The 144,179-nt window shown below is 46.8% G+C and overlaps 2 protein-coding genes and 1 non-coding gene across 6 annotated transcripts; 1 reads left to right on the top strand and 2 right to left on the bottom strand.

Moving 5' to 3' along the window:
• Positions 1-27,004: 27,004 nt before the first annotated feature.
• LOC144732056 (ubiquitin-conjugating enzyme E2 D2-like) lies at positions 27,005-54,976 on the top strand. 3 transcript variants are annotated; one of them, XM_078613288.1, is made up of 8 exons: positions 27,005-27,229; positions 33,644-33,707; positions 41,819-41,850; positions 41,978-42,055; positions 43,300-43,405; positions 45,863-45,956; positions 48,763-48,844; positions 52,315-53,241. In XM_078613288.1, the coding sequence occupies exons 1-7, from the start codon at positions 27,206-27,208 to the stop codon at positions 48,809-48,811; spliced, it is 447 nt and encodes a 148-aa protein (XP_078469414.1). In that variant the 5' UTR covers positions 27,005-27,205; the 3' UTR covers positions 48,812-48,844; positions 52,315-53,241. The 3 variants fall into 3 exon arrangements, with proteins under 3 accessions (XP_078469414.1, XP_078469411.1, XP_078469412.1); XM_078613285.1 differs by lacking the exon at positions 48,763-48,844 and having other exon boundaries at positions 27,006-27,229; positions 52,315-54,976; XM_078613286.1 differs by lacking the exons at positions 27,005-27,229; positions 33,644-33,707; positions 48,763-48,844 and adding an exon at positions 39,506-39,545 and having other exon boundaries at positions 52,315-54,592.
• Positions 54,977-55,367: 391 nt separating this feature from the next.
• Positions 55,368-91,463, bottom strand: LOC144732055 (annexin A4-like). Of its 2 annotated transcripts, none has more exons than XM_078613284.1 (13): positions 91,255-91,463; positions 79,138-79,197; positions 74,706-74,796; positions 72,848-72,942; positions 71,154-71,267; positions 69,534-69,624; positions 68,710-68,789; positions 67,794-67,850; positions 65,291-65,384; positions 64,474-64,569; positions 58,052-58,110; positions 57,833-57,958; positions 55,368-55,865 (listed from the first exon to the last, which is right to left on the bottom strand). In XM_078613284.1, exons 2-13 carry the CDS (start codon positions 79,153-79,155, stop codon positions 55,806-55,808), a joined length of 981 nt encoding a protein of 326 aa, XP_078469410.1. In that variant the 5' UTR covers positions 79,156-79,197; positions 91,255-91,463; the 3' UTR covers positions 55,368-55,805. The 2 variants fall into 2 exon arrangements, with proteins under 2 accessions (XP_078469410.1, XP_078469409.1); XM_078613283.1 differs by having other exon boundaries at positions 57,833-57,955; positions 91,255-91,440.
• Positions 91,464-98,848: 7,385 nt separating this feature from the next.
• On the bottom strand, positions 98,849-98,955 carry LOC144732217 (U6 spliceosomal RNA). The gene has a single exon (XR_013588161.1). It is a non-coding gene; the product is annotated as a U6 spliceosomal RNA (small nuclear RNA).
• Positions 98,956-144,179: the final 45,224 nt, after the last annotated feature.

The following is a 144,179-nucleotide window of genomic DNA, read 5'->3' as shown; positions in this document are numbered from 1 at the left end:
GTTAAAGAGTGTGTCTGCAGCCATGGCGAAAAATACACGTTTTACAGCCAATGTAAACTAAACAACAATAACACGCTTGCCTCATTGACATTCCAAATCAACAAGTCCCATCTTTTCATTGCTAGCAATCAAACAAGCCGTGCTTTTGAAAAAAAAAATCATATCCAACACACTTGATCTCCTGTGTGCAGTTACGTAATATGCATTCACAGTTTCCCGTACCATTTTTTATTGTCCCAAGCAATTGTTTCATTGCATTTGAATCCATCGCGCTTGACGGCAGCAGCAGCAGCAGCGACACGCGCACGAGCTGAATGACCACGTCGAGGTCCTGACTGGCTCGCAAAGCGACAGCATCACGTGTATCCCTCTTGCTTGAGTCTGAAACAGGAGGAGGATTTCTCCACGACTCTGGCTGTCGCCTCGTGAGGCTGGTTGTAATAGCCGGCGAAAAGTCACGGTACTAGAATTGTAAATGTTGTTGTGGGTTTACTCCCCAACACACCGTTTGCTGAACGAGTGACGCAATGTGCACGTTCTGTTTACGTGACACACCTAACCAATTGGCTGTGGCGGGTGTTGGCGGGTTTAACGACACATTTATGTTTACGCGATCTAACCCAAAAAACTCTGTTGTGGATATTCCCCCGTCCGTTGAATGTGTGTGGACGACGATATATTAATAGCCAATGAGTCAACCTCTCTGCATTATACTGTTATCAGCCATGGGCTTCAGGTTTTCTTTTGCCGGCTACCCCTGGGCAATGACGTGATTTAGGCGGAGTGAATGCGGTATCCTCAGACCGTGGATGCAAAAAAAAAATGTTCCAAATATTTCACGTGCTTGCTAAAAGGCAAAGGTGCAGGTCTGCAGTTGCTTGCTGCGCTGCAACTGCTGGCGGAATGGCCTCCACTATCGGGAGCTCTGAGAGGGTGTTTGGTCTAATCTTCCACCCTGATCACGATGTGTTGGAAGAGGCGGGGGTAGCCCGCACTCGACCGCGCCGTCCGCGACAAACTGCGGTGTGCCCGCTCCGGGCGGAGACAGAGGGTGGATGACATTTTTGCTGAAACCTTTGCCCCGTTGTTCGAGCCTGCCGCACGAGGAATCAAACCGGTCTTCATCTTTCGTATGGATTAATAGCGGCAGATGAAAGACGTAATTTTAGATGTATTACTCACTCAATTGTTCAGACGCGGAGTGGATCTCGTCCGTTCCTCGTCTAAAGCAGTCAAGACGACAGCAGCAGTGGCAGCGGCGCAGTGTTTACCGTGCGGTCGACGGTTTTGGGATTTGTGGCCGCACCACTCGCAGGCCGCCAAATCTTTTTGACGGCGCCATTTGTGGCATCGGAAGGCCGCATCGGCCACATGGGCCCCCGGTCCTGATTCGGTTGATGGTTGACCATTGACGGTTGGGGTCCCTGTGTGAGATGTTACGTGAACGAAGTCAACAATGAAGTTGATGAGGAATAACATCGCTAAGGAAAGCAGTCGACCTCTGGGTTACAGCAGTAAGAGCAATCGAACCGCTGCCCCCTGGGTTTGTTTCGAAGTGCGGTGTGCTCACCGCCGCACGGCCACTCCTCCCACGTGCTGCGTACAGCATGGTCAAGTACAAACGTTGACGGAAAAAAAAACATGTTTCTATAAGGGTCGTACCTCCTCCCTTGTCACTGAGAGTGATTGCACTTGGCTTGAAACAGAAGCTTGTCAAGGGTCTTGAACCTAGGGTTGCCACCTGTCTTGGTGTTTCCAAGATGTCCTCTTCTTTTTTTCAGAATCAGAATCTGTATTTATCGTGGAGGAATCCGGTGAGCTGTGATGCTGTTTTTTTTCTTCTCACAGATGTCCAGTAGGCGCGGGTTAGAACGTTACAACAACAGACAATGCCAAAAAAACACGATATGAGTGCAAAGTGTAGAAAATCACTGAATATAAATAAATATAAACAACTAAAGTATACCAGTTTAAATTCCTAAGTACATAAATTCTCAAACTTGGGCAAGGCAGTAAAACAACAGAAAAAAACAGTCCCAGACCACACCAAGACAATGCACAGTCCATCAATAAAATGGAACATTAAAAATTAACTAACAATACACCGATAAGGAACAAAGTTGCAAATCACGTGAGCAAATGTGATTGCATCCAGCACTAATCTTCTGTTTTAGGATCGTTTTTGAGGTGGAAGTCCTGGGGATATTTGCGAATCTTCCCAACACGTTAATAGTTTAATGATATGTTTGCATTGCCATCATCATGAGCCATGCACAATCCACTTGCTGACTTAAAGCTTCCCCAAGCCATAGCCTGTCGCCTCGAATGATCCAGCGATGTAATTATATTATCCATCCCCTGCTCTGCGTAAAACCAATTGGCAAACTTAATATTGGGGAAGAGAGCGTAGAACCACAAATGGTTTATTTATGTAAAGCAGAGCTTGTCACTTATGGTATATTCCATGGCTGGATTCGGTCCTTGAAAATGCCGAATGCAGATTCTAGCGAAACTTCCTGGTATCTAATTGCTGAATTTGCCTGCCAAAATTGTATTTGCGACTCATCGGCGAGCGGAAATCACAATAATTGGCACGTTAATTACGCTTGTGCACGTGGCAGTCAAATTTGTTTGGCTGTGTCGGGTGGTGGAGGGTCTTGTGACACAAATATTGCCAGACGATTGCGTGGCCTAACCCCAATTTTATATATATATATGTGATAGTTCAGAAAAAGACAAGAAATGTATTTTTTACATGATTTGCTCACAAATATGCTACATATTCAATGAGCACCCGTGTTGTTCGATTTAACTGCACGGGGGTTCCCGTTTGTGTTGTGCGGCTGTCAAAATGCGTTTTTGCAGCGCAACACGAAAAAGACATCAGAGGACACCGGTCCTACCGACTGGGGCTTTGACGACGTCGATTTAATGTTGTGTGCACCAAAGTGTGTCTATTGGCCCCTTTCGGGATTGTGATACAGTTGTTATTGTTCACCTGTGCTCTTAACGTAAAAGTTGTGACTCGATAGGCCAAGTGATTGTGTGTATGTATGTATACTTTATTTTTTATACAATCACGCTATTATTATTGTTACAGTATTACTCTTTCATCTGCTTAGTTACACGTGCAGATTATTATCATTAATATTATTTTTCATCATCAAGAAATTGTAACATGTTAACTCCCAACGCGGATATTGGAAGTTAACGTTCGTGGAAAGGTCTCAACGCTGCCACCTGGCACTAAACGACTTTATCAAATGCTTCATTCGGTCGCAATCCTGAAAGCGTCGAGACTGACTGAAGCAGCAATCGTGGCTCAAGGAAAAGAAGGGAACGAGAGGAGGTGCAAGATACGTAGGGGTGTCACGGTGGCGAGATGTTCACTACCTCGCCAGGTATGCAGGAGGTCGTGGTTTCGATCCCGACCCTGACGCCTGCTGTATATTTGGAGTGTGCGTGTCTCTCTCCCCGTGGTCGCTTGGATTTTTCTCCGGGTCCTCCGGTTTTTCCCTCCACATTTAGAATCAACTTGAATCTATAGTAGTTGGCTGTGATAAATGTCCAGGTGGTGAGCCGCTTTGTTAAACTGTAATTTGGCGTGGCCAGGTCGATTCTGTAAAAGAGCTACACAGCTCATTGGGCCTTACCTGGTCAAATAAAAGAAAGCATAGTTTAGTTTTAACTTAAGGCTTTCGTGACTGCAGGAATTCATATTCTTGGGTCTTTCGGTAAAGTCACGTATATAGGTTAAGATAAAACAATAAAAAATAACAGAAAACTACGACGTTTCGATCGCCTTCAGGAAAAGGAAGACGACCGCTTGCGTCGCGATCGAAACGTCACAAGTTTCTGTTATTTTTGATGATTTTCTTTGAACCTATCTCCGTCACTTCACCAAAAGACCCAAGAATACAGTTTAGTATTAGTTTAGAAAACCAGGCGGATAGACGTATCGGTACAAGATCGATCGATGACAAGAAGAGGAGGGGTTGAGGTTGAGTGACTCTGCCGGTCTGGCTGGAGTCAAAGAGAACCAGGGCGAGTGTTTGCTCGTTCCCGTTGCTTGCGAACGAGCCGACGGAAGGGATAGATGTCCGACACGGAAGCCATTTCGTTGTTTTGCCTCTTTAAAATCCCAAATGTACAAAGAGACCGACGGTGTGAACTCTCCAATGCGGTGTTGAACTTCAAGCAGCTATTGTACATTACACGATCGCGTGTTCCCCGTCGCGTGGAATGTTTACATCGCGTTCGTATTTATTGTTTTTGCGTCGCCTTTACTTTTGTTGCGAGAAAACTTGCTACGTGCTTTCAAGATTTAAAAAAATGTCTAGACATGATGACAGACTAGATATTGCCCCCCCCCCCCCGCCGGAGGAGAAGAAAACGTAAATGCTCACGAGATAGCCAATAGCGGATTATTGAATCCATCTGTGCAGGCTCTTTAATCAAGTGTCACCCCCTCGGGAACGCGGTGGGGTTTCTCCGGAATCCTCCAATGTGAAGGGAATCACTCGCGAGCGCAATTGGCCAAACGTGTAGCAGAACACTACTGATAAATCGTCTAAAGTGAGGCTTTCCCGAGTATACATGGGGCATAATAGAGGAGTTTTTTTGGGGTTAGATTGCGTAAATATAAATATCGTAAAACCCGCGACCAAATCGTTACTAGTTCAGCACACCAGTGTGTTGGAGAGTAAACGCGCAACATTTACCATTCCAGTTACCGTGACGGGTTGCCGGTAATTACAACCATCATCATCAGGCGCCAGCCAGAGTTGTGGAGAAATTCTCCTCCTGTTTCGTCTATTTAAGAACTAGAAACTAATTGGCACGTTTTGTTCACGTGACAAACTTTCTGATTGGCTTTGTCAGTTGGTGGCGGGTTTACATTTATATTCACGCGATCTCCCCCCCCCCCAAAAAAAAAACCCCTCCATTGTGGATAGTATTGTTCGCGAAATCCTGCGCGTTCAACATATCTAGGGCAACACAAATGTATATGGCAGCATCAGTGGGGTAGTGTGGTTGGCATGGGCCAGGGCGCAGGGAATTAAATGGGGCCTCCTCTGTGCAATTTGCCCACCCCATCCTCCCCTTTTCCCCTTCATAACCCGTCACCTGGCCTCTTCCAGCCCACGGGTTCACGGCGCAGTCACACCGCCTGCACACTCCCCCTCTTGTCACCCACTGCGCCGCTGGGCCACAACGCACTCGCACGAAACGTTCCCTGCGCGCACATCTGCGAGGCGTCGAATGCTGAGACGCACGAGCGTGCTGGGTTGTGCAGCGGAGATTTTCTTCAATCTTCACGTTCACTCATCGGCACTTCACGTTTCTCGCGGCGTTCCGTGTTCATTGTCGCCGTCCAACGCAGGTCACGGACACTCGAGCGCGAGCCGCCGTTGATCGCGAACAGCTTGACGCTTTTATATATATATAATATATATTTCTTAAGCCAGTCAATAAGTGAGCACGGTTATTCATTGAACGTGTATTGATGTAGAGTATATGCGACGTCTGCTGTTCATAACCATGCGTAACTATATAAACGCCCTCACAAAGACAAAGATCCCCCGTATAGCCTGTAACAGACTGTTGGGGCAAGTGCTGTTCGCGAGCAGCAACTATGAAGGCCGGCACGGCACACGAGGGGGTCGGTGGCCAGCAACCACGCCCGGCCGCCTTTGTCTCCCCCAGTGGCGATGGTCACGCATCGCACCGGCTACTCATTTGAGGCAGAGTCGACCGAGGGGAGGCCCACGACCGGTCCAGATAATCGTCACCGGCGTTGGCCGCGAGCGGGATTAGAACCCGGGTCCCCGGCGGTTCGTAGCGCAGCTGCCGCTTGCCGCTCTCCGCAATCGCAAGCAAAGCGCAGACGTCGCTCCTGGACACGCGAGTCGTAGGGTGTCTCTGGAACGTCGAGTGCGTTACCCCGTCGAGTGTCCGTTCTCGTGCTCGTTTTAAAAAATCCCAGCTGCAGCGCTCACCGATATTGGAACGCGATTATATCCATGCAGCGTGCGGAGGTTTTTACGTCAGTGGCTTCTAATAAAAAGGGTTGTTTCGTTTCGACGTGCGGTTATCTCTGTCGTTGGGAGCGCTATTGAAGCCGTCTCTGTCGCGAATCCGCCGGCGTGATATTACCATGAATATGACGATGAGTTGGATGTGTGTGTGTGTGTGTGTCACTACACCCGGGCGACAGTAAAGGTTGAACAGCGATATCCGTGGTACCGTTTCGCGGTGTGCATTATTTGTTTCCTTCGCCTCCCGTTGTAAACAAAAAACAATATTTATTTACGCGCAGGTCAGTGTCACGTCTTCGCCGAGTTCCCATCGCCCGTCAATCAGATCGAGGCACCTGCGCAGAGGGCGGATGCTGCCACGGCGGTGAGGACATTTGACTCGCTCCTCAACCAGCACGGCGGCTGAAACACTGAGAAAGTTTTCTTGGTTCTTTCGGTAAAGTCACGTAGAAGGGAAGTAATAAAATAATTAAAAATGAAACCTGGTCTTCAACACCACGCTTGGAGCGTATACGCTCCAAGCGTGGTGTTGTATCATTCAGACGGTGTCTCCCCGACAGACCTGGTCTTCACCTGAGGACGGCTGCTTGCGTTGTGGCCGAAACGTCGTGAGAATTTTTTTATTATGTTTCATTTTTATTATTTTATTACTTCCCTTCTACGTGACTTTACCGAAAGAACCAAGAAGATGAATCCCTGCAGTCACGAAAGCTTTAAATCGAAACTGAGCAAGTTTCTTTAGATCTCGTCTCATATTTACATAGCGATTTCATCCAAGGCACTTGACAAGGGTATGGGGAGGGAGGTTTGGTGGGTACGGGAATTACGGTGGGTACCTAGGGATGGAGGGAAGGATGGCATCGTAAAAGATGCCAATGGTTTTTGGGGGGGGGGGGGGAGACATTCGTCCAACAGTGGATTGATCGCGGCTGATGATGACAATGACGAAGAAGCGCGGGTCCCATGCACGCGTTGGACATGCGCAGATGGCTGTCAAGAGCTGCTCGCGAACACGCCGTCGGTACGAATCAAATCTAATCCAGGTCGCAGGGTTCATAGCGCAGCACATTTAACCAGAGCACCGCAGCTAACCGCGGGCCCTGCCATAGAAATGTGGAATTTCCACCGCTGGTTCAGGACCAGTAATGGATTTGCAGCACCACCCAACACTTGCCTGAGCAGGGGGAGAGTGTTTTATGTTTTATTTTGTACGAGCGTGATTCACGCTGCCTGCTGTGGGCGGCGCCTTAGCCACTGCAAACAGGGCAACGCACTCCACCGCACTGGCAATTGAAGTTTCAGCTCCGGCAGTCAACATCCAATTTGTCATCTCCAACTCTCCACCGCCATCTGATTACAATTGGTAACAAGTGCGGCCCTCGTGGCTCGGAGTGACTGGCGGAGATGAGGGCCAGTTGAAGTTTGACGTGGGGTTTCCAATTGTCTCCAATTTGTATTCGTAATTTTTTTTTACTGGAATTATCCATCGGATATGGAACATCTCATGGGACTTTTCTCGCCAGTATCAAAGTATACGAATAGGTTTTGCCCTTTCTGGCAAGACAATTGTTTTGCAATGAATCGTGTCTGCTCTAACCACGCGTATTTGTGGTGAACATGCTGACACTGGTTGAGACTAGGCCCTGAAGAAGGCTGTCTCTGGTGCAGAACAATCCGTTCCAAAGACTGCATATACTACCAGAGCATGTTTTTGTTTGCATGTTCGCCAGAAGTACGTGTGGCTAATGCGGACATGATTCCTTGTAAAAGGTTTCTGTTTGGTGTTTGAACATCTTAACACCTCCTGTTTTATTGACAGAAAAGGTAAAACCTATTCTTATATATGGGACATCTAGTTTGCAAGGGTTGCCAGGGTGTCCACACACGCAGCTTACACACTCATACAAACACACATCGAAGACAAATATTTCCCCGTATAGCCTTGAAATACTGTAGGTGTAAGTGCTGTTAGTGAGCGCCTGTGAAGGCTGACACGGCACACAAGGGAATGGGTGGGCAGCATCACACCGAGTCGGCCTTTGTCTCCCGAGTGGCGATGTTTACACACTGCACCGGATACTCATTTGAGGCTGAGTCGACCTAGGGTGAGGCCCAGGACCCGTTCCGATAATCGTCAATGGTGTTGGTGGCCCTGAGCGGGAATCGAACTCGGGTCGCCGGGTTCGTAGCGCAGCGTAGCGCTAACCGCTCCCCACACACACAGCACCACACACACACACAGCACCACACACACACAACAACAACCGCCGTTCGCCATTAAGTGGCGGTGACGTTACCACGACGCTTGTGCCAGGCCACGTGCACATTGAGGCCACCAACACAGCCACCACGACACGGCACAGCGCTTCTTCCGCCACTGCACTCGTGTCTGAATGCCCAACGTAGCACAGAAGGGAAGAGGCTCCGTGCATGAACCATGTCAGGATGCGGATCTTCAACCCAGTTGCCTGATTGGGTTCGTTTTCCTTCCAAGTGCACCTCCAGGGAGCCCAACAGATATACATCACCAACAATATATTAACTTCCTTTTCCTTTAATGTTTCACCACCACCATTGCACGCCCGATGCCAAACAATGCATTTTAAAATGCCTTGATCATTTCAGATCCGGTTTTAAAAAGAGATACGAATTGTAACTCAACATTAAAGTAAAAAAAATACACTTTAGCACATAGCTCCCTTGTAATGTCAAAGGGGCTTAATGTCTCACTCGATATTTTTCATAACGCTGCTGGGCCGGTTCCTAGTGTAGGGATTATCAGCATTCGGCACTTCCACGAGACTACAAGCTACCCCACATCCATACTAATCCTGTCTTATCGTCCCCTGTATACCAACACACCACTTGCAGCAGTATCATGAGGACATATTAAGGTGAAATGGATGTGGCTGGATGCCAATATAATTCATACACTCGCAGATCTTCTTTCATATGGCGTTTGAAAAAAAAAATCAGCAGGCTATAATTGTCATTTTGATTTTGTAAGCCAATCCACTGCATCCGAGGTGGAAGCTGAGTGAACTCCGCTCGTTGTATTGGGGTAGCTGAGTGGAGACCGCTCGCTCCACCAGAGCACGTACCTTGTATTGGAGCAGTCATCGTCGAGATACGCCTGATGGGTTGCACTCCTCCATCAATGGAATAAATATCCCGCAGACCGTCTTCCTCCACGTGCTGTCATTGTTGTTGAGACGCGCTTGGGAGAGGTCCCCACCGTCGTCAGGCCTGCAAAGACGACCCAGAGCTGCTCCTTCGCCAGGTCTTCAGTGCGGTTCTTGTTGGGAACTCCACCGTAACCCCCCCACCCACGTCTCCTGTCGTTGGGTGGTTCAAGGGTCCTGTTCGGCTGACAGAAGAGTCGAGCCGTGCCTTCTAGAGTGGCCGTCTGGATTTCAGACCAGAGGGTGCTGGGGATTTGATGTCTATATGCACACGAGGAGATTTGCATTTTCCAAGATAATGCACATCAGAATCAGAATGTTGATTTAGACAGGAGGAGGAATCCGATGAGCTATGAAGCTCTTTTTCACAGATGTCCAGTAGGGACGGGTCAGAACGTTACAACAACAAACAACACAGAAACACAATATCGGAGTGCAAAGTATAGAATATATACAAATACAACTGAACTATATTGTTATCTTACCAGGTAAAGTCCACAGAGCTATTAACTTATTTTATGGAAGCGGCCTGGCCACAAATGATACCTAAACAAAGTGGCTCATCAGGAGGGACTTAATAGCAGCAAACACCATCACATTACCAACAGAATTCGTTGCAGTGCAATAGTAATGCATAGTATTTAAATTCAAACGTTCACAAAGCTGCATAAAACAAAAACAATGGTGGGGGTGATGGGGGTGGTGGAGGGTCTCAAAATGCGAGGCCATGGGTTTGCCGGGCCTTAAAGCAGCAATTTCCACGATGTAGTTGTACTGCACTTCTATATTCCCACATCAATGTTCCCTACCTTCACCTACCCGCACTGCCCAGTGTGGTGGGATCCAGTCCAAATAACCCGCCCTTCGCTAAGTCGGCCCTGGCCACACTGCCGCATTTACTCCAAAAGCTCCGCTACTGCCGACCCTCGTTGTGTGCGGCTGGACCCCCCCCCCCCCGGCCGATCCGGGACACCGAACTCCTCGGCGCGACTGCGGAACACCGAGCCAAATTGCACGCGGGCCCGCTGCTTTCGATTTTCATTTTACGTCGCGGGGTATTCTTGGCTCTGTTCCTATTGGGCAAAGCTCGAGGCACAAGAAGCCAAATACGATTGGATTGGGAGCGCATCTAACGACTCCTCCGGCTGAACAACTAAGTTAAGCATAATCAACGTTTTTGGGTTTAGATCGCGTTATTTATAAATGTGTCGTAACCCTCCACCACCCGACACGGCCAATCAGTAAAAAAGTGTCACGTTGACAAAAGACAAATTAGTTCACTGCTTTAGCCCACCGGTGTGTTGAAGCGCGAAACCACAACATTTACAATTTGAGTACGACGTTTCGCTGGTAATTGCATCCAGCATCATCGGGCATTACAAGTGCAGCGCTTGAGTCGATCCGCTGCTGGTGAATCTCCCCTCCCTGAGTGGGTTATTTGGGCTGGATCCCACCGCACTGGGCAGTGCGGGTAGGTGAAGGTAGGGAGCATTGATGTGGGAGTATAGAAGTGCAGTACAACTACATCGTGGAAATTGCTGCAACTGCCCGGCATGTAGTCCTGCAAACTATGTCACCCTGTAATGCCTGGTGGTCGCCAATCCCAACACTATCCATGCACTATTATAAGCAATCGTCATACATCAGGATATACAATAGATGCATTGCACATATTTTGTGGTTCAGAAAATGTGCATTTATTTAATATCTGTGTGTGCTCGGAGCACAAGCAGCGCGACTAGATTGTTATATTATTATACCTTGTGGCTTCGCGACACAGTGATGCGCGTTGTTTGCGTGCAGAGACTAATTCTGTGCTGGGGAACATTGCCTCGTTTAGTTAATGTTTATTGGGGGAACTGTAGCGCTCGCGTTTAAGTGTTCTGCAGCACATTAGCGGCCTGCGTCATATTCTGAAGAAAAAAAAAGTCCTCTTTAATCCACCCCACCCCCTACACCTACATCCCTACTGTGGTTGCGGCGGCGAAGATTGCAGAGGTGAGCACGACCCCGCCGTGGGCCCTGTTAACTCGAATTCGACTCCTGGCCAGGGAGATTGACTTCAGTGACAGGTGTGGTTTTTTGTTTTGTTCGAACTGGTCTTGGCCACAACCACCCGGCTCACCAAACTCGCAATGACACTCGTGGTGATTGTGGTCGAACAATCCTCACGGGAGGCCCTTCATCCAGCAGTGCATTGACAAAGAGGGCCGTGCACTGTGACTTTAATTTGTGTCGAGAGAACCTGCTGATAGACCCTGTTAAGATAATGATACAGCGATGCATTTTAATTGACAGTGGGCCGTAGCTTGAGGATGGGCTCTACATTATGATTCTATTTTATTATCGCAGGATCCCAGCCATAAAAGAAGAACCTCACATAAAATAGATTTTAAAAAAATCATGCCAACCTGTCTGACCACCGCCTTCGTTATTCCTTGTTTCTTGTTTGTTCAATACTGGACACAGCAGTAACAAATAAAGTGGTGTACCTGGATGAAGACGTGTTCGTCTAGAGCAGGGGTCGGCAACCTACGGCTCCGGAGCCGCATGCGGCTCTTTACTGGCTGCTTCTTGACAATATGTACGTATGTACAGTATGCATTGCGGCTCTTGAAATACTGAATTTTGTACCGAATTGGAAAGAAATGGCTCTTCTTGTTATTTTGGTTGCCGACCCCTGGTCTAGAGTCTAGACGATACCGCCGTCCACTGGTAGCTACTGTTTGTTCACGATGGCCGTCACTTGGTTGAGGAACTCCGTGCAATGTTCCGATACAAAGCCAAGTATATAACACGTGTGCAGCAAGAGGTGTCGCAGCTACACTGGCCCATTCACTAACCCATCTGCTATTTTAACAGCACATGTTTAAACTATGCATATAAAAAGTATTTCACTTACAGGTATTTCACAAGAATTACTCACCAACATTTCCAGTCAACACCCCCAATGTTGCCAAACAGCGTACGCCTCTACTTCCGTCACCAGACGCAACCAACTGGCAAAATTAGCACCGTTGATTAGCACCGTTCGCTATGTACGGCGCAAAAGAAGTTCCACATACATGCATACAAAATTAATATCGCATCATCCCCCACAATTACCGACAGTAAATGTGTGTTCACCTCGCCCTTGGCATCTCCGCACGCTCGTGTCCACAATGTTGCTTTCTTACCTTGGCGAGGAGTGCTCGAGAAGCGGCTTGAGCCACCGGGTGATGCTCTTCAAGAAGTTGCGTGCCATATCCCACTCTGCAGGAGCATGCGAAGACTGTTCCATGCAGCTACTACATCAGCCTTCATTCCACCACGCGTTTGCGGAATAGCATATTGACGCAACCAATTGCACCGCCGCTCTTTACACTTATGCAGCAGAATGGTTCAAAGTGGGTGGGATTAGGGCAAAAACCAAGTTGATAACCCATCGATGCTAAACCTTCTCCATTGTACAACTTCATCTCAATCGCGATTTTGGGCATGGCTTGCGCCGAGAGGGTATGGCAGCCCATTCCATCCTTATTTAATGTGTGTGCGCGTGTTTTAGCCCATCAGCCAAGGGGGTTGATCAGTAACTACCTAGGGTGGTAAATGCCACCAGTGTCCACCACGGGCAACATCTGCCATGGATAGTATCCACCATGGGCAGAAGGCTTGGCACAGATACTGTCCATTTAAAAGACACTCTTCATATTTATGTTCGCATTCTGTAGATGTCCTATCACATTCGGTTGTATAGCTTCCAAAACAATACTGTGCGTAAAACACACGATGCGACTATTTTAAGGACAAAAATGATCATAAACAGCTTGCACTGTGCACTTGCTATCATAAATAATTGTGATCTAGAGATCAAATGTGTCATGAAAATCGTTTGCAGCACGTGCCACCCTGGTTGGTACTGATAAGCCATTCTTAGGCTACTTGTTCAAGGACCATTTTTTATCTCAATTCCACACTCGCGTAAAACTTTTTTATTAAAATTAGGGTTAGTTAGGGTTCCTAGGCCAGGACAATTATTAGGGGCCTTGATAAAGGGAAGAGACAGAGGGAGACAAAGGAGGATCTATAGAAAGATTAGATAGAAGGAATATATGAGACAGACACATACAGAGACAACGACACTGAAATACACGTAAAAATTTGACGCAAAAAGACAGAGAGACACAGCCAAGGAGTGGACAGAGACAAAGCAAAGCACAGAAACTTGACAGTTTATTGAAATAATTTTGATTAAATTGCTATTCGGTTCTGCATTCAAATTACGCCAAATATTTAAGTATGTGATAGTTGGCCATGAAGTTCAAAGTGCTTTTTGGTGCACCCCAATTGAATTATCACTGTTGCGTTAATTAATACCTGTGTTATGAATGCACAGTACAGAAGTGTGCTGTGTGGGGATAGCGGAAGGCGATTTTGCGAGGTACATTACGGTGAGCGAATAGGACATTCTTCCACCACGAACAAGCTGCAGACTCGTGCTGATCCCTGCCCATAGAGCACAGCAAGTGTACACAGCATTAGGCAGCAACAGCAGTGCGCGATGTATTTGCCAGGGATATGGGTCAACCATGCTCAATATTTAACGGAAAAAAAACATTCAACACATTGGTCAATAATACTGTGGTGGCCTTAAATGGGAAAATATAACATAGGTGATATTTCAGGTAAGTGGCCTTCTTCATAGCACATGTATGTGTGTTGAACTTCTTTCGCACCGTACATAGCCAACTGTGCGAATCTGAGGGGCGGGGCAAGAACAATCAAGAGTTTGTCAATCTAGATGATGATTTAAAAGTGCCGAACTCCAGAGTGGCGTCCTAATATCGGAAGGAAGAGCGTTCCAGACGGCCGCAGAAGCGCATCTGAAAGCGCGCGATGCAGTGACCAGCGTTGTTCGATGGCGACCCAAAAGCCTCTGCGAGGATGACCGGAGTTTGTGTGATGGTTTATGCTCATTGACGTACGGGGTATGTTATGTTTGTGCGGCATACAATACCGTGTTGTAAAGACGCTTCAATGTACGCACATGCACGTGGCACTGGTTATTAAACTTCGTACATCTCTGCTGCCATCTGCTGTAAAACTATACATCCTGCACCCATTCACAACTGCAGAGTGCAATGCGAATTGTCGTATTTTGTATTTATTGATGCAATGACGCATTCATAAATATACTTTAAAAATAGATATACTTACAGAAAACCATTCATGCTCACGATCCATGGGCAGATATCCCGTAGGTGTCCACTGCACATTTCATAATTTGTTTCCAATTTCAACTGTCTTGTGGCACTATGCTCAAGTAGCGCAACATCTTTGTAGCACCAATCTCCTACGTCGTTGTCAAGCCATTCTCTGAGGTCTTCCTCTCTTTCCGATTCCTTCCATTTTCCCGAACAACAACACACTTTTAATGTTCCTGTCCATCCTACATATTTGCGCAAAGAGTGCAAGTTTATGTCGGTGGTGAGGCCGTTGCTGTTGTATGCGCCGAGTGCTGCTGGGGCACGAGAAAGAGGGAGGACCAATCTATGGCAGTCATAGAGATGACAAGGAAGGACACGGGGGGTAAGAAATGAAGAAATGAGAGGAAGACTCAAGGTGGTAGAAACACAAAGAAGATGAGAGAGAGAAAGGCCTCTGTGTGTGGTTCGGTGATGTGGAGAGGCGACAGGAAAACTGCGTGGGTCAGAAGGTGGCGAGTGATGAAAGTGGAAGGACAGAGATCAAGAGGAAGGCAGAAGAAGAGAGGTGGGGGGGGGATGTGGTGCGATCGGACACGGTGGCCTGAGCAGCAGAAAGAGAGATGGCGCAGGACGGGGCAGCGTGGAGACAGGGCAGCGTGGAGACAGGGAGAGCGTGGAGACAGGGAGAGCGTGGAGACAGGGCAGCGTGGAGACAGGGAGAGCGTGGAGACAGGGCAGCGTGGAGACAGGGAGAGCGTGGAGACAGGGAGAGCGTGGAGACAGGGCAGCGTGGAGACAGGGAGAGCGTGGAGACAGGGCAGCGTGGAGACAGGGAGAGCGTGGAGACAGGGAGAGCGTGGAGACAGGGCAGCGTGGAGACAGGGAGAGCGTGGAGACAGGGCAGCGTGGAGACAGGGCAGCGTGGAGACAGGGAGAGCGTGGAGACAGGGCAGCGTGGAGACAGGGAGAGCGTGGAGACAGGGAGAGCGTGGGGACAGGGCAGCGTGGAGACAGATGCCACTGGTGTGTGTCGTGGTTGGTAATCGAACTCGGACTTCTGGGTTCGTAGCACAGTGCGTGAACCACTGGGCCGGCCATTTGAAAAGAATGCGTATAATGTAATGGATAATTGAGCGAGATCGCTGTACAACATGGCACAACGGACACCTGCACACACGCCCCGAACCTCGCCCAGAGTGTAATACAGCAACGAGGGGGCTTCCGTTGAGTGTGAGGCAATTAGGGCTCAGAGTTTAAATAAAACAGTCGCGTTCAAATGGTTTCTAATTGCTTAAGTTGGTTTTGAGAAGTGTTATTCACAGTGAGCTGAAACACTGTGCACGTGACAATTTTATTTGTTTGGCTACGTCGAGTGATGGAGGATCTTCCGATAAATATTTTGGCCGGCCCATTACGTGGCCTAACCCAGAAATCGATTATGAATCGTTAAATTGGCTGTGAAAAAAACCTGTGTGTTAAGGGGCAGTCCACTTTGAAAACCAGATCGTTATTACTTCATATTCTACAGGGTGGTCCAGATAGCTCGTGTCCCCCATTTAATGTTCGACAGTTAAAGTAAGGTTAATTTAAAATATAAATAATGAAAGGAAAAAAATGTTCGGGGTCAATGCATTGGGGGTCACAAGACATCTGGACACACCCAATGGAATCACTGTGCCGTTTTTTGGCAGTGACGCCAGTTGTTTGCAAGTTCCTCATCGATGTTTTTACTCCTGAGCAGCCAGGGCCTGCTGTGGCACACTCTCGTGATGCCAGCATTGTGGAGGCAGCGGCGAGGCTTGGTGGATCATACAAATGTCGTGAAGCTCCCTGCCCGTTGGCCTCGAGGAAGGAGCCATGACCCTGGCTCGCCAGGAGAAGGCAGTAGAACGACTACAGGGACTCGTCTCCTGACAAACGGGCGAGGTTGCAGAGGTCTGTGTGTAAGTCGAATTGTTCGTAAGTCCAACTTTACTCCTATCGATTCCAAACGCGTTGTACGGCGTGTACACTAAACACGGGGAGTGGCTTTAAAAGTTGTATAATCTCCTGTAGATGTAGATGCCACTGGTTCTTCACGTTCTGCAGATGTAGATGCCACCACCGCCATCTATTGCGCGGCGGTTGAACTTACGACTTACGGTCTGAACAGGCAACTGGGCATATGGACAGGTTTTGTTCGTATCTCTGAACGCTCGTAAGTCGAATGTTCGTAAGTAGAGGAGTCATTGTATTTAGATGTACTCCATCTCTCTGTCTGGGATAGTGTTTCTCTATGTGCCTCTGGTTCCCTCCCGCATGTAAGCATTCATTAATTGATCAATAACATCTTCCTCGAGCCTCTAACTCGTTATCTCTCCAAGAGAGTGAGCGGATAGTGTGCGGTGTGTTTCAAGTTGACATCATGATGTGTACATGCTGTTATGTTGTCAGTTGTAGAACAGTACTACACATTTCTGTTAAATGTAATAAACATTCTTTCATTTACTTTACATTACTGGGAATCTGCTCCCAATATTCTCTTTGGTGCCTGATCATAGTGAACATTTTTAAAGCTCTATTAATATGCATGTAAATGTAATTTCTTTATAAGTAGAAGTCTGTTCTGTTCCTCCACATATTAACTGGTCTGGAAAAAATAAAAATGTATTTAATTTATAAGTGGAAGCACATAACTGTGTACTGCTTATGAATGTTTCACCCATACGTCTCCACAAGAATGCAGATTGTATGCAGTTGATAACAATTAATTTTGTTGACGCTCCTCTACAAGTATATAAGATGCATTGTTTACAACAGTTTATGTAATTTTAGTCTGCCTGATGAGTTTTTGGTTGTGCCTTTGAGTGCTGACCATGATTAGGATAGTATTTGTTTTACACAATTGCTGAACATAGGCCCAACATGTCAATCAGCCAGCAACAAGCAGCGCTTTAAATGTTGTAACAGCATCATCGGGCAATTCTGGCGAATTGCCCGATGATGCTGGATGCAATAACCAGCGAAACGTCGTACTCAAAAATTGTAAATGTTGTGGTTTCACGCTTCAAAACACCGGTGGGCTAAAGCAGTGAACTATTTGTCTTTTGTCAACGTGACACTTTTTTTACTGATTGGCCGTGTCGGGTGGTGGAGGGTTACGACACATTTATAAATAACGCGATCTAAACCCCAAAACGTTGATTATGAGTGAAGAGCTAACAACGTTTCTTTAATTGATCAAGGTTATAACAAGCGTGGGGAAAGAAAAAAAGAGCCTATGAGAGCAAAGTGTTCTCTGAAAGGTTAATCCATCAAACAGGGGGACATTGTGTGACTTGGTAAACATCTGATAGCAGATCATGGAGTCTTCACACCCACACGCAAGCTTCAAATGGATCAAATATAGCACACGGCATCGTACTAAATTACTGTAGCGCACTCGGACACGAGCAGCCGCGCGCCTCCAGACGCGCATTGTCACAGACCCAGCATTGAGCTGTCTTCCACGTCGTCATTCACCACGATCCTCTTTACAAACACATCACATGGGCAACATCAATGAGGGGCAATAATGTACGGCTCAAACAGCACACGGCAGCAACAACAACATCAGCAGGAGCAGCAGCAGCAGTGAGCTCGTATGAACAAGTGAGTCTATTTTAGCGACCACAATGCCATTTCGCTCAATCCACCACGAGACCTTACGCCACACGTCCGCCCTGACCGATTGCCCGCCACGGCCCAGTGGACTATTCAGCAGCTGCGCACTTTCCATGGACGTTCTCAAATCTGACATTCGCACAAACAGTCACGCGTGCGCGTGCGCTTTACCTTTGCGTCCAAGTCGCTTGCTTCGTGCACGGCAGCCGTCGTTTGCCACAAGTGATCGCACATCTGACCTGTCCACACGGACTTCGGCTGTGGCCGAGAAGGCCCACGATCGAGCGGAAAGGCCAACTCTCCCACAAGGACGACGACTGGTCCAGGGACGTGGAGAGCGGCGAAAGTTGCAGGCGATGGCAATGTGCCCACGAGCAAGAGCTCTCAACGCGTTATTCGCACGAGGCCCCCACGGCGGAACTGCCTGCAAAACAGCCCAAAGTGCTATAAGATAAATTAAATAAAGTCCGTCAATAAACACGGTCACAGACATTCATGTAATGTAATGAAACCATAACATTATCCAGCCTCTGACATAATGGGGCAACACCGAGTCCACATGTCCGCCTATAGCTTGTCCCCCAGCGGGTTGGATACGTCACCTAGTTCTGTACTGTTGCATATTGCAATGGAACAATTGGTCCATGGTGTAAAGTAGCATTTCCCGACAATACGGATGCGAGTGAATGCATAAAGGAGAAAGACATCGTTTTTGGCCCATATTTATTCGCGCTGTATTATTTACATGGCAAAGGATGAACACAATGCCATTGACTCCCCTTCAAATATATCACAGTACTGCAGTGAATATGTTTTTACAAGACAGTCTGTGATAAAAAAAAAACCCATGGATATCGCAATATTCGTCACAATCGAAGTCACACTCATCATCATCATCTGTAAACACGCAGCCGACGGGAGAAGTGCTCGTTGCGCTAGCCACAGTGCCCACGTCCCACCGAGTTGTCGAATTCCTCCTGCAGGGTCGCGACAGACCAGACGAACCAACACGTGTCCCCTTCGACTGGCCGTTCCGAACGGCGCCGTGACGGAGACGGCCCTGATGCACTCTTTGCCCGGATGGACAACGGCAGGGCAACGGTGTGCTGGAGTGTCGCCCTCAATTCTTGCAACGTCGGGCATTTAAATTGGCTGGTTGCCACGTGGTTGCCACGTGGCGCTCTGTCTCATTGGGACTGCGCGGCCGTCGAGTGTCCGCCTCCATCCGTTTGTTTCACCCCCAACCCCCGGTCCGGAGGAGGTAGGTTACTCGCAGATTTCTCCCCACGTCCCGATGAACACGGGTTGGCTACGTACGGTGCGAAAGAAGTTCAACATTATGGAGGTCTCTGGCCGGTTGTGACAACCGAGATGAGGACAAGAGTCATGAGGTGAGCAGAACATTTTAGACACGAGAAAAGGTGGGGAGTGTGGGGGCTTAAACACAATCGCCTTTCCCCCCCAAACCCCTCTTGCAAGTGGAATGAAGCCACCACCCTCACACCAGCCATGAGATGCCTCATATTCACTGTGGAGGCGAGGGTTGGTGGAGACGCACACACTTTGTGAATCTCCCTTCCCGCGGTTGTCGATGAGGTGCCATGCGCTGGCTCGCCAGGGGAGGGCAGTAGAGCAATAGGCGGACTCATATCATCTGTCCCTTCTGTATGCGATAAAGCGTTGCCCCCTCGCACTCGTGTGGATTTTCTCCGGGTGCCCCGGTTTCCTCCCACACATATAAACTAATTGGCTGAAACATCTTAATATAGAGAGAACTGCAGATCGATTGTTGGCGCGGCTCACCGTCTGGCAGCCTTCCAGCTTGTCCGGCTCCTCACTGATCATGAGATGCAATTTGCATTAACAACGCGATAGAAAATCCAAAATCAAACATGAGATTATCATTTTTTATCGTTTGTGCCCTACAATTCTCCGATGTGTTTTCGGGTCATTTGCCGTGCATTGTTCCGCGCGATGGCAGACGTTTTCACGCAGCATGCTGGGAGCATCTTCAGAAAGTGATTTTTGTTTTCAGTTAAAATTCTATTCAGTTCGAGGAGATGTTGGACACCGCACGGTACAACCTGATAACATCGGAGAGCTAAGTACACTTTTGCTCAGCAGTGCAATTGCAAAACATAAAAGCTGGATGAATGGGATGGATCTGTGTGCGAAACGCGAGAGTTGTGTGCAGCTGTTTTAATTTACATTACAAACGCAATCGACACGGAACCACGCAATCTTTCCGTGCTATTTAATGGTGATTTAAAATGATTTTATCATCAATTGTATACGTAGGCTTTCACTACCAATATTATGTTCAAGAGTTTATTTTGAGATAGATCGTGTCGATATGTAAATAATTCATAAGCTAAAAAAAATGCCATTTTATCTACATTATCTATTTGTTAATTTATGAAAAAAGTACATTATGACTACACAATCGAACGTAATTTTAAATCAGATTTGATCACTACTGACAGGTTCCTAATTCCTTCGGCTTTAAACATTTGGCATTGAGAAGAAAGTTACAGAAAGTTTTGTTACGTGGACAAGCGTAATGCTACGTAAGGCAAATAAAAAATCCCACTCATTTGTCATTCGTTCAGCCCACATGTAAACTATTCAATGATGAGATGCGATTAATATTTTACGTCAGTGTAATAAAGTAGTAGATGCGTAAGTTGGCCAAAGCATGTTTGGGCTAGGATAGTGTTGTGTATTTAATTAATGCACTTAAACTATGAGCTCTAACATCTCGATTTTTTGTTTCATAAATGGAATCTATAATGTGAAATCGTGACTGTGTTTTGGAAGCTCCTAGTGCTGAAAATCGGAGTGTAGTTGTTCGCATTTTGTTACCGGGTTTAATTTTAGTTTTACTAATTAACTCTGAAGGCCTCAGTTTGTGACAGCTTATAAGCCTTTACATTTGGATGAGAGCACGAACTCTCTGATACAAATTGTTACATCATGTTAACTTGTCTTGTTTTGATTGTAACTCAACATGAGGATGGTACGGAGCACAACCCGTGTCGCAGGGAGGGGATGGGGCACAGAGACCCCGCGGACAAAATCCCAGGAAGGGGGAGACATTGGGCTCACTGCCCCACAAAGTGAGGACCCCGAGCGAGAACATGAGAGTTGATATGGGGAGGGAAGGATGGGGGGGGGGGATAACTTATGTAAGGGGGTAAAGGGAACGAGGAGGGGTGGGTGGGGGGGCATCATGTTAACTGTTAAGGAACCTAAGTGGGCTTGGGCAGGAGGGATGATCGAAGGACGAGAGTGGTGGTGGAATGGAAGCCAAAGGAGAGAGCACGCCAACCGACAGAAGGGCCGTCGTGGAGATGAGATCAGCTGGTGCGGAGAAGCATTACGGTAATAAACGATGGCATCATCACGCGACGAGGGATGGCGACGATGTGAGGAGGCCTCATGCAACAGTGGCTAGAGCATGGCTGATGATGATGATGAAGGTGACTTGTTGTTGGTGTAACGTAACATGTAATCAGGGATGGTCACAAAGTACGACATTGGGAGGCACATGAGATGTGGCTGACCTGTCACCAGCGCGGCTATTTATACGCTATTTGGTAGTTGTCAGCAGGGGCAATCGATACGTTTACTTCTGAAACATTTCCCACCCATCACACATTTCCCACCCATCACACGTCTCACATACGTGACATGTCCCATGTGACCGCTGGCATGTGTCTTCTGGGCTTTGAGTTTTGTTTACAACTTACAAGCAGCTGCATTTATCCTTTGGGGGGGGGGGGGGTGGATGTAACTGAGCGCAAATATGATAGCAAAATAACAATCTTCAAATAATGCACAGCCCTTTGTAAATGCACTGCGAGATGAAGGCTGCCCCATGCTGTGTTGGTCATGGAGGTTGTTTCACCATATTTCACTACGCTGGTCAGTCCGGGTTGGTTAACATGTCACTCCCCACGTGGCCAGTAATTTAAATAAGGTTGTCATCTTCATGAGTGCACAAAACACCACTCTCCCGATGGTAATACAAGTTAGGCATATAGCTTTGCATTACGTTAATATATTTTGGGAAGTGATTTTGAAACACGGTACGCCTACCAATGATACTAAACAGATACCGTTTGGACTTTTCTGGGTTGACTACAACACTGTACTAGTAAAAACATATAATTCCACCATTTAGAGGGGGCTGAGAAAAAGATCAAAAATACATATATGGGCATGCTATCCCCATTTAGCTTCACCCTCAATGTGTAATGTGGGATACACTGTCAATAGAGTGACAGATGCAGATCGAAGCAATTTCAAGTATATTAGCCACGTGGGAACTCATGAGACCAGGGTGAGTCTCATTTGCAAGTGATTTGGGTTATCAATGACAAAAACAATAGAATGACACACTACAGTGACGCATTTAGTAATCAAAGCTACCACTAAATATAAATCCTGACAAAAATAACCGTATTTCAGGGGACATTTACATAATGCCAATATTAAATAAATAAAAGTCGGCGGGGACAAATACTTTTAAAACTGTTCATATTGTGATTGTTAGAGAAACATTATAAATACTATAAAGGGTGGCTATTGTACTAATATGGAAACAACCACGGGTAAAAGCATATCTGTCAACCCATACGGTTTATTCGTATTCTTGTACAAGGAAAGTGAGTTTTCGTGTTAATACGGCATACAGACGTTTAAATACGGGCACATTTTTGTATCGATTTGTTTGTGTTTCTCCCTTGTGATGAAACTTTGTAGGACGAACGTTGATAGTTCTCAGGGCACGGGGTGACCAAGAAGGTCTGAATTGGTCTGTAGTAAGGAAGGGCACTGGTAAGGGGTTGACAGGTATGTAAACGTCAAAGTGTCACTAACCGCATCGGTGTTAATAAACTTCGTACAACAAGTACATTATCCGAACTAATTGATATTTTGATATTCTAAGGTTTTCGGTAAAGTCACGTAGGTAAAAACGCCGTGATTTTTATTTTATTTTAATTTTACTTTTATTAATTAAAATTTTTTACCTACGTGACTTTACCGAAAACCTTAGAATATGAATCCTTGCAGTCACGAAAGCTTCAAATCTAGAATTAATTGATATTTCTTAGAATTTAGATACTGTATATGGACATGTCAAAGGCATGGTGCTAGGCTGCAATTTATTACAATATAGTCCTGCAATATAGTATTTCTATTTAGCAATATAGTGCTGCACTTACAACAAACCAACATCCACCACATTTCCGCTGCAGACTGCTTTTAATTGCACAGTCATTTGTAAATTGCATCATGTTGCATTGCATGCCACTGTGTTGAGCTTGTTTTAAAAGTCTAGATTCAATTACAAAATACTTCAACGTGCATTATATTTTACGATGGTTAGTTGTTATTTGGTACTTGAACCAGCATGTTATTTTCAATTTCGGTATTAAATATAAAAAAATATATATATAGACCGTGTAGACGCGTGGCCAAGTCTGGAAATAAGCTTTAAAAATATACCACGAGATAGAACTGTCAACCTGTTATGTCCTTGCCCTCATATTCATGGCAGTGATGATCGTTGACAAGTTGTTTTACACCTAATAGTGAACTCATTAATAACATATCTGTGGTGCATTATCATCATCAGCCATAATCTGCAGGATGAAGTGGTCTGAAATATGTAGGGATCTCTCTCTCTCTCTCTCGAGCCTGTAATGTAACAAACCACTTACGTTGTTTCAGCAGTTCATTTAACTGGGATATTTTTATTTGTATATGTGAGTGAGACGTTCCATCTTTATAATAAAAATTGCGTGACAACCAAATCAAACCACATCAAAATAGACCTGGCCCTATACTGACACCCGAAGCACAAGTTGTTTCCATGTACTATTTCTAAAGGGGCCAAAGCCATATTTTTTCTGATTTGTGCTCCTGACGTCATGTTATGAAACAACTAATACATTCGGAGTTTTTGTAGAGCATAAAATGACCCACAGAAGTAAATATCCCAGAGCTACCTCTGAAATCCCTTCAAGTGAGTGTTGGTCCAGAGTAGGGGGGACAGCACCTTCCCACTCCGCTCTGTCACTGACAGTAATCATAATAAACCATTTGATTCCAAGAGCTGGAATTGAACCAAATTACTCAAACAAATTTAATCAATTCCTATTCCTTTCTTCGGCACGTCGGCTGAGACCATCAATACGTGTGGTAAATAGTGGGTATTCTCACCTCTCACCAAATGTCTGGCCAGCATGGGAGAGGCCAACATACCCTCGAACAGGGTTTTCTAGAACACTTTCTCCATTAGTGGCATGATCCAGCAGATGCAGGGCTGCCCCTGCAATTGCCCCTTTACCTTGATAACCTATCCCAGTTCAAGCTGGTTGTGGAAACAGCATCAATATTGCTGGCAATGCACAGAGTACTCTGTCCTTGGTGTTTTGGGATGCTAGGAATTCTAGCTGCCGGTGCATGCTACTTTTTCATAGTGTGTTACCCCAACGGTAGTTTCTGTACGTATTATAACGCTATAAATAGAAACGAATTTGCATTCATGCCAGAAGCTTGTGTTGTTTGTATCGGTGGCATTGCCTCCATTATTATGCGCCGGTTGTCCTGTTTGACTGTGATGTGCAGTGCCCTCTACCAGCGTTTTGTTATGGTTCCCATTGGCTCTAAGCCACCGTCATTGCCAACGGAATCTAAGAATCCTAACCATGGCTGCGGGACGCACCCCCAAAGCATTACGTCACCCCGCGATCACGTCACTCCAGAAAGCAATAAGCACCGAGGAGTCGTGCAACATGGGGGCTGACCGAGCGCCTGGGAGAGCAACAATGTGGGGAGGGTGACAGCGCGCAGTGGCAGTGCCCGCTGCACACATTTTTTATTTGCCAATTTTTATTTATTTGGAACGAAAACCGCGGTCTCGCAAAACATCAAAAGGTCACTCAAGCTCGAAGCAGGCTTCCATTGGCCAGCTTCCAACTGTGTCCGTCTGGCAATAGCCCATCTGATGCTGCGGAGTTGCGAATTCTCTCAGTTCCAGACTAATCGTTTGAGCCCAGTGGCTCCTAACCAATGGTCGGTCTGTGGAGGAACCTGGTGGGTGCTCTGTGCAAGGCCTCGTGGCAAGTGGTCAGCGGGAACTGTTGCAAGCACGTTTTTTTTCTCTCCTCATAAGACAATACTATTTTGCGTATGGTAGGTTCGCAGTTTTAGTTTTCATCGTAGGGGGGGGGGGGGGTTCTTAGGTCCAAAAAAAATGTTGGGAACCAGTTTTTGACGATCCCCATCTGGACCTGCGAGTCTTGAGTTCCATACAGTCTTCTGTGATGGTATCGAGTGATTTTTATTCTCCCTCGAGCGTCTAGTCACTGTTCTGCTAATAGTATTATCCAGTGGCAGTTTGGGATGTTGTCAATCTCATGAAATAATTGTCCTGTATAATTCAGGTATCCACGGAGACAGTAACGTCTTGCAATAACGTGGTGTCTGGTATTTTAGAGGCAAACGAGGCACGACTGACACCATTGTCTTAAACACAAGGCATTTAGGCCAAGTGGGAGCCCATTGAGAAGCATCGTGTCGGTAAATTAAGTACTATATTTAAGCCAAAGCATATTGCGATATAATTTATTTGCCAATGATATCCTTTAATCCAAATGAGAGCCTATGAGACACTATGGCTTTAATGAGGGCCAAGGATCATTGACACACATTCCATTGTTGGGTGTTTGACCAGGTTGACGGTTCAGATGTCAAACGTCACCCACGTTGGGCATGACCTGGATTTGCACTCAGGTGGCCCACCAGGTTCGAGGCAAAGTGAGAACCATCCTGATAAACAAAGACGTCTGTGTCATGCAAGTCCTTTCTTCGATCCACACGGGAGCCCATGAACACTCAATGCCTTTGAAAATACTGCAAGTCCTTTATTTAATCCAGGTGAGAGCCCCATTGAAATTCCACGTCTGTGTGAAATAAGTCCTCTAACCATGTTACAGCTTGATGGGGGAAAACGCCACCTTTTATGCAATACACTGCACATGAGCGGCCCTTTGAACAATCCACTGCCGGATGCTTCCTCACTCAGGCTGTACGGATCATGGGGATTGACCATACTTCACCACGCTGGCCAATGCGGGTTGGAGGTAGAGTACAATGGATTTTTGCAGCACTGCTCTTTCTGTTACCATGTAGCACAGCAGCCTATAACACCGATTACGCATTAGGGTCACTCATCCAAGCGCTGTCCAGGCAAATCCTGCTTAGCTTCCTGTTGAAATATTGTACACAATGTGATTTGTATTGTACAATACAGGAACATATTATGTGGACAATTTGTGAAAACAATTATACATCAACATAATACGCATTTTCTAAACTTGGCAGTGCGTTCGAATAATTAGTTAATTTATCTACATAGAGAACGCCCCTGTTGACGCACATCCATGCTTTATCTACTGCTGCGTGAAGGCCTCCACCACCAAGCTGTCGCAACCTCGCGATAAATCCTGGGATATAACACGCGCAGCATAGAGGGATGATGAAACAATTGTCTATTAGGCAATGGGTAGATCTTTGAATATATGAGGGCGAATGAGAAGAGAAAGCCCACGCTAAGCGCCAGGCCAGGCCGAGACAAAGCGTGCCCGGAGGGAAACCCTCTGACCCTAACATCCGCGTCCCAGAATCTCGCGCAAACTCTCGCGAGAACGCCCCCCCCCTCACCCCTTCACCGCGCGGGTTTAGCGTCGCCCACGAGAACACAGCCGCGCCGCGCAAATAGTTCCAGGGCCACATCCGCTGTGACAAAAAAAACCTCTTTTTCTGACGCGTTCAAGACGATTTGGAGAACGCGTCAATTTACGGAAGGTGGGCGGTTTGAGGCGGTTTACGCCAATCGGTGCACTACTTTTTGGGTAGGATAGGAGGGGTGGGGGGGAGGGGCTGGACGCGTCACTGTGTGTATCGCTGCGCGGCCGGACAGGAGCCGAGCTTCGTCGCCCCGCGCCGCTCTCCATTTCTCTCCCCGCCGCCGCCGCCGCCTCGCTCTCCGTCGACTCTCTCCGCGCCATCCTTCCTTCCTCTATTGCTCGCCCCTCTTTTCCCCCCCTTCGTCCGTCTTCTTCGTCGTCAACCACGTCGCACGGCGATGGCGCTCAAGAGGATTCAGAAGGTGAGCGCCGCCGCTTGCGTTACTGAGGGGGGGAAGGAGCGAGAGAGGTTAAGGGGGTGGTGGTGGTGGGGAGGGGGAGGGGGGAGTTGGAGTAGCGGGATGTGAGGGGCGGGGCTGTTGAAGGGCGGGGAGGAGGAGGAGGGGGGAAGGGTGTGAGGGGCGGGGCTCACATTTCCCACCCCGCACGCGCTCTGCGCCGGCTCACGTGACACAGCCAACGAGGGGGTGGGGGGGACGGTGAGGAGGGGTTGTACGGGGTGGGGGGGAGGGGTCGCACGGGGTGGGGAGGTCACGCGGGGCTTGCGCAGCCAATGGGAGGCGACGCGGGGGGCCCCATCCGCTGTGGGGAATGTGGCGGTGGTGGCTGCTGCTGTTGCGGTGGTGGCGGCGATGGTGAAGGCGACTGCCATTTTCTCTCGCTCGCTCTCGTTCTCTCGCGCTCCCGTACCGAGGAATGGCCCAACACCCCCCAAAACCCCCTTAAGACACATGCAGCCTGCCGCTCTCTCGCGGCGGCGGTGATGCCGATGAATCTCTGAGAGCGACAAAGACGGCTGCGGAACTTAGCCACTTAGTGCGCACCCAGCACCAACCACGCGCGTGTTACGACGATGCGATGTTACGAACGTCGAGCGCTGCCTCCCCGCCGTCGTTTGGTTGTTGAAGGCGTTTAAGGAACGCTGTTTTAAGCGCTCGTAGCGACTCCCACCATGCCCTCGTCGCTCGCTCCCCATGTTCGCGTAAAAAAAACACAATGTTTGACACAACGTAACACAATCTTCAGTTTTTTTAATGGCATTGGTTTAAATCGATACGTGACGAGCAAACTGGACCGGGTTTTTTTTATTCGGTGTCTTAAATCCGCACGTTAATTGTTGGTGAACCCAATCCGATGTTTGAAGGCCCCCAGGCCAGCAGGGCCGCTGTCGGGTGAAAATGGCTCCGATGTATGTCGACACAAAACAATGACACCTACCAAACACGAACACGTAATGTGGTGTGAAGCATTGACACAACCAGTGTGTGATGTTTCTTTAATGTACAAAAGTCTTGGCTCCCCAGGCCCCCGCCACGCGTTGTCACCTCTACTGTATTGTGGGCATCTCGTCAGATCCATATTATGGAGAACATGGCCCGTTGTCATCATTCCGTATTCATAGGTAACCTTTTTATTACTCGAATGGGACACAACCTGAGCTTCAGTTACGAGGGAATGGCAATACGAGACGATCGGTCGCTAGAGGGGACAGCCTTCAATGGAGTAAGAGGCGCGCGTGGGGCGCGGGCTCCGATTCCTTCATCGGCCTTCGGACCGTAGCCAGTTGTTTCATTCAGTACACGAACAGGAACATTAAAATACGCTTTGAAGATGCGGGCTGTGTCGGGAGGGGGGTGACAACAGCGGCAGCAGTAGCGAGGTTTCGTGAAGCCCGCTTGGCCTTCATAGGCTGCGGGACAAATGCACTGCAAGGCCTCCTTAGCCAAGCCGCCATCTCTCGCCATCTCGTGATGTCACCACCGCCACCGGGCGCTTTGTGTTGTGTCATCGCATAGAGCCGCTCTCTTGGTTGCCATTTAACAACAATTGGTTTGGGATCAGAGGAAGATGAGGAGGAGAAAGCAATGAGGAATGTGTAGCGAAGGATCTGGCCTCTGGGGCTGCCTATAAAAGTCGTGTAATCGGAGCGGCGCCAGGCAAGGCTGGTCGGTGGAAGCGGGATTCTTGAAGCATTTTAAGTGAAATGCTGTTCAGCAAATGATGTTCGCTCCACTGCCGTGTGCTCACCACCACCACCACGTAGCCCCCTGCAAGCTGTTGTGTACATGGCGCTCGCTTGCCCCCAACACTCTCCGGGCTCTGATTACGGCGTCTTTTGTTGTTGCTTTTCGGAGTGAATTGGTCATCGGCAACTGCACACCCATCTCGATCCGTCGGGTTAGATCGCGATTCTGGTCACGAATTACATCGAGGCTTCAATTCTTTTGTCTGTATTTCGGCTCGTGTATTTTATCCGTGGTAGTTTTGTACCGTCACGTTCCGCTTCGTTCGTCACGGCGTAATGGCAGCACCCGACAATGTTAACAAATGCTGACGAATCGATTCTTTCACGCATGATCGATTGTCCGTTTTGAACGTAAGAAAATGTGGCCGTATCCGTGCATGTTTTATTTGGTACCAGTGACGCAACGTGGCAGTTAAGTGACAGGTTAATGCGTATACACCTAGGAACTACATACAATGTTTTTTTACCTTATTTTGGATCACCACTACGTGGCATATACTATTATTCAAATGCGCTGATTCAGCGGTGGAAATTGGACATTAACATGCCAGGGACCAGTATTACTAGAACACCACTCGCTGTTGACTTATTACAAAGTGGTATCCACTTCCTCGACCGAGAATAGATGATGGGGGCAAGCAGCCCATGACTACTGAGATTTGACCACGTGTAACAGCTTGCGTTACCATTGTTATAACCACTCGTATAGGGGCGGGTGGGGAATCACCTATACAGTACCTCCTAAGTTCACAGGAATTGTTAAAATGGGGGCACGGTGACTTCCTCACTCGATGTCGTGTACACATTGCACCCCTCCATGACAGCTGTTGACCGGTTGCATTATATCTAAGGCTTACAAATAGTCGCCCTTTGGCTCTCGCATCTCTATACCACCACAGTCTTTGACCAAATCACTCGCAATATACTCGATCTCGTCAGATCTCGGAAACTAAGCAGGCTTGAGCCTCGCTTCAGTGCTTGGGATTGGCGACTACCATGTATAACACAGGCGTAGGTTGCTGTGAGACAGAGGGCATTACAGTAGCATTGTTGGACTTGTACACCTGTGTTTCGATGTATGTTCCCTGCCTTCAACCTGGACTGACCAGCGTAGAAAAGTGTAGCCATATAACTCCTGCACGACCTGCACGACTTGGGGAAGGCCCTCTTACAGTCGTGAATTGATACAATGGCTGCACATTTCCAAATGTATTCCAATTTAACCTTCATCATACGTGGTGTCCATAAAGACCTCCGTTATTTTAAATGTTATAGACAGCAGTTTGAGTTCGGTCTCTAAAACTGCATTGGTAGTATACCACTTTTAATGTACGAGTTTTAGTTCTCTAAGCCTCCACCTATCCACCACCACACGTCATATCGATGTATGAGTTATATTGTTGTCAGCGTGATGTGTTTGATGGTTTTAAATGCTCCTGTGCTGTTGAAGATGACTAAATAATTTCGACTTTTTGGGAACCGCTTGATCTTAAATAAGGAACACGTTGGCAACATTTTTTTACCCAGGCACTTCAAACTGCCGTCTAATTATAATGCTTTCGTTATGGACGATACTCTTATAGATACACTATTTTTAGCATATCCCTTTCCCCTACATTGCAGCTATATGCTGACTTCGTCATTAATGTAGATCACCATTCCTACATAATGTGTTGTAGCTATGCATGTTTCTCTCTTAGTGAGAATCATAAATGCATGATAGCTGTGATATAAAGGCAGCCTTTAACTATTTTCACCACTTTGAATTTTGTGCTTGACTGCTTCATTGGTCCCACCGTGAGAGCTATTATTCGTTGTCATCCTGCCCATATTGTCAGCAAATTCCTTTCGCAAAGATTGCAGGCCTCAGTCGTAGGATACATTGTACATCTTACAGCCTTGCAGAACATTCTGACACCCACAATTTAAAGGGTCACACTTTGAGCATCTATAGCTGGTAGCACCTTTTTAACGTTGTTAGATTTACATGAGGTAGCTGAGCACATGTACACCAATTTGTTATTGAAGGTTTCTTACATCATCCCTTTCACATCGGGGCATGTGTGTTTGTCTCAGTCGGCACACATCTTGATGTTGTGGAGTTTCCCCATTAACTGGAGAGAATATTTGGCCCTGGAACATGAAGCTGTTGTCTTTTGGTAATTGGCCATGAAGCCCAATGCACACCGCAAGTGTTAAAGGCATTGTCAACATTTTATGGATTGTGTGGAAGGCAGTGTTTAGTAACCACGGCGCCTGGTCAGACCAATAGACCATTTTAAGGCTAATTCCATGACAGTGACGCAAGGCTTCTTGCATTATCCCTTGCATCCACTTATTGGCAATTGTGCGCATCGTTCACCATTTTCGTGTGTTGGTTTTGTTACTGTGCAAAGGACCTCGATGTCAGAAGTACTGAAAGGTCCGTCACTACCGTATAACGCTAAACTTCACCTTGAAACATTACAAAAGGGCCCTTGGCTGTATTGACAGAGAGCGTGGTCTCATTTTATGGCCATATGAATGCTGCTTCGTGTATTACATCATCAGATATAAACGTTTTAGAACTCTGTGCATGAAACTTAAATTACTAATATTAATGAGTATGCAGTATGAATTAATTAGTTCACATTATGTGCAGTTGTAAATTAGGCACATTTCTGATAGTTTAATGAAATATCATGATCACAGACGGTAATACAACCTTATTTTTTATTAACATATTCTTTTTGGTAATTTTTATAAGTTATATATCAATGAAATGTGTTTAATTAAATGAGTCCTTATTGAATTCCCTTCTCCAATGCTGAAATGTGCAATGTTTTAACGGTTATATCTGCTGTACGTTCCTTATGCATGAAAATTATTTCATGTTTATTCAATAAAGAGATTTCGTCTCATCTATGAATATGGCCTAATTAAGTCTTTACTGTGTTCAGGGTATTACATGTGATTGTTTTATATTATTGAGCAGACTACCCTGAATTAAATCAACAAACATTTAAATTAATCCTGAATTAAATAAACACTCACTATACCGTCGATCCTGGACTAGCATAGAATGTTATTGAAATATTTAACAAGGCGCTGCGATGCACTGTTGGCATTGCGTGTGCTTTGTACCTGTCGGCATGAAATTACATATTTACTATTAATGTTTTCTAAATATCTGTCAGTGTTTAGACACTGCATACTTTTTTTTTAAGTTCTGTAAATTAAATATTGGCGATGTAACGGTGCACATCTCCTGTATCTTTCAATTAATTGCCACCTTTTGGTGTTGCGTGCCGGTTCACAAATGTATCCTTTTTGCCTTTGGCGTGCATCTATTGAGCCTCTTTTGGTGGAATGTGAAACAGTCCCTCGCCACAACAAAATAAAACAGTTTATCAGCAGGTCATTATCGTGCCTTCCAAACCAATACATTCTCACGACATTTGTCTCAGCAGACGAACCATACATTTTTTTGGTTGTATAAAACTGAAAACGTAAGAATTGCAAATAAATTATTCACATCAATGATGTCATGCATCTACTGTATAACAATAGCGTTTGATTGATTGGTTCAGTCATATTCATGCTTTGGGATAGCCTACGTTTGTCAAACACATCCAAAACCTTGCCGATCGTGGGGGTTACTGTCTTGAAAATAGCCACAATCGGCATATCGGAGACCTGCAAACTGAAAAGGCACATGGAAAATGGGGTTTGTTTCGCGGTTCACAATACCCCCCCCTCACCTATTGTTTTATGTTACCCTACTTTAACCCAAACATGAAACTGCAAGTATTTTTTAAGTAAGATATGCTAAAACATTTTTTGTGCTAAATATAACTTTAGAGTAAATGTATAGAATTAAAAATATATAATGTCGTGTACAGTACTGTACGCAGACGTAAACCTGAATGACATGTAGAGTAAATGTGCAGTTTGAAAAAGAACAAACTGAAAAGACGTTTACTAAATATGAATGATGATGGCTTGTGCATTCTTCCGCGGCAGACTCACTACGAGCAGTGCAGTTTTTTTTTACGACGCATACTGTACAAGAATCTCGGGTCAACCATGAATGTTCGAGCCACAGGGGCACGATCGGCGAACTGTACTTCAATAATTTTTCATGCCAATAATCAAATCTGCAATTGGTGTAGTCTGAGTGTATGGCTTTATGGAAATATTGTAAGACTTGCATTTATGATACAGATATCATTACCAAGGCCACTGATGGCACCCCACTTAGCCAAGGTTTTTATTTTATTTAAAATATATTCGTGTTATAATGTGTCAGGGTTACACACATGACAGCAAAAATGTACCTACTTTTGAAACCCTGTCACATACCATTCAATGTTGACTTCACAGTGGTCGTCACCTCCATTTGAAGATGCAGAATAGAGAGCAAACCTCCCCAATTGCCATGTGAAGTGGCCCAGTGGAGAGCAGTCCTAACCACTGTGTTTTCCAGCCATCATTGCAGGAGTTACCTATGCTCTTTTTGATTGATTGATTGATTGCATTTTTTGACAAGCCAATGAGCCATGCTTTTGTTCTAGATGACCATTTGGCCTTGCTTTCAAATCCTAATGGCTGGACGTGCTTGTGCTCGTGTGTGTGTGTGCGTGCTGTGCAGGAATTGAATGATCTGGGACGTGACCCTCCAGCACAATGTTCGGCAGGCCCGGTGGGAGATGATTGTAAGTGATGCGACATCAGTACAGTCAACATTCGTGTGAATCTCCTCCATCCATAATACTGTTTGTATGCACCAGTTAAATGTACACCTTAATTATTTATGTAGACATACCTTTCAATGACCACTGTCTCTGTAATGCTAATTACATTTTATTGCAAGTTCTTGTATAACAGGTCATACCTTGTATGACATGTTACACAAAAATACTTAGTTGGGATTACACATAGCAGCATCGCCCCCAACTACATAACTATTGCAGATTATGTGAAACATGGTACCTTCGTGATAGTGTGAACACCAATTATACGAATAATTTTATTTGATAAGCCCTTTGTCAAGCCTCCCCATACCTGGTAGGTCATGGGGGTTATGTAACCATACTTCACGATGGTCAGTGTTAGTGATCAATGTAGGAAGCATAGATGTGGTAACATTGAAGTGCTATGCAAGTATGAATTTTGTTCCACCACTCCACTTCCCATAACATAGCCCCACAGCCTATAAAACCTGTTATGCATGGTGGTTGCCCATTTGTGTCTACCTTGTATAGAAATGTCTGTAAATATGTTTTCGTTACATTAGATTACAAAAGCTTCGTGCTGCCAAAACCCAGTCGTTTGAAACGCTGGTTATTGTTCTTTTATACCCACATATTTTGATTTATGTTTGCATGTGTTACGTGTAATTGTTTATGTGCTGTGTTTCATAATGTAAGATACGGTGAAACTTGCATTATCTGTAATGGTCAGGCAGAGACCCTGCAGTGCCAAGACTTCAGCACCATGCAAATGAAGATACACAATACAAATGGGACTGTGCTACAAAGGAGATATACAGAGCAAAGAAAACAGACCATGCAGATGATTTTGGCACAGATGAGATGGTAAAAAATAATTTATTAGTCCAGATTAGAAAGAATCGGATTAAAATAATAAAAATAATAATTGAGTTTTGGTCCTAAATTGTGACACAATTGAATCGCATTCACAGCCGCCATGTGAATGTGTCTCGTGATTTCACCTGCTTGAACAGGGTTAACCAATCGGAGGTGGGTGCTGGAAAAGCCCATCACAGTAGCATTTGCAGATTGTTTCAATTTGATTTGCTCCTTTGTAGTTATTTTTTTACGAGTGCATGTGTGTACATCAGTAAAGGTGTTTGTACTTCATGTGTGTGCGTGTGTGAGATACTAGTCATGTGTGAGGATTGGTTGGTGCATCGTGCTACAGGCCGAATTACTCAGGTTCAGTTCTCAGCCATGAGTAATGCCATGGGCCATTGGCACCTGCACTTGTCTTGAGACTCCCCCAAGTTTGACTCGACCATCAAGTGATTCCTTGTGTCACCATCACCCGAGACAAAGACGGTTGGGTGGGGTGTTGGTCACACTACCCCTTCATGTGCTGTGCCAGCTTTCGTGGGTGATTGTTAATAGTACTTATTGTATGTTCTTCATGGCTAAGTGGGAGGTCTCTTGTTTCTGCACAAGCAGAGGGTACTGATCAAAACCCATCGTAAAAGGGAAACTGTCTGTTTTCCTTGCGATTGAGTAGTTTATAAGGGATGCTTTTTGCTATATTATATAAGCCACTTTACAAAGTCGACTTCTTAAAACCACCACGCCAAAATGTATACATTTTACCATGAATTTTAATTAGCTGGATAATAAATATAGTTTTGAGCATCAAATCAATATTTTATATGTTTTCCCATCTTTTCATTTTCATGTTAAAATTCAAAGAGGAAAACTAACCTGAACGCACACTTCAACAATATTGTTCCTCCTGACAACCCATCTCCCACTCCTTTGATTACTTTCACTCTTGGCATCGTAACTCAATGCTCTCATGTGTTCAAACGCTTCCTGTGTTGCATTTCCCCTAACTCCCAACTAAACCCCATTACCATTCTCATATCACTGCCCTTCCATTCATATCGTACCATTCCCATCACTCTTCTCCAATCCCTCACTCCCCCAGTCTCTCCTTTCTCCACACTTCTTTCCCACACTAACATTGTCATCATACTTTTCCCTTTCCACAATGCCCCTTTCCTTTACAACGTCCTGTTATTCTTTAGTGACATGTTGCCATGTGATGTCACGCAGTTGCTCTTGACTCCCAGAGTCCTTTCACACTGTCCTCACTCAGAAGTTTCTTGACTCCTTCTGGCTTGGTCTACGTCATAGTGTTTGTCACACAGTCCTTCCCTTTCTCCCCCTCCACTCCAAACTTATTAACCCTCCTCTCTCCAACCAGACCCTCATTTATTGCCAAAAGACATGACATAATCGATGTGGCATTACTGTTGTGATGTCATCGCATATGCACAACGTCACAAATGCATCCCCCTCTAAAATGTTATAGAGCTATTGCAGGTCATAATGCCTTTAGGGATTAAAACAATCTTATCATTTCTGTACCCTCATCAAATTCAAATAATGCATTTAGACTGTTTTTATAATGTGCCGAATGGCAATTACCTATCCATGTCTTGGGAAAGACAAGCCCAGAATTGAGTAGGAAAGAGAACTCCCATGATGTTATAAGCTCAATACAACAGTGAAGAGATGTAAGTGATACAATAATATTTGCAAGATCAGTTTCAGTTTCATTTATTAGGTATATGTTGAATGTGTATACTTATAGTCACTTTTCTCTTCAAGATGTTAACTCGTGAAAGTTTGATTGACAACAGCTTGCATGCCCAGACACCAGCCTTTAAAACACCCCATGAAGATGTGGTGGTAGTGCTGGATGGTCCACATGCTGGAATGTTGTATCCTACTCATCGAGCCACACCCAGACATTCTACTCTCATTAAATAGCTCCCTTGTCAGGTCGGCAGAATGAACTGTGGCAGATAATAAGTAGATTACCATTGTTAAGTGTGGAAGAGGAAGGAGGCACTGACCGCTCTGCATGTGATCATATAGTGATAAAAGTGGCCTATATATGCCCTGCATCCAATGGTGAGCTGCACTGGCAAGAGAGCCTCAGTTTATACTTCTCAGGCAACTTCATAATGATGGAGGTCAATCGCAACACTTATACCTCACAACAAGAAGGGCCCGGGTTCATTTTCTGACTCGGGTGTTTTTCTGCGTGAAATGTGTATGTTTTCCCTGTGTTCTGCATGAGTTTCCTCCAGATTCTCCGGTATCCTCCCATTGATAAAAAAAGCATACAATGCATCTGGAATTGGCTCACAAACATCCCAATGCTGAAAAATTACCTATAAAAGACTCGATTAGGATTACACAGAGCAACATCACCCCCCTCAACTGCGAAAATCTTAGCAGGACTCTCCTGAAAAGTTGAGACCCCATGAGGCTTTCCTGGGAAAACAAGTGTAATAATAGGACCAATATGCATAATTTGATTTATATTATTGGACGTTTTATGAATACCTTACAGTATAGTCAGGGCACCCATCATATTGTGTGTTATATATGGCAGACTCGTCATAGAAATTATGTTGTGCCCTATAATATCTGTAGAGCTGTCAAATTTTCGAATGTGAACTATCTCAGCTAAAATCTTGATTTGCCTCTTAAAATCGAATGTAATATTAACACAGCATCGGCATGGCTCGTACAATTGTGCTGCTTATGCACACTATTTGTCAAGGTCATGAAAATATTTCATCTGAATGATTGCATGCCTAGTCCTGCTCACATGAGTGTTGGACTCTTCTTTAGTGGCCCTAAGCCATTGATGGAGATTCCTCAATGCTACGGTGGAGTCATTATCTCTGTAGTATAACCATTGGTGGTTTCCCATTAAATGATGATGGCCCTTAGTGAACAACAATGACAGTATATGAATCAGGCCCTAGTTCTAAATAGACGTAAGTTCACTGCAACAATACTGCATTCTGGAACATAAAAAAAAGTTGAACACAAGCCTATTATGAATGTTAGCTTGAAATATCAACACCTGTAGTAATAAGCTCCGTAGTACTATACTATGTGAGTGTCGTTATTGCTTACACTGTTGGTCTGATCCACTGCCTCCAAGTTAGCCTGCATTAAAAATGGGAGATGGTCTGGCCTGGATCTGCCAAACCCTCCCTCCAGTCCAACTGGTTTAGTCTTGTGGTGATCTTGATAGCATAAGCCAGTCTTCCTTAGCCCAATATCTGCAACATGAGATCAGGGCAAATACTGTTGGCGAGTTTCCGTTTGGGTTTAGCACATAGGTAGGCAACTAGTCATGTACTTGTGTAATCGTGAAGTTTTTGCCATTTTCATAGCTCAAAAGCATTAAACAGCAGTGGCAGCATGTTAAAATTGGGAGATACTAGTTTCATCATGAAAGCCACGATTACCTTCCTCTCTATATCATTGGCAGTGGCCTGGCAAGTGTAGCCTGCCTAACCACATACTTCACATCCAACCGCCTTATTGTGTTCCACTTGAGCAATCTTCATCTTAGCCCACGTTTGCATCAAAGAACATGTGGGCCTTGCCTCCCTGCCACACGGCCTGTCCATGTGGGTACGCGATGTATGCACTTTGGCCTCCATTACATGCCAAGAATTTGGAGCTAGGCCCTACTCTTCACCACAATCTATCCCCGCTTTTCCCGCAGCTTTGGCCTGCCATGCACACCAATGCTTTTGCACCTGGCCCTAACGCACCATTGTGACTTGTCCGCATGCGCAGTCTGCTTTTAGCCTGGCTGACATGGCTACTTCAGGCACAAGGCCTCCATGTGGTGTTACTGCAACTACAGGAGTGCACTTGCCAAGTGTGTCGAGCTCGTTGCAAAAGTGCCATAAGTTGTTTTCTCTACCTCCTTGTGCTTGTGGTGGCCCCTCCTTTGCTGCTTTCATTTGATGTGGACCCTCTGTGCTTGATTTCGAGGTTGCTCTTGGTTGTGTGCCAAGAGTGACCCCTTGATAAATCTGCATGTTTGTCCTTAAAAGGTTGAGACTACCACATAGTTGGTGGCTTTATGCTGCAATGGCACTCATGCTTGCCAATTATGTTTCTCATCGCTAATTGTAACCTCCACAAAACATGTTGAAGATATCCAGGTGATTTTGTATTAGGGATTGCGCATGTGTCTTCATGAAAACAGGGTAATTATCATCTTGGATCTTAAACCGGAGGGTAATTATCAGCCGATTGCCCTCCTTCCTCACTATGATAGTTTCAGGTTTCCACTTTGAGCAGCTTTTGGAGCATGTACAGTACTTGTTCCTTTTAGATTAGACATTGACATGAACTTACATAAACTGGACCTAACCGGGGCTGTGCTGTTACCCAAAGGGGACCTAACCATTTGAGATGTCCAAGGAAATTGTTATTTTGCTTGTACAGAATTTCATGAGTTTCCCAGCCTCCAAAAACAAGGTTTATCATCCAGGCCATTTGTATGGTGATGACCTGGAAAATGACTCCATCGGGATATCGATGTTGATGACGGTTGCTCAGTAACTTCAGAATCTCCTGGAGTGACTGAACAGATAAGAGTTCCAGTCAGGTAATTTCCATCTTTGGAATTTCGGGAGGGTACCGGTGACATGGTACAGAAAAGTATATATTCTTTCCACTCATTTCCCAAGGAGGACAGGGAGGTTTTTTTATAACTATGTATGCTTTCAAAAAATAAATCATGGTAAATTGTGATTTGAAAATTACATTCAATGGATAATCATGTCGTGGGCTGCAAAAACGCTGCATATATAGCAACGTGTACTTATAACCATGACATGATTCATAAAGTAGTCCCATTGAATTGAAAGTGAATTAAACAGAGCATTTGTTTATGTTTATTTTTTGTTGCAGTCTTGATCTTGTAGCATCGCGCAGTCAGTGTCACAGGCTTTGCAGGTAAAAAGTAGCCTTTCCAAAGCAATGACACTTCCGAAATAATCCACCCCTGCGTCGGGTTTCATTAATGCACCATATGTCAAAATCGAGAAAGAAATGTATTTTTTAGTGAACAACAGGCAGTGTAAGTTGCCAGCTGCCTCCGAATACATTTAACAATTAAAATTTACACGTTATTTTTTATGATGCAAACAAAAATTCCAGTTGGCTGAAATGAGACAGAATGGAACCAGGTTGTGTAACAAGGTTTAAAGCTCAGACTTTATAGAAAAAAATATATATTTAATTGTTGATAGAGAAACTATTTGGTTTTATATACACTTTTGGGGGGCAATTGTTGAAGGCACGTCAGGCAAAATATTAGGAAATTGAGACAGCTGAGCAGGATCGAATTCTTTTGTGAAAAATTATGTAAAGTAGTGAACCAATGTGCTTGCAAAATCAAGTTTTCAATCCTTGCACGTTTCCATTCATGACATGGATTAATAAGCATTGATACTGCCAAGGAAATGGAATGAGCTGGAAAGTGTGCAAAGAAGCATTGGAAGCACAATGATTCACCAAGAGACCAAAAGAGCAACACGTGGCTCAGGGAAGACCTACAAATAAGATGCATCATATTGACTTTAACATCCAGTGGGCTTGGGTAGGACTTGTCACCAGAAGAGCCGATTGACAAAACTGATGCCAGAATGGCAGCCCCGAGACAGCACCGGAGAATATGCCAATTAACATGCAACGGTGAAATGGATTGTGGCATCACAAAACCGTGAGATGCATCCAAAAGTGTTTGGAGGTCCTTCATCTTACAAGGCATAGAAGGTGACGAATGTTAATGACTCACAAAATGTTTAAACAGTAATACACACAAGGTCAATCTGATGTGTGAATAGCTTATGATTAGTATAATTTAGAAACTATTACATCCTTTCTTAACTGGTCTGCTGTCAACTTCTCTGACCTGTAATTTTAAAAATACATTTTGTTTGATTTACTAGAATAAAAGGTCCTGCTTAGCATAAAAAAGGAAAAACAGTCTCCCGCGGTGATGTTGACCGTTGACCGTACTGCTTTGTTACAAATTTGCCCAAGGGATGCTCAGGTTATATTCAGTTACCAAATGATATCATATAACATGTTTTATAGGAGCATAACATGGAATGTAAAGTGAAGATGAAGGTGTTGTTGTTGGCCTTTGTCTTCTCTGCAATGTTTATAGGTCATGTGCATAACAGGAATACTTGCCCACTTACTGACCCCTTTGGGGGGTAATGAGATACATGGATATGATTTTCTTTAAAAAAAAATTGCATCTGGAATAGATATGTTTTACATCTTAAACTTTACGTTGCTACTTACCTATATCACCGTCGTTTCATCTTTATTGTATACATTTAGAAATGTTGCCAATTTAAATACATTTTCAATTTGAAGTTATTTTCAAAGCCAAGGATGTTTTTGCCAAACAAAATTACATAATGGTGTAGAAATAAAATAAAAATATACTCATCCAAATACAACAGCTTGAATGATGGCGTGGAAAATTGCATGTTCCCTTTTGGAGTGCCATGCCACCATTATCAACGTGATTAGAATTTTCTTCACGTTGTACCTTTGTTGGCTGTCTTGATACTACTACATTGGCTCCAAGAAGGAAAACGGGCCCAGTGTAGCAGTGAACAACCTTTCCAAACAAATCAATGCAGGACATTTTCTCTGCGACTTGAGTTACATGTAAACAAGGCAAGCTTTTAGCCTCGCTTGAATGATCACGTACTGTTTATATTTTGTATTTATGACACTCGTGCCCAAACGATGAAAAGTGCATCGTGTTAATGTCTTCACTGGTTAAGTCGCTTTTTTAGCTGTTGTGTGGTAGACTGGTTTGTCCATTTACTGTGAGGTTGCAGCACATGTGCCTGTCCACTTGGGTACATTTGTAATATGTATTAATCGATTGGCAATATATCACAATTTGATTACAGATTTAATTTAAGTGAATTCATTTTGTTAGTAGTTTCTTTGATGTGAACTGCATTATTGTGTATCAAATAAATGTAAGCGCCGTTGCATATTGACAAATAACAAATCCTAATCCTTACCACAGAGTCTTTTTGTAAAATGTTTGCAGGTGTGCCACGATGAGCTTAAATTCGATTGTTTGTGATGTTATGCAGCCAATTGACATTACTGCTTTTGCTGGTTCTGTCGTTTTATGCATGGGAAAATATTACTGGCTCACATTGACCCTACACGCGTATTTGTTGTTGCAGTGTTTCATTGGCAAGCTACAATCATGGGACCTGTAAGTATTGATCTCTCCCAGAGTTGTCATTCATTGGGTATACGATGAGCACCTGGCTGGTGTCTCTTGCTCAAGTCCATTTGTTTCTTCATGTTGTTTTGAATTTGTTTTTTTTGCTGCTCAACAGAATGACAGCCCGTACCAAGGAGGGGTGTTCTTTTTAACTATTCACTTCCCCACAGACTACCCCTTCAAACCACCAAAGGTAAATGCTGACTTCCTTTCCAATAGACATACACCTGCCAGGTTCTTTGTTTGATTATTATCTAGGTTGAGCTCCAAACATATGCAATTTCACATTTAACCATGTGAATGTGGTTTGGAAGTAATTAGTGACTAATATTTGATTGTTCAAAAGGTTTGATTTGAAATGTAATATCACCCCGAGTCAAAGGGGTATTAAAACACTTCATAAACAAATTGAAAAATGTGTTGGCACTTGTATTGATCTATCTTAATTGAATTTACTCGAGCTAAAGTTACTCTTACAATAAAGCCTTTTTAATAATGAAAACTGAAATGTAGCAAAAAAAGTTTTAGAAAAATTATGTAAATAACAAACTAATAACCAACAAATCTGTTTTTTGATAAGATTGCTGCACCACCACAACAATGATGGATGTGTTACATATTCTGTTCAGTAACCTGGATAAAGAATACTGTTGCTGTGCCCTGTTCCTCGACTTGTCAAAAGCCTTTGATACTGTTGACCATGATCTGCTACTCGCCAGACTTGGTCAGCTAACATTTTCAGACAATGCAATGAACTGGTGCAATGAACTCGTTTAAGTGTTACCTTTCATAGCATTCTCAAAAGGTGTGCATAGTGATAACATTCTCATCCACAAATATGAAAATGACTAAGGGTGTTCCACAAGGTTCCATGCTGGGTCCAATTATTTTCTCATATCTAAATAATCTTGGACTAAATTTAAATCGTGCTAGTATCGGGTTAATCTCCAAAGAAAGTCAAACAAAATCTGATTTCAACTTAATTCAATGTCTGTTATCTGACATCCATGGGGAATGGAGAGTGCCGGTTTTAATCAAATTATGCCGGTTATCCGAGTGTCACCAGCTTTTCCAAATACATAAAATCTTTCAATACATAAACTAAGCCTACATTTGTAACTATGATATAAGCAATAGTATACTACTTGGTTCTGTCGGTAAAGTCACGTAGAAGGGAAATAATAAAATATTAAAAATAAAACATAATAAAATAAAATTCTTACGATGTTTCGGCCACAACGCAAGCATCCGTCCTCAGGTGAAGAACAGCCCTTCACCTGAAGAACAGGGCTTTAAATCGAAAAAAAATATTATACTCTTTTACAGAGGCACTCACCAGTCGGTTGTAGAGCATTCTAAGTTGATTGTAGAACATTACAGACCTTTTGACGTTTTTCTTTGTTTCATTGCCTTTCACTTTTTCCCTCGTGATTCAAGGTCGCGTTCACAACACGCATCTACCACCCAAACATAAACAGCAACGGCAGCATCTGTCTCGACATCCTCAGATCACAGTGGTCGCCCGCCCTTACCATCTCCAAAGGTAGCGGTTTTTGTATTCGCCTGTGTGTGCGTGACTCGGTAACAGCCATACAGATTTGAGATGTGGTCACCAAAGCGGAATAGAATACATGTGGCTTTCTGTCACCAGGGCAAGTTGGATATTGTAATATGCAGCAGTTTTTTTAACAAGCTCCTTGAATAAGTGGTGATATTTTTACTGCAGAGACTACATTGTATGTGCTATTTTCCCTCCCAGTCTTAGACATTTAATTTAAGTAAAAATGAGCGTTGCATGCTCTATTTGAAATTAAACTCACATGTTTGTTTCCTGGTTTTCACGAGGTTGCCATGGTGACGAGATGTTAACTACCTCGCCTCTTATGCAGGAGGGCATGGGTTCAATCCCCGACCCTGACGCCTGTATATTTGGAGTTTGCATGTTTCTCCCCGTGGTCGCGTAGATTTTTCTGCGGGTCCTCCGGTTTTTCCCTCCACATTTAGAAACATGCGTTTCGAGTATTTGGCTGCTGTAATCTCCACGTGATAAGCCACTTCATTGAGCTATTATTTGTGTGGCCAGGTATACGTCAGTGGGCCTTACCTAGTAATATAAAAAAAATTGTTAAGTTTAGTTTTAATAGTTTCTAGTTTAGTTTAGAAATTACGCGGATGTACAGATCAAAGTAAAAGCAATTTTGTAAAAAACTATCCAAAAACTGCATTGGATTGATAGTTTTTGATGACCTTGGTTAGTCGTGTTTATTAATACACTGCTTTTATACATAAACATACATTCCTAATTGTATTCGTGAATAGAGACAAAAAATAATAATTTTTGATGAGTGGAATTTTTGCCACACCAGTACATCTAAAGTTTCCATAAATAGCCCAGGTTTTGACATTTTACCCTCTCGAATAGGTCCTTAACAACCTTCAATGCAAAAACACAATAACGCTGCCAAAAGTTGCAAAGCATAATGTCATTGGCAGACGGCTTAAGCCTTGTATGTGTACATAAAACAAAAATGCTTTCATTTTGTGGAAAAAATATTACCTAAGATGTTGCAATTAATAGCAGTTGGTTTAAAAATGATATTTGATTGATAGTATGTTGGTCTTATGAGCAGGGGACAAGTTCTGGCATGTCTTGTGGGTTTCACGTTACAATAATGAACATAACTGTACCATTAACTGACAGAGCAGCTGTTATTTGTTGTAGCCTTGCCAACAATACAGTGTGTTCACGAAACGTACTGTTCACGTGAAGGGTGTAGTGAATAGTGTGTTTGGTGTTCGCAACTAGAGCATTTTAATGTGTAGAAAAGTAGGACGCGTTTAAAAAGTCTAGGAGACCGTTGAGGCCACGTGATCACTATAATTAGCGCCATGGCGTGGTCTATTCTTAACCTATTTCCTTTACTGGATGCTTCTTCATGCACGGCAACTAAACAATGTCATCCTTCTCGAGTCCAGGAATGCACAACAGCGTTTTTCATCTAGATGGAAACTTTTCAGCTGGAATAGCTTTCACTCATTAAATGTTTACACTTTTTAACTGTGAGATGGCTATAGGTTGATTTAACAACATTACTCCTAATAAAACTTGTTTACAGAGTTAATTTAGATGTCTATATAAAGGCTGGCTGACTATTAAAAATGTCATGCCTGTTTTTAAATGCCATATCATTTATGTTATGTAATCGGTATTTAATCAATCCTGGCTGCTATAAAAAATTAGATAAATAAATGTATAATTCACTTATATTTCAAATCGCTATTCCTGTTTGAGATGCAATTTCTCTGCACTTAAAGTACCATTGTAAAATATAATGGTACATTTGCTGTGCCAGTTTATAGTCTATTGACTTTTTCGGTAGCATTGCCTCAAATACTTCATTTTACTAACTTAACCATGTAGAAATATGAAGTTGGAATGAATGAACAGTACATAAACTGTCGATTTTGTTGAGTCAAAATATTCAATTCCACTTGCTGTTTGGTTTTGTACTGCCTCACAGAGTGGTGTTAGTGGTAATAGTTTCACCTCAACCACCAGTGTTAATCCTCACCCAATAATGCCTTGAACTCTCCTTTATCTGATGGGTCTTTCTATATATGTTAGGCTGAGCTACCCTTGGAGCTACAAATAATTTCCATGTGGACCCTTTATCAGGTGGTTTGATTATATTTGAGAAAGACCACTAATAGAGCAAGAGCAGATTCATGGATAGTGTGTGGTGTTCTTTCAAATTTTGGCCCACAGTTGCATTACTTGAGGTATATATTTCGATACTTGCACTGAACTTTAATAAAAAAAAATGTTGACTGCTGCGAAAATTACGAGAGGGTCAGAGAATGGATTTGAATTACAATTATTTTGTGTTATTCCATTGATGCTTCTATTTTACCACTGTGGTTTGCGAGTAAGTCTGCGCCCCCTGGCGATGTTGCTAATTCATGTTCTGTATGAATGCTTCTTTATCGTGTTGTCGTGCAGTGCTGCTGTCTATTTGCTCGCTGCTGTGTGATCCAAACCCAGACGATCCGCTTGTGCCAGAGATTGCACGCATCTACAAGACAGATCGAGAGAAGTAAGTTCCTTTAAACCCTTCTACTCATCTCAACACAGTGGGGTGGGCGGGAGGGGGGGGAACTAAAAACTATCGCATGTCAACTGCTGTACCCACAGTATTAGGGTGTAAAAATAGCCATATATATTTTGTGTTGCATGTGTTTCTCGAAGATGTTTTGTCGGAACTCACAAAGTTAATTTCAATGACAAACAACTTTATCGCGTATGCGCACAGGTCAGCAACCTGCGTGCGGCTCTTGAAGGACTGCTTTGTAACGTCATTTATTAAGGACCACCGTCTTGTCTTTACATGCATTGCGGCTCTTAAAAAATATTGAGGTTTTTATCAAATTTGAAGAAAAAAATGGCCCCCTTGTTATTTTTGTTGCCGCCCCCTGCTTAAGTTAAATCGTGCTGTCATATTCTTTCCTTTAGAAAATACACGACTGAGCAATCTTATCACTTCAAATTTGGTGCAAACAAATTAAAATGTCCCTTGCTGCAAATGCATGAGTAGCTCAGAGCTCTTATGGTAGAGTACCATAGTTAGTATGTTGGGATGTAATTCAGATTTTGACTTTGAATAATGTTTTCATATGCACCATGTAGCCCTCAACCCAGTTGTCAAAGGTTGCACAAGAATCTCACATACTTAATTTTATACGTAGTTATGAGGCAATAGGTATGGCAATAAGAAAATATTATATTTTCCAGTGAAGTTATACAGTGTCTGTTGGGCACATAAGGCATGTACTAAATAATTATTTCAAGGCAGCCCAGTTTAGATTTTTGAGGTCATAATCGGGTAGAACTCCTCCATTGTTGGTAGGGAAATTGCTATTGGGGAATTTACGTTTTAATAAGTAATGTGTTAAGGTGAAGTGGATATAACATAACTGGGAGGATGACATTTTAATAACCTTTGTGATATTTTATCTTCAAATGTTACTACTCCCAGTGTGTTTGAAAAGTAAAATGGTGTCGTCTTAATGTACGATCAATGTGTGAAGTGTTTCTGGTGAATCCAATTTCCAGGATGCTGCTTGCTGTTGTTTCCAACAGTGCATGAGTCAGACAAGTGGGCATTGCACTTGTTACTCCTCAAATACATGGTAGTCCCTTCGCAAGCAATCGTGCGTCACTGCCAAGGTGTTGGCAAATCGTATTGCTCTAAAACTTATCACCAATTATTACTCTGAAAACCTACTTAGATCGTTTAACCAGGTGGGAACTCAAGAGACTAGGATGAGTCTCATTGGTAAGAGTTACCTGAGCCATCAAATTTACAAAAGCGATTGAATAAACTACTACTGTGTAATTAATAAATCGGAGCCAAAAACTAGCATGTTACGAGACAAATCAAAAATACCATGCAAACTTAACTCGGTATTATTTAAAAGTATTTTCCTGCAACTTAAATTGATTTGGACATGTAAGTTTTAAAACTATTCATCGTGCAATAAAAAAATAAGATGAACTATATACTCATCTTAAAATACCCACTTTCTCCATGATTTACACTTTTAAATTAATATCTTATAGACTGTGACATATGTTGTTGAACCTTTTAAACATTTTAGGCAGGTAAATGAATCGATCCCTCTGTCAGAATGTGTTTTCCTCTACCCAGATAAATAATTTCATAAAATAATTTATTAAGAATTATTTATGATCAGGTCAAACATTACACAGCCTGATTTGCATATATGGCGGTCGCCTTGCACTTGTAGCCATTGTTTAGATATTTCAGCTATACAGACACAAGCACTGTGGTTGTATCTGAATACAGGTTGCTCGCTTTAAGTAATTTTATCTTGAAAATTGTGCATGTATTTCCAGTAGCTTATCGATAGTGGCTTAATTGGAACAGTTTTCAGTATTTTCAAATTAATATGAATTATTTCTTCATGACGCAACTCAAGAATTAGTGGTGTCAGCATTGGCAAATCAATTTTTCATAAGCATTACGAAGGCAATCGCATTAGCAATGCAAACAGTGGGGTAATTGCTCTGCTACTACTGTAAAAATAATTTACTTCTCATAAAACTATGTTAGAACATTCCAGTTAATGTGTTTTATGGAGGTATGCTATGCATCCATTCACGTCATCACTTTTTTACATGGTAGGTATTTTTAATACCAAACACCTTTGATTGGGAAGCTAACAGTGGATTCTAATTGTGTACAACTGGTAAACCCCATTTAATGTAGGACACTTGCACAAGATGGACTCAGTCAAGTGTTGTTGGGTTTAATCACTACTGTCTCCTGAAGGCAAGGAATAGGCTTCGAACAACCGAAACCGCTGCTCGTAGCCTGGAGATAAAAACATATTTGAATCAGCTGTTGTACTTGGCATTCCATTGGGTGGCACATGCCTTTTAATACAAAGATTTTTTATAAAGTGGACAACATTGTAATGTAAATTTGCTAAACCATTCGTACTGAAAGGCCAGGCTTAGTTGCTGGTAGTCCCACAGCAATAGATATTTTTTATAGTTTTCTATTTAGAAAAGAAGACAATTTCCCAAGCAAAATTAGGAGTTTGCTAATGGAAGCAGATGAAAGTTATCCATGTTTTTTTTTAAAATAAAGCCAATTGGGTTCTGTACCCAAACAACTGCGAGCTAAAACGTACTCGTTTGCAACGATAAGCATACTTCATGATAATTACACGTGACGCAATCCCCATCGGTGAATTTCAGAACTTTCAGCCATTCATGTTGATCATTAGAAATGTGTGTTTGTACCACGACATGCTTTTTGTCTGCCTAGTCATCTTTACACTGGGGTGTGTGGATGTTCCATTGTGCCGGCCCTGCAGGTATAATAGGATGGCGCGGGAGTGGACAGAAAAGTATGCTATGTTGTAGTGGTGTTGAGGATTGGCTGACCAGGTGCTCCGTGTGAGTGGCTTGTGAGGGATGGTTGCATGCTTGCAATGGAGTGGCTTAGCGTTTGCATCTGTGAGCGTTGTAACTTAAAATTGACACATGGGTGTGGTGGTGTTGCAAGGGTCCTCTTGAACAGAATTGGTATGCACACCTTGACTCCTAATTAAGCAACTTACTATTAACAGTGGTGTCAGCATTGAAATGTTACTCTTGGAATATGTGGGAGGCAGAATGAAATAACATAGTTGCATTCAATATTGGCATGCGGAGAAATGTGCCTCTTTCATGCAGATTTCTTAGGCTAAAAAAATATTTGAAATCTACAATGCACTCTCTCAAGTAGTTGAGGTGTTTTACACAATTTTGTCAAGCTGACATGTTAACATGATCATCTTCACCACTTTGATACATTAATTTGTTTCAGTAACTCTCAGTGTGTGTGTTAATAAAGTTATTTTAAGTTGAATGTTACATTACAAATGCAGTCTGCCAGGTGATGGCAATCTGTCTCAGTGGCTCACTTTTTTCTGCTTTGATGGCCTAAAGTTTGCCAGTCACATTTGCTACAAAATGGCTCATGAGATTTGGGTCCATTTCTCATAGTTCTGCAAATAGCTGGTTCGAGATGGGCTGGCGACTATCAATGCTGTACTCACCAAACATTGCCTGTTTGTATGCTCCATTTGAAATGAGATTTAGAGATTGGGTGGGGGATATCACGGCAAATGTAGTTACTCAACATTGTCTGCTTCCAACTAGTAAGAGACGGATTCCACCCATGCAGATGTTCACATTATTGTCTTGGAAGAGTTGTATTATCCTTCAGGGTAAGGAATATGTTCTATACGATCACAGTTTAGTTGGTCTGAAAACGTCCAGGTGTGGCTCAATGCCTTGTAGTTTTTTTTTTCTCACCGGTCACATTTGGACTTCAAAATGGTAATAGTGACTCATAAACAACACCTCCTTAGTTCTCAGCGCTGAAAGCTTCTGTCTACTGGCCGCTTTCCTTTCACTTCAGACCTGCCATCCTTGAATTATGCCCCTAATAAAATAAACCACTTGGTCACTCCCCTTGTTTTATTGTGCCATTAAATACACATGCTAACTCGAGGACAGTAGAGGACACTAACTTGCACGTTCAGGATACACTGCGTACACTTAGCAGATAAACTGGACGCATGCTCAGAATATTCAAAAACTTCACGCAACTCGACACTAACCTCCCCATAAACTACTTTAGTTTTCTCGATGTATGCATGTGCTTCTTCACGTAGCCTTCATGAAGGCTTTATGCTTTGTATGGCATACTTTTAAACACAACAGTTCATATTAAAATCTTAAGTAAGATGCATTTGAATTCTATTGGTTAAAAACATGTGCTGCTACAGAAATCCTGAAACAAATATCGGAGTTGACGGGTACTTTTGAAACTAACACATTTATTTCAAGAATGTAATAACCGCGTGACATGCTGTTGGTTTTGTTTCAATCAATTGTCTTTAATGTTGCATACTGTGCATGTTTATGCAGTGAATATTGATCTAACAGGTTGGAACATATATGGTGGTCACAAAAATAACATTAAAAGCAGACTGAAAGTTATTGTTGTATTGTCAGATGTGGATATATATAGTACCAAAGCTTCTTATGGTCTTTCTTATGGAGAGTAAGTTCATAGCCAGCATGGATAAGTCTATTCAACATACTTTCATGTTAACAGTTGCAAAGTTTTACACCGTTTGAATTAAAAGTGTTAATTTCATACATTGCATTCTGATAAAAAGCTAAACATCTTGTTTCTACACATATGATTCAAGGCAATAGTGTCTTTGTCAGCATCAATAACCTATTATGCATTCGTGATGTTATTTGCTCACGCTGAAGCGCATTTGGATTTCCACTAAACATAGCATATACTAATTCTTTACCTAACTTGTAAAAACAGTTGTCTACAACGTGCCTTTAAAAACAAATGCTCTTTCACCTAAACAGTAGTGTATGCATGTTTGGATGTGCCTGGTGTTTGTATTTGTCTCAGTAACACAGTGGACGTTGCTGTGATTGCTCAGCTAATGCTTTGTTTCCATGACACGTTTAAATCATGTCCAACTCTTGGCTGTTCTTGGGGTTTTTATCCATGCCTCCCTATTGCCTAGTTAAAATCAGGCGCCAATACTGCAATAAACATTCTGCAAGCATGACAGAGGAGTATCCTTTCAATTGCATGCCGTGGCCCTGGCACCTGGCTGACAGTAAAAATAATCGCGACTTTACAGGCAGCCATGGCCCCAGAATGCTTCCTTACCTCACTCATTTAGCTGTGTTCATGAGTGAACTGCTACGAATATATACATATTTAAAATGAATGCTTTTACCCACCACCCATACCCTGCCTAAATTTCTACCCCAGTGAAGGTGTGCCCTCCCAGGGTGCATCTCTAGGTTGTAGGTGATTTGGGGGAGAAAAGGCCTTGAGGTGTGGTGAGTTTTAAGGGAATATAACTTGGAGGAGATGAGGCCACTCAGTCAATGGGTACGCATCTCAGCCTGACTCGGCCTAACTTGGGCTTGATTAAACAGTTCTATCGTGTCTATCACGGGTTATTGAACCATATGATACTCTTTCGGTAAATTCACGTAGATAGAAAAATAATAAAAAATCACGACGTTTCGATCGTAACACAAGCAATCCTCTTCAGGTGAAAAAAAATACAGCAAGCGGACTGCTGAGGCAGGAAGAAATGTAGCGAGAGAGCTACTGCAGCCAAAGGTTATAGAGGTTTGAGATGGGTACAACCCAAGGGTAAGTGGGCGGGGCAAGAGATGGAATTTGCAAGTAAATGCAAGATCGCAGAGCTAGGTATACCTAGGCCATTGTGTTGCTAAAGATTAGCATGGGTACATACTGAGCAATCGTTGGAAGGACGTTATTAACCAGGTAAAGTCATAACTGGCTGATGCTTCCATCCTACCTGCCCATGTTAGCAGCTATTTCCGACTCTCTGAGTTACATTACCTTGTTAAATGTCTTTACATTAACAGGCTAAATGTCTCACTAACAGAGCTGCTGCTCATCTCTAATCTCTAGCAATACAATGGCCAAGGTTTTCCTAGCTCTGCGATCTTACATTCACTTGCAAATTCCATCTCTAGCCCCGCCCACTTACCCTTGGGTTGTCCCCATCTCAAACCTATATAACCTTTGGCTGCAGTAGCACTCTCGCTACATTTCTTCCTGCCTCAGCAGTCCGCCTGCTGTACTTTTTTCACCTGAAGACGATTGCTTGTGTTGTGATTTTTTTATTATTATTTTTCTATCTACGTGACTTTACCGAAAGACCCAAAGAGTATGGATTCCTGCAGTCACGAAAGCTTTAAAGTCAACATATAATACATCTTTTTTAAAAATATGTGACAGGACAATGGTGGCACTTGTCTTCATAATGCAATTGTGTGTGCGTGCGTGTTTCTCATTGCAGATACAACAGAATAGCCAGAGAATGGACTCAGAAGTATGCGATGTGATCAGCACGGATAGATGTGTACGGTACCCTGCCCATACCTAGAGAAGGAAGAAAAAAAAACCGAGAACCATCTTGAGTCTGCATCCAAAAAGAGCGAAAATGCTTTCAGTGGCCCAGCTGTTTAGAAGACTGCTCCCCCTTCTCCAATTTATAATTTGATGACAAAGGAAATGCGTAATTTTCTAACTTAATACCGGAGTGCTGCACACTACCAAGTCTTTAGCGTGCAAAACCAGTCAAACTCTTCTTGTCCACTGTACATATAGACCACTTCTTCATTCTATCCAATGTTATGAGTGAATGCTAGTCAACTGTGTTTTGGCCTCCTGTCTGCAGCTTTTGTTTCCAACTATAGGAATACAAACTTAAAGGCCATTATTTCAAGGAGACTTTCACGGTTAAAGGATGTGCATAATGATCACCTGCCTCGTTGTGCAAAAACAAACTTTCCACAGTTGCAGCTTTTGCAATCGGGAGTAATATGGCTCTGTATAGTGCAACATCATTGCTAAATGCTCTGCTGCTTCTGACATGTGGCGGGAGGAGAATGGGTGATCTTAATGATTCAAACAAGCACTGTTGGCTCGCACATCTTGGCAGTACTATTAAAAGTATCAAAATATTGACTTAAGTGTAGGTTTTTGAATTAAATATGTTACGTGCTTTGCTAATATCTTGAGTTATGTTCAATTAACTGGATAACACTTAACCAATTAGGTGGTTGGAAACATATAGCATTTCCCTTATAACTAAACATTACCCATCCCAACTGCCCGCCGTCTATACTGAAATAATACGGCACACTTTTATGTAAAGTGAAAATGCATGGTGTTGTATAAAAGGGACATTTTACTGTATATTAAAGTGTTGGCACTCTGGAAACGATGTAATTGTATTCTGCTCACGCATGTTTTTCAAAAATGATATTTGGCATAAGTAACTTTGTAGTACATGTCTTTCAGTGAAGACGTGATATTAGGGAATCATTTAACTAATGTATTGAGTTAAACGGGCAAAGAATGTTATGTTTCTGAGATGGGTAAATGGTTTTTTTGTCCATGAATACTAAAATTCCACCGCATATAAATTAATAATTCCCATAGCTTTATTTTTTTCTCCAATTTTTATAGGAAAAAAAGTCATTGTATAGACATTGCTTTAGGCTTATGTTTTGCATGGTCATTGCAGTAAGTAAGCAATGGGATTGTAGTTACTATTGCTTGTTTCGGAATTCTGGTGGAACTTAACCCAAAGACTAAAGTGTTCAGTACTGCACTAATGAATGCAAGATGCTTGAGTGCCCTGACCTGTTAAGGCACGTAACCCTTGTAGAACGTGTGGCTTACGGGAAGACATTGGTGCAGGTGCTTGCTCTCTCGCCTGCATTAGGTGAAATGCAGAGGCTGCCACGATTGGACACGCAGTACTGTTGACTTTTGTCCAGTGAAACGAAGTGGCCAGTTAAAAACGGCACAGCAATTGCATTGACTGCAAACTTTAAATGAGCTTGGAGCTGTGGATCATTTTTTTTGTTGTTGTAACATCCAACTGTTAATCCTTTGTGCTTGTCGGAAAAAGAATCATGCACATTGTTGCTCATAACTTGGAAACGAAAAGTAGGAATGGTTTGTGTTGCGTAATGTACTTATGTCTGAGCTCTTGGCATTGTTTCATGGTTTAGATTTTGGAGTGTTCACTTGTATAAAAATGTGTAGTTAACCCTTGAATGGTGCCCCCCCCCGCCCCTCACCCCTTTCTCCCAACCCACGTAAACGAAACGCTTGAGAAGCATGCACGACACATAGTTAAAACAATGGCATTTCCTTTTAAGAGTAAAAAAACTAGAAAGTGGCACAACAACATACCCTGCAATTGAGGGGTGTTTTTTTGCAAAAAATACGGCTCCCTTGTCACCGTGTCACTTATTTTACGAGTACAAACGAAGTCTGCTGCTGTTTTGTAAATTTAAAGATGCTTTGCCCAGCCAGGCACTTTATTCTGTTAACTCACAGCACTATTTTAACAAATACTAGCTTTACGTAATGCAATTCATTTTAATTGATCGCGACCTTTCGGTGGTTCCAGCTATGGGAAATGTGCAGTGCTCTTGTGAAGCTGGAAAATTGTTCGCAAAAAAAAACCTGTATTCATATGAAGACACTGTCATTGTATCTACTCTAGTGTAAACATCTTGCTTTTCAAATGAATAAAATCTGTGTGCTTTGTTAAATTATTTAGGAATAATTTGTATATCCTTTTCGTCATCTTTTTTTATGAATTGATTGCAGATGGGCTTTTAAGATCGATCAAATGGCCAGCCCCAAAAAAACACGAGTACATTTTATAAGGAGGCATTGCTTTTGGCTCTTTGGTAATTATCAGATAGCCTCCCCCCCCCTGTTTATTCGAAATGTTTAGGGTAACCCCTTTTGCCCATAAATACGCCGTAAATACCTTGTTTGCAAAGCGCTCATGTAAGGCTTGCTCTGTTATAGCATCTGGCCTGTAAATTGGGAAAGCATCTTTGAAGTGATGGTTGTGCCATTTTAGACAGCTGGAAAATAATTGTGCGAAAACATTACACCAATAAACTTTTCTTTCTTTTCTTAATAATCTACTCATAGATTCTTGTATTTCAGTTCATTTTCATTCTCACCTGTTTGATACTGTATTTGTACTCGAGGGTTCTTTCATGTAATTTATTACAGCGTTAGTTTCAAAAGCAGCCGTATTCGCTACAACTCTCGTCCACCTTCATTGGTACAAATAGACTGTTATTGTAGTAAGCCCGATTAAAATGACATCACTAAATCATTTGAATTTGATGTTATTACTTTAACCTTGATTCCAAACGAGGTTGAGGGTTGTGGTTGTCTGGCGTATTTTCCTACTCAAGGAATTACGGTGCCTACGTTTGTATCGGATGATACATCTGCATTGTGAAGTCCTAGCCAAAAAAAGATCATAGACTTGATATGTTACTACGACGACGACGACGACAATGCAAAATGGGTGTACACGTATTTATTAAACACGTTTGCAGAGACCACATTTGTGTACATAAAACATCACACTTCATTGAAATCACTCTTTTAACATACTAATGTGAAAATGCAGTAAAATCACTCGTTTTAACCAATGATAATTTCCATTCTACTTGAGGCATAATGTGCTGTGTCTTTTAGTATGAATATTGTGTAAAATGCACACACATGGTCTTGCGTGTTCTACAGTATTATGTAATACTAATGTAATGGGAGCTTCGAGATGAGACCTGTTGCGTCTTTTGCAGTTGCGATTACCGGCATATAACCACTTGAATAAGTGCATTGTCAAGTCAAGTAAGCAAAACGTAAAAGCAGAAGCTAAACTAAAAAGCCAGTGCTGTAATATATGGAATATCATGCGTTGAGCACATCTGGAATGCCTTCCCCCTTCTGTAGATTTCAGTCTCCTGCACTGCAGATGCACGCCAGCGTGGTGCGGAAGTCTCCGCTGGTGTCCCCCTGGTCGAAACGAAGTGTGGATAAACACGTGTTACCGAGCATGTGCGCAAGACTTGTCAGACCAATACTGTATGTACTTAGAGTTACATGACATGTAACTAGGCAGAAACGTAACAAACTCGAGTAAAATGTACATGTGTAATGCTTATGTTGAGACGTTTAAAGATTTACAAAGTCAAAACTACATTCACATTGAAAAGCGTTTGTGAATGGTGTTGCGTAAATACGTCTTGCACAAATCCTTGGATATCTAACGCAAAGACTTAATAAAGCTGGCTAGACATTTAGATGCAGTGTTCCTCTAGGTTTGTCTTTTGTTGGATAATGTTACTACTGCTAGAGCACACAGACGAAATCAAAGTATCCTGCTGCATCTCGGGACATGGGGTGGACATTCCACATTTCATGGGGTGTGTGGGGGGTATGTGTCCACTGGTGACTTAATTGACCCCAGAGAGATGATAGACAAAAGTTGATGCCCGAATGTGCTTGTAAGGCACTTCCCTATCCTATAGCAAATCAAAACAACGCTGGAGTATATATGCACGGGGGGAAAACAATAGTTCCATAAATGTTGTTTCAAAGGTTGAATATAACGTTTGACAGAAGAATGCAAAAATGAAGTCCAGTAAAACTTTGAAGATCCATATTAATTAAAAACTTAATTGGACGTAGCAAAACACGTTCCTTCGGAGTGGGCAGGTAAGGTACTTGGTTGGACAGCGCATTCGTGCACGACAGAAAGCTCGCGGTCATGTGACGCACTTCAACCAATCCGGGAGCGTACTACATGTTTGGGAGGGGCTATGCACGACAGACATCCCTGGTGGGCAGTGTGGAACTGTTGTTCCTACCTGTAAAAAAGCGTGCTTATTTCAATGTACTTCTGAAAGGTAATTTTAATAGGCGTAACGCAACTTGACTGTAACATGTTCAGTTTGCATTTTCCCCGCATGTAACATCCAATGTTGGAAGTCACTAAAAAACTGTCCATGTTCACCGACCAAACGTGTAATGTTTTATAATTTGTATAAAAAACCCAGTCAGTTGAAGCTGCATTGCTATTTACTGGCATTGCTTCTTAGCATTTCCAATCTTTCCCCTACTTTTTACACAATGTGAGGGGTGGCAACTGCTCTTATCGGCAAATTCGCTTATCCACAAACCCGTCGGTCCGCGTGAATACGAGGGGATACAAATTGCAGGCATCCTTTATTATTCGACGAAAACGTTTTCATTTGCCAATCAAATCAGTTTTACGTAATAACGTATTCCCTATTTTCTTTGTTTGGTTAATGTTTCAATATAGGATGGTTCAGAGTCCTGCTATTTATTAGAGTTAGCACCACGATGGCGAGATGTCACCTTGCTCGCCTGGTGTGCAGGAGGTCGTGGTTCCATCGTAACCCCGATGCCTGCTGCTGTGTATTTGAAGTTCACATGTTCTCCCCATGGTCGCGTGGATTTTTTTCTTCGTCTCCTCCGGGTTTTCCATCCACATTTATGAACATGAATTGAGATTTTGGTGCTATAAATGTCCAAATGATGGGCCACTTTGTTGATCCATCATTTGTGGCCATGCCGCTTCTGAAATATAAGTTAATACCTCCTCAGTGGGCTTTGCCTGGTAGGATGGGGATGGCTGAGTTGTATTTGGGTGATGTGTTTACCTTTCACTCTTGATTTGAAGCTTTCGTGACTGCAGGAATCCATACTCTTTGGTTCTTTCGGTAAAGTCACGTAGGTAGAAAAAATAATAGATCACGACGTTTCGATCGCCGCACAAGCGATCGTCCTGAGGACTTTACCGAAAGAACCAAATCGTTTTTTTTACCTTTCTTGTACTTTGCACGACTATCATGTTTTTGTACTGTTGTAACGCTCTTACCCGCCCCAACCGGACATTTTAAAAACAAAAAAGAGCTTTACCGATCATCGGATTCCTCCAGTATGAATATTCCGATTACCTCGATGACGGCTTGAAGCTCCTCGCCGTACGTCTGCTTGTAATGCTGCTTGATGTTCTGGAGGTCGACCTCGGAGCGGGAAACCAGCACGCGGATCAGAGTGTTCTCATCCGTGCCCAGGCCCTGCTGGAAGAAAATTGAGGCTCCGGATTATATTCAATCCTTAAGACGACCGAGCATTTCTCGTTACAGCTGCTGTCGGTCATCACCGCGACTCACCTTCATCGACTTGTGCAGTTTGTAGGCGAAGAATTCTTGCACGTTCTTGATGCACTTCACTGCGACAAATAGAAAGAAACGTTGGTTGTGTTTATGTTGTGCACAAGCCCCTTTTTGTCAATTGACTGCTGGATGGTCCTTTGCAAGCTGTCTCAGTTGTGGGGGGGGGGGGGGCTGTGTGACCATACTTCACCTTACGGGTTGGTGAAGTGGGAGACGGTTCACGCACCGTGCTACGAAGCCAGCCAGCCGAGATTGAGCCCCCTTACATGGCTGACATCAGTGGCGAGTAATATCAGAAGCGGCCCTTTGGTCCCCCCGCTCTTCAACCTGCGTGGTGAAGTATGGTCAAGCCCCGTGAACAAACTGGCATGGGTTGGCCCTCATCTGGCAGTGGATTGAAACAAGGACTACATTTTGACTTAACTTTCGTGACTGCAGGAATTCATATTATTTGGTTCTTTCGGTAGTCACGTAGATAGAAAAAATAATAAAATAAAATAAAAACCACGACGTTTCCATCGCAACACAAGCGGCCCTAATGACGACCGCTTGTGTTGCGATTGAAAAAAGGAGAAAACACTTTTTGGTACTGGCAAAGGAGGCCTCATGATGTGAATGCTTACCCCGAGCTCTCATTACTCTGATAGTGCGTTGTCTTTGAGTTGTGCGCCTTTTGGCGTCATCTGGTCGGACACCGTATATGAAAGCTGTCTCTGGTGTGGACCAATCAATTTCAAGGACAATGCACACATTATCAGAGTGTGTTTTTTGTTCGCATTCTGGCCGCATGTATTGTGGTTAATGTAAACATGATTCTTTGTAAAAAGGTTTCAGTTTTGTTGCCAGAAAAAAGGGGAAAAACCTATTATTAGATATTTATACAATTAGGGTTTTGTTTGTTTATCCAAAGCTTTCACATTAAGTTGTTATGAAGACAGGGGAAATGTTGCCCTGGGTGGTTGAATGCGTGAGCAGTGTTTGTGCTTGATAGCAATTGTATTACACCCGCACGCAAGCAGTGGATGAAGCCTGCCAACAAATTCACCACGCACACACCCCGAGGGGCCAGGCCCTTCAGGGATGTTTACCTTTCAAGGACAGCCCATTCATTGGCTTTTTTTCTAAATGAGCAAACGGTACGGTCACAAATTGCATGTACACTTACAGCAAGCACACAACGCGGGCGGGGACACACAGAGCACATTGTTGAGGCCGCTCAATGTTTGGACCGGAGCTGTCAGCTTGCAACTCTCTCTAAGGCCCACGTGGTGGTGTGTCGTGCCCGAGGAAGCCATCACACAATGCCACTGTTGTGTCTCTATGGTGCTATAACATAAACTTGCCACCAGCGGCGGCGACAGGCATAAAGCAAAGTAAGCACAAGCTTAAGGCCCCCAAGTAGCTCATTAGTGTACCAACAGCGTTGGTACACTAAATATCTCAAATTCATAATAAACACGAGATCATTAACATAGCCCTATGAATCTATCATGTTTAGTCGACTTTTCTCGTCTACACAGCATTGCGAGTTTTGTCACCATTTCTCTTATCTCACAACATCTCTGTCACCAGCTTACTTTAACAAAGGACTACCCCCAACACCTCCGTGCCCAGCACAGTGGACGCACACTGAACGCTACAAAAGTGACAACGCCCTCAGTGATTATCCTGGGTCACGATGACTGCAGTGGAAGCACGCTGACCACAAATGCTGATTAAAAGTACAACTTTTTTTAATGTCAACAGACATTTAATATACATCTCCATTATCTTCAGCACCCGCGATGTATCCATTGCAGGATGAAGGCCTTCCCAAGCCGTCCACCAAACGTCACCACGGCGCTTGTGCCAGGCTAAGTGCATTTTAAGGCCACGTGAAGTGTCGAACACCCGCTGACAGGCCACGGGACACACCCAGGTGCCATGGGTTGACTGACTTAGATGACTGGCTGATGCACCACCTGTGGCCCCTACTGCGTCAACTTGCTCTGTTTTAGACGCCCAGCGCTCCTCTCGTTGTTGTGAGCCGTCACCACCCCCCTTCACTGGCACGGGATGCAACAATCCACCAAACTCCTGCACAGGAGCCGATTTCATCGCTTCATCTCCTCCGTGGACGTGCCCACGGACGCGTTTCCTGCTTTGGACCATCGGCCATCATCCCTTCTCATGATAAGCCCTGTCCAATCTCAACTGCCTTTCTTTAAACAAAACATCTATTCTGTTTATAATTTCCATCATCGCCTGATTCGTGTTTTTCTTCATGGCAGCGTCATTCATGCATCGGTCTTTCCATGCTTGTGCTTTCATCATCAGCAGTTGTTCTCTTTTCCTCGTCATTTCCCATGTATTACGATCCTTATTTCTGGGGGGTGAAGGCGCAGCCGTGAAATTACTTGCTCACTCCGCACTGCTGGTGGAAGGGCCTCCACAATCCGAAGCTCTCGGGCAGTGGCTCTTCACCTGGGGTGCACGCACCCCCTGGTGGTGCGAGACTTGGGAAGATTTTTTTCGAAGGTAAATCATCGAAACACAAATTAAGCACGAGCACGTAAGTACAACTACAGCACTTTGTTTCATGAAACCGATGTATTATCAACATTTTTTTTATGATTGAGAAGCAAAGGGGTTCAAGGCCGCAGTAAATGTTGAAGCACTGCTCTAGAGGGGCCACCTCTAGAAGGTGTTTTGGCTTCCACGCTGGCCAGATGTCTTAGCGAAGAGGCGCCAGTCACACCGGCACTTCACACAAAGCGTACGCAGCCTTCTTCCTGCGGTGAACTCGTTTATACCGCCGGGCGGACAAAGGCGGCGGTCGGGGGGGGCGGATTTGAAGAAACTCGCGCCGCTGTTTCAACTGCCGCTATGGGAGATCGACTCGAACCGGCGAACTCTGGGTGGCAAGTCCTGCGGTGTTGCCCCCCCCCACGGCAGCTTCCACTTCCCTCTACTCGGGCAGCGGTGAATGGAAGGGCGCCCTCGTACTGCCCACCGCGTGTTAAGACGTGCACAGAGTGGCCACAGCAGCGCACCTGCGAGTTGCACACAGGGCCTTTGAAACAATGAACAATGGACAGTGCCCATTATATACACGGCTCGCACGGTGTGGTGGGGAGGCCGTCGTCCAGCAGTGGATGTGCACGTGCACAGGGGCAGATCTAGAATCTTCCTATGGGGGGTTGCGGTGGGGATGCAGTTCCAACATAGCAAGCTTTTTACAGGAATAATATAAAAAAAACATTCAATGTATTGAAAGGGCGCCGCGGTGGCGAGATGTTAACTCCCTCACCTGCTATGCCGGTGGTCGTCGGTTCGATCCCGATCCCGACCCTGATGCCCGTATATTTGGAGTTTGCGTGTTCTCCCTGTGGTCGTGTGGATTTTTCTCCGAGTTCTCTGTTTTCCCCCCCCTCCACATTTAGAATCATGCGCAAAGAGTACTTGGCTGCTAGAAGTTTCCGCTTGATGAGCCACTTTGTTGAGCCATCATTTGTGGCCAGGTCTCTTCTGAAAAAGAGCCATTGTGCTCAGCGGGCCTTACCTGGTAAAATAAAAAATAAACTTGTTTATAGTTTTGATTTTCATGGAAATGTTTTAATACAAATCTCCGTGGTCTTGGGGGGGGTAAGCGGCTTGGGTAGTGATCGTCATCGTTCACCACCTGGGTTACGGAGATGCTCGTGAACAGCACATTTCATAGATAACGATATTGACCTCAGCAAGCCTACATTTGTAATGAATTACCTTAAATACATAAATAAGCTATGAAGTGCATGGACGTTACCCCATCACTTTCTCACATCACATTATCTGTCATCAGTTTATCGCATTATGTTTTTTCTCTCTCTCTCGATGCAGCAGTCGTGTAGAGTTCCAGATGTGATTTTCGGATAGCCAAACATCGCGGATAGCAAGTCCGCGAATAACGAGGGAATCCCGTCCATTACATGTGCATTTTCATGGGATATTTATCCTGGCTCTTGTGCAGCATTCATGTTAAAGTGTATTCGTATCACGAGGTGAGAACACGAGAGACCGGGATAGTTTCATCTTCAAGAGTGACCTTGCGTCACCGGAACGACACAAGAAGCCGTGAGATGGATGAAGTACGACAATGAATCAAGTAGAAAATGGGCGTCAAAACAACTCTTGTGTTTGGGATAACATTTTGTTTGAAGGCTGTTGTGGGATTCCGTGGTTGTGTGCTATCACCACAGACGCGGTACGGAAGTCGGATTCCCACCTGTTATTAGTTTTCCCAGGATTGTCCTCTTATAATAATACATATTTGACTCATCCAACTTGGGAAATCTGTAAGACTTCCTGGGACACTACTGTTACCCACCACAATGCTTAATCACAATCATCATCGTCGTCATAAAACACCACTCGAGCCAATTCCTTTACACGTAGTTTGCCACTCTCACATTATCGCGAGATATGATTCCTCCCATGATGCGGCCCGTTTGTTTCGAGCGTGCCGAAACACCGCAACAGACGACCACAGAGGGCTTCAAGCCAAACTGCTGGCGAGCGACCACCTTCCTGGCTGCCTTCCCACGTTGTCTGCGGTTTCCCCTCTCCGCGCCTGCGTCCGCGCGGGAAACGAACCAAAAAAAATTCTACAGCGCATCTCATCCCACCCCACCCCACCCCCCTCCCGACCGAGATGCAATTTCTCACCAACGCTATTTAAAATCTAAAACACGATTGTGATTTTTTTTCGTTAAACAATTTTTCAACCTGGGAGGTGGTGGCCACCCTATAATGGAGAGAGATTGTGACTGGCGGGGGGGCGCGTGGGGGGGGGGGCGCGGGGGGGCGCGGGGGGGCTCGGGTAGGGCCGCGGGGGGGGGGGGCGCGGGGGGGCCCGCGGGGGGGGGCACACAGACTCGTTGGCACCCCTTCCCAAAGGGCCTGCGATTGTTTCTGTAGCTCCGCTCGTTGGCTGTACCGTCAGGCACCGTAATCCCCTTTCAACCTCCTTGTTTCTGCTCAAAAGCCTCTTTTGTGTGTTTTGTGTGCGTGCAGGCAGAGATCGGTGCAGTGGCTGAACAAGATGTGCATGCCAACTCGCTGAGCCCCCGCTCAATTAGGGAGTTAGTGGCATTTTCCAGGAAATTTTACGTAAGCTTAAGATGTGTACACGAGGCATCTACTGCAAATCTGTTGTCAGAGACTTCTGGGAATGTATCTGTACTAAGTTACCCAATCTAATGTTTAGGCTTGAATTTAACCACCAATCCTAATGTAAGAACCTATACTTTGATCATATTATCATCATCAATCCACCCAAGCTGGTGCTATTTCCCACAATCCTTCGATTGTGTAATCCACCTAGTGCCTGCACATGAGCTGACTTCATCGCTCCATCTCCTTGGTCGACGTCCTTTCAGATGTGTCCCGTTGAGCACAGACCCAAAAGCCCCAAAAGCTTCCAGCAACAAACAGAAGGATTAAAGTTGTAATATATAATAGTGCTGCATGTTTGTTGCATGTTTGTTGCATGTATGCTTGTTGAACTTCATTTGCACCGTACGTTGACAAACTAAACACAAAAAGCAGTTCTCAAGAAATGAGTTTTCAATCTATATTTAAAAGTGCATAGCTCCAATGGCTTCCGAATATTGGATGGAAGAACGTTCCAGACAGCCGCAGAAGGACATCTAAAAGTGTGCGATGCAGTGACCGTCTTTGCTGAACGGCAGCCAAAAGCCACTGAGAGGATGACCAGAGTTCACGTGATGGTTTATGCTCCTTGACGAGATCAGCAAGGCATTTTAATTAATTTGTGGTGAGAATTTTGTGTGTAATGAGTGCGACCTTATGATGTATTCGTTCGGTAACCCGAAGGCAATGAAGCTCGGCGAGCACTGGACAGAAAATTGTGCAAGGTTGTAAGAAGTTGGGGGGGGGGGGGAAATACGATGCGAAAGAAATCCATAGCGGAACGGTGCGAGAGCAGAAGGAACAGACAGACGGGCTTGTGACCTGCCGTGTGGTGAGTGAGAGTGTTGCTCTTGTGGGGACCCGTAATGCAGCGGTAAGCGCTACGCTGCGCTACGAACCTGGCCACCTGGATTCTATTCCCGCTCACGGCCAACACCGGTGACGATTATCTGAACCGGTCCTTTGGCGCCCCTAGGTCAACTCAGCCTCAAATGACGACCTAAATATCATAACTAGGGAGACAAAGGCGGCCAGGCGTGGTGCTGGCCACCCACCCCCTCGTGTGCCGTGCTGGCCTTCATAAATGCTCGCTAACGGCGCTCGCTCCTACAGTCTGTTTAGGCTACACGGGTGATCTTTATCCGTGTGTTCTTGTGAACTACGATGCGGTGGGTGAGCACCGTGTGGGATGAGATGAAAACAGTCAGTCTGGCAGCCCGAGTCGGTGCTTGGGAGGCAACAGCTCTCACCTATGGCCAGCAAGGCATCTTCAAACGAGCCGGCCGTCTCGCTCTTGATGCTGTCCTCGATGTCTTTGTTGGTCATTGTCTTGTAGGTGTCGAACACTGAGAAGACAACGCGTGCACGCGTTCAAACACGTGACCGATGCATGCGCACAGCAGCGGCGCAAATGTAGGGAGGTGCAGTGGCAGGGTGATTAGCTCACTGCAGCTAGCGGCCCAATTTTGGCCACGTTTAACATCAGTGGCGAGCGATATCTTAACCCGTTCTGACCGTCCCTGCTTCACCAACCAGCACTGAACAGCATGGTGAAGTATGGTCGCATTTCCCCCATCACTGACGTGGCGTTGGGAGGTCTTCATCAAGCAGCGGATTGACACAAGGGCCGTGCATTATCCTTGCAAATGTGATTTGTAACTCTCATCCTTACCGATGTATCGAAAGCTACATTTTAATGTGCACTGTTATTAAGGGGCTGTGCATTGTCTTGGTGTGGTCTGGGGCCGTTTTTGCTGTCGTTTTGCTGCCTTGCCCAAGCTGGGGAATTTGCGTACCTATGCAATTTGAATATCTGAACCGGTCCTGGGTCTCTGCTAGGTCGACTCGACCTCAATTGAGTACCTGCTGCGATGTGTAAACATCGTCACTGGGGAGACAAAGGCGGTCGGGTGTGGTGCTGGCCACCCACCCCCTCGTGTGCCGTGCCGGCCTTCACAGGTGCTACTCGTTAGCAGCACTTGCCCCAACAGTCTGTGAAGGCTACACGGGCGACCTTTGTCTCCGTTTCGCCACATTGCAAGGGAGTCGTGGGGGGGTGATACGCACCGCGGCGCAGGTGGTGCACATTGCGCACGCACAGAATCATGATGAAGGCTCCCTCGTCGGTCCCCCACTTTTTCTCTCCCGCCTCAAGCAGCTCCTGCGGAGTGAACCCGACCAGCGACAGAACAAACCAACGACTCAGGAGTGACCCTCCGGCTCAGGTGAGCATTGGGGCGGTGCTCATCTCCCGTTTGCGGCGCCGAGCCGGTTGGTGGACAATCCAGCGTTGCTATTATGAAGTCCCCCAACGTGTGGAATGAAACGTCGGACATCATAAACTTTTTTTTTATTTTACCAGGTAAGGCCCACTGAGCTATATATAGTTATCTTTTTTTTCCAGAAGCGAACTGGCTCTCACAAATTATAGCTGAACGAAGTGGCTTATCATCACATGTAAATTTAAAGCAGCCAAATAATCGAAATGCGCGATGTTGATTCTAAATGCGGAGGGGAAAACTGGAAGTCCCAGAGAAAAGAATCCGTGGCGACCATGGAAGGAGGGCGAGTCTCTCCATCAGACAGCCACCTTTGACTTCCCCCGCAAGGTCGTATTGGTTTTACCGAGCCCAGGGCGATGATGGGCTGGGTCAACCCTCCAGCCAGGAGGGTTGACTCAGCCAGGAGGGTAGACTAAGCGCTAAGGTGACGAGATGTCATCTCCCTCGGAGGTCCCGGGTTCGATCCCGACCCTGACGCCTGCTGCTGTACATTTGGAGTTTGGGTGTCTCTCTCCCCGTGGTCGCGTGGACTTTTCTCCGGGCCCTCCGGTTTTTCCCACCACATGTGGAATCAACATCACGCGTTTAGATTAATTGGCTGCCGTAAACTTCCACACGATTCTAGATTTGAAGCTTTCGTGACTGCAAGGATTCATATTCTTAGGTTTTTTCGGTAAAGTCACGTAGGTAAAAAATTAAAATTTAATTTTACTTCCACACGATGACAAGCCGCTTCGTTGAGCTAACATTTGTGGCCAACTTGCTTCTGAAGAACAGCGAATAGCTCAGTGGGCTTTACCTGGCAATATGAAAGTAGTATAATATATATTTGAACTCGCAACCTCATCGTTCTGAGCTACTTGCTCTATGGCTGAGCCACCGTTGCAGTGAGCCGTGTAAAGTATTAATCATTCGCATGCTGCCCTATTGTCCTTGGCCATCGGTCTGTGCGACTGGTGACCGATGACAGAACGAAATGTCATAGAAGTGGAGGCATTCATCAGATATCGCAAGTACAAAACAGTTAATAACCGACGCATTTAAGTTGATAACTTAAAAAATGGGTTTTCATAGCCAATAAAATGATACACATTTGTTTTGGGGTTAGGCCACATCATCGTGTTATGGCATAATTCTTGTCATCATCCCTCAATCATCCCAAAAAATTGGCACGTTTACAAAGATATTATTGCATGTGCCAATGCATTGATCAACGTATAACGTTTTGCTCAGACTGCTTTGAGCATCAGGCGATGAAGCGCAAAACAGTTTGAGTGGAAAACGTCGCCGTACGTCGATGTTAAATTCGGTCGAGAAGTCTTCCGCCACCGGTGACGGCGAGGTGGTGGTGGTGGAGTTTTATCGGTCAGAATTTGGTCGACATGTCACGGTCCTCCGTAGCGGTCCCCACAGCATCGTCAGTCCCTAGCCCCGACACGTCGACGTCAATCCCAGCGCCGAGTTGACGGCGGAGGAACCCCGCGGTGTGGAGCAAGCGGATTGGTGGCTGGAGATGAGTGGACACGGTGCGAGGTGTGACGAGATGTGATTGGTGCTTGGGAATAAGGGGACAGGGATGAGGGGAGGGGGAGGGAATGGGAGAGGGGACCGTGAGTATAAGAGGGCACGTGGGAGGAGGGACGAGGGAGAGAGAGCTGTGGATGGGGAGGAGAGAGCTGCGTATGAAGGAGGGAGCTGTGTGTGGAATACAAGGACTGGAACCCTTGCTTTACCTGCCTCCGTGTGTTGGTGAGGAGAGTGTCCGCTACAGATACATTGGCCACGTATAAATAATCATTGTAATACCGTTGTAAACGTGACAATGTTGTCGGGTGGTGGAGGGTGAACGACATTAGCTTTGGCATAAAACCCCCATCCACGTGGTCTCGTACAAAAACAAACATGGATCACATTCAAGGTGTGTTTCCAGTCCTGGAATGACCACTTAACAACTTTGCAAGAGTCATTTATCGGTTGTAAAATTTTAAACATTGCGGTTTCCGCACCCCGTCACCCCCAATATTATTCCATCGTTTTGGTCGAGTTTGCTACGTATGGTTGAGTTTAACCGTGATTGCGTCTACGTAGGATTGAGCTCACGTGTCATCGCTTCATTCATCCGCATGCAATTTCCTGCCATTGCCGACCCGAGCTTGGGCCCCGTGACACAGATCTCCGTGGCTCATCGGGATCTTCCAGCGTCCACCAAGCGCCTGCGTCTGCATCACTTCCACGAGCTGGCAGTTTCGGCGAGTGCGCTGCCTTCCGCGGTCTGCGTTATCGGTTACCTTGGCGTCTTTTTCCACGAGCTCTTGATCAACGAAATTTCCTTCGTCCCTGTTCGCCTGGACACAAACAAATCGGATCAAATCGTGCACTCGGAACGTTTACCCCGACACGCGCCGACGCTCGGAAGAATGTCGCCTTTTTTGTCGTCATTAAATGAATGCGTCTTACCTGCCGTGACGTACGGATTGTATAGCACCACCAGTTTGTGCGTGGCGGCGCAAAGCGTGCAATTACTTCGTAATTAAAGCTTCAGGGACTGCAGTCGTCGCCCGTCGCACGGATCTCTGGCGGTGCGTACGAAAACACGGTCCCCTTTCATGACCTCGCCTGTCGCTTCACTTTTGTCTCCGCCCGATGGGCTGCACCAGACGCTCGCTTCATTGGGGCACCGCGGTGGCGAGATGTTAACGACCTCACCCAGTACACAGGAGGTCCTGAGTTCGATGCCGACCCTGATGCCTGCTGTATATTTGGGGTTTGCATGCTCTCCCTGTGGTCGTGTGGATTTTTCTCCGGGTCCTCCGATTATCCCCTCCACATTTAGAATGAGCGTGCGTTTTGAGTATATGCACTTTTAAATCCAGATTGGAACCTCATTACTTTAGAACTGCTTTTGCGTTAAGTTTGTTGTCCTTCCACCGCACCTCTGATTAGCACGTTTGGCTACGTACAGTGCAAAACACGTTCAACATACATCCATTCCAGTTCTCCCCCTGCTTCCCTTACTTAGTCCTCCAGCTGCCCTGCAATCCTCCAATATCACGGCCAGACACGACAGCAAAGTACATCCGAACTGTGCTTCATCTCTGACGGCTGTAGATTGCCGGCAAGCGCTATGTTGATGTGACTGAGCATTCCGAGTGGAATGTGTCGCGAATGAAGCGATCCCATCGCGGTGCCAAGCCGCGCACACACCTGCAGCAGGGCCACCAGGACACGACGCAGGTAGCTCGAGGTGTCCGAGGCGATGTCATCCTCCAGCTTGTTTCCATACTCTGAATGGTAAAAGGACGGACAGAATTTCACGTGCAATTGATGATGATGATGATCATCATCATTTTAAAAGGTTTCAGAAAACTTGACTGGTTCAAAGCGAGGCCGATTCTGCTGATGAGACGGTAAATGCCGAAGCCGGCCCAGACTTCGCTTGTGTTGCACCAATGATGCGACGGATGAGATGCATTTTTCGATGTAAAGCTTTCGTGACTGCAGGGATTCATCTTCTTGGTTCTTTCGGTAAAGTCACGTAGAAGGAAATAATAAAATAATAAAAATAAAACATAATAAAATAATTCTCACGACGTTTCGGCCACAAGCCTGGGGCGTCCCATTCAGACTCTGTCTCCTTGACAGACCTGTTCTCCACCTGAAGACGGCTGCTTGCGTTGTGGCCGAAACGTCGTGAGAATTATTTCATTATGTTTTATTTGTATTATTTTATTATTTCCTTCTACGTGACTTTACTGAAAGAACCAAGAAGGATGAGATGCACTCCGAGAGGTTGTTGTCATTGTGCCCCTGATGATCGGTGGCAGGATGACACCAACACACCCTGAATGACAACTACTCAACAACAACCTCTGAATGACAACGTTTAGCCACAATTTGAGCTCCGGAGTGATTCATCGCCTCCCCGAGCCACGCAGCCTCCCAACGAGACGTTGGGAGATAAACGAAGGCCGGCAGGCGTTGTTAGACCACGCCGCGGGGTCGAACTAGTTGGAGATCACGGAACTGACCTTCCTCGTACACGTGGCTCATGGCGTTGATCTGCTGCTTGGTGCGTGAAGCCAGGATCTCACTCAGACAGCCTTCATCTGTCCCCGCGCCCTGCCACGGTGAACGGCATTAACATACGTGGGAATCGACTCACGAAACATATATCCACTCTTCCCCATTACAACTTTTAAAGTGCTGGGAGCACGATGTGCGTCACTTCGCTTCATGCGATGGGAGCATCTTTCATGCTGAAGAAACCCCCAACATCATAACCAACTTTTAATTTCACCAGGTAAGGCCCACTGAGCAGTATAACTCTCCTTCAGAAGCGACCTGGCCACAAATGATAGCTCAATAAAGTGGCCTATCACGTGCCAATTTATAGCAGCCAAATACTACTATAAATTGGAGAACATTCAAACTCCAAATATACAGGCATCAGGGTCGGGATCGGGATCGAACCCACGACCTCCCGCATACCAGGCAAGGTCATTATCATCTCGCCACCGTGGCGTGCTAACTCTTGGAAGGGACTGAGCAAAGGGGAATCAAGCAGGCAGGCGCATTATGGCAGAATGAAGGTTGGTATTATCAAGGTTACAAATATGTGATGTGCACAATTATCACTCGGAGGCACAGGAAACCAGATAACCGAGAAGCCAACCGCAACAATTGCCCAAGCTCTTTGGACCTATATTGGCATTGGCATGTTTAGCCAACTCCATCAATGTGGGAGAAAGCTGGAGCACCCGGAGAAAACCCATGGGTACAAAGGGGGCAACACACTATCCCTGTACAGATTGGCAGAGATGCAGTCCACATTTGTTGCCGCCGCTGCTGCTGCTGCACCGCCTTCTCCTGGCTGAGAGCTCTTGTTGAGTGGAAAGAGATCCCGGCCTCATTTCAGCTGGTACGGCCCATTGAGCCAAGCGGCGGACTTCACTAATAAACCGAGCGACACAGCGACACGCGCACCTAGGGAGCCGGGAACCAAAAGCGCCCCGAGCTATCGTCACGTGTCCCTTATCTACATTTTTTGGCAAGCTTCTCGATTCTTCGTCACCGCCGCATCCCTCATAGCCTATCATGGCCCCCTGTCAACGAGTGGCCTTTAAACCGACTCCCACTCACGTCGAACCTTTTTCTGGGTTTCTAGCCTTTAAACCTGTCCGCCGATGCAGTCGAAGCACCACATTCCGCGTCAATCTGGCGTGCGCTCAGCGATCAGCCAATGATGTGAGCGGTCGTTTTGGTGGGGAGCTTGACCAATCAGTGGCAAACGATGCCCATTTCAAACCGCGAAGCTCTTGAACTCCGTTGTGAACTTACGGCATTTACAATACACAGGGCATGCCTTTTGGCCTTCCTTACGCAAGGGCGACCGCACTTGCTGACCCGCCCATACTGGACATCTGTGAAAAACAGCGTCAAAGCTCAGCAGATTCCTCCAGTCCACATAAAGATTACGATTCTGATTCTGAAGACTGTCAGCAGTGGCAGCAGTTAAAGGACATTGCAGGATGGCAATGCGCAACTTAAAACGATAAAACTACAACTATTGAAGCGAAAACGGACGCATGGATAATGACCGTGTGAAGGTTGGTGTTCTTGTAAAGTGCATGAGACGGGCCCGCGCCCACCTTGATGGCGCTGCGCATCTCGTAGGCGTCGTACTGGGCAGGAGCGTGGAGCAGCGCCACCAGCGCCCGCTCGAACGAGCCCGACGTCTCCGACTTGATGTCGTCGATCAGATCCTGCGATACGGACAGACACATTTCGATTTAAAGCTTTCGTGACTGCAGGGATTCATCTTCTTGGTTCTTTCGGTAAAGTCACGTAGAAGGGAAATAATAAAATAATAAAAATAAAACATAATAAAATAATTCTCACGACGTTTCGGCCACAACGCAAGCAGCCGTCCTCAGGTGAAGACCAGGTCTGTCGGGGAGACAGCGTCTGAAGACAGGTCTTCACCTGAGGACGGCTGCTTGCGTTGTGGCCGAAACGTCGTGAGAATTATTTTATTATGTTTAATTTTTATTATTTTTTTATTTCCCTTCTACGTGACTTTACTGAAAGAACCAAGAAGACGGACAGACAAATAAAGCCCCGTGCAGTGGCAATAGTGCACGATTGTATGACACGATGTGGATTCGCATAGCGGTATCTCTGAGTATGATTTTTTTTCTTTAGACTGGAGGAATCCGATGAGCTATGAAGCACTTTTTCACAGATGTTCCAGTAGGGGCGGGTCAGAACGTCGCAACATCAAACAAAACAAACACACGATAGGAGTGCAAAGTATAGGAAGCAAATCACTTTAAAGAATATACAAATTAAATTCAACTATTTTTTTTATCTTATCAGGTAAAAGCCCGCTGAGCTATTAGCTTATTTTTCAGAAATAAGCTCATCATGTGGACATTTATAGAAGCAAAATCACCTAAATAATCTACGTGTGCAATCGTACCCTAAGACGCTGCACGGAAACAGGGGACAGATTTACTTCATCGAGAGAAAGAGGCAACCACAGGCGGAGGGATAGAGGAAAGGTACGAACTACATCCAGCTTGGACTTGAACAGTGTTAGGGAGTTAATGGAACAGATGGCTGGGGGAAGGGATGGGCCTCAAACAGAGGATAATGAGCAACGTGAGGTGGGTACACACACACAATAATCACACGCAGCAAAAAAAAGAAGATGACGTTCCATTCAAATCCAAAGTTATTGAACGTGTCCTGGGTAAGGTAGGTCATTCTGTGGGAGTCATGCCAATGTGGATCCCTCAAGGGGGCTGTGTGGTGTCCCATGATTGAATGACGAACGACCGCTTTGCCCCTCAGCATTGCACCACATTTAGAGTTTTTTTTTCCACAAAGATGTCAAATAATTGAGGCGTATCGTGTGCAAAAACAAACTTGATAACCCGCACATTGATATTTCTTACACGATGTGTGCTGGTTTCATTGAATTCATTTACAGTCCACCTGCGGTCGTTGCTGTTGTAACAACTCCCCACAGATGACTGCACAATGAACTGAACACTCATTCACCTATTCCATGGACCACCTGAGGAGGCCTTCGTTCAGCAGTGATCGAACTTGGCTTATGGTAAAAATGGTGACGATGATGATGATGATATTTCCACCTAATTCACCAACGTCTAAACATCAGCCTACTCTAATGACAATTATCTTTCGCGGGGGTTGTAAAGTTTTTTTGTATTTCACGGACACTCAATTGTGGGTGGATTGTAACCTGGCAGTATTCTAATTTGCAGATATTTGGAGTCGGTGCAAGATGACTGGATTCTACTCAAGAAGTTGTACGCACTCTGCCATACGCAGTCTTGTACGCCTTCATGATGAGCTGCCGTTGGGCGTTGCTGCGACGAGTCAACACGTCCGTCAGCGTCTTCTCATCCGTTCCTACACAACACACACACGCACTGCAGCTTCAAGGGAAGAATCGCCCAAATGTTATTATTCATTGACAAATCAATGGAGGTAGCCAGGTGACTCATAGGTCAGAACACCGAGGCAGGTTTATTTCAAGGTTTCCACTGCTTGTTATTAAACCGGGTTCCCAACTGCAGTGAGTTTAGAGCCTCAGCTCGGTTAACCGGTGACTCTACAACAAAAATACTGCTCACATTAAGCTCGGTTCTTGACTGAAATTTTCGGCAAAATAAAATATTTAAAAACATTTTAATTTTAAAAGTGACGTGAAGAACATTGCTCTCTGTGGCAAGATTGCGAAAGTGCTGCCCCCTCCTGTGTGGGTCAGAGGTCACGTGAAAGAATCTCGGGATACAGTTCTGTGATATTCGCTTCAATGCGCCGCCAGTTTCTTGTGCGACATTGGCACCACTCTGTGGGATATGGGGCCGTCCATAAATGACGTCACGCGATTTTGGACGGTTTTTGATCCCCCCCCCCCCCCCCATCGTTACACGGCGTCACAAAAAGTCAGACCCCCCCCCTCAAATATGACGTCACAAAGCTCTGCCCCCCCCCCCAAAAAAAAATACAACATGCTTCTATTGTCATTGTAGTGCGTATTTCATGTTTTAATGTGCCCCTGCACTCTGATATTGTAGGAGAAAACATTTATTAAAAAGTATATTTCATTAAGTAGAACGTGTTGTCTATATTTATTTAAAGTTGTGCATTTTGATGTGACGTCACATTTCTCAAACCCCCCCGTCACACATCGTCACAAATGTCTGACCCCCCCTCCCCCAGGTGCGTGACGTCATTTATGGACGGCCCCCATCTGAATGCTTCCAAATCTCATGGCACGACGCGAAAGAAGCAATTGAGAAAAATAATTGCCACGTGACACCGTGAACGTGTGACAACATGTAGAGACCCAATGATTTCATTGCGCGAACGTTTGGGTGGAGCAGTGGTGCAGCGGTTTGCGTAAAGCTCGGTGAAGCCGTTCGAGCCCAAGCCATGGCTGACATCAGTGGCGAGTGATGATCAAAACTAGTTCTGGTCCCCGTATTAGAGTAGCCAAAATACGCTCTAAAGACTCTCCATCAAGAGCTCCCTCCAGTGGAGGCCCTTCCACCAGCAATGGCGTGAACAAGAAATTGCAGGGATGCGCCTTTATCACCTTCACCTGACCACCACACCGTCCCAAACCCTTCACCAACCCACGATGAGCTGCATGGTGAAGTATGGTCAAACAGCCCCACGACTCATACGGAATGGCGATGCCTACACCCAGCATTGGACAGACACAGGGCTGTAAAGTATTGTTACAGCAAAACCTCGATTTACATCGGGGATGCGTTCTTGAAAGGCGCGACGACGAATATCGAAACGACGTCAATCAAAGCGATTTACAGGGTAGGTGGGTGGAGGCGAAGGCTGAGAGGCGACGGATGACGGGAAAGCACGGAGGATGCGGTCAGCGACATAAGTCAGAATCTTTATTTAGACTGGGGGAATCCGATGAGCTATGATGCTCATTATTCACAGTGTGGTTTGAGGCATCGCAAATCAGGTAGCGGTGTTCGTGAAGTGACGACGCATTGGCGAAACGATGTGAAAGGGGGAGACGTAAATCGGGGTATCGCTGTATTTTATATCAACTGGACGACACAAATGCGAATGGGCACACGCAAACGTGTGGCGGTTGGATAACTGAATGGAGGGATTTGCAAACGCTGCGTGATGCTTACCCAAGCCCTTCATGGCCTTGTAGAGTTTCTCTGCATCGGCTTCCACGTTGAGACTCGGGCTCTCCCTGATGGTGCCACGCAGGTTGATCACCTGCGCAAGCAGAACACACAGTGCCCCGGTCGTACTCCTCCACATTCAGAAACACGCAATGAGATGACTTAGATTATTTTGGGGCCATAAATGTTCGAATGATGGGGCCACTTTGTTGAGCTGTCATTTGTGGCCAGTGCCCTTCTGAACAATAAGTTAAAACCTCAGTGGGCTTTGCCTGGTAGGATGGGGATGGTTTAGATTTATTTGTAGGTGTTTGGGTTGTTTGTTTACTTTTTCGATTTAAAGCTTTCGTGACCGTGGTAAACCACGGTCAGTCAATTGGCAGGCCGTGAGTGGCAGGGCATAACGTGGGAACTCTTCCAAGACATCTGGCCAGCGTGGATGAGTAGGCCAAACACCCTCAAGGGGGCATCTCTTGAGATCCTTCGAGTGCAGGCTCGTCCTGCCAGTAGCAGCACTGACAAGCAGTCGCAGGGCCGCGACGTCACTTTCACTCTGGACGGTGCTAAAATTTTGATCACGTTACCTTCATCATGTTGTCGCCGTTTGGAAATATTTCATTGGGGTCTTAAAGCGGTAGCTAACTAGAAGTTGTGTGTAAACGGGTCCCTAAACTGGCGCTGGACAATGTAAACGATCTTCACCGAACATTTGCTCCCCAGCAACTTGAGCCAAACTTGTATGTCCTCGGTGATGAATATGACATGAAGTTCGTCAATTAGCGACTGGGCAACCTCTCTCTCTCTGCCCGGATGAGCTCATGCGGCTCGGACAGCCGGCGGTTCGGGTGGCAAGGGGTCCCCTTCCTCGATCCGAGCAGGACACGTGGACGGGGGGGCCACAATTGAGCACGGTCACCCGGGTGCCTCTGTGTTTCGTGGGAACACGAGAGCTCGGCGGACATACGAGCAGATTGCGTTTCATTAATAATAATAATAAGAAGAAGAATGAGAACAATACCGCGTGGGTTTTCACAGTCGCTTCGCCTCGATCGCCACCGCGGAAGGCGCCGCCGTGGTGGCGAGAGGGGGCGCCGCAGTGGAAAAATGTGAACTACCTCGCCTGGTACACAGGAGGTCGTGGGTTTGATCCCGACTCTGACGCCTGTATATTGGGAGTTTGCGTGTTCTCCACGTGGTCACGTGGATTTTTCTCCGGGTCCTCCGGTTTTTCCCTTCCACACCTGCTATACATTCCCACGTGAATGAGCCACTTTGTTGAGCTATCATTTGTGGCCAGGTCGCTTCTGAAAAAGGGCCATAGAGCTCAGTGGGCCTTGCCTGGTAAAAATAGAAAGTTTAGTCGAGTTTAGAACTGGCGTCTGTGTTGGACTGGCAGCAAGAATTGGTTTGTGCCGAGATCTGGTGCCGGTGTTGTGTTGAACTACTCTTACACTATAAACCAGACAGTTTTGAAGAACAGGCCTAGGCTTGACTGAGAAATGTGTCCGGGTTTGGATGGAAAATGTGGCAACCCTACACCAAGTGCTGATCGACATGATGTCCGACGTTCCGCTCCACGTGCTGGAATGCAGCTACTTGAATCGGGCTCCAAAGTCTCTCTACTCACACTCCACCATGCATCAATCCAAAATATATTTGATAAAACTTGTCTGTCCACCCAGTGGTGTATACATGTGTGCACCACAGTTCGCCAATCTGTAGGTCACGTGTAGTGGGGTACAGTGTGGGTACTTCCCCTTTCTCCAAAACGTTTGGCCAGCGTGGAAGAGTAGGCCAAATACAACCTCGGGCAACTCCCTCTTGGCAGAGGCCCTTTCGGCAAAGAGTGGTGTGAGCAGGAAATTGCAGAGCTGCAAGTTAACATTTTATATCCACGGTGATATATCGGTCTTCTTTGATGCCAGTTTAACACGTAGGGTTTCGCGACAAATATTATCCATAAATAAAAAACATAAAAATACCGTAAATTCTGGGGGTAATTGATAAACTAGCCAGAATTTTTGAAAAACAAAACATCAGAGTGAGATTTGGCACGGTACACAACATACAAAAACGAATATCTTTTACTAAAGATATATTACCGAAGCTATTAGCAGAAGGTGTGTACCGGATTAATTGCTCCTGTGCTCAATGCTATTTTGGTCAGACAGGACGAATGATCAGCACGAGACGAAAAGGACACCAAAGAAAAATGAAATTATTCCAAACACAACTGTCCGCAGGGGCAGAAGACGCGTGCCAACAAGGACACTCAATTTATTTTGATAATGTTGAAGTTTTGTGCAAAACTAGTTACTACTGGTCAAGACTAATTAGACGATCTATTGAAATTGAGAGAATTAAAAATAATTGTAACCGTTCTGATAGCTACAGGCCTGGTGCTGTTTGGAAACGCATTCTCAAGTAATACCACGCTGTTTAACTGCATGCCTATGCAGGTTGATGGTGATTAACTGTGAGCAGGCAACAACAGATATTGCGATTTCTTTACCAAAAAACGGCAGAATGGACAAGTTCACAAGTAACGACATCACATTTATCCCTCTATTTAAGACTAAAACAGGAGGATTTCTCCACGATTCTGTGTGTCTGGTTGATGATGCTGGTTGTGATTACTGGCGAAACGTCGTACCCGAATTGTAAATGTTGTGGGTTTACCCTCCAACGCACCGGCGTGCCGGACTAGTAACGAATTCGCATGCTTTGTTGACAAACCTTATTAATTGGCTGTGTTGGGTGGTGGCGGGTTTAACAACACATTTATAATTACGCGATCGCACTAAAAAACAACTCTATTATTCTTCGATGCCGCTCTGTGCACTGGATCGACAGGCATGCAGTGGGTGTGTCGCTGTCCACATGCAGACAACTCTCTTTGGTGGATGAATCTGGCCCTGGTGTCTGCATTCCCCTTGAGCGGTCTCATGATTTCACGCTTCCTTTTAATTTTCCAGGCAAAAAAGATGCGATTCACACTGGCTAAATTCAGCATACCGTTTCGCCCTGAATTTAAGACTGTATCCAAAGCCAACGTCATTTCTTGGTCAAATGAGGCGGTGCCCATCTCCTCATTAACAGCTCTGAGCCAACGGTGGAAATCCCACATTCCGGTGGGTGCAGTAAATTTTAATGCGAATTATTTTTTTTATTCCTCGTATATAAAATCCAGCATCAAAGTTGTTTTACTTCTCAAAAGAGCATTGGGGCGGACTGTGCTAAAACCCCTCTTTACAGCCCTTAGCCAGTGGTAGAGATTCAACATTCCCATGGTAGGGGGTGAGTCCCTCCATCGGTGCAACCGTTGTTGACGTTCCCGCAAAGTGATACGTTGTTCTTTATCGACCCAGCAGGGACGATGGGCTGAGTCATCTCGTAACCGGGATATGAACTCGCAACCATTTCCGATTGCGAGCCGCTCGCTCTGCCGCCCGAGTCATCCGGCCGGTGGCTTGTGTCATCCCACAATCTGATGGGGCCAATGACGCACGCACCCCTAGCTGCTTCACCAACTATAACGAGAGGAGCAGCAACACTGCACGAGCCGGCCCTGTGGCATGAGCACCCTACCAACGTAACGTCTCGCCGCGTCTCGTATCTTCTCATCACGTATTTATACTCGCTTCTGAGTAAACGTTCTGCCTCCGCAACTAATTTGTTTCTTATGACAACTGCCTGGTGTTTTCCCCTTTCCTTTCTTGCCTTTCGCATATTTTTTTACAGCATGGTTTTTGAGTCCGTTATCATGCAGTAGTTTGTAACTGGAGGTGGGTCTCGGCATGAGCTATACAGTTTGACACCTGTTCCAAAAAAAAGTGACAGTGTGCCTCCTTCCCATGTGTGTCCCTCCACGTACACTCCCCATCGGCCCAACGGGCCTTTTGGGAGTGCATTTTTTCAGCAGCATTAGTTTAATGCAAGCAAAAACTGTGGACTGTTTCCACATTCAGTTTCTCATCAGCGGAGTCAGGCTGGCTCGCATCAATGCTGGTGAACTCCAAGATGCTTATAGGCAAGGACAGTTCTCTTTAAGATATGGGTCGCAGTTGGACGCAGAACGATATAATGCACAACACGAAATAATGATTTGAACATGCACATCAAAATAAATACGTTGGTAAGGGTAGGCCCAGGACTGGTTCAGACAATGGTCAGTGGTGTTGTCTGTGAGCAGGAATCAAACGTACAGAACTGTCCCTGGGCTCACTCAGAAATCTCCAGTTGGCTTGGCGGCACTGCTGATGTAGCTAATTCCAAGGATGTGCAACCCAGCAGCCCAACACAGGACTGAGATTTAAAATAATGGCGCATGCGCGTGTTGTCTTTGTACACTAATGCGTTATGATCGATCATGCGTTGCATTGCCCTGGTGAATTTTTTTTTTACTCCCAGTAAAATCGCATCAAACGATACTTACGCCCCCTTTGGCTGCCATGGTTGGTTTGTCGCTTGATCGATGTTCCGGGGAGCTCAGAAGCTGCAAAAAAAAAGGGTTTTAAATTAAACTTACGCGACGGGAATACCTATTACTGCGCACGTTTACTCGTGAGAATATCGAAGTGATAAAAACACATTTCCTCTCCAGCCCGGTGGCTCAGCGGTAAAGCGAGCGGCTTGCAATCGGAAGGTTGCCAGTTCAACTCCTGGTTATGAGATTGACTCAGCCACCACTGTCTCAAGGCTATAAGTAGAAGATTAGCACCCAATGCCTCAATGCTCTTCGTTGGAGCAGGCGCGCACTGTGCGTGATAGGGTTGGTGGATCACCGGGCGAATGCAGACAGCTCTGTGGGCCAGCACGGCTCAGAGTCTGGGTTTGAAGCCCAGTCAGCAATGTGAGATGAAAACGTCGTTCAACTTTTTCAGTGTAGCAAGCTGATGGTCATCAAAGCCTGTTGAGAAGAAGAGGGGGGAAAAAAGCTACGAGAGCGGTTAGTTGAGTTTTGTAGTTAACGTTGCTCAGCTCCTATCCATGGATGAAATATGTGGAAACGTATCATATTTGAAAATATCAGAAAGTGAATTTCGATTTAAAGCTTTCGTGACTGCAGGGATTCATCTTCTTGGTTCTTTCGGTAAAGTCACGTAGAAGGGAAGTAATAAAATTGTAGTAACGCTCACGACTCGTTCACACCGGAGTTGGAGGCACACTTATTTATTTAACACCAACGTTGTGACATACACATTTGAGGGGGTATCGGCCCCCTCACCCGTCTATCTGAGGACACACCTCTCTAGCTAACCCTAGCCTGCCTCTGAGTCCTCCACTAATGGGCTAGGGGAGGCTATCTTGGCCCGACACTGGTCAGTCGGGCCCGGTACCCAGAGTCCAGACCAGCACTGGCTCTGGCTCTGGTACCACGCCACTGGCTCGAGCCTGCACGGTCCTGATAAGGACGGCGTACCAGGGGGAGTCCAGGGCTCTATCTCAGACGTCTTCCGCCTCCTCTTCTTTAGCTAAACATCACTCTCGAGCCCTTTGATACAATCCCCTTTTATACCCAACCCCTCCCTGAGGGGTGGGGCCCCGGGGGATCATAACGACCGAATCGACCCCCCAGGGTGTCTGGCGCGGACGTCGCAGAGGGCACCTGCTTGTGCACACATGTAGCCCCGCCTACTGTGTTTGTTTACCATAGGCTGCCATGCATAACGGGCTCTCTGTAACAGCCCTACATCACTCCCCCCCACATAGCATGCAGCCGTCCCGGCTGCCAACATACAAAATTTGACAATAAAGGTGCCTTCACCCCCTGACGTGTGCCTCACTATTTTTGAACCATAACAGGAACCAGAACAAGACACAACAACAAGATGAGAAACAACCCGTCGCACCCCCCCGAATAAATACGAATTCCGTAAAAAAAACAGCTTATATACAACCAGCAGGGAACCCACCCCGCACACACAACAAACGGTGAACCCAACATATGTACATCCGAGGAGCGGGAAACACACCATCCACACAACAGCCAATAAACACAACAGCTATGTACACATTTTCCGGCCTCACAACAGTTTGCGCATTTTAGCGCGCGTCCTTGCAGCGGGCCCCTCACACGGGGTAACCCCGCGTGGCGGACCATCAGGTGGCGACTGTCCGTCTTGAGGTGAGCATTCCTCTGACTCCGCGTGACCCTCGGTATCCGCAGGAGGGGTGATCGGGCGTGAGCCCGTCACTCCTGATGCTCCTGAAGGTGGCACAGCCGGCAAGGCATCAGGTGAGAGCGACAGAGACGGACCCAGCAAGTCGGCCGACCCCCCACATGTTTGGCCACGCGCGTGTGAAGTGGGGTCGTGTACCGCAGCGAAGGGTTTTAATCTGGAGGGGTGCACGAACCATCGCCGCTTCCCCCACTTGATGCGCACGCACTGCGGACGTAACACCTCCACCACTTCCACAGGGCCCCGCCACGGCCGCACAAGTTTAGAGGAGGTTGCCAGTGGCACCTGGGGGCAGTGCAACCATGCCTTGTCCCCCGGCTTCCACTGCAGCATGTGCGCTCGACTCAATCTGAGGCGCTCATTTGCCTTCTGACGGAGGTCAGAGTTTTGCATTGCAGCATCCCGTGCCTCGGTCAATTTGTCCAGATTAAATTTAACGTGGTCAGCCAGATTAGTTTTTCCCTGCGGCACGGGGATCCGCAACTGGGCACGAACAGGCGGGTCTGGTTCTCGGCCGTACATGAGGTAAAAGGGAGAAAACCCCGTAGCCGCATGGGGTGCCATCCGGTACGCCGCCAAGACCCCCTGAATTTGTAGGTCCCAATCCGTTTGCGAGTCCGAAACTTGTTGTGATAACATGGACGAGATGGTGCGATGCAAACGTTCGACCATCCCGTCAGTTTGTGGGTGATATGGGGAGGTCCGAATTTTCTTTGTGCCCAGGAGATCGCAGACTTGTCTTAGTAGTTTACCGGAAAAATTTCTGCCCTGGTCGGTCAGCAGCCTCTCCGGAGCACCTTTGTCCAGGACATAACCCTGAACAAAGGCCTCCACGATGGCTGCTGCCGACTGGTTGGCCAAAGGCCAGGCCATAGGCCAGCGTGTAAAATACTCGACACCCGTCAACAAATATCTATTCCCTCTGGGGGTGGCGGGGAATGGTCCCAAAATGTCCAGAGCGACCAGCTCGTTTATCCTGGACACTTTGATCGATTGCAAGGGCGGGTTAGACTCCCGTGCCGGCGGTTTGCGTTGTGCACATTGAGGGCACGATCCCAACAAATCCCCCACATCCCTCGTCATGCCAGGCCAGTAAAAATCAAGTTGCAGCAAGGCGAGAGTCTTTTGGGTCCCCAGGTGTAGGAGGCGCTCATGAGCGGCCCATACCACCCTACCCCGCAACCCAGTAGGGACAACCAGCCGATGTCGACGTGACTTCCCGTCCCAATGCATTAGCAGACCTTGGCACATTTCCCATGCGTCGGAACCACCTCTTTTTCCCCCCGCCGCACCGCCAACGCGACGTCGCCACCCGAGGAGGGAGACATCCTCCATCTGGAGGCGCCCCCATTCAATGACGGGCAACCCCAACAGGGAATCTTTGCCCTGTTGTTCGATCGAATTAGGAACCATTGCATCGTCGTCGTTGGCGGCCGCCAAGACAGGTACCGATGTGTCCCCTGGAGGCCTGCAACGTCCAGACCCCAGGAGGCATGCACACTCGGAGGTGGTTGGCAAGCGTGACAGAGCGTCCGCGTTGGTGTGGCGAACGCCCTTACGGTATGTGGTTTGGAAATCGTAATCCTGGAGGACCTCCAACCATCGGGACAATTGTCCCGATGGCTGTTGAACCCTCAGGGCGTACTGCAGTGCCGCATGATCTGTGCGGACGGTGAAATGCCGACCGTACAGATATGGGCGATACTGTTGGACGAAATGGACAATTGCCAACAGTTCCCTACGGGTGACACAATACCGTTGCTCCGCTGGAGACAACACCCGACTGCCGTACGCAACCACATGTTCCACGCCGTCAACCACCTGGGAGAGCACGCCCCCAATACCCGTGTTGCTCGCATCGGTGTCGAGCAAGAACGGTTTTGAAAAATCAGGGTAAATCAGGGGAGGAGCGTTTACCAAAGCATCCCGAAGGGAGCAAAAAGCAGCCTCCTCCTCCTGACCCCAGCAAAACCGAACCCCTTTAGATGTTAAAGCATGTAGGGGTTTGGCGATAGTCGCAAAATTAGCGACGAAGCGTCTATAATACGACGCAAACCCAATAAAACTCCTAACCTCTCCCACTGAGGTGGGAGTCGGCCAGGAGCTTACACACTGCGTTTTGGCGGGATCGGTAGAAATACCTGAGCGCCCCACGATGTGCCCCAAATAACGCACCGACTCGCGTAACAAATGGCATTTTTGGGGCTTAAATTTCAAATTAGCAGCCCGCATCTTTAGGAAAACCGCCCGCAACCTCTGGAGATGTTCCTCAAAAGTTTTGCCAAAGACAATGACGTCATCCAAATAAATCAGGCACGACTCCCATTGCAATCCAGCCAAAACCAATTCCATCAACCGCTGGAAAGTTGCCGGCGCTGAGTGTAAGCCCATCGGCAACCGGTTGAATTGAAACAGGCCGTGCGGAGTACGGAAAGCAGTTTTAGGCTTTGAATCATCGTCCAGAGGAAGCTGCCAGAATCCCGAAAGTAAGTCCAATGTGGAGAAGAATCGCGCTCCCGCCAAGGCGTCAAGCGATTCGTCCATCCGTGGGAGCGGGTATGCGTCGGCAACCGTAATTTTATTAAGGCGCCGAAAGTCAACGCAAAACCGCAACGAACCGTCCTGCTTCTTAACCAGGACGATCGGCGCTCCCCAAGGGCTGTTGGAGGGAGAAATTATGTCGGCGGCTAGCATGTCATCAACAGCCGATTTGACATGGTCCTTTTCGGCGGGACTCAACCGAAAAGGATTTAGGCGTATTGGCGCGCTGTCACCCGTATCAATATGGTGACGCAGCAGATGAGTGCAGCCCAAATCGTATTTATCCCGACTGAAAACGTCGGAAAATTCCCTCAGTAGTGTCTTAAGACGTTGGCGCTCTAAATTTGACAGGTCCGTCGATCCCGCGCAAAGCGCCTCGAGCCACCCTTCATCGCTGTCTGAATGTGGTCGCGGTGCAGGGGCAGCGCCGACATGACTCGCGACGGGTTCCTCACAGGGCACCGGCGTTGCGTGAGCAAGCACGGTCCCCTGTGGGACCACCACCGTCTGCGAGCCCACATTGAGGACCGCGATGAAGGGTTCTCCATCCCCTCTCACTATGGTCTGGGCCGGGAGTAAATTAGGTCCACTGACCCCGGCCCTAGACGGTCCCAGCAAAACCCCTTGAGCCCCAATGCCCTTAGCGAAGGGCCGCCGAAGTCTCAAAGGAATTAACATTTGCGCCCCCGGAGGAACGCGCACCGTTCTATCTACGAACGCCGGCACCGTCGCGAACGCCGTCCGGCTCGTAGCGGGGGATGGCAAAAACGCCATGCGTCGGCCCGATGGGAGCTCAATGCATCCCTGGTCGATTAATATCCTAATCGGCATTTTGGCCAGGAAATCCGTCCCCAGCAGGCACGGAACCGCCAGCGAGGAGGAAACAAAAATCGGCCCAGATAATTTAATATCCCCGACACAAATTTGGGCTCGAATTTGTCCGATGATGCCAAGTGAACCCCCGTTAGCAGCAAAGAATGGCACGTTAACAGGCATCAAAGGACGGCTTTGGGCAGGGAGAATGTTATAAATCAACTCCGAAATAATGGTCGCCGATGCTCCTGTATCGACCAGGATGCGCACCTCGACCCCATCGATGTGACCCACAACGGCCGACGACCCTGACGACGCGGCTACAACCCGATGGGCCAACACGGACCACTGGCTGGGTTCAATCTGAGTACCCAGAGCGGTGCGTGTTGGTGCCATGGTACGCGATATTGGCCCCCCCTTCGCTGCGGTGTTTAAGTGTGCGACGGGCGTGTGCGTGGGCCAAACGTGAGGGGTGCCGCGACTCGCCGGATTATGATGGTGGAGCTTGTGACGAGGGCCGGCGTCCCGTTGAGGTGTCGTCCTGCGCTGCCCAGGAGAGCGGCACCCCGAGGCGACGTGGCCCCGGATGCCGCAGTTGTAACAGCGTGGAAGCGCTGGTGACGACGATGGATGTTGTAGACGGCTTGAACCGGCCCGGTCCTCCCGTACTCCCGCTCCATGCTGCCGTTGATGGTCGATGGCGCAAACCTCTTCCGCCGGGAGGGTGGCTGCAGCGACGGCACGCCCGCTCGCCGCCTTGCTGGCCTTCCGTCGTTGAGAGGACAGGTTTGCGTGGAGAAGACGGGCCGCTTGGAGGGAGCACATCTCTGCATCGTCCTGTGCGACAATGACGATGTCTAAGTCGTCCGCCAGCAAAAGTATCTTCTCTGTCACCATGGCGTCGACACCCTCGTCATCCATTCGTGGAAAGGCCTCCTTCGCCAGTGCCAGGAGGCTTGTGCGGTACGCCAGGGGCGACTCCTTCGTCCCCCGCTGGCGATCGTAAAAGAGTTGGCGACAGTCCGATGGTGGACCATATACCGCCGACAGCACCTGCATCGCCTTCCGCAGCGTGGAGCGCCTCTCCTTCGAAGCCGATGTTAGAGTGGCGAGGGCGTCGCTGTCGAGAAGTGCTGGCAGCGCGCGGAGAGCCTCGGCGTCTGTCCACTGTGCCATCTCCTGGTGAGCGAGGAAGCGCCGCTGGAAGCCGCCCCAGTCGCCATCCTCGCCCACAAATTCCTTGAGTGGAGGTAACCGCTGATGTAAGGCAGCGGCTGCAGAGGAAGAACGCACTCCCTCGTCCGCCTCACTCAACTCAGCGTCGGCACGAACCAGCGATGGCATCGCCGGTCGCACCCGTGGTGACGTTCCGCCCGTTGGTGGTGACGCGGCAGGTACTGTACTCCCGCCGTTGGACGCGATGCTTAGAGCGGCCACGCCCTTAACAGCAGCTGCAGCGATGGCGGGAGTTTCAAAATGTTGCTCCGTGGAAATGGCGGGAAGGCGCTGTGATCGTCGGCTGCCGTTGCCCCGTGGCGGTCCCGCAGCCCCCAGCTGCGTGATGGTGTCGAGCATGGCGGCTGCGGCGTACAGCAGCTCGGTCAGCTTCGCGTGCGCCTCCCTCAGCCCCTCCATCGACGGCTCCCCTTCCTCCAGCTGCTGTGGCGTGGATGCGCCCAGCCCCGGCTGGTCGATGGCATCTTCAGCCGTCTCGGGCCCTCCGACTGCAGTGGTGTCTTCTGCCTCTGGTACCCCGACTCGAGTCGTCCGGCGTGTATCCATGTTCGTACTTTGTTTCACTTCTGACGCCAGATGTAGTAACGCTCACGACTCGTTCACACCGGAGTTGGAGGCACACTTATTTATTTAACACCAACGTTGTGACATACACATTTGAGGGGGTATCGGCCCCCTCACCCGTCTATTTGAGGACACACCTCTCTAGCTAACCCTAGCCTGCCTCTGAGTCCTCCACTAATGGGCTAGGGGAGGCTATCTTGGCCCGACACTGGTCAGTCGGGCCCGGTACCCAGAGTCCAGACCAGCACTGGCTCTGGCTCTGGTACCACGCCACTGGCTCGAGCCTGCGCGGTCCTGATAAGGACGGCGTACCAGGGGGAGTCCAGGGCTCTATCTCAGACGTCTTCCGCCTCCTCTTCTTTAGCTAAACATCACTCTCGAGCCCTTTGATACAATCCCCTTTTATACCCAACCCCTCCCTGAGGGGTGGGGCCCCGGGGGATCATAACGACCGAATCGACCCCCCAGGGTGTCTGGCGCGGACGTCGCAGAGGGCACCTGCTTGTGCACACATGTAGCCCCGCCTACTGTGTTTGTTTACCATAGGCTGCCATGCATAACGGGCTCTCTGTAACAGCCCTACAAAATAATAAAAATAAAAATAAAATAAAAATAAAATAAAACATAATAAACATAATAATGTTTTATTATGTTTTATTTTTATTATTTTATTACTTCCCTTCTACGTGACTTTACCGAAAGAACCAAGAAGATGATATCAGAAAGTGGTGCAGTACTGCACTGGCCAGGCGCCAGGTGAGGTTGTCGTATGGACTACATAAACCAATTGTGAAGAGTGTGACTCAGAGGGCTCCACCTTTGACCAAATGATGATGACCTATGAGTATTTGCCAATGACCGCATCACCCGGTATGCCAGAGTCGGTGGGGGCTATGCACGTGGCTTGTAATCCAGCGCTGCGGAGCAGGCGAGGGTTGGTGTCTGCATGGGATGGAGCGGCGATGGGGAACCTAGACTGGCTCGTTGGTGGGCCCCATGCACAGTCCTCCTTCACCTAAGCGGACCGCAAGCTTCAAATCGTGCTTATGCACTCATAATGGCCCCACGTATAACCCGAGACGCACGCTGAGACCAGGCCAACGCGAAAGGCTTCACGGTACGCATGCGGCCAGCAGGCCTTAGGTTGCCCACCACTGGGATAGAGCATTCCTCCCTCGCATGCGTGGATTTCCTCCAGGCACTTCGGTTTCCTCCCACATGATAAACACTCATTAATTGGGTGATACCTTGACATATAGTGGACCGCAGAGCTTGGCCAATTGTAAGCTGCTGGCTCACTGCACGGCTCCCTTCCCGCTTTTCTGTGGTTCCTCTCTCTCTCTATGAGAGCGAGTGAATGCTGTGCAGCGGTGCAGTATAAGTTGAAATCATGATCATTATTATTATTGTCTCGGAAACTTCCCAAGAACGGGGGATGCGGTGGTCCGATTAGCACCTCTGCTTAGCCGCGGTTGGCTATTGTTGGTGCGAAAGAAGTTCAAATAAGTTAAAGAATTCTCAAAATGTTCAGCATTTTGAATACTAATAATTGGGATCTTGAGATGGGGCAAATATCTACACCCCCCCCCCAGCGGAGTAGAAGGCTGCTGTGGTCTGATAGGTGACATGAGGTTTGTGTTTTTTTTGTTTGAGCTGACAAGAAACTTTTGGAAGAGGAAGCACGATGCCACAAATGACAGCGCAAGGCTATCACGGAGGAAGGCGCTGCGGTGTTTCACAAGAGCGGCATCGTCGGCCAGTCGCGGGCGACGGCATTGCGATGTAGTTTTCCCCACGTAGCAATTTGCGGGTGTCATTCATTCAAATTTGAACCCGGCACACAACGGCCAACCACTTTCTTTTCTTCCCCAATAACCTCACGGTGTCTTTGCCGTCCGCTGTGAAGCGGGCCGGCGAGCAGCAGCAAGTTAAGGTTACCGCCTCCCCTCCACGCAGTATTAACCAGGGCGGCCGCGGGGCTCGAGGCGCGTACCTTCTGCAAGCAAGCGGCACGAACCGCGGCAACCGCTCGAATCGCCGATACGTGCGGGACACGGCGCTGAGAGAGGCGTCGCCCGTCGATGCATTATTCAGCGGCGCAATGCGACACTGGCGCAAGCGGCCATGAACTCGATGCCCTTCTCGTATTCGGCATCGGTGCTGCATATTGCAGGAGGACTCTTTCTTGCAATAATCGTGAATAATAGGAAGGACATTAGGAAGAAAAGGGTGGCAGATTGTAGGAGCTTTTCGTGGACTCTGCAGCTCCCACCGATAATGGGAGTCGCGGATAATAGGCTCGCGGATACGGTGGCATCTCCTGTAAATATTTACACTGGTGGGAACCCATCACTCGGATGAGCAACATTTGATGTATGTTTTGAATCTGTTATACTATGTGTTGTCAGATGATAATCTGAAAATAGGACAAATATTCAAGCTGATGATGTCACCACTTTGAGGGGGACTTTTAGTCATGGGAATGATGATGATGATGTAGCCATGAACAGTGATGTCATATAGAAATAGGTTTTACGTTTTCTGGCATTAAAACAGGTGTTAAGATGTTAAAACACCAAAATGAAACATTTCGCAAGGATTTACACTATGAGATCTCTTTTACCAGTGGCAAAATATAATGGTAGGTTTTTACCCTTTTAACTGGTACAAAACTGACACCTTTATTCAAGGCATCATGTTTGCAATGACCACAACACAAGTAGTCAATAAAGCAAACAAAAAGAAGCAACTCTGATAAGGATAATAATATGCACTGTCCTTGAAGTTGATTGGCCCACACCCGAGACGGCTTTCTTTAGAGCCTAGTCCCCATTGGTGTAGGGCCAGATGACACCAGAAGGCGTACAACTCAAAAACAGTGCAATATCAGAGTATTGAGAGTTTACCCCGAACTCTCAATACTCTGATATTGCACTGTTTTTGAGTTGTACGCCTTCTGGTGTCATCTGGCCCTACACCAATGGGGACTAGGCTCTAAAGAAAGCCGTCTCGGGTGTGGGCCAATCAACTTCAAGGACAGTGCATATTATTATCCTTATCAGAGTTGCTTCTTTTTGTTTGCTTTATTGACTACTTGTGTTGTGGTCATTGCAAACATGATGCCTTGAATAAAGGTGTCAGTTTTGTACCAGTTAAAAGGGTAAAAACCTACCATTATTTCGCAAGGAATCCTGTCTGCATTAACCACATATACTTGTGGTGAACATGCAAACAAAAACATGCTCTGGAAGTTTATGCATTGTCTTTGAACTGATTGGTCCACACCAGAGACAGCTTTCTTTAGAGCCTAGTCTCAAACAGTGTTAGACCAGAGGACGACGCCAAAAGGCGCACAGCACAAAGGCAATGCCACTGTCATTAAGAGCTCGGGGTGAGCAGCTACATCATGGGACCTCCATTGCCAGCATCAAAATATAAGAATAGTTTTATTGCCCGAAAGGGTAAAACCCACTCTTATATTTTGATACTGGCAAGGGAGGTGCCTTGAAACAATGAGTCATCAGGTGGTGACAGATGCCACCCATGGGAACTACAGGGAGGAGGACACATTAGGTGAGAAGGTGGAAGTGGCAGAGCCAGGAGATTAGAAGATGGAGCTGAATATCTATGAAGGTGTGCTCATCCATTATAATTATAACGATCTCAGAGTATACTCCTCTCACCTGTAATGCCGTGCGGGTTACTATTCGTGAGAATTATATTATTCGTAATTCACCCCTGTTATTCACGCGGTTATCCACGGAAACATGCGGATACATAAAACTCCTCTTATCTACACGAGGTGCCGGATAATTGGATGAATTTACAATTTTACAGAACACCATTTCCAGATGACCCTCATCCGCAGATAAAACAGAAATAGCTGGCTCCTCCTCTTATCCGTGAAGAGATGCGGGCAATAATATGGAGAAATTAGCACTTGCGGGGTACCGCTTCTGAGTGACCTATCCACTAATAAACGTGGTTCACAGGATTATGAGTCGTGTGCACTTCGATTAGTCGCTCGTTCGCTGAACCGATAAGTCGGTAGAGCGATCAACGACTTAAACAACCGACGTCCCCAACTCCGCCGAAGAACGACGACTCAAGCAAGCCTCGCTCTCCTTTTTGCATCGCTCCAACGTGCCCCTCGGGGCTGGAAGGAGTCACATGCTTTGGTGTGCAATGTTGCAAACAGGGAGCCCACTGTCTTCCCGGTGTTCGTTTTGAATCATGAGGAAACGACTTGTGTTTACAATTGGCAGGCTGAGTCACAGGGAAAAAAAACACAGTGCATGCTTTAGGATATTAATAGAAGCCAAAGTGGAAAAAAAATGTTTTTTTTGCAACTGCTCATTTTGTTTTGGATTATTCACCCCAAAGTTTAGAATTGCATTATATACGCACGGATTCTATATAGTACGAAGTGTTCTATACGCGCAGGTTTGGATCAAAACTTTTCAAGACTATTGTGGAAATATAACCGCATTGCTTCCACTATAAAACACACCACTGTGACGTTGCTCTTTAAACTAACATCTGGAAGACGTAACAAAACGTACAATGAAGCTTCCAATCTTCTAATCATCTGACGCATCCAACAGTTACAAGACAACAATTTTGAAAGCCACAATATTGTGGCCTTTAAAAAAATAAATACTCGAATTGCAAGCCTTGGTGATTTTATTCCAATACAGTATCCCGAACTAAGACACTCTGTACTAAAACAGCATTTGTACGCATTAACAACAAACACATTCCTCTTATTGTGCGAAACTACGTTACGGTGGTACTCTGCTACGAAGTGTATAAACATCGCTGCTGTATTGTGATCAAAATCATCAGCAGGCATGCTCTCTATCCACTGCAGGATGCAGACTTTCCCAAGCCGTCACCATCTCTCACTGTACGTGAATTGTACATGGCCCAGCCAAGCGGAAAGTGCTTCCACGTTTGGCAAAGTGTGCCAGAATGAAAAACAAACCCACATAGGCAACGTTTCGGGCAATGCCTCTTGTTGTAACGTTGTGAAAGAAACGAGCTTCACGTCTCATCGTTCCACTCTGGAGACGAAGAAGAAGCCATTGGCCGACGCGCGGTGTCTAAAACCAAAGTGCGCACAACTGTATGACCTCGCATTGTCGACACTTGTGTACACGTGCGCTGGACTTCTTTCGCACCGTACGTGGCCACCTGCCGTGCCAATCGGAACCTACCTGGGACGTCAAGCGTGGAGAGGTCGCGAAGAGGCGAAGCTGCCGCGCTTGAACGGAGGTCGAACCTGGGGGTGAGGGGGTGTGTGGGGTAAATGAGGGTCTGAAACGAGCGCTTGTGGAGTGGTACCGTGGCGAGCGGCGTGTGGGGGAGAGAGAGCGGGTCTTGGCGTGCGCGCACACCCAGAGGGAGAGAGAGAGACACGCAAAGTGGACATGGGTGTGGCTCTTCCCACCCACCGCTGACTGTGACGTGTTTGGGAGGTCCTCCTGCCAGGAGCCTCCCCTCCCCTCTCCTGATCCTGACATGCAACCCCCCCGCAAGTCCACACTCCGACGCTCCACTGCTGGCTTGTTCAGCACCCCGCTCCGCCCACCCGCGCCTCCTGCCGATCTCCGTGCGTGCTGACCACCCACGACCTCCCTTCGTGTGCCCCGCCGGCCTTCGTAGAAAGTGCTACTCGCTAACGGCACTTCATAGGTGCTCGCTAACGGCACTTGCCCCAACCAGTCTGTTAAGGCTACACGGGGGATCTTTGTCTTTGGGTTGTGTGTGTGAGTGGGTCCCGTGACGCCGGGGCGTAGTGACGATTATTTGAACCCATCCTGAGCCTCCTCCACGAGGTTACGACTCAGCATCAAAAACATCGTCACCGGGGAGACAAAGGCGGCCGGGCGTGGTGGTGGCCACCCACCGCCTCCGCGTGCCGTCGTAGGTGCTACTCGCCAACAGCACTTGCCCCCACATGTCTGTTAAGCCTATCCGGGGGATCTTTGTCTTTGGGTCCCGTGATGTCGGGGCGTGTCGCGCTGTGTTGGCGAGGCTCGCCTGCCAACACAGTGAGACGCAGACATCACGGGAGGCCAGAGAATGTAAAACCACTGTGGCATGTGAGCCTTCAGCCGCGATGGGGAGACGTCGACTTGCTCGCCTGGGTTGCAAGGAGGCCGTGGGTTCGATCGCGACCCTGACGCCTGCTGTGTATGTGGAGCTGGCATGCACTCCCTGTGGGCGCGTGGATTTTTCTCCGGGTCCTCCGTTCCCCCTCCCCGTGCTTCGAGAATTTGGCTGCTATAAATTTGCACGTGATAAGCCACTTCGTTGAGCTATCATTGGTGGCGAGGCCCCTTCTGAAAAAGAGCTACATAGCTCAGTGGGCTTTACCCGGTAAATAAAACAAGTTTAGTTTTAGATAATTGTTTTTTTTAATGCAGGAGCAGCACAACAAGCGGACACTCTCTCTCTCTCCGGAAGCCCTCTCTCGTTGTTCATAGCACATCTGGACATTGGCAAATAGCTCCTGAACATATTGCTGCCATCGCGAGCAACGATGGAATCGAACCGGCACCGGCGCAGCCGCAGCTGTGGTGCGGTGAACAGCGCGCGATCCGATAGCTCCAGACCGTGAGAGCACGGCTCGATTTAAATTGGGAAAATGATATGTATCTTCATTTAAGCTCCCATTGTTAATCATGCGCTGTACAAAGTTTCACCACCACTTTCTTTTAACTGAGCCCCTATATATATAAAAACATTTACATAAAAAACAAACTCAACATATTCGTCAATTAGCGCTTGCTCTAAAGGGAGGCATTGGATGCTCGGTGACGCTTTGAACAATGTCTCTTTTTCATCACTCCGACGTTACATTTATATCATCATGGTCCCATGGTGTTCAAGTGCAGTCTCCAGCTATTATTCACTCCATCTCTGTGGCCTCTCTATCGATAGCCAGGTGGTGGCACGTGGCCTGCAATTGAGGGATGGTGGATTGCACGAATTTTTTTGGGGTTTAGAAAATCACTTCCTGTGGACTTCATCTGTAACGGGATAGCGTGTTTCCCCTTCGCATACACGTGGGTTTTATCTGGGTGCTCCGGTTTCCCCAGCACATCATAGAAACACTCGTTAATTATCTGACAACGCCGTCATATATAGAGGACAGCAGAGCTTGGTGCCAGCTCACCAGGTGGCTGCTGCCTTCCCGCTTGCCTGTTCCTTTGCACGTCTGAGTCGTTCTCTCTCTCGGGGAGAGGCGGGTAAATGTGCGGCACATTACAAGTTGAAACAATGTGCTGTGACAGATGGTCATTGCGCAAGACGTTTCCTATTCTATAATTGTTTAAAATTTAATTCTGTGGTCAGTGTTATTGACATGTGTTGAATGTTGTATATTTATTTGTTTCATTCGAAAGCATTTGGCTATTTGGAGACCACATCACAGCTATCGGTGGTTTTAATGGTATATTAATGTCGAGGCTTCTGTGTTATCGACTGTGTGTCATGGCCCACAACACGAGGAACCTCAGTGTGGGGTGGCACAGTGATTAGTGCACTGCGCTATAAACCCGGTGACCACGGTTAGATTCTCAACCACGGCTGACATCAGTGGCGAATGACCTCCCAACCCTTCACCAGCCTGCACGTGCCAGCACGGTGAAGTACGGTCAAACGATCCCCGCCACCGAGAGGCACGGGGAGAGATCTGCATGCAGCGGTGGATTGACGAATCGCTGTAAATGTTTTATATTTGGAAAGAAAATACACGCGCAGTGTCAGCCAATGAGCCGAGCAGCAAGCAGCCCGCACACGTGGTACTGTGCATGAATCGGGCTCTGTAAATGCAGCCAAAGCTGCCACGTTGGCTTTTTAAAGAGCCAGTGTCTTCCCCATCAATCCAATGTGTCACGAGCACACATCTACACAATTTTGCCTGTTTTTTTTTATTTTGGTTGTGTTTTTTTTACCCTTTCACTGAATTTGTGGTACGTCTATTTTAGGTGTGTCCATGACAGCGTTGAGTAATAGCAGAAACAACAGACTGGAATTATAACTGGGAGCCAACCTGTGTATGGACATGTTTAAGAACTGTAGATTCATCTTTCAAAAACATCGAGAGTTTTTCAAATAACAATAAATATTATTTTCTAGCACAATGGTAGTAATCTGAATGTTGTATGTTAAAGATAATGATTATATTTTATCATAGTGTTTAAGGGAAAACAAACTCAACACATTTATCAGTAACACTGAGTTATAAGGAAATGTAAATATTGTAATAGGTGACATTTTGAGCAATGCCCCTTCTTCATAGCACGTAAATAATAATACGTAATTTAAGGACCCAAAATGTGACAGATTATATATTTTTTTCCTTTTAAGGCCACCCCGTTGTTGTTGAGAAATGTGAGTTGTTTGCTATTTGTGCTTGTGCATCACTGCCAACGCAGTATCACCAAATAATCGGTTTCATAGTGCTTGAAGGAATTGTAAATGTTCACTGACACACTGCATATGTGCGTACGATAAAGTATTTATACGAAAGCCACTTTGTGAAAATGATAAATTACTTTGGCTACGCGTCACTGTTTAATGGAACCTAGGCCTCGAATGATGTGCGTTTCACGGTTTCGTTAAACGCCGCGATGTGGGTTCGGGATTCAATTCAAACAGCCAATCATTTGTTTCACATGGCGGTGAATGGAGCGCCTCAAATGGTCGCGTGGATCACGTGAATTACGGAAGACGAGAATCGAAAATAATTATCAAACATCCCATCGCATGTATCATAGTTTTAATCGATGAATCTGAGACGCCACGGTGGTGAGATGTTAACTACCTCGCCTGGTGTGCAAGGAGGTCTTGGCTTAGATCCCGACCCTGACGCCTGCTCTATATTTCGAGCTTACATGTTCTCTCCGTGGTCACGTGGATATTTCCCCGGGTCCTGCGGTTTTTCCCTCCACATTTAGAAACATGTGCTTCGAGTATTTGGCTGTTATCAATTCCCAGTTCTGTACTGCACTTAATACAAAAAAACATGTTGGTCACTTGTGCATAATTGGCATTCTGGAAAGCCACAAGCACTTTAAACAAGGGCGTGTTTAAAGTTCCGATAGTTATGAGTGGCCGTGGGTTGCCAGGGGCTACAACAGGGCTCAAGACCTCTCAAACCCTCTCTTCACCAGCGAGCAGGGCAAGTGGCAGCCTGACGTGACGCCGATTGGCAAAAACCCGTGCGCTTCAACACCACCACCTACCACGGGCTCCTTAGCATTCTCTAGCTTTTGGACAAAAAAAATAGTTTCTGCACAAATATGCAATTTTTTGTTTATTTTATTGACGTGTCAATGAAATTTGCCCCAGAGAATATGTCTCAGCAACCCCCTCTAAAGACGATTTTTCACCTCTTGATTACGTCTGGGTCATGAAATTAGAAGCGTCAGTGAGCACCTTTAGACAATTCTGAGTTCAGGTCCCAGGTATATGCCGCTTGAAACCGATGGTTCTTATTTGTATCAAGTTTAATTGTTTAGCTTGTTCACTGCTAAATGCACTCTTATGCCTATCACAGCCACGCAAATGTGCACTGAATTTGTCTACACCAGGGGTCGGCAACCTACGGCTCCGGAGCCGCATGCGGCTCTTTACGGGCTGCTTCTTGACGATATGTACGTATGTACAGTATGTACTCAGATGCATTGCGGCTCTTGAAATACTGAATTTTGTACCGAATTGGAAAGAAATGGCTCTTCTTGTTATTTTGGTTGCCGACCCCTGGTCTACACCAAACTATAATGGCATGAAAGGTATATAATATATGACGTTTCGGGCAATGGCCCTTCTTGTGTTCGTTGTGCTCGTGCACCACTGCCGACGTAATGTGTACAAATCATTGTTTACTCAGTAACTTGCATTTATAGGAACCTGTTTCACAAATGGCAAAACATCGAATACCTACTAGCCACAGTCTAAGTTATATAAGGATACAAAAAATAGTATCATTGATATTAACAACAAAAATATTATTGTATTGTGCGCTCCAAATCTGGAAACTTTTGGAACCAAAATAGAGGTAAATAACTATTGATAGAAGAACAGTTCATATTCTTGGTTCTTTCGGTATAGTCACGTGTCAAATTTTCTTGCTGTGGTTTTCACACCTGATGATGATTGCTTGTGTTGCAATAGAAACGTCGTGAGAATGTTGTTGTTTTATTTTTATTATTTTATTATTTCCCTACTACGTGACTTTACCGAAAGAACCAAGAATATGAATCCCTGCAGTCACGAACGCTTTAAATCGAAAAATAAGAACAGTTGTTTATATTAATATACCAGCAAGCTACGGGTGCAGACATTGGTCAATGCGCCATTGCTGGTCACGGGGGTTGTTTGACCATACTTCCCCACGCTGGTGAGTTCGAGTTGGCAAGGGCCGGTGGAGGGGCGGCAGAGGCATGGGAAAATAGAAGTACAATACAACAATGGATCTTGCTGTACCATCATCTATTGGCCACAGCATAGCCCCCCGCAGACTATAACACCTTTTATGCGTGGCAGGCACCCAACAAAACATTATCCAGTTTAAAAAGCCTGCTTAGCACCTGGACGATTTGATCACAGACTCTTACACGGTAAGACGGCTTAAATGTATGCAGTATGAGTGAAGTCATCTCAGGTAGCCGAAGGGAATATTCAACACACACACAGAATCCTGTTTAATTGGCTTTCACCTGAGCTCATTGCTAAACCTGTGCTGCTCATGCAGATCACAGCTGTACAGTGGCATATCAGACGTCTTCAGTAAGGGCCCATGTGTTTTGCAGCACACTGACTTTGTATAGGCTGGTTCCTGCAACAGGGATGTGGAATTTCCACTTGCTAGCCTAAAGACGAGGGAGCAGTACCGCCAACAACAAACAGCAACAGCAAGGTCAACACATTTTTGTTGTTTTTAAATCGAATGCGGCGTCAACAATGACAACAACATCGTACGTTGAGCACGTAACGTGGCAAATGTCTCGGGGCGCAGAAATAAAACGGAGGGAATGCAAATGTATCTCAATACGCATTGCAAAGGTTACAAAAAAAAACAGGAAAACTTAGGGGAGAGAGGAGAGAGAGAGAAGAACAGCCCTCGACAAAGCAACTGGGCCGCAGGCTTCGGGCTGCCACTGTTTTGACAGTCCGGGAATTGTTATCTGCGTGTCCAGGCGGCAGTAATTGATTTTGTACCGATATCTGGTACTAGGTATCGTGTCGATCTTTGCTGCAGTATCGCTGCACAGGGTTTGAAGATGCACCAAGGCTGATTTGAGAAACGTCTGGATTTGTTTTGTGGAAAAAAAAGTGGCGGTCTAAGGCCCAAGGAAAACAATGGCAACACTAACAACAACAATGAGCCGAAGGGACAGCTAGGGCAGCCAGCACAGCACATGTTTATTTCCAAGACATGTGGAAATATAAAACAAAGCTTTGACTCGAAAAAAATACATGTTTTTATATTTGCAAAAAAGCAAACGCAGGACAACATAACCATAACACAAAGCACTTTGCCTTTACATCACATCTGCAGATCTGTTTCTGCCAATGGCTATGATGGTTTAGGTCCTAATTTTCAAAATTTCTACTCCAGCGGAAAGTTTGATCATCTGGTTCGGATCAAAAGACCAGATCGTCTTGCTTTGTGTTGTTTGGAGACTTTAACTTTCCAAAATGTGACGTGGAATTATGTAAGTAGTATCTTCAGTGACACACACACACGATATATTCACTTTGCCACATCAACTCATTTCACGCAGATGTCAGTTGCCTTGATCATCTCTGAAATTTCATCGAGCAGAGTAGAATCAAATCACTCCCTGCACAACGTTAACATCCTTCCTTCTGATAAGCAATTGTCGTTTGCCACAGTATACATTTCCGCCGAGCATTCTGTTGTACATAAACTAAACAATTTTTATTTTACCAGGTAAGGTCCACTGACCATTACAGCTCTTTTTCAGAAGCGACTTGGCCACAAATGATAGCTCAACGAAGTGGTCCATCATGTGGACATATATAACAGGCAAATACTCAAAATGCACGTTGATTTTCAATGTGGAGGTAAAAAACGGGGGACCTGGAGAAAAAGCCACGCGACTCCAGGGCGAACACGCAAACTCCAAATATGCAGACGTCAGGGTCGAGCCCACGATCTCCTGTATACTAGGCGAGGTAGTTAACATCTCACCACCGTCGCACCTCCATAACACAATTCGCAGACCACATAAAGCATGTTCTATCCACTGCTGGATGAAGGCCTCCCCCAACGCCATCACCATCGCTCACGGTTCACGTATAGCCTCTGCGCATGAACTGATCTCATCACTCCATCTCCATGGTGGTCGTCCTCTCGGGCTCCTTACCCTCCTTCCAATGCCGTCATTGGTCTCATGCTGTGCACGAAGCCCACGTGAACAATGTGACGTCTCTAATGTGTGTACGTTCTGTTATCCACATGCTCCTCGTTCTGTGCATCACTGAAATTTCATCCTTTGTGTACATTTCAGATTGTGTTCCGTTTTCCACTTGTATTGATACATCAACACCCTGCCCTCTGGCTAACTGAGGCCCTGATAGATGATGCCCTGTATTCATTGTGGCAAATCCCTGTTGGGAATACAGCGACGGATCTCACCTCCGTCCCAAGTCCCCGATCCACCCCCCTTCTCAGATCGCGCCGTCAACATCCCAGAATCTTCACAATATTTTTTAATCTACTTGGAGGGATCCGATGAGCTGTCAGGTTGTTTTTCACAGATGTCCAGCAAAAAAAATACGGAACGCTTCACGAACTTGCGTGTCATTCCTTGCGCAGGGGGTCATGTTTTATCTTCTCTCTATCGTTCCAATTTTGCCGGAGCAAGTACGGAAGAACGCTGGCGAACAGAAGGGAAAACGCGGACGCCCAGAACCAACATTTCATTCGAGAACCAAAACATCACAACATCTGGATTTGACATCCCTCCTCAAAAACACTGCTCTAACCATTAACGGCATCCAAGCGTCAACGGGCCAATCTGTACATCTACATGAACTGAACATTACAGGCACAAAGCACGCAACCCAAACTATGGACCATTTAGACAATCAAAACTACACGAACTCTCTCTTGAAACCCTCCGTGGCTCGCAGCCCTCGACATTGCGAATAGGCGCAATACACATTGCACACCAGGAGAGGGCAGTGTTGTAAACGAATGTATGCTGAATTTCGATTTAAAGCTTTCGTGACTGCAGGGATTCATCTTCTTGGTTCTTTCGGTAAAGTCACGTAGATTGGAAATAATAAAATAATGAAATAAAACATAATAAAATTATTCTCACGACGTTTCGGCCACAACGCAAGCAGCCCTCCTCAGGTGAAGACCAGGTCTGTCGGGGAGACAGCGTCAGACCTGGTCTTCACCTGAGGACGGCTGCTTGCGTTGTGGCCGAAACGTCATGATAATTATTTTATAATGTTTTATTTTATTATTTTATTATTTCCATTCTACGTGACTTTACCGAAAGAACCAAGAAGAATGTATGCTGCTTTGTTTTGCACTTGTCAAGATTATATTAACAACTCACGGTAAGTACCCGGCGTTGCCCGGGCGAAAAAGACAGACACACACATCGACCTACACACACAGACATTGACCCACCCACACAAAGACATCGACTTACACACACACATGGACTCACACAGACAGACATCGACTTTAGACGCACACACATGGAGTTACACACACATATCAACTCACACACACATACATAGACTCACAAACACATTGACATACACACACACATATGGAAACCAGGTTAAATAAAAACATAATTTTATCCTAGGATACAGCTCCAATGTACTCTGCGCTGTTTCAAATGTCAACGATATAAGACCCACAAAAACATTTATAGAGCGCCTTCACTCAAGCAGTCAGGTTCCAGAGGTCTGTTCGTAAGTCGATTTGTTAGTAAGTCCAACTTTCCTCCTGTCGATTCCCAACACGTTTTACGGCGTGTACACTAAACACGGGGAATGCTGAGTCTATGGGTAGCAGTGTTGCTCAATGTGTAGGGGAAGTTGATTCCAGTAGAGGGGTACAAGGAGGAAGAGCGACTAAAAACGGGATTGGCCACACGGGGAAGGAGGAACAGAGAGAGAAAGAGAGACATAGAAGATTGAGAATGAAAAGAATGAAGGGGACATGGAATGAGATGAGAGTGGGGCAAGGCCACGGGAAGATTTGAAGACCAACGTCAGGTATTTGAAAAGACAGCGCTCAGTCCCAATGTTTCATTGAAGCCTGCATGAGTCATCTCAAACACATCAACATATGTGAGTTGTCAAGATAATTATGGCACCACACGTACTTGAGGTGAACATGCACACAAACATGCTCTGATAACATAAGCAGTGTCTTTGCAACTGATTGGCCTACACGTGTTTCATATACAGTGCATATATTAATTATCAGAGCATCTTCACCACAAGGAGATGTGGGGCCGTCCATAAATGACGTCACGCACCTAGGGGGGTGGTCAGACATTTGTGACGATCTCTGACGGAGGGGGGGGGGTGAGAAATGTGACGTCACATCAAAATGCGTAACTTTAAATAAATATAGACAACACGTTCTACTTAATTAAATAGACTTTTTAATACATGTTTTCTCCTACAACATCAGAGTGCAGCGCCACATTAAATACGCACTACAATGACAATAGTTTAAAGCGATTTGAAGCATGTTTTATTTTCAAAATGGAAATATGGTTTGGGGGGGGGGGGGCAGAGCTTTGTAACATCACATTTGAGGGGGGGTCTGACTTTTTGTGACGCCGCGTGACGAGGGGGGGGGGGGTCAAAAATCGTCCAAAATCGCGTGACGTCATTTATGGACGGCCCCTGTGCTTAGTGCAGACTTGCTTCCTCGAAATAAGTAATCTATTTTGTGTTTGAATATCTGAACGCCTGTTTAATTGCCAGAAGGGGTTAGACCTAGTCCCTATTTTTCGTACGTTGATGTTGGCAAAAAAAAGGACCCACGGTAACAAAGTGTTATACCGAGGGTGTTCACCAGATGGCAGGATCGCATTGCATCTGAGTTCTAGCTTGTGGCCTCACATCGCCATCATTGTTGCGAAAGACCCAAAGTAGAAATGGGAAATTAAAAACTCTCCAGTCGTGGTTGTGTGCGACCGTGGCCATTCAGAACAGACCATGCCGCCGCATCCCGACGCATTGCCCCGATCCACAAACACGAGGGAGACGTCACCACGACACACTCCGCCGGAGTCTGACGCGGTGATCTGCCTTGGCCACCGGAATGTGGAATTGCCGTTTGTTGCTCTGCGATCGATTTCGCTACCGTGAGAAGACAGCACTGGCACCTGCAGGCCGTGTGCTTGCACATGCAGCCGTGGTCATGTTTCCCATTTTCCAATGAACAGATATAGTATCAATCAACATCTCAATATTTATTCGTACTGGAGGAATCCGATGAGCTGTAAAGCTCTTTTTCACAGATGTCTAGTAGTGGCGGGCAAGAACGTTACAGCAACAAGCAGTACACAGACATGATAGTCGTGCAAAGTACAAGAAAGGTAAACAAATCACCGAAACAAACACAATTAAAACTAAACCATCCCCATCCTACCAGGCAAAGCCCACTGAGGTATTCACTTATTTTTCAGAAGCGACCACAAATGATAGCTCAACAAAGTGGCCCATCATTTGGACATTTATTGCACCAAAATAATCAAAATAATCTCAACGCATGTTTCTAATTGTGGAGGTAAAAACCGGAGGACCCTGCGAAAAAAATCCACGCAACCACGGGGAGAGAGAGAGAGAGAGACACCGCAAACTCCAAATACACAGCAGCAGCAGCAGGCGCCAGTCAGGGTCGGGGTCGAGCCCCCGACCTCCTGCACACCAGGCGAGGGAGTTAACATCTCCTAGCCACCGTGGCGCCCCTTTAATAAACAATGAAGTTTGCATCAAAACTCTGCCTTAACATTTTTTATATAAACAGGCGACGTTTCGGGCAATGACTCCATCTGGTGCTATGAAGAAGGCACATCGCACCAAAACGTCGCCTATGATGCATTTTGCTCCTTCTAAGGCGGCAGTGTTATTCGTTAAAAGCAGTAGCACCCTTAGCAAAACAGCACAAGATAGCAGAGCTGTCAACATCCATGGAGCAGGGGGTGGGAACCTCTCAGAGGGAGGAGAGGGGGCGAAGCCGGGATGAGTTGGGAGGAGGGGGCCAGGGAAGGTTGGAGGAGGAGGAGGAGGGGGCGGAGAAGATGGCAGCCGAGACTGGGAGCTGCACGTGGCAATAAAGAGGAGCCCCTCTTTATGAAGAGGAGCCTCTCTTTATTGCCACGTCGATGTTAGGGGGCGGTGGGACGGTGGTTCAGGGCTTTGCATCCCGAGGTTTGAACTCCGCGGCGACCCCAGTTCGATTTCGAGTCACGGCTAACACGAGCGGTGGGTGATATCCGAAGAGGTCCCGGGTTGTTACCCCCTCTTGGCCATCAAAGACACCTCCTCCCTCCCTCGCTCCCATGCAACCATAAGACACTTCTGGGGCATGTGCCAACCCACACTGACCGACCGTCGTGGTTGAAGCATGGTCACACGATGACCTTGAACAATGTGGCGCATGGCAAGCACCGACATCCAGGAGTGACTTTCCAGAGGGCTCGGATTCACTGGTGGTGCTACTTTAATTGGCTGCGCATTCATACTTTGAATGTCTTCATATTCATTAAACGTACGCGGTGTGCGTAGAAGTCAATTTAGGGCGCACTTTTGGACAGCGCTGTGGGATCTGAAACGAGAAGGGGAAGAACACAAAACAACCCCACGGGACCCTCGACTGCAAAGACTCTGAATCCTGAGTGTGTAAGTCCAGTATGTGAGTGACATCCCCATAACACTGACAATTATGCTTAAATTACCCGTGCAATTACGCTTGCAAATTACACTTAAACACCCAGGTGCACTGGGAGCCAGGGTGGTTGGTGGCGCTTGTGCAGTGAGGCCGCCAGGGTGAGGTGAAGTGAAGGCCAACAGAGGCACAGACGGGAGGGTGAATGCTGAAAGGGGATTAAGGTGCAGCCCCTGAAATGTCCTGCTCACGCCACTGCTGGCAGGAGGGGCCTCCCTGCAATGTAGGGAGCTCGAGGTGAAGGGAAACCTCGAGCTACGCTCTTCCACGCTAGTCGCGTGTGTGTGCGAGTCGCGTGTGTGTGCGAGTCGTGTGTGTGTGCGAGTCGTGTGTGTGTACGAGCCGTGTGTGTGTGCGAGTCGCGTGTGTGTACGATCCGTGTGTGTGTACGAGCCGTGTGTGTGTGTGTGAGTCGTGAGTGTGTGCGAGTCGTGAGTGTGTATGAGTCGTGAGTGTGTACGAGCCGCGTGTGTGTGCGAGTCGCGTGTGTGTGCGAGTCGCGTGTGTGTGCGATCCGTGTGTGTGTGCGAGTCGTGTGTGTGTGCGAGCCGTGTGTGTGTGCGAGCCGCGTGTGTGTGCGAGTCGCGAGTGTGTGCGAGTCGCGTGTGTGTGCGAGTCGCGTGTGTGTGCGAGTCGCGTGTGTGTGCGAGTCGCGTGTGTGTGCGAGTCGCGTGTGTGTGCGATCCGTGTGTGTGTGCGATCCGCGTGTGTGTGCGAGTCGCGAGTGTGTGCGAGTCGCGTGTGTGTGCGAGTCGCGTGTGTGTGCGAGTCGCGTGTGTGTGCGAGTCGCGTGTGTGTGCGAGTCGCGTGTGTGTGCGAGTCGCGTGTGTGTGCGAGTCGCGTGTGTGTGCGAGTCGTGTGTGTGTACGAGTCGTACGTTCAACTTCTTTCGCATCGTACGTAGCCAACCGTGCTTGCTGGAGATGCGGCGGAAGGACACCGAACTAAACACAACATTCAGTTTTAAAGAAGTGAGTTTTCAATTTGGACTTAAAAGCGCATAGCCCCTGTGGCTTCTCAATATCGGAAGCAAGAGCGTTCCAGACGGCCGCAGAAGCGCATTTGACAGCGCGCGATGCGGTAACCGTCTTTGTTCGATGGCTCAGCCAAAAGTCGCTGTGAGGATGACCGGAGTTTGCGTGAAGGTTCATGCTCTTCCAGTGATGTGTAGCACTGCTGTTTGACACTCACCTGTAGCGTTTAACGATTTCCATACAAATGTAAATTCCAAAGAGCAATAAAAATATATCAACTATAATCAGCCCTCCATCCCACTGGGCTTGATACGGTGACTACCACCACTCTGTGGGTAGTCAACCGTGGTCGAAGCCGTGGATGTCGACTGACGCAGAGCCACCCGTTGTTCAACGATGGAATTTGCGAGTGGAGGAATCAATGTGAACGTTTTCAAAACCCTTCGGAATTTTTCCCGACGTTAGAAGCGTCAGCCCCCCTCCAGCGTGCGCGTGCCTTCATTCTCTCACGCCGCTCCGTGTCCCCTGGATTTACTTAGGAAATGCCTGAGTGGACAAACGTGGACCAATACATTATTTCCAGGGTGAAACGAAGCCCGGAGCACCCACCATGCCCTCCACACCCCAGACCCTCGACCTCACGCCTGCCTGGACAGCAGGGGTCCGTATCGATCAGTGCAAGGAGCAGTGTCAAAACCCGCGTGTGTATGCTCGTTGTAATTTTTTGTTCTTTTGAATGATAGCAAATAATCATTTACTACCCTTTGTCAATTCACTTATGGACGTATGTATGTTGAACTTCTTTCGCACCGTACGTACATATGTGTGCACTGTTGAACTTCATTCGCACCGTACGTAGCCAACGCGATAATCGGAGGCGCGCGGGGGAAGGACAACAAACTAAACACAAACAACAGTTCTAAAGAAACGAGTTTTCAATCTAGATGATGATTTAAAAGTGCATAGCTCCAGTGGCTTCCTAATATCGGACGGAAGAGCGTTCCAGACGGCCGCAGGAGCCCATCTGAAAGTGCGCGATGCGGCGACCGCCGCCTTTGTCCGATGGCTCAGCCAATCGCCGTTGCTGCGAGGATGACCGGAATTCGCGCGATGATGGCTTATGTTCCTTGACGAGATCAGCGAGACATTGTGGTGCATCGCTGGCGAGCACTTTGTGCGCAGTGAGTGGGACTTGATAGTTTTTTGCCTCTAAATAATGAACATCGGTAGTCTCCACGTGGATACAATTGTAACTGCATGTGCATGTGCAGTATATACACACACACACGATTCAGCCTCGTGGTCCTCTCCCGAGAAAATCTTGGCCTCCGCTGAATTATTACAACCGAACACTGGAAACACGCGGCTTCACACGTATACTTGCAGCGCAGTGAGAGTCTTAATAATAACCACATTACGCTGGGAAGAATTATACACTCGCAACTCAGTCAATTTAGCGCAGTGTTGGAATGTGAAAAAAAAGAGCGACGTGTGTATATGTATATCATAAGCGCCCATAAAAAGCGGCATTTCGCACGTAAAATATTGGCGTCGGTCCTCACTCCGGTATTGCTCCCAGGCAATGTTATTTGACATTCTGCGTGCACACGAGTGAATTAATTAACACCCGAAGCTTTCTCTTGCTTGACTCTCTGCTTTCACTCGATAAAAAATATACTAATCTGCACGGCCCCAAAATTGTACAAGGGCCAAACAGACCCCCCCGCCCCATTTATCTCTCCTCCTTACCGTTAAAGACGTTACATTCTAAAGTTTAACACGTAGTTGTAGTAGTAGTGCTTCAATAAAATGTGAAGACTTCTTAGAATTTGCAACAATATCACGAGAAATGTGGCTCCGGGCTCTAGAGACCACCTGGAGAAGATTCCAGGCACGTGTTGACAATGATGGCGAACAAGTGGAGACTTTTTAACTTTTTGAAGCTATGAACATACATTTGTTATCATGTTACAGTGTATTCTCCGTAATTTTTTTCATTAAAAACGATAGACCCACATAAGTGTTAATATTTTTTAAAGTACCTTGTGTAATACAGGGTTTGTCGGGGATTAGATCGCATAAAGGTGTCGTTAAACACCTTTAATATTTACTCGACACGTTATAAATTAAAATAACGTGTCGAGACGTCGTGTCTCGCATGTTGTGGGTTTACTCTCCAACACACCGGTGTGCCGAAGCTGTAACGAATTGGCACGTTTTGTCTACGCGACAAACCTTATTCATTTGCTGTGTCGGGTGGTGGCGGGGATTAACGACACATTTACATTCACGCGATCTTATCCCACACTCTACTATGGACATTACATTCGCAATTCCACTTACTATTACAACGGACGGTTCTACTTTTGTTTTCGCACAGGTGACCTCTTTGGCAAAGGTCACGCTCGTGGCAACGCCGCCAATATACAATGTGACATTACTGCCTCGGATCGTCCCGACGTGGAGGGTTCACTTAATACTTTTTTTTTAAACCACCCCCCCCCCCCACTGCGCAGAATTTTACGCGAGCGACTCGCCTCTTTGCGGTTAGCCACTTAAATCACGAACCCCGTGACCTCTCTCCCCCCTCTCTCGACCAAATGTTTGTTAATCCATTGCGCCCCATATGGAGAGCGGCTGAGCTCCTCGTTGTGTGCACGCCGGCGGGCGGCACAACAGACGAGGCCCCCAGCAACCCGGGCCCGCTCAGAGCAAACTCTCCTCGCCATTCTGTGCATTCAAAACGGAGCTCTCTTTTTTTGGCCCAGTTTGGGGGGATTTTTGCTTGTTGACAACTCGTGGCCCTGCAAACATTTGCGACGGCGACGTCTTTAAACGCCCGCGTCTGAACGCAACAGAACTGGCTTTTCTTAAAGACGCACGCGCGCACGCACGAACGCGCGCACAGATACAAAGACAAAGATCCCCAGTGCTGGCTTCACAGACTGTTGGGGCAAGTGCTGTTAACGAGTAGCAACCTACGAAGGCCGGTACGGCACACGAGGGGGTGGGTGGCCAGCACTACGTCCTTGCCCGCCTTTGTCTCCCCAGTGGCGATGTTAACGCACTGTACCAGGTGCTCATTTGAGGCTGAGTCGACCCAGGGTAGGCCCAGGACCGGTTCAGATAATATAATCGTCACCGGTGTTGGCCACGTGCAGGATTCGAACTCATGTCCGCCGGGTTCATAGCGCAGCGCGCTTTAAACCGCTTACACTGCTGCGCTCACCGCAGTTGGGGGTAAAGTGCTGTTAGCGAGCGCAGAAACACACACACACACACACGCACACACACGCACACACACACACGCGCGCACACACACACACACGCACACACACGCACACACACACACGCGCATACACGCGCGCACACACACATGCGCGCACATACACACGCGCGCACACACGCACGCACACACGCACACACACACACGCGCACACACACGCAGGCGCACACATGCACACACGCACGCGAAGGATTGTAACAAATTGGTTTTGGACGAAGCATAGAGAGGGGGGCTTGCTTTGCCTGCTGCCGGAGGGGATTAAAGAAGCACGTTCCGGGGGACCCCGGGGGTGGCTCGCTGGCCAACATTTGTGAGCCTCGCAGCCACGGGGGGTGGGGGGGAGTGCGGGTTGGTGTGGGGGAGGGAGAGAGAGGGAGGGTGGATCACAGGGAGATAGGGTGGGTGGATCACAGGGAGAGAGTGTGGGTGGATTACAGTGAGAGAGAGAGGGTGGATCACAGAGAGAGAGGGAGGGTGGATCACAGGGAGAGAGAGAGGGTGGATCACAGAGAGAGAGGGAGGGTGGGTGGATCACAGAGAGAGAGAGAGAGGGTGGATCACAGGGAGAGAGGCAGGGTGGATTACAGTGAGAGAGAGAGAGGGTGGATCACAGAGAGAGAGGGTGGATCACACGGAGAGAGGGTGGGTGGGTGGATCACAGAGAGAGGGGGTGGGTGGATTACAGAGAGAGAGAGAGGGTGGATCACAGCCACATCCGTCGATTTTCCGGCCGCATAATTTGGACGACGCGTGGAATTTCGCCTGTCTCGCTCGACGTCGCTCCAGAGTACAACAACGGTTAATAGCGCGGAATTGTTATTTGTTAAATTGGCGTGCCGACATTACATGCTAAAAGTTATGCATTCATTGAATGGCGAATGTTTTTTTTTCTCATCCCTCCTCCGTCGTCTTCTTCCTGTGATGTCGTTGAAAAACCCCACCGAGATATGGGGATGGAAGTCTGTCGTTCCGGAAAGCCGCGATTTGAATTGTTTTTAAATGCAGCGGTTTTCATCGGTGAGATGCACAATCCAGCTGGCACGAGGTTTACATTGCACGGCGCGTAACCAGCGAGCACCACGGGGCAGGGCAGCTCTCTCTCTCGTTAGCCGGTGACGAGCGGTCGCGTGTAACACACAGGCGGCAGGGGTTATTGCCGACCAGTCCAGAGCTTCAGCGGGGTAGGAGGGAGGCTGATTAACACGTGGCGGGCATGTGTATACATCCAGGGTCCAGCGGACAGGAGCTGAGTGCTGGATCAATAATGACAGCGGTAGTTGTAGTGGATGTTATAGATAATTATTCATCATCATCATCAGGATCATCCTAATCGGCCATGGTCTTATCCACTGCTGCTTTACGTCCATCATTATCATCAGCCATGATCTATCTACTAATGATATTTTGGATTCATCATGATTAGCAGCACCCTTGATCTATCCACTGCTCATGTTTAATATTACGGTTTAGTACTTTATACCATAACCTGCGGACATAACCGAACGTCGAATGTAAAACGAAACTTTTCAAGATGTGAGTAAAAATAAAGGTCTATTTTAATAATTGTATTTCCAATAATGTTTCAAGACAATTCTTTAGATTTTTGTTGACACGTTATTGATTTATATTGCGTGACAAACAAGGCCCCGTTGTGTAGACGGAGTTCTCATGGCAATTCACATCTGGCAACCCAGCAGGATTTGTGCAAACTCATCTGACTCGACTGATGAGACCCAAAATGGTCAAAACTTACGGACCGATGATGACAAACATAGAACATGAAGCGTCTTTTTCTCTCATTTATGGACTCGATCGCAAATACAGGTTGGCAGGGCACATCATGAAATGGGCAGAAGGGCACCAGCTAACAGAGCACAGCAGTTAGAGCATCAGGAGCTACGCTGGTTGGAGCTAGGAATGGCCACTGACTAATTGCTATTAACTATTTTTTTTATTTTACCAGATAAAGCCCACTGAGCTATATAGCCCTTTTTCAGAAACGACCTGGCCACAAATGATAGCTCAACAAAGTGGCCTGTCACGTGGCAATGTAAAGCAGCCAAATACTCTAAACGCACGTTTCTAAATGTGGATGGCGAAAAACCAGAGGACCCAGACAAAAACCCACGTGACCACGGGAAGAACATGCAAACTCCAAATATACCGCAGCGGGCGTCAGAGGGTCGGGATCGAACCCACGCCCTCCTGCTTACCAGGCGAGGGAGTTAACATCTCGCCACTGAAGACGAAAGGGCATTAGTTACGGAGAATGTCTAACCGTGGTTGTGTTTCACTGCCTCTGCATGCGTCAGTTGAATGCAGCTTCCCGAGTTGTGCTCCCTGGATAACCGGCGGTTCGCAAGGCTGCGATAAGTCGTCTAGGGAAACTGTTGCAGACACCGCGATGATTTTTTTGTATTTATTTTCGCCATTTCCACGACCCCAAGGTTAGTCCTTGCAAACGGGGCTCATCCGTTGGCCTCCTGAGTTCTCACCTCGTCAAACCAATAAACTTCGCTCGAAGCCATTTGGAGAAAAACTAATTCTTATCGGTGCACGGTGGTCCCTGAACATTTTCGCTTACGGGTCGACATGCCACGGCTCCACAAACGCTGGGAACCACTGCTCTTAGCTACCGAGCTTATACAATTCTAACATTCTATATAAATAAACATAATTCCAATTAATCTTATTTACGTATACGATAGCAACACATTTTATGTAACTTGTATTACCGTGGCCCCTTGCCTCGCCAACGTTTCCATTCCAAGCTGCAAAATAAAACCCGCTTTTTTAATAATGAGAAATGAGAATAGCTTTGATGAAACGCTCATCGTTTAGCTGATCAATCGCGCAGCATTTTGCGCATTCCAAGGCACCCCCCTCCCCGCACCTTCTCGACGTTTGGAAGTCGAGTCGTTTTGTTATCCGTCCACTGGGGGACACTGCACGCTGCCAATAAATCGTTGCCGATGCAAGAGATGACCGTGTCACTCGGCAGTGTGAAAAACAGCAGCCGGGCGACAAATTGGCTTTGCGAATTTTTTTTATTTGGACAGCCGTAAAAATTGGCGATTATTTTTTGTTCCTTAAATTTTTTCTTCCAACCTCATCAGAAGCTGCCTTTGGCTTGCGTTCCAATTTTGACATCACAGCTTTTTAAGCGTGTGTATATTTTTTGAATGCTTGAATGTTCAAAGTTGGTGTTTAAAAAAAAGTATTTATCTTCCGAGCCTTCTTAAGTGGGATTCGTTCTATTTCACTTAGCTGCACACATGCACGCAAATTGTATTTTCTGGAGGAGCAAATGTCTGAGAGCGGCTTTGTTTGAATGGGGCTGAGCGGAGGTTGTGACATTTTAGAACGCAGGAAGAGCATTGGTGCCAGAGGTACAGCTTGTTGGGCCATAGGCCCTGTAAACATTTATCGGGGCCCATATGTGGGCCACCTTTTTCCAATACTCCCCCGATAGAAATCTTGACTTATTAAAAATGCCACTATCGGTAACGCTAAAAGTCCAACTGCATAGAAGCAGAGGCGGTGATGTCGGTCTGGGGCGGCTTTTATCTGGTTCGTGAGCGTATGATTGGTGGTGAACATTAATATACTGCAGCTCCTCAAAAAATTACCGTGACCTTTCCTTTGACCTCCTGTCCCCACTTCCAAGCTTTACCCAAACTTCTGGCCTCACCAAAAAACCGAAGACCAACTGCAGAGGTTCAGGCATGGGCCCGGCAGTGGAATATTAAATAGGACACGTGATTAAATGATCTCTGAAATATGTTCGGGTGGTTACCTGTTACGCATTAACATTCTCCAACAAACCTTTTTTTTTAAGGGTGCAGGATTTATTTTTAACCGCTAATACCATATGCTCCTTAGTTACCCCATTGCAGTTTCCATCTTGTGATTAATAATATTTGAAAGGATGTCAGAATATCCTAACTCACAACTTTTTTTTATGATTTAGCAGTGAAGGCGGGACGCTGCTGTGGTGTAATGGTTAGCACACAGCACTTGACATGCAAAGGTCACCGGTTCGATCTCCCAGCGCGGCAGTTGAAGCAGTGGTGATTTAAAAAAAAATCCACCCCCTCCTACCCCTCCGCCTCTGTCCACCCAGCAGCATCAATGGGTTCACCACGATGTAATCGATTGGCTGGTGGGGTAAATTGTGGATATTCCCATCTATTTAACGACGTCTGGCCAACGTGGAAAAGTAGGCCAATTATACCCCCTAAAGCCCTCTGCAGAGGCCTTCTAGCAGTGACGTGGGCAAGCAATTGCAAGGTCACATCTTTTCCTGTTATCTTTACCAACAAATACAATCGTTTAAAATTATTTATTGACTAGATTTGTGACATTAATAATTGTTACCCTCCCCATAGAAGTTAGTCAGTTTAACACTTAGGCTGTCGCGACGAATATTATCTATAATAGAGGTTTTTGGGTTCGATCGCGTAAATATAAATGTGTTATTAAACCCGCCACAACCCGACAAGCCAATTAGTAAGGTTTGTCACGTGATCAAAACGTGCCAATTCGCGACTAGTACAGCACACCGGTGTGTTGGGGGGTAACCCCCCCCCCCGCCCGACCCTCTAGCCTTCGCACCTGATTGGCTCACAGGTTATGACATCACATGTATTCCTCCATTTAAGACCGAAACAGGAGGATTTCTCCACAACTCTGGATGTCGCCTGATTATGCTAGTTGTAATTACTGGCGAAACGTCGTACTTGAATTGTAAATGTGGTGCGTTCACTTGCCAACACACCGGTGTGCTGTACTAGTAACGAATTTACCCGTTTTGTTCACGTGAAAACCTTACTAATTGTCTGTGCCAGGTGGTGGCGGGGTTTAACAATGCATTTATATTAACGCGATCTAGCCCAAAAACCTCTGTTGTGGATTAACAATGATGCCTGTAACATTTCCTCACACAATGAAGCTGCGGTTGAGCGTGGAACACATTGCTCTATTTTGGCCACGTGGTCAAGCCCTTTATTCTTCAATCAAAGGGTCCAGAATGAGCAGCTTGCCTCTGTGCAGGTGGTGAAAAAAAGGTTATGGAACGATGCCCTTGGCCCTGTGTCACTACCCAGAGGAAATCAAAGCCTGTGACAGTCCGTTCGGTGGTTGGGGGCTGGTATGCCGGCCGTCCATGGGATGATAGCCGCAGTGTGGAATGTGGCGTTATATAGGATCGCCTGGGACGGTCCGTATTTTTTCATGCTAAATAAGATTAACGATGTTCCTGTGTAAGGGCGCAGGGACTTCTGGAGTAAAAAAAAAAGAACACATATATGATTTTTGCAGATGATGAACATTGAGTTGGCTATGTTTTTACTCCAAATAAATTTGGATTCTTTTCCTTTTTTGTTGAGGATTTCCAACGATACTCGAGAGGGATTTTGAAGTAAGATAAATGCTTGAAAATATTGTACGACATTTTTTGTGGGGGTGTGGAAATTCAATTTAATTTTTTTACCTCTTCTTTGCTTGACGCCAGGTGAACGCATTCTCAACGTGTGATGTTCTGATCCAATTTGAAATACCTTGGAGCAGTAGTATAACATTATTCTCTCTCTCTCTGTGTGTCATGTGCTCTCTCAAACAAACGTCGGTGGTCATGGGCCTTCCTTACATTAACCGCTGCCTGTGACATTTACTCAACAACTTTGCATTCGATACTCCCAGTTTCATACAACTACTTACGCCACTTAATTATATGTCTTCCTCGGCTTCTTGTACCTATAAACCATTCCCCGGGCATTACACATCCAATAAATATAACTTACCTTTATATGTTATTACCATTATATGTATATATAAGTCAAGTTACCAACAGGGTTTTCACGTATTAATTGATTGCGAAAGGTCGCATGGGAAAGGCAGGGCACAAGTCTCACCATCTTATTGTCCGTTTATCTGTCAACTTAATTAAGAGAGCCTTGCAGAAGGCCTGACTCAACAAGTTGTAGAAAGTGGACCGCCCACCACCCAGATATGGCGGTAAAAAGTTGATCCAACAGGTTCCCAAATAGTATCAACTCTCCCTCCCCCATATATATGCCTACACACCCTACATACTATAGAGTCAGTAGTATCTACTATCTACTGACTCTATATATGCCTACACACCATACGTACTTTAGAGTCAGTAGTATCTCTAACTACTGACTCTATATATGCCTACACACCATACGTACTTTAGAGTCAGTAGTATCTCTAACTACTGACTCTATATATGCCTACACACCATACGTACTTTAGAGTCAGTAGTATCTACTGACTCTATACATGCCTACACACCCTACATACTATAGAGTCAGTAGTATCTACTATCTACTGACTTTATATATGCCTATACACCCTACGTACAATCGAGTCAGTAGTATCTACTGACTCTATACATGCCTACACACACTACATACTATAGAGTCAGTAGTATCTGCACGCATGGGGAGGAGGGGGTATAAGAGGACATCAGTGGGGGCGACGGACGAGACGAGAAGCCCTCTGCAGGAGCCACAATAAAGTGGTCGCGGGGCCGCCGAAATTCTCGTAAACTCCTAAAGTTTGTTTTGATGATTCAGCTTTGGCAGTGGCGCAGAAACACAAACAATCGACACGAATTTCTCAGTGAGACTCGCGCAGCCGTCGGCGCACTCGGTCGCGTTGAATCGCGGTGCGTTTCCAGTGCCGGATTATCCCAGTAGCAAAAGTAGCTACAACACGTGTAGTAGCTACACGTGTAGTAGCTACTACACATGTAGTAGCTATGGGCCCCGCACTTTCAAGGGCCCCGCGCTAAATGCTTTCAAGCTACCAATTCCGGTTTAGTGAGTCTGCACTTGCTCTATTACGATAGTACTATACCGCCTTCAACTTTTTTGAACGACTGGGTGTTTAAAGTTAGCGATTTGTTGTATTATCTGGCTGTGTAGCAAATTAAAAAATACAATTACTTTACTATGCAAGTAAAAAAATGTGTGTTTTAATATATATTTATTTTTATTTGAGGGCCCCTTTAAAACATATGCTACAGGCTCCGCACTAGCTTAATCCGGCACTGTGCGTTTCGTGCCCTCGTTGGGAAAGCGTTAAGATGCAGGAGGCGCCTTGACACTTTGCAAAATGCCACTGCGATGGAGAACATGCGTAATTGCTCTTGTTCTCGTTAGAGACTGCGTTGACAGCGGCGCCTAAGCCCCAACAACAACAACAACAACTCAAACGCATTTCGTCAATAACACTGCGCGAGAAAAACATAATAACAGGCGACATTTGGTGCGGTCCACCTTCTTCTCGATCACCGTGCCGTTGCCTCAAATGCGCCACATTACACGCGTGTGCATTCCCACGTTTGGGGGACAGTGTCATTGGCCAAAAAAACGTGTCGACTTCTCACCGTCGAAGATCGCCAAAGGCGTCCAGACAATCGCCGCTGGACAATCGGGGTGGGTGGGCAGGATTAGGGTTTGTCAGGATCAGGGCAACTATCACCCTGCCCTCTGGGCGGTCTACAAGACCTCACTTCCACGGTCACGATGGGAGGCAGCGAGGTCCCCATCCTCAACGGGGAGTCTCTGTGAGCTGCGGCCCAAGCGCTTGCGGTCAAGAGACCTGAGGGCACGCATCGTTGATGAAATCCGACACCGAGACGGGGTTCTCTGGCTCCCTCAGCGGCGCTTAATCTCGCCCTGCGCCATCCTACACGATCCTCGTTGTAAATGAACGCGCGGGTTTAAGGAAAGAAAAAAAAAATGATACATTGCTCACAAATGCATGTAAACGTTTTATATATATACAGCATCGGAATTATTTTGGCACGCCACATCCATCTCGCTTTATTTTGCCCTCGAGGTATTGTAGTGTCGCGTGTGCGGTGGTGTCTACTCCTGGGTCATCTGTGAAAAAAAGAGCTTTATATCTCATCGGATTCCTCCAGGAGAAATAACGATTCTGATTCTGTGTTGGAACGTATGTTGAACTTCTTTCGCACCGCACCGAGCCAACCGTACTAATCGGATGTGCAGGTACAATAATATGGGTTCATTATGGATCGGCGCGTACCTTCTGCTCGAGCGGCAGTGAGTTTCGCCAGTAATCCCGACTCCAAGCCATGCTCACGGCGTTCCGGAAAAGGTTGAGTGAACAAATGTAAGTCCTGCTTAAAGGGAAGTATTGTTTATTAAAGCCATTACAGCTATCAGTATCAACCTTGAAAAAAAAGAGGCAAGCCTATTTTGGTCTGCAGTCCACACACCACCACACGCCGCAGATGAGTGTGCGGTGGGTTACTAAGTGGCGTTGGGTAGACGTGAGAGCCACATTTCCCCCCCAAAAATCACCACAACTAAAGTATGAAACGTTACCCTTTTCAGGTGCGGAGGTTTTTTTTGTTTCTTCCGCGCCATCGATTCCGCTGGCTGCACTCTTCTGCCCGTGCCCGGTTGCAAAACACGACGCGAACCACGCTAACCACGCTAGCCACGCTTTACTCAAGAAAGCTGGCGAGTGCAAACAACGATTTCAAGAGTTGAATTGGGGGCGGGGTGGGGGGGGTGTAAATATGTATGAGCAGACTGCGAGCAGCCATGATCTATCCACTGCTGGACGAAGGCTTTCTTCTTTCCAAAGCTGTCGCCACAATCTTCTTGGTTCTTTCGGTAAAGTCACGTAGAAGGGAAATAATAAAATAATAAAAATAAAACATATACAACGTCTTTCCGACAGACTTGTTCTTCACCTGAGGACGGCTGCTTGCGTTGTGGCCGAAACGTCGTGAAAATTATTTTATTATGTTTTATTTTTATTATTTTATTATTTCGCTTCTACGTGACTTTACCGAAAGAACCAAGAAGATGAATCCCTGCAGTTACGAAAGCTTTACATCGAAATTTCTGTCGCCACAACTTAGCGGTTCCAGCCAGCGCCGGTGCACGAGCCGAGTTCAATCCGTGGCGGTGGTCGTCCTCTCTCGGCTGCCACTCCATCACTACTGCGAACAGCCTCGTGTTTTCGCAGCCGCAAACGTGGAAATGGCTGAGCTGCCCAGATTGGCAACGCTTTCATGCTGAACTGCCAGCCTGGACTGGATTATCGTTCGTCGATCACCCGACCACATGCAACAAAGTCTACCGGCATGCACAGCTCTCTATAAGGTAAACAAATTATCTGGCGATGCTCCTCCATTGGCAATGATGTACAAGCGCAAAGAACAAAAATCTTAACGTGTTTGTCAATAACACTGTGGTCTTGAAATAGGCAATGTTTTTGGGGCAATGGGTCTTTCTTCAAAGAGAGACGGAGTGGATAAGAGGTGGAGACTGCCACACACCAAATTTAAAACTTCTTCTTGGTTCTTTCGGTAAAGTCACGTAGAAGGGAAATAATAAAATAATAAAAATAAAACATAATAAAATAATTCTCACGAAGTTTCGGCCACAACGCAAGCAACCGTCATCAGGTGAGGAACAGGTCTTTCCGACAGACCTGTTCTTCGTCTTTCCGACAGACCTGTTCTTCACCTGAAGACGGCTGCTTGCGTTGTGGCCGAAACGTCGTGAAAATTATTTTATTATTTTTATTTTTATTATTTTATTATTTCCCTTCTACGTGACTTTACCGAAAGAACCAAGAAGATGAATCCCTGCAGTCACGAAAGCTTTAAATCGAAAAATGTAAAACTGTTAATCAGGAACACATAAAAAAATGTAATGTAGAGTCTTCAATTATTATCCACTCTCGGTGTCTGGCCTCTCTAATTATTTTGCTATGAAGAAGGACCATTGCTCAAAACGTCGGTCATTATATATTTTTTTTAAGGCTACGGTGTTATTGATGAACGTGTTAAACGGTTGTAATAATTTTAGCACTCATATTGCTAAAATCATTGTTATTGTTCCCGTGAACCTCACTCAGTTCAGAAGCTTTCCTCGCCACTGATATTAGCCATGGAATTGAACTCAAGTTGCCGGACTCATAGCGCAGCGTATACACCAATTCAAAGCAATACTACACCAGATAAATCATACAACTGGGAAAATATATATACGAATGATGTTCACCTGCTGTGATAAAGGCTGTGATTTTGCTTTGAGAAAATGTTGAGTAAATTAATTTTGAAGGATGCCTTGACATTAAATAAAAACACATTGTAGGCCATTAGCAAAACAGCAACCTTCTGAGGTTAAACAGCAAGTCCTGTGTTTAACACACGTAAAAAAAAGTCTCCTTTGGGAGAATATCCAACAACAAAAAAATGTCCCAGAAAAAAAAGATCGGACTTTTTCAACACAACGTTAACATTGTAGAAGTTTAGGTTTTTCGGTAATAACAAAAAAAACACACACATGGAAAAGATGAGGTCATGAGCAGGAAAACTCTTTTTGGGGATCTGAAAGTGCCTGAGTGGGTGAGTCCAAGAGATCCTATTTCTTTTTAGGGCCGAGCTGGGTTGGATGAGATGCCACTCAAAGAGCATGTTGCTCGCTAACGTGCAGGTGCAGCGAGCGGCAAAAGTATGCTCAGCCCGAAGGCAAAGTACAGCTGGGCCATCACTGGCAGATCATTTAAACTAAAGAGCGAAAACCAGTGGGATTTCAAACTTCATTGAAAATACAGACCGTACTCTAATGTTTGTCTTAATTCTCTCGCTAAGCCCCGGTCCAATTGGCTGTGCTGCAAAATCCCTGTGAAAGTTATATGATACCTATAACTTTCTGAACGGCTCTAATAAACGGCAAATGCGCCGTTCCAGGCATTCGTCTCCCGAGGCCCTGGCTAAAAGTCAGCTTGTAACTCATCCGCCATATAGTCGTGCGAAAAAAATCCAAATAGCCACCCCAGATCGGAGTAAAAATTTGCAACGCGAGCAACGGCCTAAGAGAAATGCGATCTCGTTTAGAAACCTTGACTGCATCGTCAGTTGGGCCCACCCACATCATGGACACGGTTTTTCCAGGTTTATTGCCTAAAAATGTTCCCAGATTTTGTTTCCAGTGAACATTCTGCCCTGCGCGATTGTACACAATCCTAGTGAGAAATTAACGGGTGGTGTTTTGAAATAATTTATCCTGCTCACAAATACATGCGTAGTGTCGTCGAGTCAGAGACAAGGTTTATAGAGGCACCTCCTTTATTGAACACACACCATCTCGCCTGCACACTCTACAGTCACTAGCCTATACACAACACTAGTCGTCTAACATCGACGGTGCTGACCGAGACAGCTAACAGGCTATCTAGCAGCGCAATATCGAGCGAAGATGGCAGCGATGATGGCGATGAGACAACAGCGACGACGAGACGATCCAATCCCAAAACTGACAGCCTCAAGCTCCCACTCTCCGCCCCTTTTATGCTCCCAGCGCGGCCTGGCTCCGCCCTGGCCACACCTCCCTTCTAGAACCCACTAGCAGGTTCCAGGGGCTTCCAGATGGGGCACTCCATGACCCTTGCTCCAGTTTTTCCGCCCTGCCGACACAGCCGTGTATATGCTCACCGGCGTGTGTACTGTTTGTTCACCGCAGTTGCTGCTGCTGGTCACCAGCCGGCGCTATTACACTACACACGTAAAGCTTGATGTATGCCATATTAGTGAAATAATCACTGATATATATATATTTTTTTCCTGACATTCTGCATGTTACCATAGTTTGACTTTTACCACATTTTTCGTTAATTAAAACCTGATTTCTTGTCAATGTGTCGACTTTCACTCGACCTTTTGTCCACTGTCAGTAAACCTTAACACCATAGGCCGAAAGTTATACAAAAAAAACATTTTGGCTGTCATTCTGCCTACAATTTCATGAACCAACGATGGCTTTTTGCAGATGGCCAGCCCGATTCCACCGTTCGTCATGGGGAGTTTCCTCAATTTCTGGACCAAATTCGAAAGGGGTAAGTCTATCATGGAGTTTGATTCTAAGCTACTTGTCTGCGGAAACTTTCCACAATTCTTGCGCCGTTTTTCGGACTGCATGACTTTCACGAGCATAGCTACTGAAGGGAGCATGTGGAGTGAGTGTGGCAACCACTTTTACATAGTGCACATGGCCCTTTTGCCTCGAAGCCTGATTGGGCAGCTCTGTCCGTGGGAGGGGCGTGTGTCCTGATGTCATGATGCTCACAACAGATTGCTCTTGCCCCGCCCCAAGATAATGATTGGCTGGCAGGTTTATGTGGAATGGGAACCAACTTATTTCTAATCAGCAATTTTTTTGTCGAACTCCAAAAGGATTAAATTATTTCTTTATGCCAGCAATATTTCCTTAAAAATTATAAAATGTACCCTTCATACATTTCTCCCCATGATATTTTGTTGTTGCTTTCCGCAGCTCAAAGTTGTAGTGTAAGCTAAACGTGGACGGCGAAAAGAGCATGTGGCTTAACATTCGCATCTCCAATTAGCACGGTCGGCTGCGTACAGTGCGAAAGAAGTTCAACATACACACGTACAGCCCATGCTGACCAGACACCTTTCAAGAGGTGGGCGTACTCACACTTTACCCCACCACACGCGACCGGCAGATCGACAAACTGTAATCTAGCCACGAGGATTTAAAAACTTGGCTATTGTTTCAACTGGCACACCGAGAGGTCGAATTGAACCGGCAACCTCTAGAATTGCAAATCCAAGCGTGCTGACCGTCACACCATGGCAGCATTCCGCTGTCAGTGAAGTGGAGCCCTCAATAGAAACATTCTCTTCTAACGGGGTAAAAAAGCATCGATCATTGTGGAGGGTAGGAACAACAACAGGCAGCAGTTGGCTCACAAGCGCAGCAACGCAATCTATATTCCCATACATGCCATGTGAACACCACATTGAATGTACCAATGATCTCAGCCTTGTCGAAACCACAAGTGCCAAGACAGCTCCACATGTAGCAATGCATATGGGAAGAAACTAGGTGCTCCGGTGTCCTCCCACATGAAAGCACTCATTATTTGGTGAAAAACATCTTAATATATAGGGGAGCACAGAGCTTGGCCAATCGTTCATGACGGTGCACCGCTTGGCTGCCTTCCCGTTTTTTTCTGTGGTTCCTCAAACCTCCGGAGTTGTTCTGTCTTTGAGAGTGAGCAAACACTGTGTGCGTTACAAGTTTAAATCCTTTTTTATTGATTGCTTTGAGCACCAACCCAAGCGGTGTAAAATGTGACCATCCCACAGGAGTCGCGCCTCCCTGCTATTCGCGTGTTGGTGTTATTTTATTCGTTCTCTGTCCCGCACGCAATTCTCCTGTAAAAAGTGATAGGCTTGAGTCGTTGTGGGATCAGACTTTGGGATGACACCGGCTCACCCTACTCCATTGCTATAAAGAGCATTGGGAGACCTCTCAGGTCTGCATTCGCACGGACACATTAGTCTTAATCTGGCTTCCAGCACAATCCAATTTGTGACGCTTTGCTGGCCACACACAACCTGAAAGCCGAGGCTGTTTTACACGAGCCGATTTGTGACCTTAGAAAGTGAGCAAGCGACAAGAGTTCGGATTTTGATTTGAGCTGTTGGCCTCATGTGCCAAAGGTGATCTCTTTACCCGCCCTTTGAGAATTCTCTCACGGAATAACGTGTCAAAGTCTAAATCTGCGGTGCTTATGCCGATTACTAATAGGTGATACACTTTAGCCTGTCAATTTATGAAGTGAAGTTGTATTTTTTTTGTGGAAAGTTAACAGAGATGGGGTGCTGCCTGCTATCGTATAATGTTTAGCACGTTGGTGTTGTAATATGGAGGTCGGCGGTTCAATCTCCCGGTGTGGCACTTGTAACAACGGTGCATCTTTATTATATAGCCCTTCCCCCGTACCCTCTGTCCACCCAGTAGTGTAACACGGGTGGGATGAAGTGTGGGTACTGCCACTGCTTCTAACAGTTCTGGCCAGTGTGGAAGAAGAGGCCAAAAACACCCCCCCCGGAGTAGCTCTGCAGACCTAGCTGGAGTCGAGGGCCCTTCCAACAACATTGGTGTGAGAAAGCAGTTGCAGGGCTTCCGCTGCAACAGTTTTATTTACATTTCACTAAATATGGTTGAAACAAATGTAACAATTGCTCTCCCTTCCATACGTAATTTGATTTAGTTTTTACCGGTAGCGTCTGCCGTACATGGGGCAAAACAACAACAACAGTCCCAGACCAAACCAAGACCACACACAGTCCCTCAATAAAATTGCACGTAAACATTATAGTTGTTCTTGCTCTGCATCAACGTCAGCCACACGAAGCAGAAGAAGATTTTAGAGTTGAAGCTGTCACTTTCCACCAATTCCTGCAATGCAATCAAAGCAACGTTGAGCTGCATAAGGATGGATGAGTTGATACAATTTTGTCAAAAAGAGGGATGTTTATTTACTTTCGATGAAAAAATGCGTTCAATAAATAAAAGTAGAGAAATACAAATAAATACACATTTTATAACAAAAATTAATTCAACAACAGCAGCAAGTACATACGACCCAAGAACCAATGTACACACCACCCATAGGACCGGCAATTAGCTGCATCGTAAGAATAAACACCATTCATGATGCGTGCATGTTTTGTGAATCAGACGCAATGTTTCATTGAGAGCTCAGAGGCGCGGTGCCTGAGCTCGAAGTCCCTCGTATGCCGGCCTGTACAGGTGCGACCCTGAATAGGTGGGAGCATGAACAGGTGAGAGCCTGAACGGGTGAGATTCTGAACAGGTCAGGGTCTGCACAGGTGAGAACCTGAACAGGTGAGGGCCTGAATGGGCAAGGGCCTGAATAAGGGAACTCCTGATCGGGTGAAGGCCTGAACAGGTGAGTGCCTGGAGGGTGTGAACAGGGGAGAGTCTTGAGCCGCTGCTTGAAGGTGGATGAAACTTGAATGCTGTGTATGTACAGTGGGAGGGAGTTCCAGATGGGCCGGTGCAGATTGCTTGACGCTCCTTGTTACGATGTGGAAAACGACAGAAGAGCAGGAACAGGGTAAGGAGGGAGAGAGGGAAGGATTTGGGCGGAGGGTGGGGGGGCAAAACAAAAGGGGAGGCAAAGGAAAAAAGAAGAGTGACAGGTGGAGAGTACAAGACGGGGCAAGAGAGTTAAAGCAGAAATGACACCAAATCTTCCATATGAGCCTTAATCCATCCCTGCGACAGAGCCCCCGAGAGAGATACTTTTATTCCCTCTGAGTTGCGAGCTTCGGTTCAATGCTTCACAACGCCGCCTGTGATTTGCCTTGCCAAACCAAACAACACTTCCGCTTATTTCTTTTTCAGGACGGTTTTGGGGGTGTGGGGGCTCGGGTCTCAATCCGTGTTCGTTTCTATTCCACGCTTCGGCACATTTGCCCACAAAAGGGGCAAGGGAGCTTTTAAGAGCAGGCGTGCGAGGAATTACTCTAGTATAAATTATGCATAATACCACACTTTACCACCAATAATACGGACTCTCACATCACGGGCGCAGCTGCTGCGCTGCATTTAGCCAGGCTTTTGGAGATTAAGTCTGATTAAGCAGACCTCGTTCGCCGCATATGCTTGACGGGTATGGCCGCGTTGGAATTCATGTTTCGCCGGTGGTCGATTCGGTTTTTATGCGTCCGCTTGCATGTTCAATAGCTGTTTTGACAAGCGAGAACTAGCAAGCAGTGAGTGGATTAATGTCGCGTGTAGAGTGAGCCGGTCCAATGAGATCCAAAATTACCCCTTCTGGGAAGACTCGAGTGTAAAACAATGGAACAGTGCGCGCATTGTGAGTTGTGTAAGTGTGCATGTACGTGTGCTCATGCTTAGTAACGCTTTCCACCTGTCTGTCCACTTTGGAATGACTTCCTTGCTGGTGTACGACACCGAAATGACGATAAAACTCCGCCACGAGACAATAATAATGCAGCGCTTTGTAAAACCGTGAGTTTCACAGAACGCACGGGGATGTGTAAAGCGCACCCAGCCATTGAGCGTTATGCAGCAAAACCGGACACCAGGACCACAATGCACATCTTGAGGAAATGTTGATGGTTTATTGCGCATACACAAATGCCCTTGTGCTTTTGACGCATTATTTGTGTGTCGTTTTGAGTCTTACGAAATGAAAAAATGGACGTCTCTTAGACTCTTTTTTCGCGCAAGAAATGGATTTTCTTACAATCACTCCCAATCATGGTACTCTATCACCCCCCCCCCCCCCCCCACGGGTCACAAACAGGCTCCAGCAGAACTCAGGGCCACCCGGTGTCTTAGACGTGCTGCGCCCTAACCACTGCGCGAGACCGCTCGACCCGATGATGAAATATTCATTCATGAACCTTTATTTATCCTGGAGAAATCCGATGAGCTATGAAGCTCTTTTTAAAGACAAATATCCAGTATGTGGCGGGTCAGAGAGTTACAACAAAACAATACAAACACCTAGACGTGTGCACAGTCTAGGAACGGCACGCAAAATACAAAGATTATAGCTATGGTATGATTATTGATACACACAGACACAGCCTGATCTCCGGACGTGGCAGCTTCAACAATGGTGCAAGGTTCTTCAAGGCCTCCCACCACCACGGTCGGCAGGTTTCGTTTGCTAGGTTAAAGTTTGGGGAACTTCCACCTCTACCAAGGTGTGTGGCAGGCATGGAAGAGAGTCTGTGTCGGCGTGCGCCAGTGTTTGTCACTATCCCACGTGGGATGCCAGTGTCACTATCCCATGTGGGGTACCACTGTCATGGTGTCACTATCCCACGTGGTGTGCCAGTGTCACTATCCCACGTGGTGTGCCACTGTCATGGTGTCACTACCCCACGTGGTGTGCCAGTGTCACGGTGTCACTACCCCACGTGGTGTGCCAGTGTCACGGTGTCACTACCCCACGTGGTGTGCCAGTGTCACGGTGTCACTATCCCACGTGGTGTGCCAGTGTCACGGTGTCACTATCCCCTGTGTGCTACAAACAGCTTCTGTTCCGCTTGTTGTGTTTAGTTTGTTGTCCTTCCCCCGCACCTACGATCAGCACGCTTGGCTACGTAGGGTGCGAAATAAGTTCAGCATACATACACAAACCATACATACAACATACAAACACCATACATACAAACACCATACAAACACACACCATACATACAACATACAGACACCATACATACACACACCATACATACACACACCATACATACAACATACAAACACCATACATACAACATAAAACACCATACATACACATACCATACATACACACACCATACATACAACACGCAAACACCATACATACAACAAACGTACAAAGATCCAAACATTCCCTCGAGAAAGGCTCTCTAGAGCTCCCTTTCGTGGACGCCCTTCCGCCAGCAGCGGCGTGAAGCAAGCACTTGCGGGGCTGCGCCTTGCCCCGTCGCGTTGACAGCGATGGCCGCGGCGGTGGTGAGAGCAACGTCACGAAACACGCGCGGTTTCAAGGCAGCGTCTCAATCTTCATCACGTTCATGATGACACACGACGATCGCGGCTCTACTGGTGGCTGCAGTGGTGGCACCCCGTGGTGGTGACACGTGAACCACGCGTTCTGTCGCAGGAGAGCACTACATGAGCGTGAACCTCCCCCCCACCACCACCGCCCCAGTCGCTGACGGGCTGGATCCTCACAGACGGGAGCACTCTTGTGCGAGCTAAGCTGCGGGGATTGCGGGATTATCCCCGCTGCGGTTTGGGACTCTGTGACCGTGCTGCTCGGTGGGGTTGAGTGGGGGGGGGGGGCAGCGTTCTCCCCCCCCCCTCGTCGGTCGCGCGGCATTAGCGATGCCCCCCCCCCCCGCTGCCAGATGGTCAGGGTAGCCCCACGGAGTCTCTGACCCGCTCTCCGGAGAAAAGGTCACGGCGGCTGTGGCTTCAATGGGCATTACCGCGATTCGAAAAACCCCGCGACGCGTGCAGATGTTGTTCGGTGAGCGCGCGCACCACGCATTGGGGCGTCAAAAGGGCCCTAGTCGTTTCGTGATATTGGGCCAAACTTCCGGAGAGAGAAAGAGAGAGAGAAAAATCCAAGAGACTCAAATCATTTGCTCTCGAAAGATCACTGTCCCACACGTCTTTAATTGGGGGATTGCGATCACGTAAATTAATCATAATGCCATTTTGCAAACACCGCACGAAATAATTCGCAGGAGTAGATGACTCTGCGACTCTGACGGGTGGAGCCGAGGCCAAGGTCAGTGCCACTCCAGAGACAGGTGGGAAAGCCACAATGCATTGTGTCAGCAATATTTAATACAGTTACTATTAATATGGATGGGTCTATTTCGTTGGAATACTTTTCCTTGCTGAAGGATGTGTCTGGTAATCAATAGCTGATTCAGTGTAACTAATCAGATGCCCATTTGAAAACTGGTCATTAGAAATATCTTTAAAATGCAGTCTCTAATCCGTATTAACTCGATCTCTCTCGCCTCTCTCTGGTTACTGGCTATGAAGAAGTGCCATTGCCCAACATGTCGCCAATTAGATATTTTCTCATTGAAGGCAGTGTTGTTGTTGTCCAATGTGCAGAGATTGTGTTTGTTTGGTGTTAATTATTCTTATGCACCACAGCCAACGCTGTATCACCATTTAATTGTTCTCTTAAAATTCGGTGTGGATTGAACGCTGCTGCTGCGAATATAAAAAACTATTTTAAACTATTTTTATTTTACCATATAGCTCTTTTCAAAAGCGACTTGCCAACAAATGATGAAATGGATGTGGTAATGTATAGCAGCAACATAATCTAAAAACCTGTTTCTAAATGCGGAGGAAAAAAACCATAGGACCCGAAGAAAAATCCACGAGACCACGGCGAGAACATGCAAACTCCAAATGTACAAGCGTCAGTGTCGGGATCGAACCCACGAACTCCCGTATACCCGGCGAGGTAATTAACATCTCGCCAGATGACGGCGACTGTCATGGATAAATGACGCCTGGAGTGACGATCCTGGAGCCTGGTGTAGGGAGGAGGTTGAGGAGGTTGAGGAGGTTGAGGGGCCGCGCTGCTGCTCCTGATGTCGTGCAGGGTGGCAGCCGCAAAGAGATAGACGTGGGCTGCCACGGAGAAATGACGCCGGGCAGTGATGGTGCTGTTCATTATTGTTAATAATCAGTTGAGTTTTTTTTGTTATACTTTGAAGGTATTATAAGTTCAATCCTTTTTTTTTATCAGGTAGCCTCCTCAAAGGATTGTTAGACTCAGAAAATAGCATTTGGAAACTTGGAAGAGTGTGGGGGGAAAAAACCCCCCAGTAGTACCCTGAAAAAACTCACACGGATGGGGAGATCGCACCCAACAATGGATGGGTGCAGGTGAGAGGGCCATTTTTTTTATATTGCTGCCAACTCTCGCCCACCTGGTATCCCGACAGATTTGGCATTTCAGAGCTTGTAATGATCTGTTATGATTGACCAGCCCTGCCTCCAACACGGCATTCCTGTCCAAACGTGAGTCACCACAGACGGTGTATACACAGCACCGTGCATGAACTGGTGAGCGATGGCGCAAGTGGTGAGCGTACAATATTACGGACCCGGCGGGCGACCCGAATTTGATTCCCGCTCACAGTGCAATTAATTAATTAATTAACGGTGCCAAATATTTTTAACCGGTCTGGGGCCTCCCCTCGGTTGGCTGGTGCCAGTCGTAACCGATAGCATTGGCGGGACAAAGGCATGGTGTTGGACACCTGCCCCCGTTGTGTGACGTGCAGGCTGATATAGGTGCTTAAATCATGAACACCTCTGACCAAATAACTCAAAGTGCACCAAATTTCGCCAGATCTCAGGCTCGAAGCATTATTGAACCGGGATAGTCCTGGATTGAGCAACCACCATGCATAATAAGGCTACGCAGAGAGCAGTGAATAAAGATCCGCTGTTGTACCGTACTTCTGTGCTCCCACATGTATGCTCCAAAATTGGCACTTCCGAAATGTAGAGCTTTTGCCCAGTGCGGTCGATGCACGTGCATTTGTGTTAAAGTTGGTCTGTCAGTAGGCCCGAGGTGTCGGCGTGCACAAGGAGGGTTCCGTTTTATTCTCATACTCCAGCTCGAAACGTGTACGCAAGAGAGCGTCACACTTACGCCACATGGGTGTAGAAAGGCGCTTTTATCCTCCATGGCTCCCCCACTGGGACTGACTGGTTCCAGCCAGACCAAATCCGAGACTACACGATGGGTATGTGTGCAGGGTTAGTTCTGACGGACAATATTGGCGAGGGATGTAATAAATTACGCCCGAGTGCAGATTTTAGTTTTCTTTATGGGGGAGTTGGGGCTTCTCTCAGACTCCTTACCTGACACCCTGTGCCCCTATATCCACACCTTCACCAACTCACATTGACCGGCGTGAGGAAGTATGGTCAAACAACCACAGCGACCCACACGAGCCGCGGGGTGGCCCCTCATCCGGCAGTGGATTGTCGAGCGCGTGGGTTGCCCGTGCCACGTGACATTGCGAATCGTGATAACGTCGTCAAAACTGGCTCAAATAAAATTCGTGACATAATAATCTCGTTACCCATTACCGGATGGGTGGGGGGATCTTTATCTACGCCTGCAATTTGTGGCTTAAAACACAATCGGGCTTTTTTGGTTACCTTAGATGTAACGTCCAACATTCTCCAACGCTGCGTGTTAACAGGTTGACAAGTCGGCTGGTAGAAATCAGATTATAGCTCCTTGTCGGATTACCGTATAACATTGGTAGGTAAATAAAATACGATACCGTCATATTGTTTTTATTTTATTTGCCATGCTGATAGATCAACACAATCTCTTCTCGTGGCTCTAATTAACCTGTGGTCGCCGGCCCAGCGTGAGTTTAACTGATCCTGCTGTCCAGGTGATGTCCAGGTGAGCGTCTAATCACGAATCAGACTTCGTACAGGACCGCATTTAGCAATAGAATAAGAAGAAACAAAATCATGAAAAAATATGGAACCCCGCGCGCCCAACAAACTGATTATGTTTCAACAGAATGTTTTTTTTTTACTGTCAAAACAAATCACGTGTCGACATTCAATTACGGGCGGAACACGTGTTGCAAATCAGCCAGATTCGCATCTCTCCCCGCTGCAGCTGAAAGTCATTAAATGTGCTCGCACTGTTCATAGCCGACGCCAATAAAGGTAAAGCGAAGGGGTGCCCGGGACTCGTTGGAAACGGCTGGAATACGGTGTCGGATTTTTGCAAGATCTCTTCGCTTCTCCATTAGAGCCTGGGTGTGTTTGGTGTGTATATGTGTGTGTGGGGGGGGGTGTAGCAGTTAGCGCTACGCTGCGCTGAGAACCCTGCCAACAGAGTTCGATTCCCACTCACGGCCAACACCAGTGACTAATTAACACGTGGTAGTGCTTTCGCTACCAATGTCACCCATAACACAGGTGTTTTGGGTTAGATCGCGTATATGTATAAATGTGTCGTTAACCCCACCACCACCCGACACAGCCAATTCGTAAGGGGTTTGTCACGTAAAAAGAACATGCCAATTCGTCACTAGTACAGCACACCGGTATGTTGGAGAGCAAAGCCACAACATTTACAATCTGAGTACGACGTTTCGTCAGTAATTACAACTGGCTTCTTCAGGCGATAGCCAGATAAATCCTGGTTCGTTCCTTAAATAGAAGCGTAGATGTGATGGCATCGGTCGTAAGCTCTTCTTGAGCGACACGTGTGTTTGTGTGTGCTCACTGCCAACACCAGTCACGATTATCTCAACTGGTCCTGGACCCACCCCCCCCCCCCCGTCTAGGATGACTCAGCCTCAAAATGAGTACCTGGTGCGGTTTAAACATCGCCACTGGAGAGACAAAGGCGGTCGGGCGTGGTGCTGGCCACCCACCTCCCTGGTGTGGCCTTGATAGGTGCTCGCTCACAGCACTCGCCCCACCAGTCTGTTAAAGGCTATACGGGGGATCTTTGTCTTTGTTACATTTAATGCGCTCGCGCTGGGTTTAAGTGACGCGCGTGTAAAACAAACACGCGCAAATACAAATATAAAGATCCCCCATATAGCCTTAACAGACTGTAGGGGCAAGTGCTGTTAGCGAGCACCTATGAAGGCCGGCACGGCACACGAGGGGGTGGGTGGCCAACACCACGCCCGGCCGCCTTTGTCTCCCCAGTGGTGATGTTTACGCACTGCCCCAGGTACTCATTTAAGGCTGAGTCGACCTAGGGGAGGCCCAGGACCGGTTCAAATAATCGTCACTGGTGTTGGCCGTGAGCGGGAATCGGACCCGGGTCGCCAGGTTCGTAGCGCAGCGCGCTAACCGCTACACCACCGCTCCCCACACACACCCACACAGACACACACAACAACAACCAACCGCCATTCGCCACTAAGTGGCGGTGACGTCACCACGACGCTTGTGCCAGGCCATGTGCACCCTGAGGCCACGTGAAGTGTCGAACGCCCGCTGACAGGAGGTCACGGGGCAGACCCAGGTGCCACGGGTCGACTGACCGAGATGACCGAGATGACTGGCTGATGCACCACCTGTGCCCCCTACTGTGCCAACTTGCTGTGCTTTAGCCACCCGGCGCTCCGCTCGTTGTTGTGAGCGTCGCTCCTCCGCCCTCCGTTGTTGTTGGAGGGCGACTGCCTCCAACTGCCCAGTAGCGTCCTTCACGAGCCTCCTCTACTGAGGCCGATCTTGACACCGCTGGTACCAGTCATCGGCAAGTCCACTCAGCTCCACGTCCTCCTGTACCACATCACTCCATCTCTTCTCTAGCCCGTGCCGCGCCCGTTTAGCCCCCTCGATCCGGCCGAACAAAAGCTGTTTAGGCATGCGGTGGCTGGGCATGCGGGCTACATGACCCAGCCAACGCAGCCTTGCCTGCCGGAGGAGCTCACTGATGGGACTTTGCCCAGATCTTTCAAGGACTTGTGAGCTCCTCACACAATCCAGCCTGGTTAAACCCAGGACAGACACACACACGCACACACAGACACACACACGCGGTTCGGACAGGGACACACACACACAACCCCGGAATGGGACGTCTTAAAAAGTGCTTTTCATATTCGGATTGCACAGCAGAACTATGGTGGGGGTGGGGGGTGGAAGCGGGGGGGGGGGGATTGCACGATGTAACCCCCCCCCCCCAACACCTCCCCCACCCAGCCTCGCCTCGTGGTGATCGAGGGACGTAAGGGGAAGCGAGAGAAAGGGAAGCAGGAGAATGCTGAGGAATCGGAACAGCGGTGGTGTGTAGGCAAAGGCATTGGGACAATTGTTACCACATTGTAGGGATTATGAGACGCTCTTGAAAGGAAACACAAAAAGCAAGACGGACGTGCCCCGAAGTTGTGCCCGGTGCCATTAAAGTTATACAAATCTGGTCTCGCGCTCGCAGCTGCCGGAATTATCAAATGCACCCCCAATGTTTTGCTTTAAAATACAGGGGGGTGGAGAGGGGGGTGGAAGTGGGAGCGCACCCTAATCCAGACAAGACGGTATTATGCAACTGGAAGTATCCTGGGGAAAAGACGTGGAGGGTTTCCAGGAGGACGGCTGCCTCCCACGAGAGGACGATCCTGGGACAGCCAGGACAGGTGGCAACCGGACCACGAGTGAGAGCGAGTGGGTTACGCTGAGGGTTGTTAACGTCGGTAACCGCATGGACAAAACCACCACCACCACCAACAACACCAGCGAAAAAACAAACAGATTACCAGTTTGTGGCACATGTATACATGTTAGATCGATAACAAAAAACGCGTGCTCTGCCTTTTATTTTTTAAACTGAGACACAAAGGGTGCCCCGCCTGTTGTTGAAATGGCGATCAGCACGCTGGACTTGCAATCCCGAGGTGGCCCAGAAAGGGCCCTCGCCTGAGGAACGAGGGCAAATCGAGCACGCGGTGACTGAGGCCGCCGTGCCGTTTGTCGCGTTCGCGCGATGCCGCCGGGAAAATCCCACCGGAAGCGACAAACCGACTCGGGGTCCAGCTCCCCCGTAACCGGTAATCTGTTCTTGTTCTTGTTGTTGTAAAACGGTTACCGGTTCGACTGCACCCGACGGAAGCGAACTGTCCCTTCCCTTGGTGCGTGGTAGCCGTGGAAAGGGGACAGGCGAGCGCTCGTGGTACGAATTCCCCCGCCCCCCTCATCTCCCCATCACATCCTCGTGTACCTTGCTGGACACGGCACGCAGGGCAGCTGCCCCCCTTGGCTGTACGATCGCATGACATCAGGCAGAGAGGCTGAGCTTGGCAGGCAGCCGGCCAGAGAGCTCGCTCGACATTAACATAGAGCGCAGAGAATTATGTGCTGATGACTAAAGCAGACGGGGGGCGAAGTGGGGGGGGGGGGGGGCGGTGGAGGGGGCGGTGAAGGGGGCGATTTTCATGTGGATAGTTACCCGGGAAGGGGAGTGAGCGACTCATGAAGTCACCCTTCTCGTTTTACCGCAGCACCCGATCAGCGCTCCACATCCGTTGTCAAATCGTGAATCAAAACAAACCATTCGCTGCTGTCAGATTTGGAAAGCGACCGCCACTTCATGGGGCCAAATATTCCGACCTGAGCGCTTCGATTCGTGTGGAAGTGCAGATCCCAAATTGTGGGTCAACTCAACCCATACGTCCTTGCAAGATCGATACAACAACAAAATAAATTGCGTCCAGTTATGTGTAGGAAGTTAACAATACGTGTTACGGATAGTCTGGCTCCTGCCCTATGAATGTGGAATGCCCTCCGCTTGCTCAGGAGTTTCGGAAACAACTCTTATCTTACGGTCGCCCACATGCACAGTGTTGAAGCACGTGTTGGCTCAGCATGAATCAGATGCTTCACTCCACTTGCGGAATTGTAACAAAAGAAGTTTCAGCACGTGGAGCGAAACGTCGGACGCACACAAAAACCACACCGGAGAGAACTCTAAAGCACAATCGATGCATTGGTAAGGATCAAAGTTGCAAATCACATTGGCAAATGTGGTTGTGTCCAGCACTAATCTGGTGACGGTGGTGGTGGTAGTGGTGGTTGGCCATGCGGCTCCTCCCCCTGCGAGGCGTTCCGTGGGACTTATTGAAAGCCATGCTGAGCAATGTGTTTGGACGCACGAGGATAATATGTTGGCCAAGTGGAGGCACCAGATGTGGGCTGTCTGCAAGCGGAACATTTAATATTCACATTAGCAGCAGCACCCTTTCAAAAAGCTGTCATTTTCAATTGCAGGATTTGTTGAAAAAGTGAAACAAGTATTTCAGATGAAAAGAATACGTGAATAACGGGATATAGAAAAATATCACAGGGTGCCTAATACTTTTCTCAGACACAAAAAATAAATCTTTTTTGTTTGTTCACTGTTAAAATTGAACGCTTAGATGTAGCGGAGCGTTTCCATTTCCAATGCCTGTACTCTAACGCTGAATTTAATTAAGAAAGAAAATATATCTTTATTAAATATTCATTCAATGCATTGCGTAAAATGCCGTTGTGTATGAAGTCTGCGCATATCCTTGCCAAGAGGACGTCAACCAAGAAGAAGGAGATTGAACGGTGTACACAGAATGTGCGTGGATCGTCACATCGCAGGATCGTGATAGGCGTGGCGATGGCTCTGCGAGGCATTTACCCAGCAGCGGATTGATCATGATTGCAACTGCTGCTGCTACTGACCACGACAATTGCCAAATTAACCGCGTGTAGCACATTTTAAATCATTCGTGCAAGAAAATGACAAAAAATACACCCCACATGAAAATGAACGAAACAAGCCAGAGTTTTTAATTTCACAAAAGTGTTCAAATGTTCTCAATCAACTCGGAGTAGGCAGGTGTGTCGTGAAATTGGCCGGTCAAGAGGTTAACATCGCTTCGGCAACACCCAAATAATCAAGGAGCTCTTTACTGTTTCCTAGCGTAGGCGTCATTTGCCGAGCTCATACAACTTCGTCTGCCTTCCACTGTGGTCAAGGTGTGTGTGTGTTTCCCTGTTGCCTTCAAACTTCCGTGTAGCCAACATCAGCAAGTGTCATTCAGCGGGTGCCCTGTTGACGATGCATATAACCCGACCGAACGAACGCCTTAAAACAACCAAACAATACACAGCGTTCGGCAGCGTTGTATATGTTCACCGGCTTTATAAGAAGACGCTCAGGAAAGTAAGATGGACGCACATCAGATGAATTGTGCCCGGTGTCCATGAAGTTATATTAATCTGGTCACACACAAAGGCAAAGATACCCCCTATAGCCTTGACAAACTGTAGGGGCAAAAGCTTTTATCGAGCACCTCCGAAGGCAGGCACGGTACACGAGGGGGTGGGTGACCAGCAGCAACCGGGGCCGCCTTTGTCTCCCCAGTGGCGATGTTTACACACCGCACCAGGTACTCATGTGAGGCTGAGTCGACTTAGCGGAGGTCCAGGACCGGTTGAAATAATCGTCAACGGTGTTAACACATGAGTGGGGATCTAACTCGGGCCGCAGAGTTCGTAGAGCGCTGACCGCTCAACTACCGCTCTCCCACAGTCACACACACACACGACACTTACACGCCGGGCGGATTGTACAATGCAGCCACCAATGCCATCGAGGGCAAATTAAAGTGCGTCTCATGATCCATGGGGAATGCGGTTGGCACGATTAAGGCTGTGATGCTATACAGTACAACAGACATACCGCATTAGAACTCGATTTGAATTTCTGGAAACACATTGTCCTGCGGAGGGAGCTGGTAGGAACGTTGGGTTGCTCGGTCAATGGCCAGGGTCAACGGCGGCGTGGTGTATTCCGCAAATATGCCCGACTGTGAGGGCGGGCACAAGCCGGCGTGAGTAGGTTAAACGTTGAGTTTATAAGGGCACCACGCGGTGAGCAGCCCCTCTCCACCCAGCCCCACCTTCACCGCCCAGCCCCTCCCCACCCTCCCCACCCAGCCCCTCCCCTCCCCACCCTCCCCACCCAGCCCCTCCCTCCCCACCCAGCCCCTCCCTGCACGACTGACGGACACAATAATCCCCTGTGGGCTGGTGTAACCTGGCGGTTCCTACCAGTATTAACGAGAATTTAGAGAGGAAGAAAAACCGAGCCTGTGTGTTGTTGACCATTTGCGCTTTGGCTGATGGGTTTTTCCCACAGTCCAGCTCGTTGAAGAAATAAAATCATCTCCTCTCTATTCATTGCAAGTTATTTCCTTTTACCAATTAATAAACCCCCCATAATACTTACAAAAACAAAACTAGGTGGAGAGCGATAACGCAGTGTGTTTCTGAAACAGTTCTGGAACCCATCAACCCACGAACCAACACTGACCATAGTGGTGAAGTATGGTCAAACAACAAGCCCTGTCCACCAACATAGCAAGGAGGGAGACCTTCATCCAGAAGGGTTGACAAATGGCTGCAAAAAATCCCGCAATGCTTTCCAGTCAGAGAGCACTCATTCTGGAGTGTGGATGTGCAGTGCAACAATGGACTGTGCTGCCTTGCCCCCCCCCCCTCTCTGATGGCTGCACGGCTGTCTGCCCATCTCTCACCCTACCACAGCTCAACTGCGCTCCTGTGTGCAAAAGCATGACGTGCCGTGCAGGTGGTCGCGGTCGCGCCGCTGTGACAGCTCTTCCGTGCGTTGTCACGTCGTACCCGCGTTCCGGTCGGCGTGATGTCCGACGTTTCGACCCGCTTGGTGCGAGCCTCGTCGTTGCGAAACGTTGGCCACCGTGCGGAGCAAGGCGGCGGTGGCTGTCAGACAACGCGTCGGGGAGAGACCGCTGTTCAGCATTCAGTTCTGCATCTCCATTAGGCCAACGTTGAACATTTTTGCCGTAAGTATCACGGAATAAATGAACTTGTCAGTCGATGCATGTCACGTGTAAGTAGCTGGATGTTATCGTGGTGCCAGATTCTTTGTTTCACCGTTGTGTTTTCATTCTTTCAGGGAGGAATGTCATTTCCTAGAAGCATGGCCACCGTCGCAGACTGTAGCGCCGTGCCCAATCACAGGAGATCGTTGAATATAATGAGTATGTACACTATGGGGAGAGAAATAACACGCGAGGAAAGACAGCATGGAAAGAAGCAAAATCTTGATGTACAAAAATTGCTGACCCAAATTTGGAGCTGCCGGCAGAATGATTTTATGAATGGCTGAATACGCGATTCGTACCGAGTCACGTTTGGGGTTGGATCGTGGAGGCGTGATGTCAATTTTTCCAGCTTTACCCTCCACCACCCGACAGAGCCAATCAGAATACTCTGTCACGTGGGGCAACCCGCAAAGTTGCTTCGCAGGAGATCACGTCCAGCATCATCAGGCGTCAGAGGTCGCAACCGGGTACCCGATACCCGTACCCTACCCGATATCCGGCTACCCGTACCCGGCCGGGTACGGGTAGCATCGTTTGGCTGGGGGTCGGGGGGGCGGCAGAGGAGGAATTGCTGCTTAGCACACGCGGGGGTTTGGCGGTACAACCTCTCGGCTCGGCAATTGAATCAGCGAGAAAGCTTCTGAAATCCCCCCCCCACCGCCCGCTTGTCCAGCCAGCAGCTATGGATGTGTGCAGCACAGCTCGTCCATATGCATCGCGTGCGCGGTGGGGTAAAGTGTGGGTGCTCCCCAACTCCATCCAATTCGGCATGTGCCCTGTGTGGAGGAGCAGAACAAATAACCCTCCTGAGTGCCACTGTCTCTCTCTCTCTCGCTCTCTCGAGCAGCGGATCTTCTTAACCTGGGGTGCACGCTGCTCTCCCTGGGGGTGCGAGAGGCCCTTTCTGGGGGTGCGAGACATGGCCAGAGTTCTTTAGACGGTAAATAATCGAAACGCAAAATTAAGCACGGGCACTTAAGTGCAACTACTTTGTTTCATTAAACCCGAGGTATTCATTAACATTATACATTTTGTTTACGAGTGAGAAACCAAAGGGGTGCAAGGCTGCAGTAAAAGTTTAAGAACCAATGCTCTAAAGCTTCCTTTTTAGCGGAGGCTCTTTCCACCAAGCAGTGGTGTGAGATATAAATTGCAGCGCTGCACCTTTGTTTTAAAGAAGCTATTCAATTCTAGAGCCCACCCCCCACCCCCCGTGAAATGAAACCCGAGGCAAGCGCCACATCGCGTCGGCGGTGCCCCCTCTCTCGCCGCGGCCAGGGGGATTTTCGTTCGTCCCGCGGTAAGTTGAGACACTCGGAGTGCCGAGGACTGTCCCTGCGGTTTCACGCTCGCTCACCCCAGACAGCCACTCTCATTCTTACACCAAAAAACCGCTTACCCCGCCCACCACCACCACCACCACCACCACCACCCCCCTCTGAAAAACAAAACTAAGAAGTGATAATTATCACACCCCAGCCTCCCCTCCTTTGGGCTCTCATTAGCCGGCTGGGTTTCATTTAACCTATGCCCTTTCGTGAGATTGGCCAGTGGCTGATACTGCAGGTGTCAAACCTGTCATGTTTTGGAGATTAAGAATATAATTTGATCGACTTGTGATGCATAATTCGTTTCTTTTAAAGTTAGATCGTGTTGATATAATATAACATATTTTAAACGATAACCCTCAACCGCCCGACAGAGCCAATTGAATCAATAGTAATAACAATTATTTAAACTTGGAAAGCAAGGAAATTAAGACAGAGCCAGCAGTAAACGACCAAAACTGTGGGGAAAGGGCCATTTTCAAGAGGCGAGTTTTCAGGCCGAGATTTAAATAGCTCTTAAGATTCTGAATATCTTGTTGTTAGAGGCCAACGCGTTCCATAGACTTGGGGCTGCACTGGCAAAGGCCCCGAATCACCCCAGGAATGGAGCCTTGATCTGAGAATACTAAGAAGGAGATCAGAAGATCCCAAGGACCTCATTGGTGGTTATAGAAGTGGATCAGTTCCTAAAAGTAATGTGGAGCTCACCCATTGACAGCCAAGTTGTCACATGGGCAAACGTGCCAATTGATTTGGTTTTCAGCAATACAGGGACTCCTCTAAAATTTCGAACGATTTACGTTCTAGAGGTATGTTCATAAGTCGATTTGTTCGTAAGTCCAACTTTACTCCTGTCGATTCCAAACATGTTGTACGGCGTGTACACTAAACACGGGGAATGGCTTTAAAAGTTGTATGATCTCCTGTAGACGTAGATTCCACTGGTTATTCATGTTCTGCAGATGTAGATGCCACCACCGTCACGGCAGTTGAACTTACGACTCTCGGTCCGAACAGGAAACTGGACATACAGACAGGTTTGTGCGTATCTCTGAAAGTTCGTAAGTCGAATGTTTATAAGTAGAGGAGTGCCTAAATGTTGAAAGGCAATACAAAATGTTGACAATTTTCATACGTTTCGCGAAAATTGATCGACTTGTGTGGATTTAAGGTAGCATTCACACTTACGTGCATCCTCCATAAACTGCGGTTAGAACTCATGTGCCTCATCCGCGGTGATGTGATGGATGAGCACTGCGGACCCTATGGTACACATTTTTACAATAATGCGTCCGAAAATACCTCCAAAGGGATGGAGTGATGAAATGAGTTTGCGTGCAGGAGCTTCGGGTGGATTAATTGTTGAATCGCAGGGTCTTGAGATGTGGAGGTGGCTAAGAAGAGGCCTTCATCCAGCAGAGTTTTTTTCAGATCATGTTTATTTGCATGTTCACCACAAGTACGTGTGGTTGATGCAGACTTGATTCCTCGCAAAAGGTTTCTATTTGGTGTTTGGACGTCTTTAACACCTCCTGTTTTATTGCCAGAAAGGATACAACTTTTGCTTGTTTTTCAAGTATTAATAACGATTGGTTTCTATATCACATCATCGTCCATGCAAATTGCATCTCACAATCGCCGAGGAACCACCGACACGAACTGGAAGGTGACGGCCAGGTGGTGTACCGGTATAAAGAATTGCCCAAGCTCTGCAGTCCTCTATATATATGAATGTTTTCAGGCAATTAATGCGTGTTTGTGTATAGGAGGAGTTCTTCTGTTGATACCATTACAAAATATAATCAGACCACTCATAGGCCTACAAAATAATAATTTAAAAACACAATTTCAAACGTTTTGTGTCTTTGCATAATTCAATAATACTGTACTATGTATGGCTATGCATCTCTAAGAGTCTCTGTGGATCTCTGTGAGTCTCTATGGGTTTCTGTGTGGCTCTATGAGTCTCTGTGTATCTCTATGAGTTTCTATGAATCTCTGCGTGTCTTCATGAGTCTAAATGGGTCTATGTGTGTCTCTATGAGTATGTATATATGTGAATCTCTATGAATCCAAACTTTGGGTTGCATGACCACAATCGCACTACTCTGGCTTGTGTTTCATTTTCATGGCGGTGAGGTGAAGCGTGGGAACTCCGACCTCTTCCAAGGTGTCTAGCCAGCATAAATGGGTAGGCCAAATCCCCTATAGATGGGCTTTGTTGAGCGTTCTCTCGTGGAGGCCCTTCTCCTAACAGTTGTGTAAGTAAGCAACTGCAGGGCTCCACCTTTATATATATTTTTTTGAAAATTTGAAATCCGTTGGCTTTGGCGTTTTCGTTGTTATTAAGTCTCAAGGCGTGTGTCTCACATCTCCGAATCATTTTTATATTTAGTTTAGTCAAGATTTCATGTGACCTGCGTTGCAGGATCTCATCGTCTAATTTTCAGCTCCATCCCGGCAGTGGTACATTGTCACGAGCACTTACAGATGATTCCTATTCCAACGAGCGATTCGCGTAATTGACACGGGCGCAGTGAATAACACGTGTTGGACATATATCGTGCTCCGCGGGTTTTCACATTTATAGATGTGACAGGTAACGTAATGGGAGCACTCAGACAAGAGCTCTCCTCACTCCGTAGGATAAGCCGTGCAGGGCCGTGCCTATGGTATCTGTTATGAGGGCGAGAGACAGCTCACACATCCGTGCCAAGTTTCTTAACCGGTGCACCGTATGTATGTTGAGCTTCTTTCGAATCGTTCGTAGCCAACCGTGTTAATCAAAAACATTGTGAAGGTAAAGGTGCAGCCCTGCAATCGCTTGCTCGAGCCACTGCTGGCTAAAGGGCCGCCACCACCAGGAGCTTGAGAGAGGGAGAGAGAGCTCCCTCCAGCGGGTTATTTTGTGCCTACCCCAGGAAGAGGCGTCTAGGAAGAGATGGGAATACCCACACTTTAGCCCACCTCCGATTAGCAGGATTGGCTACGTATGGTGCGAAAGAAGTTCAACATACATGCACCGCACGCTGAACAGCACTTGCCCCAACGAGTCTGCTAAAGGCTATCCAGGGAATCTTTGTCTTTATGTGCCTCACTCTACATCTCTGGCCTCTTTATATTCTGTGAAGAAGGGATATTGCCTAGAAATGTCACCTCTTAAATGCTTTTATCTTTTTGAAGGCAGTGCCATTGATGAATGTGTTGGGGTATTTTTGCTTGTCATGATATCAGGTGCAGTTCTGTATGTTGAACTCAACACATAAATAATATGTTTTCGTCAGTGGCGCCACGGCAGTGAGATGTTAACAACCTTGCCTGGTATGCAGGAGGTCGTGGGTTCGATGTCCACCCTGACGCCTGCTGTATATTTGGAGTTTGCATGTTCTCCCATGGTCGTGTGGATTTTTATCCGGGTCCTCCGGTTTTACCCTCCACACTTAGACACGTGCGTTGAGAGTAGTTGACTGTTGTACATTTCAACGTGATGAGCCATTTCATTGAGCTATCATTTGTGGCCAGGTCGCTTCCATAAATAAAGGCTGTACAGCTCAGTGGGCCTGACCTGGTTAAATTAAAATGTTTCGTTGAGTTTAGTTAGTTTATTTTCAGTGGGATACTAGTGTAGTGAGTCACTTCTGAGACACTAATAGTAGGAGGCAACACACGTTTATTCTACACCTTTGGACACTGCTCACACACGGGGTAACTATAACCGGGTCAGAACAGCTGGCACGCTGTCTGACCCACGACGCCGGAGACGTAGCACCTTGGGTTCCATTCCACCGGCAGACAGCCCCTATCCAGCCTCGGGACTTCCCTTTTATGCCCCCAGTGTGGCCTGGCTCCGCCCTTGGCCACGCCCTTTTCTGGAACCCACCAGAAGGTTCTGGGCTATACCCCACGTGTCCCCTCGGTCACCTTTGCCCCACATCCCTTACCCCGGCCTGTCACGTGCTCCACCAGCCGGCCGGGGTGCCACGTCCTCATGTGCCCCCTTCTGCCAGCAGCCAGCGCCACGCACCCACGTGACCCCCTCCGTGGCATGGCTCTGCCGGCAGAGCGCGTGGCACGCCCCGCCCTGGTGGCAGGTCGGCGTTAGGCCACATTCCCTCTCTGTCAGTAACCAGCGCTATGCGCCGGAGTGACCCATTCTATGTCACTACACTTGTAATTAGCCATGTTATAGCTGTATACACAGAACACAGTGTACTATGTACGCTAGCCACAGACACGGCATAAAGTGATGTGAATGGCATTCATTAGCTTTGGGGAGGACTTGGTCTTGATGTACTTTGCCATATAAGGTCAACGTAAAGTCTTAAAATAAATCTTGGAGAATATGATATTTCTACTGCACGGATGTCCTGTGTGTAACGGGATTCAGCTCACAGACATTACAAGGAGAGTTTCCTCTCAAAATGCATTTCAAAGTTACACAAATCTTACTGCGCCCGTGACAATGGATTCCTGAGCACTGACGGTGCTGTTCATGGGAATTCTTGAATCCCGAACACCTGGTCAACACCTGGTTCCCATATTTGAGTCGTGCGATGTTCATCCATGGTACAGGATCTTCTGAGCAGCGACATCATCATCATGATCTCCAAACTCAACCTGGTTAATTCCGCAGTTTCAACCACAAATATATGACGCGCAGTGGTCGTTAGAGACTCGGTGACGTAGACTCGCAAGAGCAGGCCGTGGCATCATGGTCCAAAACATTTAGCCAACTAAAAACATTTAAAATATTTCTGAAAATGACTCATTTGCAACATTCGTAGCAAACCGTCGCTCCTTGCTGCAAACATTTTTTTGACAGTACCCTCCTGAAAAAGAGTCATGCGATTTCGGGCGAGGCATTCCCGAAATAAAAGCATCGTAATAAAATGCAATTAACAGTCGGTTGCTTGCAATGATTTCAGCGAATTTCTTTTTTTTGTTCTTCTTTTTGCAGTGCGAATGTTTCAAGCACGTCCCGATCGTCTGATAACGCATGGGAATAGGGGCGCCGTCGGAGATGCCTCTGACGAACACGACTTCACGGCACGATTGTCACCGTGGGCACACGATAAGGACACATTCGAGACCATCGCTATGCGGCTGCAGCGTAAAAAGAAAACCACTGTGCCGTGCGGCGGACAAGCTGTCATCGGAATACGACTGAAGAAAAAGAACCGCTGGGAATCAATAACGCGGCACATTAACTCGAGACTACGTGCGCACCGACAGGTCGGCATCACGCACACTCCGGTTAGATTCCCCTCCGGCTCCTGCGTCTGAAGGAGTTAAGCCGTTGGGCCCAAGTTTCCCAAAACGCCCGACTCAATCATCCGCAGTCCTGCTTATCCCCTCCCAGCCTCCCCAGCCGTACCACCGCCGTTAACCCATCCGAGAGTCCCGGGCGATTCCCCTTGCCAGCAGCAGCGCAATCAAAGACAGCACCGCCGCAGCCACAGCAGCAGCAGCAGCAGCACGCGGCAGGCCCTGCCGTGTGCCCCTTCGGACATTAATGTGATTAATGGAGCTTCCAACACTTTGAAGTGCGGTCCCACAGTGCCTGCTTATCAGCATGGGGCCGTTCCTCCATCATCACCACTTAAACGTGCGGCCACATCTCCCGTCAACACCACTCTGCCTCCACTCCCCCCATCCGACTTCTTGCACCTCCTCCCACGTGCCCCATGTTCCTCCTCGTTGCCCCGGCACCACCCTCACAGAGCCCCACATCACCCCCCCCCCTCCCCGTCAAAGACAAAGATCCCCCTTATAGCCTTTGACAGACCGTTGGGGCAAGTGTTGTTATGGGACACGAGGGAGTGGGTGGTCAGCACCATGTCTGACCGTCTTTGTCTTCCTAGTGCTAAAGTTTACACAGTCCAGCAGGTGCTCATTGAACTAGGGGAGGCCCAGGACTAGTTCAAACACTTGCCCCTGTTTATTGGTCGTGAGCGACAATCGAACTCGGGTCGTCAGGTTCGTAGCGCGGTGCGTGAACCACTGCGCAACCGCTTCCACGCATCACCACCCTACGCGTCCACACGTGCACATTTGCCACAGACAAACCCATCAAACAGACATCTAACGCCAACAATTCCTGCGATACCAAAGTGTCTGCCCGTATGCCAGCATGCGTTGCCGTCTGTCTGTCAAATGTCCTGTCAGTCGGCTAATCTGCCTGGACGTCTCTCCATGACCGCTTGTCAAGTTTTATCAGCGTCTTGTCTCTATGGCTCTGTCTGTATGTCAATCACACTCGTCGGTGCGTGTGTTAGGATTTCTAACTCACGCAGCTTTCGCACGGAGGTGCAGGAGCAGCTACAGACAAGTGCTTAGGAAGGCCGCCAGAAACTGGCACTGACAATTGGCCAAGCTCTGTGCTCCGATTAAAAACCATTTTTTTATTTTAGCAGATAAGGCCCACTGAGCTATACAATAAAGCTATTTTAGCTATTTTCAGAAGCGATCTGGCCACAAATGATAGCTCAAGAAAGTGGATTGTCACGTGGAAATGTACGGCAGCCAAAATACTCTAAACGCATGTTGATTCTAAGTGTGGAGGGAAAACCCGGACAAAAATCCACACGATCGTTGGGAGGGAGAGAGAAAGACGTGCAAACTCCAAATAAACAGCAGGAGTCAGGTCGGGATCGAACTCACGACCTCCTGGATACCAGGTGAGGTTGTTCACTTCTCACCACCGTGAAGTCCACCTTACCCAAACATTTGGCCAAATATTGGGCATTTGGCCAACTCCATTCATGAGTCTTCTTAACTGTGGGAGAAAACCGGAGTGCCCAGAGAAACCCCACGCGTGCAAAGCCGTTAACACGTTAACACGTTAACTGCTCTGCTGGTCGTCTATTAGATAAGACTCTGTGCATCTTGCGTCGCATTCTGTTCCATCGCTTTGAGCCTTTTGTTGATGTTTTGTCTGTCAATGTTGCAGAGCCTCCAGAGTGAGCTGGGCTATCTTAGTGACATTCTAATTATCGTTAACCTCAAAGGCCTGAAATATAGTTTCCTGGAATAAGTCCAATTTTACCTTTTTTAAAATATATTTACGAGTTGATATATGCGTATATGTGTGTATAGATGACTGTGGGCTATACAGATAATTTGAGGATGTAAACTCATTTTCCAGCTATTGCCACACCACGAAATGGAAACAGTTCATTTTAACGTTATCCATATGAGGGAAGTGGAGCGGTGCCCCAGTGGTTAGCGCACTGACCTATTAACCTGAAGCCCTGAGTTTCATTCCCGGCCACCAGCGGCAAGTGGTGTCTCAACTGGTCACTCCCTTCATCAACCCACACTGACCAGCCTGGTGAAGTATGGTCAAACAGCCACCATGACCCCCCATGGCGTAGAGAGAGAGGTTTTCATTCTTCAGTGGGTTGGGAAAATCTTTGTTATTATTACTACGGTGACTACATTATTAATACAAATGTAGTGTACTAAGTCACAGACACTAGTAGGAGGCACTCTCTCTTTTATTCCGGCCTTCACAGCCATAAGGGATAACCACACACCGGGTCGGGACAGCCAACATGCTACCAGACCCACAGCTCGAAGAGGCAAAGATCCCGACGACGGCAGCACGACGAGTTCCACTCCAAACGGCAGCAGCCCCGACTGTGAGTCGGAGCTCGTCCTTTTATCCTCCCCAGCGTGGCCAGGCTCCGCCCTCGGCCACGCCCTCCTCTGGATCCCCCAGAAGGCACCGGGCTTCGCCCACGTGACCCACCAGTAAACCGG

The sequence above is a fragment of the Lampetra planeri genome, chromosome 41 (assembly GCF_965212315.1).
Source record: "Lampetra planeri chromosome 41, kcLamPlan1.2.h2, whole genome shotgun sequence".
Taxonomy (NCBI): Eukaryota; Metazoa; Chordata; class Hyperoartia; order Petromyzontiformes; family Petromyzontidae; genus Lampetra; species Lampetra planeri.
Note: the sequence above shows the minus strand (reverse complement) of the source record. Positions and strands in the feature narration are given on the sequence as shown.

Bases quoted from the DNA above. Each gene is read 5' to 3' on its own strand.
- LOC144732056 (XM_078613288.1), top strand. From the start codon at position 27,206: ATGGCGCTCAAGAGGATTCAGAAG. The intron at 33,708-41,818 runs GTAAGTGATGCG...TTGTTGTTGCAG, and splicing joins AGGCCCGGTGGGAGATGATT to TGTTTCATTGGCAAGCTACA. The intron at 45,957-48,762 runs GTAAGTTCCTTT...CCGGCCCTGCAG, and splicing joins TACAAGACAGATCGAGAGAA to GTATAATAGGATGGCGCGGG.
- LOC144732055 (XM_078613284.1), bottom strand. The intron at 72,943-74,705 runs GTAAGCATCACG...TGTGTTGTGTAG, and splicing joins CAAGGCCATGAAGGGCTTGG to GAACGGATGAGAAGACGCTG. The intron at 57,959-58,051 runs GTGAGTCGCGGT...ATTTTCTTCCAG, and splicing joins AACTGCACAAGTCGATGAAG to CAGGGCCTGGGCACGGATGA.